General features: G+C 37.1%; 5 protein-coding genes, 1 long non-coding RNA gene and 1 pseudogene across 11 annotated transcripts in view; 6 read left to right on the forward strand and 1 right to left on the reverse strand.

The window, feature by feature from the left end:
• The first annotated feature begins 1,184 nt into the window (after positions 1 to 1,184).
• rorcb (RAR-related orphan receptor C b) lies at positions 1,185 to 18,842 on the forward strand. 2 transcript variants are annotated; one of them, XM_055201307.2, is made up of 10 exons: positions 1,185 to 1,436; positions 7,522 to 7,607; positions 7,808 to 7,949; positions 8,029 to 8,493; positions 8,575 to 8,696; positions 10,676 to 10,808; positions 11,408 to 11,515; positions 12,669 to 12,779; positions 13,342 to 13,454; positions 15,663 to 18,842. In XM_055201307.2, exons 1-10 carry the CDS (start codon positions 1,430 to 1,432, stop codon positions 15,822 to 15,824), a joined length of 1,449 nt encoding a protein of 482 aa, XP_055057282.1. In that variant the 5' UTR covers positions 1,185 to 1,429; the 3' UTR covers positions 15,825 to 18,842. The 2 variants fall into 2 exon arrangements, with proteins under 2 accessions (XP_055057282.1, XP_055057281.1); XM_055201306.2 differs by lacking the exon at positions 1,185 to 1,436 and adding an exon at positions 6,902 to 7,337.
• A 494-nt stretch (positions 18,843 to 19,336) lies between these two features.
• Positions 19,337 to 51,090, forward strand: sh3gl1a (SH3-domain GRB2-like 1a). Its single transcript, XM_055201309.2, has 10 exons — positions 19,337 to 19,546; positions 29,914 to 29,982; positions 34,311 to 34,383; positions 36,287 to 36,430; positions 36,728 to 36,861; positions 39,487 to 39,645; positions 42,905 to 43,008; positions 43,112 to 43,245; positions 45,525 to 45,572; positions 48,799 to 51,090. Exons 1-10 carry the CDS (start codon positions 19,502 to 19,504, stop codon positions 48,990 to 48,992), a joined length of 1,104 nt encoding a protein of 367 aa, XP_055057284.2. The 5' UTR covers positions 19,337 to 19,501; the 3' UTR covers positions 48,993 to 51,090.
• Positions 51,091 to 53,513: 2,423 nt separating this feature from the next.
• Positions 53,514 to 74,215, forward strand: stap2a (signal transducing adaptor family member 2a). Its single transcript, XM_055201317.2, has 11 exons — positions 53,514 to 53,790; positions 54,940 to 55,011; positions 58,591 to 58,710; positions 60,783 to 60,839; positions 64,504 to 64,655; positions 65,074 to 65,205; positions 65,322 to 65,391; positions 65,494 to 65,596; positions 70,647 to 70,742; positions 71,497 to 71,628; positions 73,100 to 74,215. The coding sequence occupies exons 1-11, from the start codon at positions 53,689 to 53,691 to the stop codon at positions 73,153 to 73,155; spliced, it is 1,092 nt and encodes a 363-aa protein (XP_055057292.1). The 5' UTR covers positions 53,514 to 53,688; the 3' UTR covers positions 73,156 to 74,215.
• A 420-nt stretch (positions 74,216 to 74,635) lies between these two features.
• Positions 74,636 to 99,118, forward strand: sema4e (semaphorin 4e). Of its 4 annotated transcripts, none has more exons than XM_055201313.2 (15): positions 74,636 to 74,761; positions 81,170 to 81,476; positions 87,414 to 87,559; positions 87,662 to 87,721; positions 87,845 to 87,943; positions 88,595 to 88,694; positions 88,954 to 89,064; positions 89,255 to 89,406; positions 89,493 to 89,665; positions 89,760 to 89,916; positions 90,293 to 90,515; positions 93,757 to 93,872; positions 94,154 to 94,317; positions 96,448 to 96,500; positions 98,000 to 99,118. In XM_055201313.2, exons 2-15 carry the CDS (start codon positions 81,377 to 81,379, stop codon positions 98,626 to 98,628), a joined length of 2,283 nt encoding a protein of 760 aa, XP_055057288.2. In that variant the 5' UTR covers positions 74,636 to 74,761; positions 81,170 to 81,376; the 3' UTR covers positions 98,629 to 99,118. The 4 variants fall into 4 exon arrangements, with proteins under 4 accessions (XP_055057288.2, XP_055057291.2, XP_055057287.2 ...); XM_055201316.2 differs by having other exon boundaries at positions 74,689 to 74,765; XM_055201312.2 differs by lacking the exon at positions 74,636 to 74,761 and adding an exon at positions 76,743 to 77,562.
• Positions 99,119 to 99,189: 71 nt separating this feature from the next.
• On the reverse strand, positions 99,190 to 106,173 carry cactin. Of its 2 annotated transcripts, none has more exons than XM_055201311.2 (10): positions 105,838 to 106,173; positions 105,013 to 105,523; positions 104,821 to 104,916; positions 103,635 to 103,780; positions 103,259 to 103,421; positions 103,044 to 103,158; positions 102,523 to 102,715; positions 102,305 to 102,427; positions 100,220 to 100,590; positions 99,190 to 99,986 (listed from the first exon to the last, which is right to left on the reverse strand). In XM_055201311.2, exons 1-10 carry the CDS (start codon positions 106,131 to 106,133, stop codon positions 99,496 to 99,498), a joined length of 2,505 nt encoding a protein of 834 aa, XP_055057286.2. In that variant the 5' UTR covers positions 106,134 to 106,173; the 3' UTR covers positions 99,190 to 99,495. The 2 variants fall into 2 exon arrangements, with proteins under 2 accessions (XP_055057286.2, XP_055057285.2); XM_055201310.2 differs by having other exon boundaries at positions 100,220 to 100,593; positions 105,838 to 106,133.
• A 25,016-nt stretch (positions 106,174 to 131,189) lies between these two features.
• LOC129415980 (uncharacterized) lies at positions 131,190 to 134,398 on the forward strand (annotated as a pseudogene).
• Positions 134,399 to 140,068: 5,670 nt separating this feature from the next.
• Positions 140,069 to 144,179, forward strand: part of LOC141367294 (uncharacterized) — a 9,763-nt gene continuing 5,652 nt past the window's right edge. Inside the window, exon 1 of the long non-coding RNA XR_012371617.1 lies at positions 140,069 to 140,175. This is a non-coding gene — a long non-coding RNA (uncharacterized lncRNA). The remainder of the gene's footprint in view (positions 140,176 to 144,179) is intronic.

The following is a 144,179-nucleotide window of genomic DNA, read 5'->3' on the forward strand; positions in this document are numbered from 1 at the left end:
AACAGATGAAAGACATACAGAATAGCAGGAGCCCTGCGGGCTTGTCTGGTAAACAGACTGTATCATAAAAAGAGACAACATGAAAACGAGCAAATCCTATAGGACCTCAAGCTTTAAGGTGAGGATGGGAATTGAAGAGAGGTTGATGGGGAGGAGCCATGGAGAGAGTAGCACATTGTGTGCTGTCTGACTTGTTCCACTAACCTACTTACTAATCGCTGTGTGTTTCATAAGAGCCGCTGCCATAAAATTGCATCACAGTTTATTTCTGCACTCGTCATTGCTGCCATTTAGGAGCTTGAAAGGAGCATAAATGATTTGCACACATAGGCACTTGGGTTATTTCTTGGCATCGCATGACTCAACTTTTATTATTCAGAAAATTGGCTCACAACAGTTTTCTTTTTTGTCATAAGATGTTACTGTATATACAAATGTTTCCGATATATAATAATACATGAAAGACTCATGTTATTCTATCTTTGTATACGGTTGAATGAATGAAAAGAAATTAATAATAAATAATAAATCATGTCGCTGTTCAGCAGATACACAAAGATTAATGGACCATTAAAGGACCTTATTTATATCTAATGACTCAGTCATTTTCTTCTACAAGGATAGTGATTTAATAAAAGAGCCCATTTTGCATAATAAACCTCAAATAGCTGCTAATGGGTGTGCACATAGGAAATAACAAGGCACTGGTAACAGCTTTAAACACATTTAACATTATAATGTGACTTATTGTGTTTCCCGTGCGCTGTAGACTGTAAATATGATTCAGTGAGTCATTACAATTATACTCGGAAAAAAAATCAGACAAAAACATTTCAGTATAAACAACAGTTAAATACCCATTGCATTTAAATAATTGAAGGGTCCCTAAGGGTCTTAAGGACCTATGGGAACCTAAATGTGCTTAAGAATGAGAATGTGAACAAAAATAATTGTTCTAGTATTAATAAAGCTCCAGTTTAATAACCAGTTTTGTGTGACATCCTCACCAAGGGTTAGGTCTTATTTTAAACTATGCTCAATGTCAGTGCAAAAACATGGTTATAATAAGCAGCATAATAAATCAAATCAAATACAACCGTAAAATACATTACGGTTAAGTAATTGCTCGTCCCACCTTAAGCGCTGAAGGGATGCGCGTCCCCGTGAGGACCAGGCGAAAGCGCTCGAGATCATGTGAGAGTCCACGCGTCAGAAAGTAGGTTAGCAGGGTAGAGTGAGAGAGAGCACAATTCAAAGCGTAACACATCGCGAGCCGACAGAAGACCGATTCAAGGACGCAAACTTACTTTGAGGATCTCTCCTATGTTATTACAATGTTCACAGTCGGACCTGAAAAGTTATTTTGTCGTGGCCGTCTCACCTAAGTCAAAATATTGCTCCGCATCCTTTCAACAAACCTTTCAACAAAATGAGAGGTAAGATGTTTGCCATTTATTGGTTATTAGTCGACTGTGCAGTTTATAAAAGTACGCAGAATTGTAAAGTAAGTTAATACGAGAAGAGATTTTGACAGACGTGAATTTTCATGCAGGATATTTGACTCTAACGATGTGCAGATATTACTGACAGATTGAAATAAGCAGACATGTACAGTAGATTAATATTTATTGTCGTTTTACTTGTTTTCTCTCCGTGACATCATTCTTGCTTTTTAGCGCGTATAACGCGATGTTCTTCGGCGCTCTGTTTGATGTTTATTATGTTACAACGTAGCACAACGCGAGTTTGAAATTCTGACGCAATTTTTGGCTTGGTAAAGCTGTGTCAATGTTTAATTGTTTCATTATGGTTATGAGTAAAATCTATGGAGTGTTTTCTTTACGACAAAACCAAATAATTGCGTAAATACATACGCTGAAAATACGCACGACGCAAAAAAGCACTTTTAAAGGCAATGAAGTTCATAGAAATATTAGAAGATATTTGTTGATAGTATAGCCTACTGTAAATCCTTCAGTGCTAATGTGATATGGTTGTATGTAAATGTCGGGGGGGGGGGTGTCTACCGTGTTGTTGTTTTGTGAAAGCAGCATGGCCGGCTGTGTGAGGAGCTTTTTAGATTCGGCTGTTCTACTGACCTAGTTATGTCACTGAAGATTACACAGCAACATTCACAGGCGGAAACCGGGAAGGAGGAGGCGGGGCTTCGATAAAGTTGTGCAAACCCACGCGCTCTGTTTGTGATCGACACAGCCTTTAACCTGAGTTTGATCATGACTTCTAAGATTCGATCCTTATTTTGACATTGACAAAAGACCAAAATTAAAATGACGTTTTTATGCTACTAATGCATGCCAATGTTGTCAATAAATATCGGTTTTGGCATAAAACATAATTTTACATTATTTATTTTAGAATTTATTTTACAAATTCTACAATATTGGTAGATGTTTATATAATTAATATGAATAAATCTAATACATTTTAATAAATAAAAAATACTTGTTAGAATGTTCTGATTTGTCAATTGTAGCATGTGGTCAAGTTATTTATGTAATGTAATGTAATGTAATTTTAATTTAGTATGGTTACGTGGAAAAATTGAGAACACACCTCTTAAAAAACATTTTATTTTTTTTATTTTTACATTTTATGTAAAAAGAAATTATAATAAATATGTGATCTCAAACAGTATAGGCATTACTTTGTCTTGACAAAAAGTTAAGAATAATCAGATGGAGTTGACCTTTCTCTTGTAAATATTGCACCTTTGTCCCGAGTAAATATTGCAATTGTAATTCGTTTTCTTTTCACTTAACTGGTGGCCCAAACATGTTGGGTTTCTTTTGTCTGTAAGCACAAAGTGAGGATTTTCTTTCTCGGTTCATTAGTCCATGGACAAATGTCAAAGCTAGTTGCAAGTGTACATGTCCGGGCACACTGTCGTGAGGTGGGGCTCTGTTTAAATATACACTACATGGCTTATATTCACTAGGCAGCTGAGCATGAAAGCACTGTGTGTCTTGATCGGTGTCACCAAATAATATAATCTGAAAACAGCCGGTCTAGTTTAGAGACAATCTGAACACTATTCAGAAATATTTTTTACGTAAATCTTGATATGTCTTTGAACGTCTGTCTTCTGTTATAATGTAACCTTATGGAAACTCATCAATTGGTCATTTAATTTAAATAAGCTGAGTAAAATATTTAATCTTAAATCTTTAACATTAATCATGATGATCAAAGTCTTTAGTTTCATTTTGTGATTTGTGTAGCTGTTATGTGGTTACTATTTGTACCCGCCTCCACCCATGTTACACAATACCAATATGACGATACTCACCTTCTGTCAAAGAGATGCCACACACGCACGCACGCACACACACACACACACTAATTAACCCATAAAGCATTTTTTCCAAAAAGGTCGTTTGATAAAGGTCATAATGTCTTATTTTGGAGTGTAGCCATATGCCTCTTCTAATGTTTGGTTTGGCAGTAATATAGTCGTTGACCTTTGGTCTGCAATGTCCAGACAGCTGGAACATATTGTACGAAGCATAACCTAAAGTGACTGACACTTTGACCGTTTCACACTGGATTGTCATGTCACTGCGTGAGAACGGGTGTATTATGTAAAACAGGCGAGGTATTACTGTAACTCATTGTTCTTTACTCTGGCATACATACGCAAACCACATTGTCAAAAATCCTTACGCTCATCACTGTGACGAAGGAGCGAGTTGTATGAGTCTAAGAAAAAAATAATTTGTTATTTGAAATCATACATGCATTAAATATACAGGACAGCTATAAATCTTAATAGTTTATAAAGTGCCATTACAACTGGTTGCTTAAAGGGATAGTTAACCTAAAAATTCTGTCATTATTTTCTCATCCTCAAGTTGTTACCTGTATACATTTATGTTTTGTGAATCGAGCAGAATGCAGGAGCAGCACTGACTTTCATTGTAGGAATAAATAATTAATGGTGCTCAAAATCAGTTTAGTTAAAAACATTGCTTACAATATCTTCATTTTTGTTTAGCAGAATAAACAAATTGGTTTGTTACAAGAACATGAGGGTGAGTAAATGATGACAGAATTTTCATTTTTTGGGTGAACTCTCTATTTAAAAACTGTTAGTAACCCTACAACATTTGATCTATATTACATTGTTTTATGTAAGACAAAAACATTATTTAACATGATTGACTCATGGCTGAGTTTAAGTAACAAAGGGAATAATGAAACATTTTAAGTCACTGTCGTCAGAAAGATGGATCAAAAATGTTGATGACTCATTCTGCACTGCACAGATTTTTCTCCGAACAGATTCTCGCTATAAGGAGGTCATTTCCATTGACAGTGCCCTTCATAAGTATTGGGACAATACATCAAAATTGCTCTGTTTGCTGTGGAGTCACGAAATGTCTAAACATTACAAGATAAATATGAGACAAAAGTACAGAATGTCACATTTTATTTTTCACCTTTTTACATATACCATTTATCAACTCAACAGAACAGCATGCTTGTATTTTAAGCATGATTTTTGAAAAACACTGGAAAACCGGGCCGAGTACCAAAACACACTTGTAGCCAATCAGCAGTAAGGGGCGTGTCTACTAACCGACATTGTTGCCTGGGTTGCGTATGTGATGAGCTGTGTCCTAATGTATTAATTGTTCACATATGAAAAGCAGAGAATGTGTAGTATTAGTTTGATCCATCACTTCTGCAGTCTGAATCTTGCATTTGGTGATAACACACTACTGTCACTCAGAATGGAAGGTAGTTGTTTATTGATGCTAAAGCATGTATGAGTTAAAACACAATCAAATAAAATGTTACATTTTGCCTCATATTTAACTTATAAATGTCTTGTAACAAAGCAATTTTGTCTTTACTGTCCCAGTATTAATGGAGGGCACTGTAAATCCTCAAGCGCTTGCTTGGTTAAATCTGTTATGCTCTGCTTAATCTGATCTCTGCTCTTGTGTTATATCATCACTTTACTGTGTAAAGCTGTATATTGAAAGGAGAGTTCACACAAAAATGAAAATGTTGCTAGAAACTTGTAAAGTCTGTGTTTTGCTGATATTTCTAATGAAGCAGGAAACAGGAACACCGTTGACTTCCATAGTAGGAAGAAAATTACTCAGTTGCTTAAAATATCTTCCTTTGTTTTCAACATAATTAAGAAATTTATACAGGTCTGTAACATGAAAGTGAATAAATAATTACAGAATTTTCATTTTTGGATGCCCTCTTTGTACACTGTAAAAAATTAGCTGTAATTATACAGCTGGTTGCCAATAACTTACTTTAGAAGATAAAGACTGAAACTGTTGCCAGTACATTACATAAATGTAAAATCTACATTAAGTTACTGGCAGCTAGTTGCCATTAATACTATAATTTCTACAGAAATGTTTTACAGTGTATTGTTCATTTATGGCAACTGTGGAAAAGGGTGATCTTGTTTATTTTTTTGTTAATATTTAAAGCAACACTATGTAGTTTCCATGTAAAAATGACTTACAGCTCCCCCATGTGGTTGAAAAGCGCAACAGTGCCTGGTATCAGACACTCTTCTGCAGGCAGGGGGAGGGGCGGGGCTTTGTTTCCTACCCTCCACCGCCACTTTCAGAGTGTGCTTGTAGCAGCTAGGAGGCTGCTCAGGTTGCAGCAACAGAACAATTTGTCCAGTTAAAAGTTGTTCTATCACTGAAATAATTTTAGAGACATTATTTAAAGGTAAAAAAACGACATAGTGTTGCTTTAAAGTTAAAATTTAAACAAATGTATACTGGACATTATTTTAATCACCTTTAATCCTTTAGTTTAGTTTCAAAGTCCTGAGGTGTGACAAAAATGCTTAGGAGGTAACACTAAGGTTAATATTAGTTAATGCATTAGTTAAAGTGCACCTATAATATAATATTATTTCATTGCTAAAAAAACAACGCTAAGCTGCTAATCTGTACGTTGTGATTGGCCTGAATACTGACGTCAGCCAGGAAATATGGAGCTCTTTACCATGTTTAAAAGATTCGGTCACAATGCAATGCTAACAGAAGTTAACTTACAGGTTGTGAATCCAAAGTGGTAGGAATTATGATAATGTCGGTCTTGTCCACCTCAAGGAAGTAAACTGTTGCCTACAATCTGTGTGTATTGTAGTCCAAGAAAAGAGATTTAAGTTTGAGACAATAACTTGCGTCATTGATTACCTTCTGCATATCATTAACATGCACTAATACACATGTACACGCTAAACTAAATGTAAAATCGTAAATCTGATGATAGTTGCTCTTTAACATTAACTAACAATATAATTAAATTTTTATAACAATATTATAACATTATTTAAATAAAAAATATGAAATTCACAATGAAATAACATGAACAATTGTATTGACATTAACTAACATTAACAAAGATAACTAAATGCTGAGCAAATATCGCTTATTGTTGGTTCATGTTAACTATGTGTGTATAATTTATATAAATATATTTGCTGCTCTTTATGAGAATCAGTCCTGTGTGACCCTCGACCACAAAATCATAATATATATTATAATAAAATGTACGATTTTTTATGCCAAAAAACATTAGGATATTACGAAAATATATTTTGTAAATTTCCTACAGTAAATATATCAAATATATATATCATTAGTAATATGTGTTGCTAAGAACTTCTTTTGTACAACTTTAAAGGCGATTTATTTGCACCCTCAGATTCCAGATTTTCAAAAAATAATTTCTCTGCCAATATTGTCCTATCTTTACAAACCCTACATCAAATCTTATTCATTCAGCTTTTAGATGATGTACAAATCTCAATTTCAAAAAATGTACCCTTTCGACTAGCTTTGTGGTCCAGGGTCACATATTAGTTCATTGCTGTGTAAAAGAGACATGTATGTATCTGTTGTGACTGGTTCCACCTTAAGACAGTGTTAGGGAAAGGTCTATTCAAATTGCGTGTGCCATGGATCCGCCCATAATAGCCCTCCCCTTTTTCACTGAGAAAGTATGTCAGTAGGACAGCGAGTCCACATGGGCTTAGAACCAAGATGAATGAAGTGACACTCGGAATCAACCAATCACAGACGCAGCTGCTCAGGCAACATCCAGTAGGCTGGCAGAAACAGAAGGGGGCGGGGTCTCTCCATTATTAGACTGAGCATCCCTGAATGGCGTGTTAGTGGAATGTTTGCAGACGAAGGTTATATAACACAGAGAGCAGTATGGGAGGGGCACCTGAGGGCTTACCGATTTTTCCATGGCATGCCACTGTTTATCTTGGTCATTGCTTTCAGCTGACAGACGAACCAGAAAGACAAAATGGAGGATGTTTTTATGCAAGTTGCTGCAGCTTTGTTTTGTTTTTCACGTCACCACTGCATGCAAAGTGTGCTTTTTGTTACATGACACTCAATGCATTTTCTTTATTTTGATTATTTAATGATGATGTGTGAATAATAATTAAGGACTTGTGTGTTTATTTATAAGAAGATATATAAAGATTTTGTGTTTTTATTACAGCTCAAATTGAGATTATACCTTGTAAAATCTGTGGTGACAAATCCTCTGGAATTCATTATGGAGTAATCACGTGTGAAGGATGCAAGGTAAGAAATCTATAATCCCACATCAATTTTACTATGCAAATATACAAACTATGCAGTCTGTCCCTATTTCTGAGTCAGTTTATATCACTAAATATGTTTATATCAATAAATATGTCATTCAACACAAAGACACGCCCAAGAAAAGCCGCACCTTGTTTGAGTCATTCAGTACAATTGGATAACGTCTTTATTGTTTGTAGGGTTTTTTCCGACGCAGCCAGCAGAACAATGCCATGTACTCATGCTCGCGACAGAGAAACTGTATGATCGACCGAACCAATAGAAACCGATGCCAACACTGTCGCCTGCAGAAGTGCCTGGCGCTCGGCATGAGTCGTGATGGTGAGCTTGTGTCTAAATGTTGAATGCTTGTGTCTAAATGTTGGACGATACTTAACTTTCTCTTGTTTACTTTCTGCAGCGGTGAAGTTTGGGCGCATGTCAAAGAAACAGCGAGATAGTCTGTATGCAGAGGTGCAGCGGCACCAACAGCTGTCTCAGGACTGTCTGGCAGGTTTGGGGGGCGGTCTAGAACCGCACGGCCGCGAGGAAACGAGTGAAGACAGCGCGCACAGCCGGCCCTACAGCAGCGGTGAGTCCAGCGATGCCCTCAGCGACCTGGATGACATCGCCACGCTGCCCGACGGTTTGCTTTTCGACCTACCGTTGACACCGGAGGAGGCGAGAGAATACTGCGATCTCGACATACTAGGGGGCGGAACCGGGAGCGTGGGAAGCTCGTCAAGTCAGAGTTCGCCAGAGCCGAGCACTGTAGATTTCACAGAAGCTGGTAATGGGAAGCATGAGTACATGCTGTCTGAAAATAGTCGACTTATGCACTCTATCTTGGGGTCCTTACCAGACAACTTCTCACTAAATAATATAGGTAAGCTACCTTTATAGATTCGCTTTAATGAATTGAGAGAACAGATTTGTGCTTATATTGATTGTGTGCATTTGTGTTTAGAGCGGATCACTCAAAATGTCGTGAAGTCTCACCTGGAGACGTGTCAGTACAGCACAGATGAGTTGAAGAAACTGACCTGGAACCTCTACACACCCGAAGAAACTCGCAGCTTTCAGCTCAAGGTAAATTTGCAGCTACATAAATGTACTAGATCATGTGAATGTCATTGAATGTGAACATTAGCTCATAAATGAATTATGGAATCACGTACCTCAGAATACATTTCTTTATAACCTTAAATATGTTATTCCTTATACATATCTCTGCACCTTTCGGTTGGAGTGTCCACTTGTTTTTTCTTCGTTTTGATGCTGGTTCATTAGAGGTTACAAAGCAAACAATACTGGACATAATTGGAGTATATTCTTTAGGGCTGCAACTAACGGTTATTTTCATGATCGATTAATCGGGCGATTATTTTTCGATTAATCGGCTAATCTGATAAAACCTAAATATTTTATTCGATTTTTCACCTAATATAGCTAAATACAATCCTAAATTATAGGGCATTCACGTGTAAAAGTGTACTTTTAAAAGTTAGAATTTTACTTATCTTTCTGATTTTGATATTTTAAGCCTTATATACAAAAAGTTTGTGCAGCTTTTAAATAGTAAAACATCTGTAATGGGGCATACACACCAAACGCGAGTTCAACGATTTGCGTGAGTAGATTCCATACAAATTCAATGCAAAGACGTGATCAGACGCGTCCTCGCGTGGGGCGATGCCAATTGGGCAGTGCGATGCTGCGAAAACACGCGCTTAAAGTTAAATCACGCAAGTAATCTAGAGCGAGCAACGCGATGGTACGCGTTTGGTGTGTACATAGCATAAGAAGATTATAATAATAAGTGCACAACTCGCGCTGTGTGAAGCAGACGTGTATCCCTGTCCAAAAACTATGGTGGTGCGGGAGTGAATGTGACATCACAACAATTAACCGATAATGAAATTTGTTAACAAGTATTTAAAAAAAAAAGATTCTTGTCGATTTTATCAGTTTGTTTCAGCAGCTCTAATATACTTCAGTTCATGCTTGTGTGACTATGGTTGATAGATGTTTGACGTTGCCAGGTTTCCCATATGGCAAAATATTAATTTTAATATATATATTTCAAAATATACAAAAAAATGGCCCAACAATATATTTTATACCAGTATATTTTTGGCCATTTTTTGATATTTTAAAATATATTTTTTTAAATAAATATATTTAATATTTACGTTGCATTGAAATTAAGAAGAACAACGTTGTATTTTACAAACCTGAAACATAACAAGTTTGAAAGGTTAAAATGAAGTATATTAACTGCAAAAATGTACTTTTAGATCTCATACATACTTTACAAACATTTATATTTTGGCAAATAAAAAGATATTTTGAATTTAGAAATGTATTTGTTTATTTAATGTATTAGTAATTTAATTTAATTTAATTTAATTTAATTTAATTTAATTTAATTTAATTTAATTTAATTTAATTTAATTTAATTTAATTTAATTTAATTTAATTTAATTTAACTAATACATTAAATAAACAAATACATTTCTAATTTCAAAATATATAAAAATATACAAAATGTATTTAGCATATATTTCATACAAATTTTTGCCCAGAAAATATATTATTTTGCTGTATGAACGTGTTCGGCCAATGTCAAGAACTTGTTGTTTACAGGAATCATATTGGCAACTTGCAAAAGGTACGGTAATAAATGATAAAAATCTGTATGCATTATTCACCTGTGTTTTATTTAAATTAAACTTTAATAAAGTAGCATCAAAATGGAGAAAAAACGCCTCTTGTGAACAATACATCGGAAAAGATCCAGTGATATGTACCTGAAGGAATGTATTTTAGGTTGTGCAAAAATGTTTGCAGAGGTACATATGTAGCTCAGTTGGTAGAGCATTGTGTTAGCAGCTCTGAAGGTCATGGGTTTGATTTCAAAGAAACACACATACAGATCAAATGTATAGCTTGCAATGCACGTTAAGTTGGATAAATGCACAAATGTAAATATCTAAAAAGTGGAGGCTTGACATTTCTTAAAAAGTTACATCACTATTTTAAATGTGTCTAAATCTGTGCTTGTTCAGTCCGCAGAATGGATGTGGCAACATTGTGCCCTGCACCTCACGAACGCCATCCAGTATGTTGTGGAGTTTGCCAAGCGCATCTCTGGGTTTATGGACCTCTGTCAGAATGACCAGATTATCCTGCTCAAAGCAGGTCAGTGCCGTCTTCATCTCATACAGATTACACATTACTAATCCCAGATTAGACACCAGATTTATTGCTTGTATTAATTTACCCAGTCAACGACATGATGTGGCATTTTTAATGTACACTAAGTCTCTATTATTTTTAATAGTGTTATGATAATATTTGTGATTAGATAATTGCAGGTGTTTTTCAGTATGCTTTTATTATGCACAAATGCAGACATTTTTAATCATTTTAATTTTCTGTCCACAATATTCTGTGTTAACTGTTGAACTATAAACTAATGTTTGTCTCCTTTTGTGTTTGTTTCTCCAACATTCTATCTACTTCTGTTTTTTGTGCGTACCATATGAAAAATGATATCCCTGAACAAATCCCTTCATGATGACGCTACATTTTGGTGTCATGGAAATATATGACATTTGATTTTCAACTATTTGAAAAACAAAATAATTACAAATGTCTGTTTTTTATTTTTTTGCATGATGGAGCATATTTCTGTTGCTCCTGTCTCCTCTCTATCCTATCATCCTTTTATCTGTCTGTCTCTTCCTCCCCTTTATTTTTTTTTTTTGCTGCTGTCTTTCTTTCTATTACTGTTCCAGGATGTTTGGAAGTGCTGCTGATACGAATGTGTCGCGCTTACAACTCTTCGAATAACACTATGTATTTTGACGGAAAGTTTGCCAGCCCTCAGCTCTTTAAAGCTCTTGGTGAGTCTCTGGGTTTGCTCATATTAACATACTGCAATAAAATGTAAAATTTTGGCAGTGTAGTGTGTAGTATGGATAATATGCATTTATACTATATAGATGGCATACTTGGTCATGTGCATTACATTAACCTGCTCATGCTGTGCGGGGTACTTTTTCCCACAATGCAATGCACTTAATTCATCCATACATTTCCAATAAGTGATATTAATCACAGTTTCTTCATTCAGATGCAAAATCCGCTAAATGTTTTTTATCAGACTCTTAAACGGACACTCCACTTTTTTTGAAAATATGCTCAATTTAGAGCTCCCCTAGAGTTAAACATTTAAATTTTACAGTTTTGGAATCCATTCAGCTGATCTCAGCTGGCGCTACCACTTTTGGCATAGCTTAGCATAATTCATTGATTCTGATTAGACCATTAGCATCACGCTCAAAAATAATCAAAGAGTTTTGATATAGTTCCTCCCATATCGGCATAGAAAATCACAACTTTTAATTTTCCGTCAGTCTTAGTACACGATGTAACTACAGAAGAGTCAAGTTTTAAATAGGTAAAATATCGAAACTCTTTGGTTAATTTTTATCGCGATGCTTATGGTTTAATCAGATTCAATAGATTATGCTAAGCTATGCTAGCGCCAGACCCGGAGATCAGCTGAATGGATTCCAAAATGGTAAAATTAAATGTTTAACTCTAGGTGAGCTGGAAAATGAGCCCTAATTTTTAAAAAGTGGGCTGTCCCTTTAATAAATTCTGTCAACAAAAGGATATTTTTAAATGGCCTGAGGCCAGAATTCAGTGGATTTGATGTAAAAATTATTTGATGAATGTATATGTGCTGAAAGCATTCAGTTAATATCATCTCATTTTAGATGGAGGTAGTGTTTGTAGCAGCTTTGGTCTTAATTATATATATTTTTGGCCTGTAGAAGAATGCATATGTGCGCAGGCTTGCAGTGTTTCTTTACAAAGTAACATCGCCATCTACTGGCCTGCACACGTAATACAGAGGATTTCCTTGTCTTCGTGGATCCATGTAAACACAGTTTTTTTGTGTCTGTGTATGTTACGCAAAGGAAAAACTTCTACAAATGTGTGGTTAAGTAACCCATCAGTACAGTAACACGTGTGTGTATTTATGTCTAGGGTGTGATGACCTGGTAAACGCAGTCTTTGAACTGGCTAAAAACCTGAGCCGTCTGCAGTTGAGTGAAGAAGAAATGGCTTTATTCAGTGCTGCCGTCCTGCTGGCACCAGGTAAGATGCTCATGCCTGTGTCTGGTACCAATTAAGCCTGATTTTACACTGCAGATCTTGATGCCCAATTCCGATTTGTTGACTATATCCGATATCAGCATTTACACTAAACACATGGCGAAACAATTCAAGGTAGACATACTGACCCGGAACAGCTTAAACCACTGAGGAAGTAAAATGTTGCGATATCCAATGGACACAGACACAAAACAAGACATAAAACTTCCACATTACTTTAAGTGGAGCCATGAGCTGAGAATATCCGCATGTATCCGATTCATATTCGATTTATTTCCACATATGAATGAGGCCTAAAACTGACCGGAGAATATCAGAATCTACGCGCTTTTTTTCCTGATTACACGTCCATGGGTCTAATCTGATCTGTGCCACTTGAAAGAAATAAATTGGAATTGAGTCACTTCAAACATGCAATGTAAATGCGGCCTTAGAGACCCATTTGGTGGAATAGTTAAATCCTTGTTTTTGAAACCCTTGTGTATTTGCTTCAGCAAAATGATATGCTACATGCGCTCACAGTTTCAATCACTGCATTTATCAGATCGGCCGTGGTTGACAGAATCTCAGAAGGTTCAGAAGCTTCAGGAAAAGGTTTACGTGGCCCTGCAGCACAGCTTGCACATGAGCGGGGCCGCCACTGAGAAGCTGGACAAGGTTTGTAACCAGAGTCTTGTTTGAAGAGACATATGTTAAAACAAATCTGACCACTGCGTCTGTCTGTGTGAGTACGTCAAGAAAAATAAAATAGTGTAAAATGCTTAAATCCAACAAAGACTAACATTTATTTAAGGTGTCTCAGTAATGTATCTATAAATCTACGAATGGCTCTCGGTTCATTTTTAAGTCAGATATGACTGAAAGAACTTGTTTTAATACAGTAATATGCATTGGGGTATATTTATATAAGGCTCTTTTAGGGAACTGAGTGAAATGTAAGTCACATGCATAAATGTAACTATAAAGTGTACTTGCATAAGTGAGGAAAAGTATTAAGTGTTACATCCTGTTATTGTACTTTAACCTGATAACTACCTAAACCACAGTGTTTAATCTGACACTATGACTTCTTTAGTCACACTGGGAGTGAGCAATTTATTTATCAGATCTTGTTCTGCTTTTTAGTTGCATGCAACCTATGCATGATATTGTGCCGCTGCAGGATACATACAGTGGGTAAAATAAGTATTTGACACATCAGCATCAGTAAGGGGATTTCTAACCATCTGTCCACCAGATGTAGCCATCAAGCCAAATATTGAATTCATCAGAACATTTAAGTATACAAGTTGAGTCATAATAAATAAAGTGAAATGATACAGGGAATAAGTATTGCACACATGAAGAGAAAAAGGTGCAAAATGGCATAGAAAGCCAGGAGATCACCTGAAATCTGTCAGTATTCAGAGTGAAACCCTGCCCTATCAGTACTAATAGATATCAGCTGCTTTAGTCCTAATTGAAGGCCTAACGGCTTATCATTACCCAGGAGGCACACAGGAAAGACTTCATGATGGGTAAAAGAAAAGAACTCTCTCAAGATCTTTGTAGTATTTTTTTTGAAAAGCATTTTGATGGGATTTGTTATTGGCACATTTGCAGAATGGTGATTGTTCCTGTGAGCACTGTGGTAGCGATCACTTCTCCATATACCGCCCACGATCTGGTGCTCGTGTCCAAGGTGTCCAAAGAATAATCAGGAGAGTTCTCCAAGAGCCAAGAACCACTCGGGCAGAACTTCAGGAAGACCTTGCATCAGCAGGTACTGTTGTTTCAAAGAAAACTATAAGCAATGCACTGAATCGCCATGGCATCCATGCACGCTCATCATGCAAGACTCCATTGCTGAACAAAAAACAAACTGTTAAAGTTTGAGAGAGCATTTGGAGAAGCCTGCGAATTATTGGTAGACTACCATAGTATGGACAGATGAAAGCAAAATTGAACTTTTTGGCAGTGATTCTATGCACCATGTTTGGATAAGAAATGGCACTGCCAACCACCCCAAGAACACCATACAAACAGATAAGTTTGGGGGTGGAAGCATCATGGTTTTGGGCTGCTTTTTAGCAAGGGGTACTGGCAGACTTCATATTATTGAAGTCAGGATAGATGGAGAAATATACCGGGACATTCTGGATAAAAATATGCTGCCATCCACCAGAAAGCTGAAAATGAAAGGCCAAGGAAACAATGAAGTGGTTTTCTTGCTCGAATGGCCCAGTCAATCACCTAACCCCATAGAAAATCTATGGAGAGAACTGAAGATCAAAGTTCATAAAAGAGGCCCAAGGAACCTTCAAGATTTAAAGACCATTTGTGTGGAAGAATGGGCCAGAATCACTCCTGAGCAATGCAGATGACTGGTCTCTCCATACAAGAGGCGCCTAGAAGCTGTAATCACCAACAAAGACTTTTCTACAAAGTATTAAATAAAGTGTGTTCAAATCTTATTCCCTGTGTCATTTCACTTTATTTATTATGACTCAACTTCTATACTTAAATGCTCTGATTTCTTTGTATGAATTCAAAATTTGGTTTGATGGCTATATCTGGTGGCTATATCTGGTGGCCAAATCTTATTCCCTGTGTCATTTCACTTTATTTATTATGACTCAACTTGTATACTTAAATGCTCTGATTTCTTTGTATGAATTCAATATTTGGCTTGATGGCTATATTTGGTGGAAATTTTGTGTCAATAGCCCACTTAAAAATCCCCTTACTGATAAAAATGCTGATGTGTCCCCGCTGTATATACAGATTTATTAAATTATATTTTCTTTTCTAAGACAGGTTTGGAATCTGCAAACGGTGCAGAATAACTGATTCATCGGACTGACTGTTGTCATCTTACGTTTGCAGATGGTGTCTAAACTCCCACGGATGAAGTCGATCTGTAACCTGCACGTTGACAAGCTGGAGTTCTTCCGTCTGGTTCACCCAGATACGGCTTATAACTTCCCACCTTTGTACAGGGAAGTCTTCGGCAGCGAGATCAACTTCCCTGACTCCACCAACAGTTAGAGAGAGAGAGAGAGAGAGAGAGAGAGAGAGAGAGAGAGAGAGAGCACTGTAGAAAGAGAGGAAACAAAAGATCATTACATGTAAAAACATAAAGGGGCCAACAAAGTATTTTAGATTCCATGCTGACCTGCTGTCCAATACAGAAATTATTATTTTGAAGAAAAAAAACAAGTAGACAGTAGGATTATTCCTGGGATTGTGCCATCTAATCTAGCTGTTTTTATTTTATGGAAACACTCCTAAATTATCATTTATGTACAGATGAACGATTATAAGGGTCCTTTGCATGCTGATGTATAGGCAATTCTGTATAGTGTACACAAAAGGATAAAGGAGTGTATATGGTGATTTTTGGATTAAATGCCTTTCATTCCATTGACTTCCATGTAATCGCGTGCGTTGCATCTCGCTGCGTTCAAAAGTTCAATTTTGTTGAACTCTGATCTGCGAATTCTTTACCAGTAACAAGTAGGAGATCTTGGAAATCCAAGATGGAGGAAACATGAATAGTAGCGATGTCGCACAATCCCCTCTTGTTCAACACTGATTTGAAAGATTATATATTTTAACATTTAAACAAATATTTTCTTTCAATATAAATTCGCTTGTTAAAACGACGACTTGCATGATGTCATATCCTGTTTTTCAGGGGTTTTATGCTGAAAGTCTAGTGTGACCGCTGCAAACCATTCTTCCACATACTGTAGATCATAAACCTTCTGGAGAGCACAACACCCTTTAAATGAAGTGTTTAAAACAAAAGTCACCTCACCTAATCGCTTTTTTAGTGTACATATCACTCCTGTCTCCAATTGTTGTTTCACCCTCAGACGAATCATGAATGTATCCCACAGGCTATAGCACTTATTTTGTTTTGAGACAGAATGTAGATGTTGCACTTTTGGTCCGAAGTTACGCTTTAAAAAACTTTGACAATCTACTATCTAAAAAAAAAAAATCCCATGTATTCAGTAAAAATCAAGGACCAAAACTTTATCACTGCTGAGTTTGATATTAGTTAGATGCTGTGTTGGCCATGTTTTTAAATACAAAAATGCACGGACAAATCTCCATTTTATAGTGGACAAATGGTTGCCCAAAAACTGCCATTGTAAATGCGTCATCATATATTTTTAAATATTTTCATTTGTTTGTCTGTTTTTTACAAACTGAGAGCCGTTTTGGTTATTTTTTATAGTAGTTGACAGCTTCACTTGTATTTAACTTGGAATATTTGGATTAACTTAACTATTATTTAATATGCAATCACTTTTTCTTTGAACAATTAACCTGGTAATTATTACTACTAATGTGTAGTCATTGCCAAACGTTTGTTTTTACGATAAAGAAATGAAAACCAAATGCACAAAATCATCACTTTCACATTTGTTTAAATCGATGAATACCTCAATCTCTTTTAGTGTAATAATCTGACGTTTATGAAAACAAACTGTGTCATGACTGTAAAGTTTTGGTGAACACAGTATTTAAAGCGGTTATTCCACCCCGTACGTACACGTTTGCTCAGGCACATTTTGACAGTGTTTGGTGCTGCTCCTTGTTATAAATTTTTTAGATTTATTTTATTTTTTTATCGATTCAATGTAATGAGAAACCTCAGTCCCATGATCCTCTCCCTTGTAAATGCCACTTTTAAAAAAGCAACTTTCATTTAATTTATATGATCATTTTAAAATAGGAATGTATATAAATTAGCATATTTAGAAGAGAAAGATGTAAAGGTGGAGCAGGTTTACTGGAAATGGGAATGTTAAAGGAGGATCAAACCAGGACTATTACCAGCTGGCTAAATCATACCAGAGAGGTAAAAAAAACTTTGCTTTGGACGGACTTCCACACAGTTTGTTGCGGCTGGACATTGCAACCTGGTCTCCAGAGGTATCCGTTCTGGTCGAAATTGGGTTTTCTGGATAAAAACGATGTTTTCTGGGACAACCCTAATAATCTCAGCCTGAAGACCAGTCCTCCAGTAGGATCACCTGGTGGCGTTTTCACACACAAAAGACAGTCGGATATTCAGAATGTCAATGGGATATCTCTGTCCGTCAAAGGTTACAGATACGTATAAACAGCATGAACATGAAGTTATACTGTGGCTGCATTGAAAATGACAGTGATTTCTGTTGTATTATTTTGTAAATTGTTGATCACCTCTCCCTATGTCAATTTTTGTGGTCGAGATCTCGTCCTTCCTTTGTTACCTGCATGTCCACGCAGTTTTGACTGAGGTCTTAGCTATTCCTCTGAATCATGGTTCACAATATTGTTTATACTAGTACTACTATATATACTGTGCAATGGTTTTAGGCAATTCTCAAATGAATGAGTGATCATACAATCTACACAAAAGACAAAATTAAATGATTTTGTGTTCAATGCTCAAGGAAAGAATGAAAGTCGGTCATATTTCTATCTGGCCAGCCATGTTCAGGAAACTTCAATGAAACGTGTGGTTCATAAATATGGGAATTCTGTCTATGTAATGTATTTTGAAACGTGTTGTTTTGACAACCCCAACCTCTAGGCCTTTGATGCATGCCTTTCTGTCAAAGAAATTGTGTTGTCTCATCAGTCACTTTGTACAACAGTATATGTGGTTCCACGTTTATTTCGTTTTTTTCTGTAGAACTGTGTCTATCACAAAAAAAAGAGTTATTCTCAGGTTGACAGCTGGTCTCTGTCTCACCCAGTATTTTCTGCCGACTATATTACACACACATACACTGTCGTATACCCCCCCAAATACGCACCCATACACATGTTGCACCGAATAGGAGACCTGTATTCTCGATCACTGTGTCCTGTAGCTATATTTAAGAAAATATATATATATATATTTTTGTGAATGTCAATCACAAAGTGTCAAAGACCTTTCCTGTTTCTGCTAATGTACTTTAACAGGTTCTTTCAGCTTGAATTGTATAAGACATAGAATATGAAAGAAAATTAAATAAAATCAATAAAAACTAAAGATGGATTTTATTCTTTTAAAATAAATGCTGTTCTCTTTTGTGGTTTGTTTACATTTTCACATGTACAGTAGCATGTACTTAATTTTATATGTCATCTTTCCTACCTCACTTTTAATGCAATTAGTTTGACACACCTTAGATGCTATGTTTATCCTAAAATAAAACTATAATAGCCTACATGTGAAAAAACTAGAGGTATTTTATAACAATTTCTTCTAGAAATAGTTTTTGGTTGCTTAAAAAAAAACTAAAGGAAATCAATACCCAAACACGCAATGGTGTTTTTAATATCATTTACAAAAAATTACCATGGCAACTGTACACTGATAAATGTTTACCCGGAAGTTTGCCAATGCAGGCTATGCAGTCTACCAGTTAACAAAGTTTACTACATGTTTAATAATACATCGTTTATTATATTTAATATGTAATATAAATACATTACAAAATACTAGATTTACATTAAATCGTGACGTCGAACGCAGTCGACCAATCAGAACGCTGCTTTTATATGCGTCCGCCGCACGCTTGACAGCTTCCTTGATTGTAATGAAGCGTTCGTGTGACGCTGAGCTCGGCAGGTTAAACTGAGCAGGAAGAAGCGATAGTTCACAGCACTTAGGAAGTAAACATTTTTTCTTTTTCAAACAGTTTTTGAGTTAAATTTAAAGAGACGACGCGAAGATGTCTGTTGCCGGACTGAGGAAACAGTTTTATAAAGCCAGTCAGGTGAGTGGTGTTTCCACGTCAGCCAGTGCACGAGCGCAAATCTGAAAGTATCTTACGACCAAAACTATTCAAGACTCTAATTTCACGACTTATGAAGTAACAGATACGAAGTTTGTAAAGTTTTGTGGTTCTTTTATTTATTTGTGTAAACCGAAAGCATTTGCGTTCACCTGTTACGGTGAGGTAAAAGTTTGGCTATGAAAGAAAAGTGAGTTGTTTTGATACGTGAGTTAGACTGCTCACTAGATTTTGAGACAACCCCTTTTGAGTTTGAAAAAACTTTGTTTCTTAAAACAATTTGTTATTCATATAGCTGTTTTACTGATTTTTTTAAAGAAATGACTAAGGTGAGTCAGTATTTTAGTTGTAATAGGGTGGGACACTTTTCTATTCATTGCACTGACAAAAAATGTCTAACTATATCCTAAAATACCCTATTGTAATCTACATAATAGTGTATTATCAATTTTTAAAATGTCATGCAACTTACTGGAAGAAGGGCAGTATTTCATTGCATGCAATTGTGGCCAGGATGTGGCCAATAGTTTGGTATAGATCAGGGGGTTCTCATCCTTTTGCAACGTACAGCCCACCAATGACTGGTTAAAAATATCCCGAGGACAACCTTTCCAAACATGATAGTATAAAGCAGATTACAGATAAACGATTCTTTGTGACATGCCTTTCACGACACTTAAGTGGCAAAAGGTACACCTGGTGGTACCCCTGGAGATAAAGGACCAATATCATTTCGAGCAGAAAAAAAAACATTTAAAGGGGTCATATCATGAGAAAATTTTAACGATATAAAATGTGTCTGTGGTGTCCCTAGATTGCGTATGTTACGTTTTAGCTTATAATACCCCACACAAAATTTATTACAGCATGTTAAAGTTGCCACTTTAGTTGCGCGCACAAATTTGCCATATTTGGGTGTGTATTTTAAAATGCAAATGAGCTAATGAAATGCACAATGATCTGATTAAACACTGATCGCCATGATGGTGGCATGTTAAAATTGAGGGTATCCCACACCGGAGTCACAGGGAAGTGCCATGGACAGCTTGGGGCGCCAAACCCTTCCACTTATGTTGTTAGCAAATCAGTATTGTTTTTATGTTTTTGACCTCATGTGATTGGACCGGTTTCAGTGAGTCCCTTATAGGGGTGTGCCATATCATACCGTTTACGATAATACTGGTATATTTTTTACATGATAAAAGAACGTCATATCATGATATCAATGATATAGCAACGTGATGACGTATGGTGCATTTACGTTCCCTAACGCGCACAGCAACAACAGCTGAGAGCAAGACAACATGTCAGCAACGAGAGTACAACCAAGCTGTTCGCGAGGAGGAGATACTAGCAGGCAGCAGTGAGTGATGTGCGGCCAAAAAGTAAACGAATGACTCAACTGAGCAACGCCGTGCAAATTGCTTTAGTCACTGTTAAACTAAAGTGTTAAGGAGTTGCGTTATATAGGGAAAACACTGCCAACTCGTACCACTGTGATGACAGGAACTTATTTTAATGACTGAATTTAAATCCAACAAATGTTCACATACTAGTTGTACTGATGCACGTTTACTTAATATTTAATTAGACAGATCCATCTTTTCTATTCATTTTCCATTAAATTATGTGATCTGATGAGTTTAAAGCACCGTTTTACCCTTCAGTGAGTGCCGCGAGGCGCAGGCGCACCGTCCACTCCTTGCTGATTTCTTAGGTGTTTATATGGAAATCTGATTTATTCACTTGATTTTTATCTGAACTACATGAGCATTTATCTAACAAACCCAAATGTGCTTAATGTTATTTATTTGATGTTTATGCGAACAAAAGTGCACTTATGTAAAATCATTTTACAAATTAAAATTTTAAATAGTTAGCTAATGACTTAAGTTTCTGGGATCTGTGAAAATTACTGAAAATCTGTGATAGTGTCATAGTGATGTAAAATTTTCATACCATATCATCTCTAGTTTGTACTTTGTTTAAATTTGACTCATGCCTTGTGATTGTGTCACTACTTTTGCACTTTAATGCTATTTCTTACAATGGATTTTCACTTTGAATTAGGTAGTCTGTCATCTGACAGCTCATTGGATGGAAATTGCCCTTCCTTTTCCATAATTTTTTATACCGTCATAAATATCATTACCGCAAAAATTCTTAAAATATCATGATATAATTTTGAGGCTATTTGCCCACCCCTACTCCCTTACCCCGGATTTCCACCAACTGCGAAGCGGCTAAAGATCGGCCCCAGTGAGTTACGGCTCTGCACTCCGCCGTCCGCCAATACCCACCAGTTCCGTATTTGTTGCAGAGCGGCTGCGTGCTGAAATGACGAGGACCCATGAGGTCTCGCAAATTGACATGATGATCGTGCGATATCTAGTTCTGTCTCCGCCCATTATGACGTTAAATTATGACGTTTTGCTTAACTGATAGTTACGGTACTGATCAGTGGAAGCAAGTGAAATATCTCGAGATAAAAGAAAATATGGTTGTATTCTAATAAAACCACCCTTTTAAAAGACATTCAGTTGAAAAAAGGGATTAAGGAGCTTGGACCAGATCGACCCAACGTGCAATTTCAGCATGTGTCAATTGATCGCGGTCAAACTTACACTGTGTGCTTTTTCAGCACTTCTTATGGCAAATGAAGTTGGCTAGCTAGGTGCGATGCAAGTCATACCTTTTATAGTTTTCCCTATTTGCTATTTGTTTGCTGGCACCAAAATGTTGTGGACAACAATAAGGCTTCATGACTTAAAACAACTCCCTGAAAGGTGCAAGCGCCATAAAAGCCTATGTTATTCATTAGCGATTTTGGGCAAATATGATGTTATTTATAGCAACTGGCGCTCTGTGGTGTGAGATTATAGCTGTGGCCGTACAGCCGCTGTGTTTACATTCATAGAAAATGTGTTAGATTTTTAAATGCAAGGCGCAACGGCTTCTCACCCGATGTGCGATCTTGAGGCTCCAATATTTTTGGAAGCTTACTGTGTTTAAGGGAACTTCGAGAACCATGCAGAATGAGCTGTATGTTGGACTGTATGTTGTGAGGGAACACATAATCCAAAAAGCACAGAGCAGCGCGTTTCTCTCAATCTAGGCCAACCAGACCATCGATGCTGCCACACAGTGCCAAATTGTGGTTGTGCTGCTCTACATTGATGGAAAAAACAACATACTGGCCTGTGATTAGGCAACTTCAGTGTGTGTGTGTGTGTGTGTGTGTGTGTGTGTGTGTGTGTGTGTGTGTGTGAATGATCACCTGTTTAGTTCATTACTGATAATAGACCCACATTGAACTCAAATTCATAGATTCATAGTACATGTATTGCATGCTAATAGTTGACTTTAATCGTACAGCATTTTAGCTAAGCAGTAATGATACATCATCACCTGATAAATGGATATTTACAGTCCTGCATTACTTGATTTTAAGTTTGTTTGCGCCCTCTTAATTCTTTTTTTTTAGCCCCAGCTGCCACTGCGTTCACAAGTAGTGTCACCCAAACAAACCTATTTAATTCAGATAATAGTACTCTTTATAGGCTTAAACACACTCTAGTTGTAATGTTTGATGTTTAATTGCTAAAATGGAAATACAAGTGATTTATTGTGAGGAGAAACCATCTAAACACTAAATGGATTCTCATTACTGTGCTAAAGTTTTTACTGACCCAATTATTGTTTTAAATGATTCACCAGTGTGCACAATTTTACAAAATAGGCTTATGTAATGTCTTGTAGGAAGTTATGACTACAGTGAGCTAATTGATGTTATTTTCTAATTAGTGTTATAAGCCACCCACATTATAAAGAGTACTGCTTAATTTCAATGTATTGTTGGTAAAATATATATTAAAAAAATGTGTGTAGTGGTTTAAACACAAAGCCAGCAGATAATGAACGTAACTGTGAATGGAGATTTATAAAAGTTAGCTGGATTAACTTTAAATCATCTGGATTTAAGATAGTCACATGCACTTAATTACAAGGAACCTTGTTTATTAAACACAGCACCTGTTAAGAGTTTCACATGCAGTATCAGGGACACAAAGGGGCAGTTTCCTTGACAGGTTTGTCATAGTCCCAGACTAAAATGCATGTTTGTGCTGCCTCAATTTAAAAACATCTTGCACTGACATATCTGAACATATATCAGTGCCATTGTTTTGTCTCAAGATGTACACCTGTATTGTTTTTTTTTTTGTAAGCCATGTTTGTAAAAACGGCTTAAATGTCCTAATATAACTAAGGGCTAGTCCAGGATTAATCTAAACCCTGTCCGGGTAACCGCCCCAAAGAGTTTTTGAAGTATGTTTTGGCCATCAGTCCCAACATTCCTTCATCCTATTGCCGGAGGAAAACAAATCAGACGTGCATCTACATGTCTCAGAAATATCAGAGTAAAGCATCTTATGAGAGAGATGAAAACATGCTGGGCAAATATATGTCAAACTTAGTTTGTTTTTTTCTAAATAAATAAGTTAAAGGGATAGTTCAGCTAAAAATGAAAATTACCCCATGATTTACTCACCTGCCTCAAGCCATCTGAGATACATGTCCATTCTCTTTCAGGCCAACCTTATTTGAGTTATTTTAGAAAATGTCGTGGCTCTTCCAAGCTTTATAATGGTAGAAAACAAGGTCCACGACTTTCAAGCCCAAAAAAGTGCATCCATCCTTTACAGACTAAAATAACTAGCTTATTTTAATGTCAATGATAACTAGCATCCGGTTGACATTTGCATCAAGTTGCCCATGTTTCCTCTTTGTCTTATGTAAACGAGGTCAGTTAACAAAAACAAATTTGTCTCTTTTCTTAAAGAAAAACATACACCCTAAAAATAAGGTGCTCTTCACAGCAATGCCATACAATAACTATTTCTTTTTTACCATTTAAAGAACTACAAGTGTAGTTTTCTCCTTTATCTAATTTTACAACGCTGATTCCACTCAAAACAGATGTTCAAAATTCAGATGTTATCACACCATAAGGGGCTGTTTACACTTGGTATTAAGATGTGTTTTCATCGATCGGATCACAAGTGGACGAGAGAGACACATTACGTTTACACCTGGTATTTAAATCCGTCTCTTTTGTCCACTTTCGACCGCTTATATGCTGAATACTATGAGGGGGTGGTCTGTTAGACGGTGGGCGAGTCTCTCTGCTGTCATTCAAACCCGAGCGGGAGTAATTATGAGTTTATATGGACGCAAATTAATATTATGTCGGAGTGCACTGCTAGTTTAGCAAGTAAACATGCTGCACAGTGTTTTGTACATGAGTATGTAAGAGCTTTCTTTGAATTTTCAGCGCAATTGATGAAATAGGATCGCGCAACTTTCACACGCTTTCAAAACGAAACTACGGAGATCAGCCGCTTAGTTTTATCAATGAAATGCTAAAAATAGCCCGGTTCAATGTGTGTTCACGCCAGAAGTCAAAAAAGACGTAAAACTTGTGTTTAATACCTCAGAATAGATAAATGGGCAGAGAGAAGGCGGTCGCGTGTGGCTGTTCGAACGCATTCAACCACATGTGCGTTCCGCAACTCCAAAACGATCCGATCGAAAGTGGTTTCTACCACCTCTGGATGTGGTTGAAAGTGGTCGAAAGTGGACGAGCTCAAAACGTTTTGAACACCGTTTACACCTGGCATTAAAGTCGTCCACTTGTGATCCGATCGACGAAAACACATGTCAACGCCAAGTGCAAACAGCCTCTAAGATATTTACTCGCTTTGCTTTATTTTCTAACTAGCGTTGTTGGTGTAGGGGGTTTGAAGGATCGGGGACATACATTTTAGGGTTGGACTAGTTAGTTCTCTACTGTATGTATTCTCTGACTGTTATATTCCTCTGCTATCCTGAACACAGTTAAACAAAAGGGAACAAAAGCAAGGGTCTCAAGTTGTTTTTAACTTAACATGTCGTTGTAAAAATGCAATGGTCGTGAAAAAATAGGGAGGGGACTTCCTTTTTGAACATTTGTTTTGTTGTTTCCAATGACATATTTATCACAACCTCCGCAGTGAGGAACTTAAATTTGTGGGCTTGCTGTCAGTAAGATTATGATCTCTAAATTGTAGGCCGGTAGTTATCTTAATGGAGAATGCATTTTGAAGTTGTGCAGGCTGAAATCCTATTTGATTTCACCTGCTTGATTTGGAAAAGTAAAACTGCGTGTGCGTGTGCGTGTGCGTGTGTGTGTGTGTGTGTGTGTGTGTGTGTGTGTGTGTGTGTGTTGGCTCATGCACACCCAAAAGGATTCATTACAGGTGTGTTAGGAATTCATTTAAGTTTAGTTACCAAACTGGATTCCTATTCACTTAGTGTACACGCCCACCAAACAGTCAGTAGTCAACAGCCAGGTTTCTTTGAGCCTTGTAGCATGTTTTTCTCCTTCCTTTCTCTTTATGTTTTTACTCTATTACATTTTTTTGTACACTTACATATTGACAAGACTGTTTTTGGAAATTGTTTATTGTCAGTCTTTATTATTTATTGTCCTCTGTCAGTCTTTAAAGTAACTAATGTTTATTACCATGTGGGCATTTACCTTCCTGCTATGTAAACCTGATATGTTACAACATTGCCATTGTTCATGTGAGTCTGTAACACCGCTGTGTTAGATTTGCTTTAGGCCAAAGATAATAATGCAAACAGATCTGAAGTTTGTTTAAACTGCTTGACTTCCTTTTTATATCAAATCACTCGGCACTTTAACCCAATTTTATTAGTATTATGGTAAATGGTAAATGGTAAATGGTAGGGCTGTCACTTTTGAGAAAAATCAAATTCGAATGGATATAGAATATCATGCAATGTATCCGAATATATTCGAATATCTAGGTGCCCCCCGTGCGCATCAAAAAAAAAAAAAACGTAATGGAGATTCAATTTATTAACAGTGACAGTCATAAACAGGGCTGTCTGCATTACTTTTTTTTTACTTCATGTTTGAAACAGCAGGTTATCAACTTATGAATAACAACAACTCAGAACAGGTGACAACTTGAACAGCAGCAGGAGTAAGGCATATAGCCAAGCCCAAACGAAATCCGCGCCCGCAGATTTCGGCGGAAAACTCCGCTGAATTCCGCGGATATAATGCCCTTCATTGACAAGCACACATATCCCGCGCTTGAGCCTGTTTGTGAGAAGAAATCTCATTGACAACAAGCACACATACATAGACTATCTTGCGTGTTTGTGAGCTGTCATTGACAAGTGCATTATCTCTGCGCGTGCTGTTTGCTTGGCCGTTTTTAATGATAGAGAGCGCAAACCATTTGATATTTGAGATGAAATAAAACTTACCGATGAGTTAAGCAGAGCTCACTTGACTCACGCGACAGTCAGCACATGATCATTTAAAATCCCTTTACAAGACAAATGCTGTTGCGTTTAATATAAAGTTTACATTGCGTTGTAAACATGATGAAATTATCTTTATACGTGCTAATTTCATAATGCGAACGTATTAACGCAAGCTTTTTATTCTGCTATAATATTTAACACTATAAATAATAATGTCATTTTATATACAAACTAATATTCTATCTTGACATGCACAATGCACATTAGGTTCATGTTGGTCCAATTTGACTGGCCTCTCTTAAGCACAGTTGCCGTCGGTCTCACTCTCAGCCTCATTCCTATTACGAGGTGTTACTGTAAAAATGCGCTAAACGTGGCATTTTAAAACCCGGACAGTTTATTTATAGTTCGATTACGGATATGTCACGTCATATTCGAATGCATATTCGAATATCGAATAAAAAGTGACAGCCCTAGTAAATGGACTGCATTCATATAGCGCTTTAATAAACCAATGGACATCCAAAGCGCTTTACAATTTTGCCTCACATTCACTCACACATTCATACACCGACGGTGGTGTCAGCCATGCAAGGCGCCATCCAGCTTGTCGGGAGGAGCTGGGGTAAGGTGTCTTGCTCAAGGACACCTCGACACTTGGTCAGGTGGAGCCGGGGATTGAACCACCAACCTTCCGATTTGTAGACAACCTACATGAACCACTCAACCACTGCCGCCCCATTAGTCACATCAGTGTTAGAAATGTCAGCTGAAAATACACTTTATGTGTTAAATTAAATACTAATTTTATCCATCCTGTCTGTGTTCAGTATATTAAAGGTATAGTTCACCCAAAAATGAAAATGTAGTCATCATTCACTCATGTTGTTACAAACCTGTATACATTTCTTTGTTCTGATGAACACAAAGGAAGATATTTTGAGAAATTTTTGTAACCAAACCATTTGTGGACCCCATTCACTTCCATCATAGGAAAAAGAAAACTATGGAAGTAAATGGGGTCCACGAATGCTAATAATATCTACATTACCATAAAAATGGTGCGTTATTTTCAAAAACAGATGAACACAACCAGTTAGATTGTAGTATAACCTAGCCTGGGTTGTTTCAGCCCAAAATGCCGGGTTGTTCAAAAATAAACTTTTGGGTACATTTTAACCCAATGGCTGGGTTTGTCCCCATTTTTTTAGCCTGACGTTGGGTTGATCTTTGAATAGTGTCTGTGTCCAATGCTAAATAGATTAGTTAAGGCAGTTAATCTAAAACTTTATAGATGTATAGTAAAATAGCTGTGGTTAAGTTAGCTTAGCAGTGTAGAATTATAAAATCTTCAATCATATTGACAAAACAGTAGGTATGTTTACATGCAACCAAATAATCCATTTATAATCGTATTGATGGCACAATCGGATTAAAAAGCCTTTATGTAAACACCTTAATCAATATGTTTGAGGTCGATTGGATGCTAATTTTTTACGTATATGTGATTGGATGTGATCCGATCATCAGGAGAAAAGTGCGCATGTAAACACGTGAACCAGACTATTTCCCCTATCATATTATTCAAAAATACCTTGTGCACATACGCAGAAAATTTGTGCTTAAGTTTTACGTCTTATATGTACCTTATATTTACATGTCACATGATTCTCGTCACAGAAACACGCAATCGTAACATGTATTATTAAGGTAAAGGGGTCACGTGCTGTACATTCTGCAGGGTTCATGTGTACTTTCATAACATAACATACAGCAATAAAATAGAATCGTGCTTTTGGAAAAGTATGTTTTCTTTGCCTATATCTGAAAACTTCGTAAGAACAACTTTCTCCAACTCAACTTTGACTTTGTACGTTTATCCAGAGATAAAGCGTGAACTCGATGAGAAATGATGTGCTCTGCGTTGCAAAGTCATTGCTTTTTGGCAGAGTTTAGATTTGGGCTACTTTAAACCGTTTTAGAGAGATGATTTTTTATGTGGGTTATGTCCATTGGGCTGATTTTAATATGCGGATCTGGCAACCCTGGCTGTGCACAGAAAAAGTTCTTCTATGGCATTGTGAAGCACCTTTATTTTTAAGAGTGTAGTCCATATATAGACATTCTTTAAGGCCTATTTTAAGATAAGATACTATAAAAAAGCCAATAGGTGAACATAAGTGCTAAATGGAGCAAACAATTCCTATGTCTGTCATGGTAATCAAGTTTTTCAGTCATTATAAGCCCTGGATGTCAGGTTTTACCACCCAGGCTTGCTGCTTGTTCCGTAATATTTTTTAATTGAGATGATTTCATTGTTTCTTGTTTAATACAACACGCCATACAAACAGTCTTATGAGTGAAGCTCGTAAAAATAAGAGAAATTTAAAAAGAGAATATTAGTGAGGGTGCACATTGCCATACAGGAAGTCGTTGATGAACAACAGGGAAAGTTTGCATGAGAAACCCCTCAGATAGAAGATTTCATCTCTGACTACCCTCAGAAAATGAGTACAGAGAGATTTATCACCCTTCTTTGGTATAATTTTTTCTCTCTGCCATGCAATTCGCTGTTGTATTACTATTATTTATGTGTCGTAATTCTTGATCACAGTGAATCTCAAACTGGGGGCCCTGAGATGGTGCGAGAGGGGCCCCAGTTTAATGACATTTTATAAAATACATTAATTTATGATAAATTCTGTGTATTTAAACCTCAGAAAAATAAGGATACTAACCAACAACAGTACATTGTATAATTTAATAGGTTTTGTTTAATTCAAATTTTTAAGTTTTATGTCATAAATTTTCTTTGGGGGTCCACGAAAGGATGGAACGTACACAAGGGGGGCCCGCAAGCCGAAAAAGTTTGAGAACCACTGCTTTATCATGCTAACATGTCAAAAATGTTTTTTTAGGTTGTGTTGCTGAAATGATGCATGTTTCTGATACAATATAATACAATGAAGATGAATGTATGGGCCTAATACCTGTCTTTATGTGCATTTTAGCTGATGAGTGAAAAGGTGGGGGGTGCAGAAGGAACAAAACTGGATGAGGACTTTAAAGACCTTGAGAGGGTAATACATTATATTCACTTTGTGATGTTAAAACTATGAACTAAATCTCTTTTCATTTTAATCATTAAGATTCAGGGATTTAATATTTAGCCACTGGACACAAAGTTGTTGCATGTATGTGCTAATACAATATTAAAAGTTTAAGATAAACATTATTTACTGCCTAAATTCTTTCGACAGCGTCTGTGGCGTGTTTGCAGTAAAGATCTTACCGCAAGCATGCAGCACCATGATTAAATATGCAACTATCATATTATTTCAAGAATAAAGGCCAATTCATACTGATCCAACAAACTCATTCATTCCTAATGAGAATGTTTGTCTTTGTTTGTGTTGTTTGGAGTTTGTTGGATCAGTGTGAATTAGTTTATAGGTGTTGTTTGTTGTCATTTGTTGATCAGTGTAAATTAACACTTAATATGAGACTGGTGTGAAAGAATCTCCAACCTCTTATTAGGGCCCGAGCACACCAGGGTGTGAGGACCCTATTGTTTTTGCTCCGTTTATTATTATTATTATTTTTCTTCTTCTTCTTCTTCTTCTTCTTCTTCTTCTTCTTCTTCTCCGAAATGGATCGCATTTTTGAGGGCCTAAACATACCCGAAAACTCATGAAAATTTGCACACGCGTCAGAAGTGGCGAAAATTTACATGTAGTATAGGCGTCAGAAGTGGGCGTGTAGAAATGGCTCGATAGCGCCACCTGCAAAATTTCAAGAGAACAGCCCCCCCACTACGAAAAACGTACAGATACGAAATTTGGTAGGATCATCTAGCACCCCAAGACCTACAAAAAAGTCTCTTGGAGCGAAGCTCTAAACCCCACAGGAAGTCAGCCATTTTGAATTTTCTCTGTAATTTTTTGACATTTTCAAGCGTCGTACTTTAACGAACTCCTCCTAGCGATTTAATCCGATCATTATCATATTTGGTCAGTCTCATCTAAAGGCCTTTGCGATGCTAAATTGCGGAGATCTTGACTTTTCATTGGAGGGTGTGTCCGTGGCGGCCTGACAAAATTCTGCATTTTCGCCATGAAACAGGAAGTTGTTATAACTAAGGCATTCAATGTCCAATCTGCCCCACGCTTCACATGTTTGATAAGGGTCTTGACCTGAACACATTTTAATGCCAATATTCAGCTTCAGTCATGGCGCCACCTAGAGGTAGCAGGAAATGCCATGTTTTACGCTGTGATTTACTGCTCTTAGAGATTTAATCAAATCATCATCATATTTGGTCAGACTGATGTTAAGCCCTTTGCCGTGATAAATTACGAAGATCTTGACTTTTCGTTGAAGGGCGTGTCGTGGCAGCCTGGCAAAGTGTGATATTTCGCCATGAAACAGGAAGCTGTTGTAATTGAGGCATACATTATCCGATCTGCCCCCGACTTCACAAGTTTGTTAAGGGTCCCGGCCTACACACGTCAATATAACAATAATCAGGTACAGTCATAGCGCCACCTGCTGCACACAGGCGGTGTGGCACATTTTTTGTCCTTTGAATATCCACCTATATTTACCCACTTTAATTCATATCCCCCTGGTTCACTGCTTAACTAATGCCATAGGGTGGCGGTGCACATGCGTGCGAGGGCCCTTCCATCGCTGCTTGCAGCTTTAATAGTTTGAATTGTATTTAATAGCCTATCAGCAATAATGGATTTGAATCCTGTGACCCTGTCTGTGAAATCCAGCATAAAGTCTCATAACCTAATATTGATATTAGAAGCATCATTGTTTGATTTGAGTCATTGATTTGACATTGATTTCAATCTTTGACATGGTCTTACTCAGTCAATATCAAAAATATCAAGGTAGTATTTTCACACAATGTTCTACACATTATGTAAAATGAATTTTTGTAGAAAACAGTAAATCACAAAAAAAGACTTCAGCTGAGTTTTCAAAGGAAGGGTCACATATATGTATATGTAGTCAAGTGTTTTCTATTTCATATGGTATAAGTACTGGCCTTGTACAGTGGGATTTCTGAATTGCCGTATTTTAAAGGGGGACTTCAGTGAAAAATGAAAATTACCCCATGATTTACTCTCTCAAGCCATCCTTGATGTACATGATTGTTTTTTTTAGAGGAACGCAATCAAAGTTATTTTAGAAATGACCATGCTCTTCCAAACTTTATAATGGTAGTAAACAACAACTTCTGACTTGAAGCCCAAAAAAGTGCATCCATTCTTTACAGACGTAATCCACATGACTCCATGGGGTTATTAAAGGCCTTCTGAGGGTAATTGATCTGATTTTGTTCGAAAAATATCTTCATTAACCATAATTACTAGCTTACCGTATCGGGCAAGAACATAGACTGCAAAAAATATGGACGTAGTGTCTGTGATGTCACCCATAGGTTTGTGAAGAGCTTTTATGAAGCTTAAAGCTTAGCCGGTGCCAGCTGTCGCCATCTTGGTCGCGCGTCACCGTGAATCATTTGCGGATAACCAAAAATAGGTAAAGACATGGGTGAAGCTGAGGCTAGCTATATAGACCCCTTCGCGGTTCACGTCACAGGCGGTTCCCACTGCGCATGCTGGGGTCAGAAAAGCCATTACAGCAGATTGAGTTGCGTATTATTCGGTATCGTTAAAAATGCATACTTACGTCGTGGGCTGTGAAAATCGCACGAGGTCTTCCGTAAAGTTTTCGCGATTCATGCAGAATCTCACAAACATAAAATACAACATCTGCGGCTGCAAGCAATTAACGTGCAGGCTGGAACAATGCAAATATCAAAGAGGCTTGTGTTTGTAGTGCTCACTTTATTTGAGGTAAGTCATCATTTTTCAGCCCTGTTAGATTAAATTATAAAGCCTGGATGGTATGAACAGTTTGACCCCATGCTGCGTGCGCACCCGATAGTCATTCAATGATTACAAACCTTGAAGGGGTCTATAGAGAAAACAAAATTGTACCAGGCTGTAAACGTATTATTTTCTACTGTAAAGTTGGGCATTTTAACATGGAGGTCTATGGGAATTGAGTCCCTATTGGAGTCAGCCTCTAGCGGCCAGTCGATGAATTGCAGTATAAGTCACTTCCGTATTGGCTTCATCAGAGAGATTAGAAAGTTGCCCCTCGGGCAAGACGGATTCACAGAACTTCTTCTATTCTTTCTAATGGCGATTAGCACCAATGTTAAGGTGCATTATCCCCACCTAACTCACTGTTGTCACCTAACACTAATCTCGTTAGAGAAGTATTGAAGCCACTCCAACACAGTAGGTTGCGATGCACATTAACGTTGGTGCTACCTGCCATTAAATGAAGAAGCAGCAGCAGTGAATGCAGCCAATACGCGAAGCTAGTTATATTATTTAAAGGTGCAGTAGAACTGTAAACTGTATTTACCTATGCATAGATTGTAAACCTTGTGCATGCAAATACGCTGGAAAACAGACCAATCTCAACATAACACAGACTGTGACGTTACAGTCGAGATGTATGCCCCCAACTTAAATTACACATTAAATTAAGGACAATGTTGTTACAATGTTAAAAACAAAGTTGTGACTGGCAAGTTAGCACTATATGCTAGTTAATGCTATATGCTAGGGTTTAGGCTGAAGTTCTACTATTGATGTTACAGTTTTGCAGGTCCATACTGAAAAAACACAGACTTACCGCTCAGAAACGTCCATTTACAATTTCCAAACAATTGATTATTCCTTGCACACACACAGAGCTACTGAAAGGAGCTGCTTTGAGAAACAGCCAATCAGAGCAGAGCTCAACATTATTATTCATGACCCTTTTAAATAAGATAGTAATAGACCATTTCATTCTAAAGGCAAATGCTGGGGTTGTAAATGGACACGTTTCTGAATAATTTCACTTAATAAAGCCACATAGCACCTATGTAGATATTAGTAAACAACTTAACATATTATTTCCATGCATTCTTTGGCACCTTTAAATATGGATCTTTATCTTTACAAAATCGCATCGATTGCCCTCAGAAGGCCTTTATTTATCCCCATGGAGCCACGTGGATTATATCTGTGAAGGATTGATGTGCTTTTTTGGTCTTCAAATTTGTTCCCTGGACCCTGTTTACCACCGTTATAAAACATTGTTTTTGTTTGTCTGAAAGAAGTTGGTCATATATGAATCTCAGACGGCTTGAGGTTGAGTAAATTATGGGGTCATTTTAATTTTTCACTGGAGTATCACTTTAAGTAGGTGTGACCAGTGACATGTTCCTTGTCTTTGTTCACGAGAGCTGTAGATCAGCATAATGGGTGTCTTGTGTTGACAGTGTGATGTAAACTAACTCACACACCTGTTCTCTTACCTTTGTGCTTTACAGAAAGCTGACATCACCAGTAAAGCCATAACAGACGTACTCTCTAAGACCACAGAATACCTGCAGCCCAACCCAGGTAAAACACACACTGTCATCGGACAATACCGTAAAACCAGAGGAACATCTGATATTGTGCTTGTGTAAATCTCTCCACTTTGGGGCATCAAAATATTGTGGATTTTTAAAATAATTTTATAATATAATTTAGATGTTCAGATGTCCTGTTTGAGTGTTCATTACAGTATATTAACTCATTCACCGCCAGCCTTTTTGGGGCTGTTTACACTTGGTATTAAGATGTGTTTTCATCGATCGGATCACAAGTGGACGAGAGAGACACATTACGTTTACACCTGGTATTTAAATCCGTCTCTTTTGTCCACTTTCGACCGCTTCTGTGCTGAATACTATGAGGGGGTGGTCTGTTGGACGGTTGGCGAGTCTCTCTGCTGTCATTCAAACCCGAGCGGGAGTAATTATGAGTTCATATGGACGCAAACTAATATTTTGTCGGAATTCGCTGCTTGTTTAGCAAGTAAACATGCTGCACAGTGTTTTGTACATGTATATGTTAGAGCTTTCTCTGAATTTTCAGCGCAATTGATGAAATAGGATCGCGCAACTTTCACACGCTTTCAAAACGAAACTACGGAGATCAGCCGCTTAGTTTTATCAATGAAAGGCTAAAAATAGCACTGTTCACCGTCTGTTCACGCCAGAAGTCAAAAAAGATGTAAAACTTATGTTTAATACCTCAGATTAGATAAATGGGCGGAGAGAAGGCGGTCGCTTGTGGCTGTTCGAACGCATTCAACCACATGTGCGTTCCGCAACTCCAAAGCGATCCGATCAAAAGTGGTTTCGACCACCTCTGGATGTGGTTGAAAGTGGTCGAAAGTGGACCTCAAAACGTTTTGAACACCGTTTACACCTGGCATTAACGTTGTCCACTTGTGATCCAATCGACGAAAACACATGTTAATGCCAAGTGTAAACAGCCTTTTTGAGAAAAGTTGCCCACCTGCATTTTTGTGATTTTAACAAAATTTTCACAAAATACCTTGCAGGAAAAATGTTCTTCTATAAATATATAAACATACAAATTATATCAAATTAAAGAACACACCCTCTGCTTTCAAACAAACAATAAAGAAACAAACAAACAAACAAAATGGGGATAAAACGTTTCATTATATATTTATGTTTTCTACTTAATTTAACCACTGAAATATGGATTTTTCTCTTCAAAAATACAACATTTTGAGCAAAAAGCTTAAAAAAATTGTGTTTTTGTAAAGGAATTTATGTTAGAGATCAGACTCAGAATGACTATCAACCATAAAAGCAGTTAAAATAAATCATTCAATCTTTTTAAATTCCGTTTTTGATAAATTTTCTATTTGGCGCCATCTAGTGGATTACACTTTCACTTTGAAATTCGTCCAGAAAGGCATATTTATTAGTTAAATATGAACTCATAAATGACGAGATAACTCGTCAATGGCGGTGAATGAGTTAAAATGTATTTATATAGCCCAAGATATGTCCAAGAAGCTTTATGTGGAAAAAAGGAAAACAGGAAAATAAATAAATATATATAGAATAAAACACAAGGTGTTGTTGCAATTTTTTTATTGTTCATTATTAAAAGTTTGTGATCCACTAAAATGTTTTGACTGAGACTATTATATCAATTAATATAAAAGATGCTAAGTATTAAATTAAATAAATTATTTACACAATATTTTTGTTACCAACTTATTTTTTTCAGTGCTAAAATGAGGATGCCAAATTAAAAATCAGTGTGATTTAATGATTAAACGGTTAAGCTGTTTTAGTATCAGGATGCAACGTAATAAAATTGAAGAAAGTGAAGGGGGTTTGAATGCTTGTATATGGCTGTTTGTCTCTCTACCTGCCTGATTAATCTGTCTGTTTCTCTACATGCACCTTGACTGTTTGTCTGTTTGATCTCTCAGCATCGAGAGCGAAGCTGACCATGGTTAACACAATGTCTAAGATGCGTGGTCAGGTGAAAAACCCAGGATACCCACAGGCTGAAGGGCTTCTTGGAGAATGTATGCTGAAATATGGGCGAGACATGGGAGAGGACACCAACTTTGGTAAAAGGAAGACTCTTAAGTACAAAAACATGAAAGCTACTGGATAAACCTTTGTCATACGCTATAATTATAAACTATACAATGTACAGACATTAATTTTAGCGTAATGTATGTGTATGTAAAAGAGGTGGAGTATGAGTTGTGTGATATACCTGCAAATCTTGTCCATGGACAAACTTCTTTGCAGACCAATACCGAAAGATCTCAATAGATATTAACATTATGTTATTCTGTATTTTAAAGTTTTGTTATTATTTATATTAAGGCTAAATAAGATGTTTTTCACATCTTCTGTAGGTGGTGCTTTAGTGGAGATGGGAGAAGCAATGAAGAGACTGGCAGAAATAAAAGACTCTCTGGACATTGACGTCAAGCAGAACTTCATCGACCCTTTCCAAACTATAGTTGATAAAGATCTAAAAGACATACAGGTAGAAAACTGCGATCACATGGCGAGTCAGACTCTATTATGAAAATTAACATTTGATAGTCACATGCATCGAGTGCATCGTTTTTACCCTTCTCTGATAAAAGAAAACATGACCATACACGTTATTAGTTCATTAAGCAGAATTGGAGTAAGATTGTGCCAGAGGTGGGGGACTCAAGTCACATGACTTGACTCGAGTCTGACTTTTCAGGACATGCGACTTGCTTGATTAAAGTATGAAAATGACTTGACTTGACTTTGACTTGAGAACAAGTTACTTGAGACTTGACTTGAAGGGGAAGTATTGACAATAATTTGATCTTATAATAAACATACAGCAATAATATCCATTAAATAAACAATTATTATTGTGACGTCAGCACCACTAATCAGCGTCTGTGCCTTTTAACGCTGTACAATTCAAACTGAGCCAAACATGGCAGACAGTAACGTTAGTTGAGCTCCACAAATAGTCTCGTTTGGCTATAAAGACTTTGAACTGGCCCGTGGCAATTAAAAAGATTTGCCAGATGCAAAATATGCAACGTAAGAATATCCGACAGGACAATCACAACCATAAGAACCATAAGGTATGAAAGTCATCTCTTTATAGTCAGTTTTACTCTATAACGATTACTATTGCAATAAATTAATCTTTCCTGTTTGTGATAATTTGGCCTTGGTTGCATATTATGCTTTTTCTTATTAGAAATGTGACCATTATCATTACTGATACGTATGCAAATGATTGATTTTAAACAATTTAACCACAAAAAGGCACTAAAGTGAGCAGCTTTCTGTAACTGCGCACAGACGCACGTGCGGTTGAATGTGTCTGGTCCAGCTCGTGATCATCCCTACACCATTCAGATGAGAACTCTTGATGTGTAGACTAGAGAGAGAGAGTTGCGCTACTGTCTCTCACACTGTAGTCCTTTAAAATACATTTGGCGAACAGAGCACTGAAAAACAACAAAGTTTTAATGTGGAGCGCTGCACTGTTTGGAATTCGTCCTCCGTTTGTGTGTGCATGCACGTTTAAGTGCCCTCAATAGTGCACGCACGAGAGAGATGCATTTCAAAAAACAAGCGAACATAAAATCTTTCTGTTCTTGACAGGGCACATTCAAACAAAATAATCTCCATACAGTATTCTTTTTCTAAGAAAAAATATTGTTTAGGTCTAAAGTTTATGTATAGATTAGAGGCAGAAACCAGTCTATGGTAGAGGTCTACACGGAAGATATTTTAAATGATCAGCCTGGTCCGGGTCGGGTCTCAATCTATTACTTAGGGTCCCGGGTCTGTTTAACATTGTGGGTAATACCCGAGGTCGATCGAACTCGGAGAACACACACTCACATTTAAATAAAATATTTCAAAAACAGCAACAAAAACTTAGATGAACTGTCGCATACATTTTTTCTATGACGCTAAAATTGCGTTAAAAAGTTTATATTTGGTTGCTCCAACCAGGCAGCTAACGCGCATGCACTCTTGTAATGTTTCTCTGGCTACCAGTCAGGAGCTTCTGCAGTGGGACGCAATGACTTTCCCTTTGACATTGGCTCTTTTATTTAGAAGGAATGACCTATTCTGCCGTACCGCGCATTTTGCACTAACTTCTCGTAATTTTTATAATAATATTATAAATTGACTGTCTTGCTGTTATATCTAAAGTTTTCGCGACTCTGCTCAAAGAGCATAGAGATGATAGCAAAGAAGTAAAGCTAACGAAAGCAGCCATGGCACTGAACGAGCAATCGTTATAATAATCCAAATGGGCAAACATTATTAAGCAAGTTGACCCAATACACAACAAATGTAAAACTGCGTTACTAATCACCATGACTGTAAAGTGGACTTTAAAGCTGGAATAAGCATTAAACATTTCAATCGTCAAGAGAGGAATAACATGGATGGAACTTTCATGGAAATAAGGATTGTGCATCACACAGTCAGGTACAAGGAGGGAGAAGACTAACTTCTATGGGTAAGACAAAAAGTTTAATTTTCGCTACTTGTTTATTGACTTATTAATAACATTCAGCCAAAGAATATTAGACGGGTCCGCGTCCAGCTTTTAAATAATAGACGAGTCCGGGTCGGTTCCGGGTCCAGCTTTCAAAATAACAGACAGGTCCGGGTCGGTTCAGTGTATCACATTTACGGGTCTGATCGGGTTCGGGTAGGAATTTTTGGACCCGTGTAGACCTTTAGTCTATGGTTCTCTTAAAGAGACAGTAGCCTCAATTAACCTACTCAAGTCTGTGTCACACAACCCAAGACAAAAAGAAAATAAATTCTGTAGCTCTAAAATATTATAATTATATTTAATTCATACAATAAAGAGAGTGTTACTATTCATTTGATTCGATTTCTGTATCTAATGCTTATTTTAGACCTATCGAGAAAAATGTACCTCTATTTATTTTAGTACTGTGACTTGACTTGAAACTTATCAGGACTTGACTAGCTTGATTTATCTGAACTGTGACTTGAGACTTGACTCGAGACTTGATGGTTAAGACTTGAGACTTGCTTGGACTTGACCATGTGTGACTTTTCCCCACATCTGGATTGTACATATAAATGCACTCGTTTAAAAGTCTTTATTGTTCCTCAGCATCACCTTAAGAAACTGGAAGGCCGCCGTTTGGATTACGACTACAAGAAGAAGCGTCAGGGAAAAATTCCCGATGAGGAGCTCAGACAAGCGGGGGAGAAATTTCAGGAATCAAAAGAGGTGGCAGAAACCAGCATGCAAGACCTTCTGGATACTGATGTAAGATCTCCTCCACCTATTAGACTGTAATCTAACGCAGGGATTTTCAAACTGGGGTCCCTCAGGGGTCCCCAGAAAATTTCAGAGAAAAAAAGACTAAGAAAAAATATACTATATAGTAGGGATGCTCCGATCAATGCCGATATCCACTAAAAATTCACTATTCTGAATCGGACAGCCGATCTTATTCACAGCCATTTCATGTACTACGGCTTTTGAGCAATAAGTCCTTATTGATCTGAAATCGCTGTTAGTTTGAATCGTTTATAACATGCATTTGAAAAAGCAACACTCGTCAAACATAATTATTATACATATTCTTTATTAGCATGAAAATACCTGAAAAAGTTTGAAGAACAGCAATATAAATATATCCTTAAGACATTTCCTGGAGCTGCGTGTCATAGCTGCGTGTATATTGTTCTTCGGTTTCAGAGCACATTGAGTTTCTGCACGAGAGCGCCCTCTGGCTTTTGGATGTAGCGACATTTCACCGTAATTTATTGAGAAGCATAGCAAGCATCGTCGGCCAATCGATCGGAGCATCCCTACTATATAGCCAATTATTTGAAAACGCTACGCTGTCTTTATAATAATAAAATTACTATATCTAGCAAAGTTTAAATGTTTTTTACAAAAAATATATAAATGGATATACTGCATAAGTGCATGTCCCTCACAATAAGGTTCATCATATTTGGGGGTCCTTGCTATCATAAAGTTTGAAAACACCTGATCTAGAGCTTCTGAATTCTTATGAATATGAAAGGAGTAACTGACGACGGGCCATTGAATTATTCGAAAGTAATGCACCGCAAATACTTTGAATAATTTAAAGGAACGGAGTCGATTATTCCTCTTATACCACGGTTACAACAGACATTGCTCTGATGGTTATTTTAAAACATTTGACAGGTCAGGTGTGCATTTATCGAAAAATAATGCATACCTGTGGGACATTTCTTATCCTGTCAGAATAAAGCATTTAACAGCCCTGATGTATAAACCATGTTAAATGTAAAAATGTATGTCACACTTCACACCGTGGCAACGTAGCATTTGGCTTATTGCAATTATTTATTAGGCATCTAAAATGAATTGCTTGCTGGGGTAAAACTTGGCTGCCGAGAACAACAATGTAAATGAGGTGGTAGGAGGTACTGCTGTGTTTCAAAGCCGTATGCAAACTGCAATTTGAAACTGTCTTTCACATTAAGGTGCCAACTCTCTGGTGTTGTGGTTACTGGGATACAAAGACAAAAAATAACTCTTTTACTGGTTGTATATTTATAAGCATCAATGGCCCTTGTGTAAGCATCATTAGAAATTTTTTACACCATATGACATCATATGTCCTACATCAAAGTAGATGCAATGTTTAAAGCAAAACCAAAGAGGTTTTTTACCTTAAAATAAAGTTTCCAAAAAACTTTCAGTCCTTCATCAAACAGGGTGAACGGCACTTTCACATTTGCTTTGCAGCCCTCTATCGGCCAAAACTGCACAAAAGAAGTTTCCAACCGTCGGGTCGCGGTCCTGTAGTTCAAGTAAAAACTGCAAAAACTTGCTTTATGGCAGACCTACAATCCAATCAGAGCCAGCTTTGCTGCAGTAGGCTAAATTATTTACGACAGTGGTAATGGACAATTCAGCTTCTAACCTGTAGGGGGAGCAAAAAGCAAAAACTCTTTAGTGTTGCTTTAACACAAACGTAAAAGATGCCACCTTTACATGTAGTCATATAAGTTTAGTTACAGCCTAAAATGTGGCCCTGGAAGCCCAAAAGCAGCTCACCACCACACACCCCTCGTTTAGGGATTCAGATGCTCTCTGTCTCTTTGTCTATTCACGTTCCGGTTTCCCGCTGTGTGTTCGCAGTCGCTGCAGTGAAGCAGATTGAACCGATGCGCGATCAGTCAGGGGAACTGGAATTTATTTGGGGGTTACATTTGCCTTTTTTTGGCAAACATTTCTTTTAATTACATGACCGTAAATATGAACACAAGGCTGAATGTAACATAAAACAAATGATTATTCATCAATAAAAACTTTATTAACGTGAAAAAATACTTGAATTATACTTGCATGAGCAGCCATGTTGGAAAATTTCTTACCCCTTTGTTTGAAGTGAGGTCCTGAAAAATCCAACTAAAATGAATTGGGACATCACTAGCCCTTCACGTGAATGTGCTAAACGGAGGGGTAGGGGAATAAAGTGTAGGGGTAAGGGGTAGAAATGGAATTGGGCCTTAGTCACATTGCTCATGTGGGCGATGCAAGTTTTTGTATCAGTCAAATAAAAATAAACATTATCAGATGAATCAATATTTTTTTTTTTTAGATGTGAGCGATGTTTGGCCTTGTACGAGTCACTGTCACGACTTGTGGTGGTTGCTAACCGGTTCACTTCAAAAGAGCCCATTGCCAGATCTTTAAGATAATATTGTCTCTAGATATGTCTCAGATTCCAGTTTAAATGTAAGATTTTTTTGCAAGCTTAATTATCTTTGATGCAAAAGTAAAAAAAACAAGACATCTGCACCGGATACAGCCAAAAATTAATCTTGAAGTGAAAGCAACAGTAATAGCAATGCTCGACTCAGCAGGATGACTCAAATCACTTCTCTTTTAAAAGCCTTTACAATCCAGCACCAGGCAGAGTCCCTTTCCTGTCACTTATTGTTTTAATAGCTGTTAAATACTTTAATTTCGATAAGTACATTGGATGACGTCAGTGCTTCCAAATTTTGGCCTTTTCCAAACAGTCACTTAGCAACACCTGAGCTAATTCATTTATCAGTCGGTTTCACCCACATTTATGCAAACGCTCCAAATCCATTAAGATATTTGATATTTGTAACAATATAAGGTTATTGATGTCACCACTTAAAGAAAATATCCAAAAGTACTATGGCCATGTTTTTGGACATGCATCTGGGAATCACTGTGTTCTTGTCATCTTATAACAACCAGGGTACCCATATACGGCAGTCATTTAGTATAATGGTCTTTCCCTCTTTGTAATTGTAACGAGAGATGCCATGGACAAAATACAAAAACCATCCCTTAAAAGCAACTTTGATACTGTACCTTTTGTCGAGAACACAATGTGATGTCACATGACTCTATCGCTCCATGCATCAGTACAACACACCATCAAACCCAATGGAGAACTTTATCTCATGTTTCTTGTTTTCTCATGTCAGGCGATTGACATTAGTAAATGTAATTTTATATTTTCTCTACTGTGTGTTTGTAGGTGGAGCAGGTGAGTCAGTTGGCAGCTCTGGTCGAATCTCAGGTGCAGTTTCACAGGCAGTCGATGGAGGTCCTGGAGGAGTTGGCTCAGAAGATGAGAGAGAGGTCAGATAAAAAGTCTTTATCCTTTTACTGATAGATGCTTTATTGTTCGTCTCTGTGTGTATTTGTGTTGTTGTTCATGTTTTATGCTTGTGTGTCTCTGTAGAGTAAACCAGGCTCAGTCACAGCCCCGTCAGAAACGGATGCCGGCGTCCAGACCCACTTTTGATCATTCGGGAGCTGAAGATGCCAATGGAGGGTGGAGTCCTGACGGTAATCCGCCCTCCTATTCAACCTCAGGTCAGCTCAAAGACTCACGTCACACACCTAAATGAAATGCTGCAGTCCGTGCAAACAATACTTTACATATGTTAAAGGTTAACACATAATGAATAATTCGCAAACTAATGACTCTTTCGAACAGATTCATTTCAATGAATGGTTAAAAATAATTAAGTCATAGCTTACATTATCCAAACTTTTGATGTTTTGATGAAAAAGGTTTAAAACTGAGGTGGGCAAACCAGGGATGAATAAGCCATTTTCATCTATATACACCGCGGGTCCCCTTATATGGAAGTCACCATCATGTTTCTACAGTAGCCATAAATCAGAACTGCTCGTTTCATCCCTATGTTGTCTCAGAAAACGACATGTTTGTTCTGTGGTGGCTATAGCTTCTCTTTGCGTTTCGAAATTAAGGATGTTTGCAATTCACAATGTCACCACTAGATGCCATTAAAACACCCATAACAACTTTTATCTGACCCGCAAAGGAGTTTTTTATTATATTATACAAAATGACTCATTTCATGTAATACCATCAACGGCCAAAAGGTTTTGCTAACACTGAAAAACTCAACTGGAAAATGAGCATGCCAGAGCGGGAACAAAAAAAGAAAGAAAAACACTGAACGTTGCGTGTTTAAAACAGAATGTACAGCAAAATATTTATACCGGCTATCTAATGTTGGTAGTCTTATTTGCCAAGAAATATTGCCATTTTTGAAAAACAAAAACTGCTTACCTGTGTTTTAATATCATGGTGATATGTAATAATTATCTAGCAAAACACATCATGAAATGATTTGCCTTTTAAAAAATGAAGCATGCAATCTAAATTTGGATTTGGAATAAAATCCGATTTTAGGCCCTTGACCTTTATTTTAAAACCTAGTGTGGTTCGTGAGTAAGAAAAGTTTGCCCACCTCGGTTTAAAAAAAAATGGATGAAAATTGTGAATTGGTCAAATGTTCTAAAAAAAATCTGTGCCATTTCACTCAGCCCTAATAGTAAATGAGGAATAAGTTTAAAGTGGTGCTGTCCTGTGAGCGGGACACATGAGTTTACTTCAATATTTTGCATGTAAATTTGAACCCACAAACTATATATCGTTTTAAAGGTTTAAGAATGAAGTTTTTATCATTCAAAACCTTTTAGCAGTATTAATAATGCAGTGACAGTAATTTATTAATTTGTGACAAGAATGTGCAGAAAACCGTAGACACCTAGTTGCCGTTGTTGGTAAAACCACTAAAGGTGTAACACAAACCAAATTTTTGTGGTAGTTTTATATGTACTTTATTGCATAATTTTATTTATTACAATAAATGTAAACTGCTATAACATTTTTTTTTAATTTAAAATTTTCACCTCCAGACATTTCCATAAAAAACTAAAGTGTTCTTTAAAACAAGACCAAGAGTAGGCTAGTTACGAAACGAGTTTAATTAATCTGAATGTGTACGTCACCTTTTCACCCCCCACACTCAAAAAGGGCTGTGCCAGTTAAGGTGTTAAATGGTGTTTAGTGATGGTGTGTAAAGAACATGTTACCTTTTCTAAAAGACAGTGGTTACTGTTTACTGCGTTTATGGAAAATGTGTTTCTGTAGCTTACTTGATAGAGCAGTGGTTCCCAACCGTTTTTCACTTCAAGGACCCCTAGTTTTCAACAACAATATTTGAAGGCCCCCCACTCAGTATTTTTCACATAAACTTACATAGAACTTGGAATGACTAGACAGATGTATATTTGTTACTTAAATGGCCAAAAAATAAGAAACATTAATTTTAATGTTTGTTTTGTCCAATTTTTATTAATTTTAAGTCATCTTAAGGCCCCCTTGGAAATCTGCTGTGGGCCCCCGACCCCTTGGTTGGGAAACACTGTGATAGAGCATCCTGTCAATAATGCAAAGGTTATAGGTTCGATTCCAGGGAACATGCATGCCAGTAATATGTATAACTCTTGTATACGTTGTATGTTGCTAAAAATAGGTGAATGAGTCTTTGTTACAAGAAGCACAATTTTTGTTACAAGAAGCACAAAAGATCTCCACATGAATCACGAAACAGATTGAGTTTATTATATAGTCTCTGGTTTCCACGGAGACAAGACAGGAAGACACAAAAGATTGACCGGCACATCTAAGGTATCGATCGAGAGTCTGAGATTGTGTCTTTCATACCCACATGGAAATTTAAGTTTGTGTGGATAGTTTGTGTATTTGTTGTTGTCTGTGCTGGTGTGTACCATCAATACCTGGCAGAAACTTACTGTTGTTTCTCTTTTTTCAGCGGCAGCCACCGCCTTCAACAGGGCATCTTCACGCAAAAGCCGTAATTGTGAGTCACACACACACACAAATATGCACTCGACACAATCAAAAGCTGTAATTTATCTTGTGTCATCTGCTTTCTAAAATTGCAATGAACTTTGAAACCCTTTCACAAACAAAAACAATGTATGATTAACATCTCTCAGTGCCTATGTTGGGTGCCGAGCCCATGGGGTGACATGGGGCAAAAATTTAATGGGGTTTGGTTTCATGTGCTCATGTGGAGCTTTCATGTGCTCGCACAAGACCTTCATGTGCAGAATTTTTTTTAAAGTTTAATTTCGCATGCTCGCGTGAAACTATCTTGCGTGCACGTGAAACTATCGTGCGCACACGTGAAACTAAACTTTAAAAAAAATTCTGCACATGAAGGTTTTGTGTGAGCACGTGGGGGTTTCGCGTGAGCACATGAAACTAAACTTTGTTTGGTTTTGGCTCCATGTCGCCTTGGGGGCTCGGTACTTAACATAGGCACTGAGAGATGTAACTATATTCTATATCTATTCTATAACTATATTCTATATTGTATATTTATATTTTATATCTATATTCTATAACTATATTATATAACTATATTCTATTACTATATTTCATATCTATATTCTATATCTATTCTATAACTATATCTATATTCTATATCTATTTTATAACTATATTCTATTTCTATATTGTATATCTATTTTATAACTATATTCTATATATATATTCTATATCTATATTCTATTTATATATTCTATTTATATATTCTATGTCTAAATTCTATTTCTATATTATATATCCTATTCTATATCTATATTCTATAACTATATTCTATATCTATTCTATAACTATATTCTATATCTATATTATATAACTATTTTCTATATCTATGTTCTATAACTATATTCTATATCTATATTATATAACTATATTCTATATCTATTCTATAACTATATTATATATCTATATTCTATATCTATTCTATAACTATATCTATATTCTATATCTATATTCTAAATCTATTTTATAACTATATTCTATTTCTATATTATATAACTATATTCTATATCTATTCTATAACTATATTCTATATCTATTTTATAACTATATTCTATTTCTATATTGTATATCTGTTTTATAACTATATTCTATATCTATATTGTATATCTATTTTATAACTATATTCTATATCTATATTCTATATCTATATTCTATTTATATATTCTATGTCTATATTCTATTTCTATATTATATATCCTATTCTATATCTATATTCTAAAACTATATTCTATATCTATTCTATAACTATATTCTATATCTATATTATATAACTATATTCTATATCTGTGTTCTATAACTATATTCTATATTATATAACTATATTCTATATCTATTCTATATCTATATTATATATCTATATTTCATATCTATATTCTATATCTATTCTATAACTATATCTATATTCTATATCTATTTTATAACTATATTCTATTTCTATATTGTATATCTATTTTATAACTATATTCTATATATATATTCTATATCTATATTCTATTTATATATTCTATTTATATATTCTATGTCTAAATTCTATTTCTATATTATATATCCTATTCTATATCTATATTCTATAACTATATTCTATATCTATTCTATAACTATATTCTATATCTATATTATATAACTATTTTCTATATCTATGTTCTATAACTATATTCTATATCTATATTATATAACTATATTCTATATCTATTCTATAACTATATTATATATCTATATTCTATATCTATTCTATAACTATATCTATATTCTATATCTATATTCTAAATCTATTTTATAACTATATTCTATTTCTATATTATATAACTATATTCTATATCTATTCTATAACTATATTCTATATCTATTTTATAACTATATTCTATTTCTATATTGTATATCTGTTTTATAACTATATTCTATATCTATATTGTATATCTATTTTATAACTATATTCTATATCTATATTCTATATCTATATTCTATTTATATATTCTATGTCTATATTCTATTTCTATATTATATATCCTATTCTATATCTATATTCTAAAACTATATTCTATATCTATTCTATAACTATATTCTATATCTATATTATATAACTATATTCTATATCTGTGTTCTATAACTATATTCTATATTATATAACTATATTCTATATCTATTCTATATCTATATTATATATCTATATTTTATATCTATATTGTATATCTATATTTTATATCTATATTCTATAACTATATTCTATAACTATATTTTATATCTATATTCTATATCTATTCTATAACTATATCTATATTCTATAACTATATTTTATATCTATATTCTATATCTATATTCTATTATCTATTATATAACTATATCTATATTCTTTATCCATATTCTATATCTAGATTCTATATCTATATTATATAACTATTTTCTATATCTATTCTATAACTATATTCTATATCTATATTGTATATCTATATTTTATATCTATATTCTATAACTATATTATATAACTATATTTTATATCTTTATTCTATATCTATTCTATAACTATATCTATATTCTATAACTATATGTTATATCTATATTCTATAACTATATTTTATATCTATATTCTATATCTATTCTATAACTATATCTATATTCTATAACTATATTCTTTATTCTATAACTATATTCTATATCTATTTTATAACTATATTCTATTTCTATATTGTATATCTATTTTATAACTATATTCTATATCTATATTGTATATCTATATTGTATAACTATATTCTATATCTATATTCTATATCTATATTATATTTATATATATTCTATGTCTATATTCTATTTCTATATTATATATCCTATTCTATATCTTTATTCTATAACTATTCTATATCCATATTCTATATCTATATTCTATATCTATATTCTATATCTATATTCTATAACTATATTCTATAACTATATATTAAATACATATTCTATATCTATATTCTATAACTATATTCTATATCTATATTATATAACTATATTCTATATCTATTCTATAACTATATTCTATATCTATATTCTATATCTATATTATATTTATATATTATATAACTATATTTTATATCTATATTCTATATCTATTCTATAACTATATTCTTTATTCTATAACTATATTCTATATCTATATTCTTTATGTATTCTATTCTCCTCTCTTAACCTCCTTTATCATGTGGTCTCCATAGCGACGGATCAGCCGTGTTGTAAGGCGCTGTTCGACTTCGAGCCGGAGAATGACGGTGAGCTGGGATTCAATGAGGGTGAGATCATCACGCTGACTAATCAGATCGACGAGAACTGGTTTGAGGGAACCGTACGTGGCCAGACAGGATTGTTCCCCTGTAACTATGTAGAGGTGATGGTCCCACTCGGACAGTGATCAGACAAGTAGAGAGCATCAGGTACAGACACACCTGTACTACACTGGGGTAAACATAGGACTACTGCTTCACTATGAGCACTTTGAACTTGTTAAAGATGTCGGAGGATACGTGTCTGGATTATGTTAGACCTCAGGTCCAGCCTTGATGTTTATCTTAGTAAAATAAAGAATTACTGTATAGTATGTAAAAATTAAATCTGTGGTAAGGGGGTTCATTTTCCAGTCAAATAGATATTTTTCATACTATTTTCCTATGAGTGCTTCTGTTGGTAATTACTGCCCTCTAGTGGTCAAATGTGAATACAACTATACTTAATGTTGGCTGCCATTTGTCAATCATAGCTCAGTGGGCGTGGCCTTGTTGTGACATGCATAACTCGTTTTGCTTGATAATACAACTGTTTTGAACATGTTAAGTTCATTTAAATATCATGCGAAAGTAACTTCTACTAAAGCTAGGTTTGTTACGGGTACCTTAAATGCTTTTTATAAAATAAGCGAGTATAAATAATAAGGTCAATAGTGACCTGTAATGTGTTTAAGATACAGAAAAATAAGCCGAAATAATTGAAAATGAAATAATGATTATGTAAGGTACGGTACATCTACAGAAAAAGGTACAAAAGGTGTCACTGGGACGTGAAGCACACACATCACCTTTTCTCTATTTATTGAAATCGTTTTTGACAAACTGTAATGTTTATTTACCATGAGAACAGAGAGATACTGTACTAAACTAAACCTCATATATTACTGTTTTCACAGGGATGTTAGGAAAGGGACATTTAAGAACCAATACTGATTAAGTTTCTCTTCAGGCCAGGTTTAATATTTATCCTATTAAATCCAAATGACCCCGCTTCAGTTTTGTCTCTCACTTACAAAACATAGTAACACATAGGACATCGAAACCATGCCTTGGGCCTTGTTTATAAAACAGTAATTTACGAAACAGATTTCTGTGTACATTGATCATACTGTAAACAAACTTCTTATGTAAATTGTCACATTGACCTTTAGTTTACCTCAAAAAGAAAGGATTTATGAATGATTGCCATATATAAATGAATTCTGCTGGTGTTTTATACTGCTGTGGGTAACCAAATGTTTACATACTTATAACGTTGTATTTAAAGTCGGTTTTGTGTTCACCTTCTATTGTATTGATGTTATTCTTTATTGTTAATGTCTATAACGCCTGCAAATAGCAGATAACTTACAGCAACTCTCTTTAAATACCGAATTTAAATAACTCCCCATGTTGGTCTTAAACTGACAGCGATGTTTTTGCAATACGTGTTGATGATATCTTTGAATAATGTGCCAAAGGGAGAAACTGGATCAGTTTCGATTTGCAGGCTTTTCAGGGCAGATCCAGGTGGAGCTGATCAAGTTTCACATGCATTTGTTTTCTTCCCAAATCGTTTTTGGAATAGTGACTGCAATAAGATGTGTATAGGTAGTAAATGCTTAAAAATAAAAGGATCCAGTTTTATTTTGTTTAAAGTTAGTAGTATAAAAGCATCAAAACTGATTCAGGGATTCATACAGGTTGCTTTTACGTCATCGTGTATTTGGTATTACCGAGTACCATGATGTACCATCAGCCCTTACTGTATTTCAAAGCAGGAGGGTAAGATTGCGCCAGCACATATTTACTTATGCAATTTGTATCCTAGAGTGGACTAAAATAAACCAGCTGTTTAATTAGTTTATTTGCCTGACCTGCCCTGTGAAACTATATAACATTGTGCTAATTTCCATATGCTGCTTGTAAATACTGTATGCTTAACGTCTTACACCTCTGAATGATTAAGTGCCTTACTGATGCTTTAAATGTTGGTTACACTACGATTAAATGAATATTTTTATATATGTTGGGTCTATGGAAAAACTATAGAGTCAGATTATTTGTCCCTAATAAACATTATCAGACCTTAATCTGAAATCAGGTTCAAGATTAATGTCATAGGTTATTAGAAAGTATTGAATTATTATTATTTTTGAATCAGTATTTCCTGACATTTGATTTATTTCTGTTGTCCAGGGATAAGAGAACTGTGTATTTTTATCTTAATAAACATGGAAAAATGTGTTCTTGTTGTCTGAATGCGCACTTTTTTTCTTATATCTGCTCTGAGTACAGGATTATGTAAATCTATTCGGATTTTGTTCAGGATCTTGTATCACCCTGAAAGGGAGAGATAATGTATAGGCAGCAGGTTGATATCATATCTGGCTGCCTGTACATTATCTGGGTTATTACACGGCTATTTGCCTCATAAATAATGTAGGAACATTAAATATTGATTTGACATATTTTATTTTTGCTCATTTTTAATGAATGCAGACCATCCGTGAGGAAAACACTTTCGCTTTTAAGATAACACAAGACGTTTATAAGTCACGAACACACTATTTGGTTTAATCATTAAAAGACATATTTAATATTGTGTAATATTTAACTGTACCTGTCAAAAGGATTATTAGTGTTATTAGTTTTGAGCTGTATCTGAAAGAATACAACTTGGAATGTCACGACTGGCCAATCAGAATATAGCATTTTGAAGAGCCGTGTAATAATTTGCAATAACAACCGACTAGATGTACAGGTACATTATACGGATACTTGGACACAAAATATAAATTTAAATATATTTTTTACATATTTTTTAAACCCAGTACAAGAAAATAGACAGCAGAGTGATACCATTAATATATTATATATTTTATATATATTTATATAAAATAAAAATATTTATTTATTTATTTATATTTTTTTATTGAAATTATTTATATATATATACCCATTACCAAGTGGTCCTCTGACTCATAGTACCCGGATGAGTGGTACTGATAACAGACCTCAAGCCCTTCTTAGAAATTACACATTCAAATTGTGTTCAATTAATTTAAAATACCTCATTAAGAGCAATAAGTATATATATTCAATTAGCATAACACAAAATAAATATGTACTATAATTTATTGATTTATTTGTAATTGCGTTAACACAATTATTTTGAGTTTGGGTTCTGGAAAAAGAATTTCCCAGCATGCTTTGCATGCAACTGCTTTTGAAGAGTAATTTTTTTAATTAAGTGTTATTTTATGCATTTTTAGGTAAAGAGAAAGACTTAATAGTGTTTAATGTCCGTTTATCTTATTGATTTAGAAGCGTTTGTGTTATATTTTTTCAAATTGTTTGGTTACCATCGTGCAAAAGAGTGGCGCTTGTGGTTAGGTTGTTAATGCCTGTTTGGAGATCAGTCTCTTCTTACACGCTCATCCAAAGTATCATATGTTATTATTGATAGCATGCTAACATGTGCTTATGCTAATTAGTATGATATAAAAACATTCATATAAAATAACAGAATTGTGTTCTTCAGACTACACTACATTGAGTTATTCAAACTACGCTAAATCGAGTTACTCAGACTACACTAAATTGAGTTGAGGCAACTAATTGAGTACTGCCATTTACTTTAAATTGAGTTGGACAAACTCAATATATTTTTATTGTGTAAAGCCATTTTTTATGAGTTAGGGGTACACATTCATATTGGATGGAAATCCTGCCCACTATTTTATTGAGTTAATCCAATGAATATTTTTTTGAGTGCATTTAAATCACCCATCATGTATTGCATTAATATTTCTGTATTTGCACAATTATTAACAAGAATAATGTTAAAGTTTTCACCGAAATGGCTATTGTTAAAATTATGATTAATATTTTATTATATTTTGTATGATATAAATCATAATAAATTAGTTAGTGCTGGGCAAAGATTAATCCCGATTAAAATAAGAGTGTATTTTTGCATACTAGATGTGTCTGTGCTGTGTGTAATATTTAAAAACCTAACCCTGTGTGTATACATATGTAAGGAATAATTGACGACGGGCCATTGAATTATAAGAAAATAATGCACACCAAGGTGGTTATGCGGCACGACGCGAAGCGGAGTGCCGTTACACCGCAGGTGTGCGTTATTTTCAAATAATTCAAAGGACCGGAGTCAATTATTCCGCTTATACCACGGTTACCACAAACATTGCTCTGGTGCCTATTTTTAAGACATTTGAAAAGATAGGTGTGCGGTTTACAGAAAAATAATCAACACCCATAGAACATTTCTCAGCCAATCAGAATGCAGCATTCAACAGACCCGTGGTATAAATACATAATAATTAGGACACACTAATATATTATGCAAAAATGCACTTTTATTTTGTATGCGATTAATCTTTACCCAGCACTAGTATTAATTATAATTTTGAAATAATAATAATAATTATTATTATTATTGTTTTATAAAGACTGAATGAATACAAATGTATTATTATAATTATAATGTATTTGTTAATTTATAATTTATTATGAATAATCGAAATAACACGTAACCCAACCAAATTAAATAGCCTATGTCCCTTATGAATGCTATAAACTACCAGTCTTTAACCCACGATTCTATTTATGAGCGTAATGCAATGTAATCGTATATTGAATCCCTCGTGCCCGTCTCGTGCGTTGTGCCTCTGAATCCGTGTCAGTGACGGATTAATCACGCGTGTCCACTGCCATCCATCTTTCACCCGAAGAAGGCGTGTCACTCCCCCGGCAATCACATCAGCGTCTCTTTGTCCCCGTCGCCGTCTGTCGGTACCGGGCTGTGCTGCTGGAGTCATGGCGGCGGCGCCCGCGAATCCGCGCACCGGGAGCCCGAGAGCGCAGCTGCCGCCGTGCTATTACGAGGGATATCTGGAGAAAAGAGGACCGAAGGAGAAGGTAAGCGGGTCGGGGGTTTCATTGTGTTATTGTGACAAGCTTGTTTGATGGCTACATCATAACGCATATGCGGTGCGTGGCGGCGCGTGGTTCGTGGTCAATATATTGTGTGGATACGGGCGAGGTTTTGCATTGACGGGCTGTCTTATTTCATAACATTAGAAAGACAAGTGACTTCATACTCTCATTTTGAATATACATCTGATCATTTCGTTTACTCTGCGTTATGGCACCCTGTGAATGCGCAACTTATGTGCCCACTTGCATTGGTTGGGTGCTTTAAATTCCTGGCACCAGCTAGATACAGACACACCTTAATGCGGACCAAATGTAAAGTGTGTTGAAAAATGATACTGTATATCACACGCGTTTTAAATCACCAGACATGTATGCATCTCTCAGTGTCCACCTATCACATTACACGTGCAGCCTAATTGTATTTGCTGTTATCTGCTGGCCATAGTATGGAGTTCTGAAGCACAAAATGAGTTTCAGATTATGGATAATATTGTAGGTTAGACCTAAAATTGAATACAATAGAATGGGGTGTTGGCACTTGGCAGAGAAATATGCATACACAGATGAGTCCCAAAAATGTATATTCACGGGGGAATACGTGGGGTTCAGGTGCACAGCGTGGACCTCAGAGTTGAGACAGCTGTGCTCCGGGTCACCGCGATGCCCTGGGGAGCCATGAGCTGCCACAGAGATCCAGACGGAGGAGAGATTTAGAGACAGATGAGCATTAATCCGTGCAGAGATGACTGCTATTTAGTGCACACAGTTTAGTTTAGACAAACAGCAGCCCTTCAACATGGAGTAAACAACTGTTCTGAATTTAGAGTCAGTCATTTATGGCTGATCAATCTTGCAATAATGTCTTTGGGGTGCTATAATTGGTTAAAATATGGACAAAACCCAAAAAATTGGCTTGTCATACTGTCAACACTGTTACTATACATTGAGTTTTACAGTAACAGAGTTGACACTAATTCTGACAACAAAATCATTATTGAGCTATAAAAGATTTGTGGTGGACTCTGTTGAGTTGCACTACGAAACTACATAGAACCAAATAAAAAACACACAAAAATCAAGTTTTGCATTTCTAAAGGTCAGATTTGTTTTTATTTTTCTATCTTCATGCAGGTAGCTCGCCGTTTGTGGACCTGCTTATGTGGCAATGCGTTATACTTCTACAACAATGCTAAAGACCCACAAGTAAGTGAAATCATGGGCGACACTTTTTTTCAAATAAACATAATCTGACCAAACATGATATGTTTTTAAAGTATGCCTTCATGGGCATTAAGATCTCTATTTTCGCTGAAAATAAACAAGGGGTGAACACTTTTAAAGCGTTTTGAATTGCTCCCACATCACATTATTATGTTTTTATATTAAAGGTCATATTGTGCACATTTTTATAGGACGTAATATAAATCTCAGGTGTGCCTAGTATGTGTCTGTGAAGTTTCAGTTTTTTTTTTTTTAGTTTTTTTTTTGCGCCTGCTATGAGTTCTTATTTTTTTTTTCTTGCTTTTTTTTCTTTTTTTTATTGAGTAAAAGAATATAACACAGAGCATAACATTATACAGTTTTATACAAAACAAAATATAGTGTTAATTGGACATCGGGCATTTGAAAATAATGTCATAGTGCTTTAAACATGTTAATGACTTTTTGTTTTTTAACAATTTTAAAGAAGAAATAAAACATTCAAATTCTGCTAAAAACACTTTGAAAATTGGGGATGCATTTAAATACTTTTGTTTATGTATATAGAATTTAGCCTGTAATATGAATAAATTAACGATATACTCAAGATCTTTGTTAGCATTGTTTTCATAGTGTACAATTATATCCTTTAAAGAAAAAAATCATCCTTTACTTTACTAAAAATATAGGTTGCCAATTCTTTCCAAAAAACTTGGGATATGTTACAATAAAAAAATAAATGTGTTAACACTTCTTTCTAAATTTTACAAAAGGAACATAAATCATCAATATCAGAATATTAGTTTCAATTTAAAATACCCCACAGATCATTTGTTATGTCATGTCCAAAATGCCCCTAAATGGGTTTGGAGCAGAGCGCAACCGAGTGCTTTTGGTTAAAAACAGATCTGATTAGTAACTTTAGCAGCATTAGGGCTACACATACTAACAAACACAAAGCTTTTGGGTAAATAAACCAGTCAGTCATTAGCTGTGGGCGAGACTTTATCATTGTGACATCACATTAACCAGAGAATCAAAACAGCATGTTTAATGAGACTGCTTTGTTTTAATGGGGGTTGAAAAGAAGGAGAAGGTGGAATTTTTTTCAATTGTAGGGTTGTTTTGTTCACACAGTGCCAACAAACATTTATGTCCAAACACTTTTCTACTTTTACCATAAAGTGACCAATCAACCGTTTGGTAAAGCACGTTTTTGAAAAATTATTAAAAAACATACAAAAGTTTTTCATGGCACCAAATAACATAATTTTGTAAAGTTACGGCTGTTACAGTGTAATATATCAAAAAAAAGCTTTCTTTGTCTCTGAAGAAGAAATGTTGTGTCAAGTGCTGTTGATTGACAATCTGACTTGGATTTTTTGGCATAACATACCTCAAGCAAATGGTAGTGATAGCTTAAAGGAACAGTATGTAAGAAATGTATATCAAATAATCATAAAATGGCCCTGATATGTCACTAGACATTAAGAAATCATTTTCATTTCCAATACTTTTATCACTGACAACAGTGGTCTGGCCAGGATATTGTCATTTAAAAAGTGGAGTTGCAGCCCTCAACTGATGTTTATGTTGTCATTTTGTGTATTGGACACCAGTTGTGTGATTGCAGTACCAGTTTTAGCCACAAGTTTTGTGATTGCAATACCAGTTTTGGCCACAATCCTACATACTGTTCCTTTAATCAGCTTAGGTACTCCTCTCAATAAAATATATTGACTAAAAATGTGCTCAACCATTTTGTTGAGAGGTAGTTAAAGGGTTAAACCTGACAGTGTAAAATCAGAGTAGCTGTGTATTTATTAAAACAGTAAGACTGGCAACAGTTGGAGAAAAACAATTCTGGCATCATACAGATGTAAGCCTCCGTCAATCTGTGAAGCATTAGGATAAATCTAGGAGGACATGTTTTTTAAACATCTAACACAAATCACAAAGTCAATCTTAATCTTATCTGCTTAGTGGACAAACTCAGTCAGAGAAGAGCAGATGCCCAACAGTCGGGCTTTGTTTAATACTGTCCTCAGCATTTAATGTTCATTCTGGACCATCAAAATAAGCTACACTTTTGAGGAAACTTCTGAAGAAATACTATGCAAAGTTTCTGTGTTATTTGTACAATACATATTTGTTAATATTTAAAAGATGTACCTCCTTGAATGCATTACGAGACACTTAATTTATACATGTAACTCTTGATTGTTTAACAACACTGTTTAGTAGCCGATGTAGTGCGTTTATTCTGTAACACGTTAACATTCACACAAAAGGTAAAATGAAAATTCACCCACATGTCTTTCCAAACCTGTACTATTTTCTTTCATTTGTTATTAAATTCAATGTTTAATACTCTAAGGGGGCTTGCACACCAAAGCTTTTACGCCCGCGGCTGGGGCATGTTTTCAATTGTTTCCAATGGAAGTTCTGCGTTCAGCAGCTAGCCGTTTTCTTCCGTGCTGAAAACGGCACTCGGCTTTTTTTCCGCGCCCAGCGCTGAGCGCCGAGAGTTGAAAAATATTCAACTTTGGGTCCGCCCGTCAATGTCAGTTCTCACACGGCTGTCCAATCACAGTGGAGGAGGGGCAGGGCATTCCCACAGCAACCAACCGGCTCACAGCTGAAGTTTCACAGCTACCAATAAGCGCTCAGCTGAAAAAACAGCTGGCATTCGGCATTGTCCAGGCGTTTTCAGCCGCGTTTAAAAGTTTTGGTGTGCACAATCCCTCAGCCGAGCGCTTTTTAGCTGTGATACTTGAGCTGTGGGCCGGTTGGTTGTTGTGATACTTGTCCCGCCCCTCCTCCACGGCTGTGTGAAAACTGACATTGACGAGCGGAGCTTTTCACCCAAAGTTAAAACTCTTTCAACTCTCGAGCGCCGGCTTATTTGAAAAACGCTGAGTTTCCACTGGAATCAATTGAAAACATGCGCCGGCCGCGAGCGTAAAAGCTTTGGTGTGCACGCCCTCTAAAGCTCCAAAATGTATCATAAATGTTACTCTACATGACCAGTTGTGATACAGAAAGTAAAAAATTACACTTTAATTCTTTACAGCTTTTGTTAATCATTTCTTTAAATGTGACATAGAATGATTAAACGGAGTATTTATCCTTGTTCTGTGATGTGACATGTAGACAAAAAAATGTTTGTTTGGGTCTGTAATGCCTCAGACGCTTCCGAAAACCTCTCTCAGATAGCTGTATTAGGGTTGGGGATTTTAAACAAGTGAGTTTGCACCTATTTGGCTCCCCCTGCTGGCTTAACTTGCAATCTCATTACTGATTGGCTTACTTTGCTGCCACTCAAAAAATGTAGCCAATTATTTCAAGTGGAGGGGCAGTTAGATGCCTGTGATGTCATAAGCATCAGTTTTTCAGATTGGGCCGTTTTCTGGCTGACATTTCTAAAAGAGGAATTTCTATGAGACTGAGATGTTTAGCATGTTTAGCACTTTTTGTATGTTTGTGAATGCGGGTAGACTACCATTATTCAACAAAGACAAGGTAAAAATGGTTTTTCATTCTCTGTCCCCTTTAAATGTAAAGCTATGTGTGTATTTGTAGTATGTAGAGAAGTTGGATCTGAGTGGATTTGTGTCTCTGATTGACGACCCAAGCCGTGACAGAAACCTAGAAGCAGCGCGACTGAACCTGCGAATGAAGGATGGAGAAATCAAACTTACTGTGAGTATCAATTATCAGTCAACATGCACATTCATTTAAAAGGGACATATCATGAAAATCTGACTTTTTTACTTAGTTTTGGTAAACCATTTTCTGCAAGCAAGGGAAAAAATAGGTCATTGAAGTTGTGATGTCTGAAGGGGATAATACCGCCCTTAAATCTGCACTATCCAACCACAGCACTGCCATTTGGTGCAGATATCCGCTCATTAGCATTTTAAAGGACACACCCAAAAACAGCACATTTTTGCTTATCTATATGATATATTGAGTAAGTACTTCACATACTCTTGGGACACCAAAGATTTATTGGACATCTTAAAGTCTTGTTTAATGTCCCCCCTTGTAAACACATACCTTATTTCCCTTCACATTCTGGAAACGTATACCTCACTTTCCTCATCCCTAACCCTCTTTTATCATAAACCCTTTCAATGCATGTACAGCAGGCATGTATTTTGGCATGATGCACATAGGTTCACATGACTCGGCAAACACATATTTTGACGTGATGAGCCACACACACACGACACTCCGAACACATATTTTGAACTCGTGCCCTTCGTGTTTTCTGTAAACACATACTCATTGGCCCTCATGCTCAATAAACGCAAACTTTACTTTCCCCTACGCTAACATATACCTCATCTTCCTTATGTTGTGTAAACCTACATCACTTTTCCCATTTTCTGTAAACATACCGATAACATTTCTCATCATGCTCTGTAAATGCATACCTCACTTGCTCTTATGCTCTGTAAAAACATACTGTACCTCATTCCCATCATGCTCTGCAAACACACGCACCTCAATTCCTCTACCCTCATAATCTCAGCTCATGAGAGTTATTTTTTGGTTTCAGTCTGATTAAGTAGTTTTTTGAGTCATCTAAAGGTCTGGATGTGATATTTAGGGAAACAAAGTTGTATTTACACGTTACTAGGCTGTTGCCGTAAATGATTTAGAGAAGGAAGCAGGCACTAAAGTTTACAAAATAGGCGTATGTAGGTTATATGGAACCTTTGAGAACAACTCATCTATTTAAACATACAATATAAAATCTGATAAACATTTATACCATTTCACTTGAACCTTCAAAGTTAGTGAGATTGATAGGTCGGCATAAATGTTGCTGAAGCCTCCAGTCGGTTTCAGTTTGTCAGGACATTATTTTATTACCCGTTTACACTCAACACAAATAACACTTCCAGTCAGAACCAGATTAGATAAGATCATAGATTATAGTGTAGTATAAATACTAAAGACTACTGGATTTACAATTGCCTGCAGTCAGAATTGCACTGTAAAAAAATTCCGTATAGAAATTAAAATGTTACTTGCAGCTGGTTGCCGCCGGTAACTTACCGTAGATTTAAATTTGTTATTTACTAGCAACACTTTGTTCAAAGCTAAATGAACATTAAACATTTACAAGTCTTTGTTTTTACAGAGTAAAACTTAAACAACAGCATCAACAAAACATTCTGGGAAACGAGCATAAAAACAGAAAAAGGTTGATGAAAATTTTTGGTTCCCAGAATGCTTTGCACAAGGCTGTTATTTTAGTTTTACCCTAAAAAGACAAAGACTTGTAAATGTTTAATGTTCGTTTAACTTTAAACAAAATGTTGCCAGTAAATAACATATTTAAATCTACAGTAAGTTACCGGCAATCAGCTGCAAGTAACACCATTTTTTTACAGAGTAGAGCAAAGCAAAGGCTTGAATATATAGACAAATGACTAAAAAGAGGCACAAAATCACTTTCCCATACATTTACTCTATAGTTGCTCTCAACAAATCTTCTTTCTGTCTTCTTTGTACTCACATCTATTAAATATTAAGTCATTAACCAAATGAAAGCTCTGTTATGTTTCACATACTTTTTGTGCTTGTCCTTGTCAACACTTTAAATTATAGCACTTCTCATATAACTTTATGGATGTGATGTTTTTTTGAATCCACAATTTAAAAGAAATGTAAATTGAGATTTAATAAGCTATGCATATATTTGCATATTAATAACAGATTGCAGTGTATAATGTATTAATCTGTCCTTCTCTTATTCAAAGGCTCCCAATCTAGAAGCCCGTGAGATGTGGAAAGGGTTCCTCTACTCTGTAGTAGATGTAAGTGACAAATGAAGAGTTTGGTTCCAAAACCAGATAACTCAGTTTTTTCCCAATTAATATTATTCAAACTACAGTTGGTTTGATTTGATTTAAGCCATCATGACTAAAATAACAGCAAAGTAGCACAATAAAAACATCATAATATAATAATAAACATGTTTTGAGGTTTAAAAAACGGATTTATGTCATTTTGGAACCAAACTCTTCAAATACTTTTGAATAGATGAGTCTATAATGTCTTGTAGTTTCTTAGTATATCAAGATCAGTGTTGGGGGTAATGCATTACAGGTAACGCGCATTACGTAATAATATTACTTTTCTGAAGTAACAAGTAAAGTAACGCATTACTTTGAAAAAGTACACATTAATATTTGAGTTACTTTTTTAAAAAAGTAATGTGAGTTACTTTTAAGTTTAATTAATATAATTTACAAATAAAATAACGTACTGAATTAATCTCAACAAATTAATGTAGAATTACACACTCTATGCGGCTGAGAAACGGAGATGGCAGGCTTGAGCTTTACATTTTTGTGATCATAAAAACACCTGCAAGGCCTGAAAGAGATCAAGAAGTAACTTAAAAGTAACCTAAGCATTACTTTCCATGAAAAGTAACTAATGCAATTAGTTACTTTTTTGGGGAGTAACTTAATATTGTAATGCATTACTTTTAAAAGTAACTTTCCCCAACACTGATCAAGATGAACTTTTGCATGTAACTGTGAATAATATTATTGTTTTGTTAATCCAGTCAGAGACCTTTGCACTGTAGGCGTTTCAGAGAATGCCTCACAGATCAGATGCTTTTAGGTTGAAGAAAACCTTACATATGATACAGTATTGTGCAAAAGTCTTAGGTCACCACCAGCTTTGTTGTTTTAGCATAGTTTAAATGATAGTCCATATTTATTTCTCTCTCTCATATTACACAAATTTTTATTGCATAAAAAATTAAGTATTTAGTGTGACCTCTTTTGGCACTAAACACATCTATGAGATTCTGTTGTCAATAGATTAAAAATTAGGGTTTAATTTCATCAAGGTTTAAGAGATCCTGCAGGTTCCTTCTATTGCTCAAATAAGAGGAGATCAAGTGTAATGCTGCGTTTACACCAACTGCGTTTGAGGCGTCAAAATCGCGTCTACCGCGCTAGTTTGCCGCTTGAACAGTTTGAATGCATTCGCCCGTCTAGAGCGAAGTAGACGTGCGGAAAAAGCCAGCATTTGACACGCGTAAGAGGCAAAATCTGCTTCTTGTTGGAGGGGCAAGTGCTATGCGGTTGTCTGTTTGCAAGATGGCTGATTGTGCATTTATCGAGGGAGTTACCGGTTTGTATTTGGTCACCTTACTATAGGGGGAAAATAAATGGTGCGGGTCGATAAACGTCACGTGACTCAAAAGTGAAAGGTGTATTACAACTTACCAGGTTGCCTAATGTCCTCACTGACACTCTTCCAAGCGAGGTCCTTTTTATTCCTGTCTCTATAGATATAAGAACTTGTGTCGTATAGCTCCGTGTGACTGCTTACGGACAATATCTAGCGTTCCTTCGTGTTAAATGAGTGACTCTGGGCAGGGCTGCCGCCACAGCAGCAAGCAGGCTCCTGATTGGTTAACGCGCCGTAAAAAATTCGCCAAAGTTCAAATTTCTCAACTCGGGCATCAGCCGCAAATTTGCATCAAACGCAAAATGCACAAAAAGCACCATTCGCGCGTACGGCGGCAGACGCTCAATTCGCACCATTCGCGCAAACTAGACGTGCAAATGAGGCAGAATTGTGTCCACCGCGCCGAACGCCTAATCCGGGCCGCGAGACCGCCAGACGCGCATCAACGCGTCTTTACATTGACTTAACATTGAAATCACTCGCGCTTGACGCCTCTACCACGGCAGGTGTAAACGCAGCATAAGAAGAAATACTTGACAGTGTAGCTCAAAGTTTTCATACGTTTTTTTATTCTGCATACAAATTTTATGTATGCTTCTGGCTGTATTCTAATAAAGACACTGAGAAATAAATAAATATGTTCATTATGCAAAAACAACTAATGTAATGGTGGTCTAATATTATGTGTTCACACCAGGCGCGAATGAAGTGTTCAGCGCGGGTGATTTACAAGTTAATTCAATGCAAAGATGCGATAGACATAGCCTGGTCCAACCAGACTCTCGTACATTAATTTCATTTGGATCATATTGGATCTGCCCAGAGTCACTCAGGATCTGCCATAGGCAATCGCTAACGTGTGGTCGTGACGTATGTCATGCGCCGAAACCGAACGGAAACAACAAGTTTGAATGATCAGACCAACAAAACTTAGCAAACATTGTTCTTGCTTCGGCTTTAACTTCTGTATATTCGGCAGTTTTGCAACAACGGACCGAATAGCTTTTCTCACGTCTTTCTCCGCTGCCATTACTGAACTACAACTCAAACTGACGCACGACCTCAACGTCATCGTTCTTAGCCAACCCCCTCTGTTTGCTGATTGGACCTGCAGATTTTTGCAGGAGAAAACAAAACTCTACAGAGCAGTCCCAGACGCAGTACTGAAGTGAAAATTAAGCTGAAGCATGTAGGAGGGCGGAGCCAGGCTACGATAGACATACTGCGGCGCGTATTTATGCCTACGCTCGCTACGCCGTTATCACGTCACTACTACTCCCGATTGGTTAAAGCGTCGCAAATATCTGCCAAAGTTCAGATTTTTCAACTCGCTCAATTCGTCTGAAATGCTCATTTGGCGCCGCCTCATTTGCGTTAGTTAAAAATCTGAACTTTAGTGGATATTCGCAGCACATTAACCAATCCAGGAGCTGGCTCTAGTAGTGACGTGATTACAATGTAGCGAGCTGTGGCAGAAATATGAAACAACAATGGAGGACAAAATCATTGTCGCTGTATGTGGACACCCGGAGCTGTACGACACATCTTCGTACTTCGTATAGAAACTGTAATAAAAAGAATCTTGTTTGGAAGAAAGTGAGTGATGAGGTCGGACATTCTGGTAAGTTGTTAAAAACGATTTTTATTCAATTTGAGATATAAATATTGAGACTACAAGTTTGCTAAAACCGGCAAATTGAGCGTATTCACGTCTGAATTTAACAGGCGAGTTAACTCAAAATGTTCAAGCGCTTAACTACGTGTGAATAGCACGATTTATTTGCTTCATTCGCATCTGGTGTGAACATACAGTTAGACTTTTGCACAGTATTGTGTGTATATATACTGATTACTGTACGTTTTTTTTACTGCTATCTAGAGAGAAACTTTAAAATGTAATGATAATAACAAAAAATGTGCACTATTTATTGAACATTTATAAATGATAAAATACTAAACTGTTATCACTAGATCTTTATGATTTCTTGTATGATGACATCACTTATTGATGCTTTCTTGAACTTAACTTTAATATAAGTTAATGTGTCAAGCTTTTCTCCCTGTCATAAAAACTTTTTATCGTCTTTGTTTTTATCAAAACAGTTTTGCCCTTTGATCAACAGCTGACGTACTAAACCAAAACTTCAAAAACATCTCACACACACACTAACTAGCGTTTCAAAGATCAGAGTTGATTCCTGGCATGAAAGTGATCACAATGTTTAGCCCTGTAAATAATATAGACGTGCATTTTGTGGTTCGTTGCAGCTGGCCGTGCCCACCACCCTCACCCTCCTGCCCGGGCAGCTTCACATGCTGAAGGAGGTCGTGGAGAAGGAAAAACTGCGACGGAGGTCCCGCGCTGGATCCCGAGCTCCCTCGTCCCCCCTCTCGCTGCCGCTGGTGGGGGAAATACCTGCGTGAGTCTCTGTTTATCTCAGCAAGAGGCCCAGAGACGGGTTGACATTCTTGACTTCTTGTGTGTTTATTCATTTATTAGTGGTGTTTGCTATGGTGTTGCTCTTCCTCATACTTACTGGTTGGGATTGGCATGTCATGTGATGTTTACACAACAGTGCAATGTATCAAAAAAACTAAGAACTCTTAAATAAAAACAAAGAAATTATGCATTAATATTATTATTCATCTAAGATAGGATGAGTAAATTATGAGATTTGTTGATATCGTCACCTGTGGTGAAAACATATTAAAAGTTTTGTTTGGAGCTGTGATGTGCCAACTTTTCTCTCTTTTTGGTTAATAATGTTTATCTCTATATCTAAGCATGATGAATAATCTTTTGCTGGTCAGTCTCCATGCATCTGCATTGTTTTGCAGGTGTTTCAGACCTGTGTCTCGTACCGAAGCTGAGGTGTTGTTGGAAAGACATCCAGACTCTGGAAACATGCTTCTCCGACCAGGAAGAGATGGGACTTCACTCGCCGTCACCACACGACAAGACCTGAACGGGTAAAAACAGAAGCATCAGGTGTTGCTTTTTGTGAATAGACTGATGAAGCATTGTGGTAGCGAAACCAAGCAATGTTGTATTGTGTAGTGTAAATGTATTTAATTTTTATTTCCAGGTCTGTGTTCAGACACTACAGAGTGACACAGAAGCAGCAGGGTGGTTACATTATCGATGTGGAAAACCCAGTATGTGAAAAAAAAAATTTTTTATGAAGTCACTCAATGCAGAGCAGCTGATAACTTGAAGCTTTGGGATTTTCAGCATGCTTCTTTCTTCCCAATCTCCAGATCCCCTGTCCCACCCTTCATGATGTCATCAACGCTCTCGTGGAGAAAACCGCCGGCACTCTTCAGCCCTTTATATTAGAGGAGCCGTATGAAGAAAACATCAGTATGTTACACACACACACACACACACACTAGGGCTGTCAAAATGGCTGAACAAGTACATTCGAAATTCGTCCTTGAAAAATAATAAAATTCGAATTATATTCGAATTATAAAGACCTACTTTATCTTGGAGAAAATACTCCTAAAAGCCCACAAGAGGGCGCAGCACAAAGCCCCAATAATATAAACAAATCATGCACAGCATATTTTTTGTTAAAACGAATGTTATAAACACTAATAAATTAAACATAATTTCTTAAATTCATATGCAAAGGAACAACAGTGCACATAGATATCTGGAAGTGCAAAATGCCTCAACAGCCAGCGTGTGTAGGCTAACACAAACATAGTCAAGAAACTATCCATGTTTACATTTACAAATTATTTTATGTAGCCTACCATACATTAAAAGAGCCTCAGTCAATACAGAACACAACGGTGTCTTAATGAAATCAAAATTAGCCAGTATATTTGTGCAACTGTAAATGTACAAAACGAATGCCATGCATAGACAATGAATATTAATATAGGGCATTTTATATAATATACAAGTAGATGTGTTTCTAATAAAGTATGAAAACGAATGAATCTTTATCTAAGCCAAAATAAGTGGGAAAGATCATTAGTCATTTAAATTTTGTCAAGCTTATACGCTATTATATTATATTTTGTGTGTTCCTTGGTTGAAAATATGTAGAAATAAATGCGAGTAATAAAGTACAGAACAGAAATGTTTAACTTACGCGCAGAGCGAAGCCGTTAATAAAGCAGACTCTCCGTAATTAATAGAGGACGTGCTGAAACAGTCGAGTTGGCAGATGATCATCATGTTTATATTTCACGCAGATAATGTTGATGAAAAACTTGCATATCAAATGTCCAGGTGAAAGTCAAGTTTCCAGTCAGTTATAAAAATAAAGCCACCGCGGCGTTACATTGCAACTCTCTCATATGCGGTGTGGACTCTGTAGATGCACATATGGATTTAAAGTTGCTAAACAAGCAGCTGTATTATGGCACTTTCGTGTTTATCAGTTATTTTAAACTTTAAAACTGCATTTAGAAGCAGACGACAATTCTGTCATCTCAGCTAGTTTCACTTTGCGGATGAATTCCAGTTGATGCTCCAAAAACCAAAGAAGCATCACACAGCCATTTTAATATGTATTCTGTCCGACTCGTAATCCCCACTGTCTTTTCTTGCTATTTTTCAAATGAATAACGCTGGCTTGCTCCGCATAGTTGGCTGAGCCGCTAACGCTCTGTATAACAATCCGCGTCAGTTATGTCATCATAACGCTGCGCGAGCTTCCTGACACAGGTAAAATTCGAATGCAAAGTTTTACGTTCGAATATGCATATTTTTTTTACATTCGACGAATATTCGAAATTCGAATTAAAATTTGACAGCCCTAACACACACACACACACACACACACACACACACACACACACACACACACACACATACAGTACTGTGCAAAAGTCTTAGGCCACCATCACCAGCTTAATAGCAAAGTTTTAATGTTCATCCATATTTATTTTTCACTCTTTTTATTAAGATACAAACAGAAAATAGAGGAAATATGTACACAAACTTAAAAACAAAACCATTTTCAGAACTAAATGTCGTCTTCAGGCATCAGTCAGTATTTGGGTGATTCTCACGAAACCATTGAAACACCACGGCACTAATGATTTTAGTTTTAAAATGTGTAATATAGTAACATTAAAAAGCATCAGAATTAACACAATACTGTGTTCTACCTTGCACAATGTGTGATTTGAACATAAGAATTTATAATTGTAAATTTTATCTCATTTTCTGCTGAAATTCTCATTACCGCAATGTGTCCGGCTGTGTTTGAACATGCTTTATGTTGTAATTTAATCAAATTAACACAAAAATATTAAGAAAAAAAATAAATGGATGTTTTGCTAGACTACTTTAGATGACAGAAAAAATATTTACTGAATATTTATGTATAATAATAATGAAGAAAAATTAGGAAAATGATGTGTCCATGCCTGATGTTCTCATCCTCCGCAACACTTTTTGAGAACAGTTTAAGCACACATACAGAATTTTAATAAAGTTTGATTTTGAGTGACCAAGCACATGTACCAGTTTCTTCAAGATGGCTACCAGGTAAGATCATTTTTTTACAGTTAATTTGAAATATTGTCTTGTCAGAATGCTTACACAACATTTTGATTATCATTACCGCAACAGATGCTTATTAAATGTTAATTTAATTAATAGAAGCATAATACTTTTGATTTTAAATGCATGTGCAGAATCTCCAAATTATGTTCTTTCAGGTTTGTCATGTCATTTTGAAAATATGTCAGTGTTGATGTTTTCTGACTGTTGCGGTAATGAGATTTTTTAGGACAAATTTTTTAAATTATGTTACAAAAAGTGTTAAATGATAAGTAAAAGTTTTTAAATTAATGTTCCCATTTACTCCAGACTTTGTTTTTCAATGTCTGGTGGGAAAAAAAGTAAATTTAAGCAATTTTTACGTTTTCATGCTTGACATTTTTAAAACCAAGTTTTCTTGAGAATCACCCATTTAGTGTGACTTCTCTAGACACTAAACACATCTTGAGCTTTTTCGTGGAGCCTGAAGTCATTCGATTAGAAGTAGAAATTTGGATTTCACATGTATGTTTTATGGTTGTATTCTAATAAAGAGACTACGAAGTATTTATATATGATCACTATACATTGCAAAAACAACAAATCTAATGGTGGCCTAAGACTTTTGCACAGTACTGTATACATAAGCTATCAGGTCACTGGACCAAAACATTTTCATGATCAAAGTCTTTTTATCTGAAGGTGTATGTTTAAATGCAACAAAGTTAGTTTTTGTATTCAGAAAACTGAACATAGTTTTGCAAAACGTTTCGTGTCCTTAGGCAAATCATCCTGAGGGTGGCGCTCTGAGGTTGACTGGCAGGCTCTAAAATGATACGAGCATCATGGCTCTCCTGAAGTGGTTGAAGTCCTTAGGGCAACATTATGTTGACCCTGGGACAACATTTAAATCAACCAATCGGATTTCAGAAATAAGTTTACAATTTGTTTTAAGTTTAAGCTTACAACCAGGATTAGCTGTTTTTAGACCATTGTTATTCTCTTATCATGTCCCTCTGATTTTAGGGTTTGGTGGTTATGGTTGGGGTTTGGGGTGGTTTTAGGTTTTTTTTTAGAAAAATCTCTCACTTGGCAAAATCAGTTCGAGCTACATATCATAATGTAGTATTATTGAATTTGAATATTAATTTAAAATGATAGGATTTGTGGAAAATTTAAGAGAGTTAAACAAAGCTAACAATTAACCAATGCATGGGGAACTGGCACAAAAACACAATATTATTAATATAAAAATATTTTTATATGTATCTTTAATCGGTTGTTCTTCTTTTGCAATCGTTTCTGATTATGAAATGAGTATTTTGTATATTCAACACTGTAAAAAAATTCAGTAGAAATTGCAATGTTATTGCAGCTGGGTTGCCGGTAATTTACCATAGATTTAAATTTTTGTTATTTACTGGCAAGAGTTTGTTCAAAGTTAAATAAATTTTAAATATTAACAAGTCTTGATCTTTACAGAATAAAACTATACAATAACAGCCTCATGCAAAGCATTCTGGGAAGCAGAAATCATCATCAAACTTTTTCAGTTTTTTGCTTCAGATTTTGTTTCCCAGAATGTTTTGCTTGATGCTGTTTTTTTAGTTTTACTCTGTAAAGACAAAGACTTTTGAATGTTTAATGTTCATTTAACTTTGAACAAAATGTTGCCAGTAAATAACATACATTTAAATCTACGGTAAGTTACCGGCAACCCAGCTGCAATTTCTACTGATTTTTTTACAGTGAAGTTATTACAACAGCATATGGTTTGTGTTTTTACTAATTTCATAAGAATTTATTAAGAATTTGGTCCGATGTTGTTTCATATTTGAACTTGATTTGTGAGTTTTATGTCATCATTTTTCTTTGGGGGCCATGTAGGGATTTCTCAATTGCCCCGCAGTTTAACTTAAAGGTGCAATGTGTAATTTTTAGAAGGATCTTTTGAGAGAAATGCAAAATAATATACAAAACTATATTATCTGGGGTGTATAAAGACCTTTCATAATGAACCGTTATGTGTTTATTACCTTAGAGTGAGACATTTTTATCTACATACACGAGGGTCCCCTTACATGGAAGTCGCCATTTTGTGCTGCCATGTGTTTCTAAAGAAGCCCAAACCTTTTTACTAAGTTGTCTCCGATGATGAGATGGTTGTTCGGTGGCGGCTACCAAAGCTTCTCTGTGTTTCAAAAACGAGAGGTGAGCAGTGGACTGAGCCGTTGGTTGTAATTTGCAACCTTACCACTAGATGCCGCTAAAATTTACACACTGCACCTTTAAGATGAGCAGACAGGCAGAGGGGACATACAGGGAAAGCAAATATTTTCCACAGATGATTTTCTAATGTCACACTATATGAATATAAATGTATATAATTTACAAAATAATCATTATATAATTTACAAAATAAAATGTATTTTGATTAAAAAATACATTAAATATGCACAATAAATATAGCATAAATATAACAAGAGAGGACTTGTATAGAGTATTTTTATAAAAAAAAGAAAAGTTTTTGAAATGGCTAAAGAAAAGCAGCCAATAAGAGCCGAGAATAGATCAGAACACCGGCAATCTTGTCTAAGGGGCCAATCGCACCACATGCTTTTTGAAATGCTTGGAAACGGCAAAAAAATGCAATGCGTTCAGCGTGCATAAACAGCGTGCATTGTGCTGCCCATAGAAAATCATTCAAAAAAGGCGGCTACAACTGCCATAAACGCGTTTGGTGTGATCGGCCACTAATATTACTATGAAGATGCAAACATAATATGTACAGCATCAGATAAGCTCCTGTATAGCTCAATGGTAGAACATTGTGTTAGCGGTGCAACTATTGATAATGATTAACTTTTATCCATGATTTTATTTACACTGAACTTCTTTCTTTTTTTAGCGTTTGTGTCATCCAACGATGAAAACGGCGAGCGAACGCTTCACTGCGCTCCCACAGGACCCGTCTCCAGAGCTCCTGCCCTGCCTCCTAAACAAGGTATCACATACAGAATCTAATGTCCTAAAAGCATTAAACATCTGCTGTGCTCTATTTACACTGAAAACTAATCTGCTGCCGATTAATGTAGCGAAAGATTATTGATTCAAAACATATAAATGATCACAGTTATGTACTCATGCAAGACACTTGACGAAATGTGTACTGTACCTTGCTTGTATTAAAAACATCATCATACATATTAGTAAGAAAATTTATCTAGGTAAACAGTTTACCCCAAAAGGCATTTTTCGAGGAGGTTAAATTACATGAAATGATCGTCATCATGAAATATATTTAGAAATTGTGTCAGTGGCATGATTTTAACTGAAGCATGTCAAATATCTCTGCTTCATAAATCTTTTCTCTTGACACACAACATGCAGAAACAGTTGTGTCTTCACTTTAACTTGTGTTGCGAAAGTGTGAAACAAGTCTGAATCTGTGCTCAAGCAGCGAGAAGTTATAACACGAGACGCTTAAGGAAAACAACACTACAAAATAGGGCTGCACAGATTTGAGGTACAGTATATACAAATTAATGTGTACTAAACACATTACAACTTATTATAAGGGAAATTTCGCTAGAGTAACCTAAGGGTAAATTTCTACCTTGGCGCATTATGATTGATAGGTCATGGGTCACACTGTGGGATTTGAACCAGTAACCTAACAGTTAACAGATCTTAGTCTTGGTTTATACAGTTTAACCCTGAATCCTCCAATCTGAGTGTCTGTGATTGTATGTATTCAGTAGGTACAGACAGATGGACCCTACGATCGCAGACGAGGTCTCCCAGTTCCTCCCCTCGATCATTTTCCCCAACCGGTTCCCCATCCAACTCCATGAGAAGGCTGGTTCTGTCTCCCTCACCTCTTTCACAGAGTAAGAGTCTCAAACATAAAAGTACTGATAAAACAAAATATGCTGTTAATTATGATACATTATAGCAGGGGGGATTGCTGGGGGTTTGTGTGTTTATGAAATTAATTCATTAGAAATAAATTATAAAATGAAAAATAATTTTAAAATAAAAAATCTAAATAAAACACTTACTTAAAAATATATACATTTCATTTGTGTAATCTGAATGTCATGTGACTTTTACACAACACTATACAATATCCGAATTTCGTTGCTGTGTAAAGTTGTATCAGAAAACTGAGAACTTATGCAAAATGAACAGATAAAAAATTTAAATGCTAGTGATAAAAACTTTTAAATGGATAAAAAAATTTAAGTTTATAAAGTTAAACATGCTTTGAAATATTAACAAAAAAATTCAGGGGGTACTTCAAATAAAAAAATTAGATCAAGAGGGTTCGGCTAACAAGAAAGTTTGAAAACCCCTGCATTATATAATATGATATTATATATATATTCGATATATGATATTGGGTTACTAAAAAATCATTAATTACTAGTTACTAATGACATCTTCAATCGTGTGATTAGATTACTGTACATTAGATTACTCTCTCTAAAAAGAATTTAATTACTTATTACTTTCTAAATCCTATAAATGATAAATGATACAAAGATAGGCTTGAAACGGCTTGAATAAATCATATAAAAGTACATCAATTATTCTGGTCCCGCTTTAGGGTCCAATTCTCACTATTAACTAACTATAAACTACTTTTGCACCAACATACTCCTAAGTACTGCTTTTTAAAGTAGTTGTTAAGTTTAAATATTGGTAGGAATTGTGTGGGATTAAGGATGTAGAATAAGGTTTTGCAGAATCAGGCATTTATTTGTGCTATTTAAGTACTAATAAACAGCCAATATCTCCGTAATATTAATGCTAATACCAACCAGTTAATAGTGAGAATTGTAAACTACACTAGTAGTGTGTTACCATTATTCTTATTAACTCACCAAAGTATTTAAAATGAGAAGGATACACAAAAAAACATGCATTATAATGTTAGACTTTACATTTTGATGTTAAATCCACTATCATATAAATAATATAATATTATATAAATAAGAGGAATCCCTTTACTTTTTTAAGGAAAAAGTAATTCAATTACAGCAAATAATTACTTAGTAACTAGTTACACCAACCACTGAATACAACACAGTTTGTTTTAGCAGTACAGCTGTAAAAACACAAATCATGGCAAATTTTTGTTACGATTTTATTGCACATTTTGCATAAACAATATTAATTACATAAATAATCGAACAATAAATAAGCAACATAATAAATTAGCTTTGCACTCTGTATTTGCAAATTACTAATAATTTTACAGCATTGTATGCACACCATTTGGGTCTCTGGGGGAGCCCAAACATCAAGAATAAAACACACAAACAGGTACGTAAATTCATCTTGTTTTCTTTCCATCAGGCCTCACGGAAGAGCTCAAACAGAAGCTGGAGAAAAGACGGACCAGTCAAGAGTGATTTCCTACTGATGACTCCGCCCACCCGTCACGCCCACCATCTGTCGTCTTATTCTGCCAGTGCCTTCCAATAATGACTTCCGACCCGTCACACAGACTCAGCAATCTTCCCTTTGTGTGACTATATATACTGCCGCTTCATTTGATCCTATAAACAGCACAAACGCCAGAGAGCCGAGGTCCCTCAACTATCCTGCCTCATGCCACTTCAACATGAAAGATGATCCTGAGAGATTCTGGAAACTGAAATTCTGATCCAGTATTCTCCCTTTTCATTAATATAACTCAGATTTATCCCTCAAATCAAGAGGACGTTTGCTTATTCAATAAAGAAGCACATTGAACAGGTCTCTCAATAAAGGACGTGATCGTATTGCTGATTTCAATCAAGTGTTAACTGTGAAATTAAAGTTTAGTGCTCTGAGTGTCTTAGTCCCTACTGAAAAGACCAGCCTAAACTGCTTGGTTTTAGCTGGTAGAGATGGTATATCAGGTTGTTTTTGGAGAGGTTTTGGACACTTTTTGGCTGGTCAGGCTGGGAGACCAGCTCACCCATCAGCTAAAACCAGCTGACCCACCAGATAACCAGGGTGAAAGACCATCTTAAACCAGTTACTTCCATCTTATACCAGCTAAGCTGGTTTAAAGTTGTGGGTCAGCTGGTCTTCCAGCCTGACTAGCGTAGACCAGCTAAAAAGTGTCCAAACCCCCTCTTAAACCAGCCAGCTACACCAGCTAAAACCAGGTTGGGAGACCAGCTAGAAACTGATATATTTTGAAATTAAGTAATGCATTTGGACAGTTGCATTAGAAACACTGAAGTCTATGGGGTTTGATCTTGTAAAGCTGTTATTATTTAAATATAACCGAGACAGTTCAGCGTAAGCATTTGGGTTGATAGATGGTTGCATCTTTATTTCCTGTGGCAGTCTTTAATCAGCATGCATGGTGCTACTGTGACTTTGTAGATATCTGTTTTCATGTGATGTTCAAATGATTTCTTTGCTATTTATAATCGTAATATTTATGGGAATAAAGGGAAGGTTTTGTAGAAGTTATAACTTGTTCTCCTTGCATAATAATACTTTTTTTAAGTTATTAAAAGCTATCTATAAAGTGTACCATAATACCCCAAAACACCTGCAGTGCAATCACATTACATTACTTGACTTTTACACAAACTGCACCTGCTATAATCACACTGAAGGGAATTATTTTGCACACTGGATGTACGTTATAACCACTTCCCTTACGAAAATGTGTTGTTGTTTTTTGTAGTAAAAGCCTAAGTTTTTTGGTGTATAGGTTAACGTACCATTAGCAAAACCAAATGGTTTTTGAATGGTTATTTTGTGATAATCATGGTTTTACTACAGTAACCATGTTTTTTTTTGCTTATTACATAACTTCTTACTACATGGGTAAATATCTAGACACAAAATATGAAATATTTTATGTAATTTCTTTAAAAAAAATAGTACGCAGCGGAGTAATACATTAAGTAGTACCGGTCACAAAATCACGACTCATGATGATGACTCGCGGATGAGCGCTGTGTTATCATTCTCAGTCAGCGGTCGTTTTCGGACAGACAGAGATTCAAAAATGTCGGTAATCACATTCCCAAACACCACAGTCACAACAGATATTAACGCCTTAATGGATTACTATGTGATGGTGAAGGTTTCACATTTTTTCTGTCAGTATTTATTTGTTAATAGAGTGTCGCAGGGATGAGGTATTTTTGTAGGCCAACCATGAAGTCAGCGGGACAAGCCCATTTATTTTTCTTATAGACTTTTAAATATCGCAAAAATAAGCTCTGTGTTTAACTAAAGTTTATGACACTTACACGTGTTGTCTAACAAGTTAGTCTTTACAGATTTAACCCAACGTTTATGAATTTTAAAGTCAAGATTCGTTTTATTTATATTTCTAGTATTTAGCCGCAAGGTGGCGTCGTTTCTCAAACTGAGTTTGTATTTGATATTTTCTTTCTCTTTCAGTGACACTATTAACTGGCTTGTAAATGGAAATTCCTTCAGCATTTTCAAATTCGTAGTAACATGAAGGCACATCTTTATTTCAGCCTTGTTAGCTGTAGTGGTCTAAATATGCGTAAGAATGATGGAACGTCCTAAAAATACAAAATATCAATAGGTGGTCTACATGACCCACATTAAAAGTATATTGTAGTATTTATTTACTATAGAAAACTGTAGTAAAATTCCCAGATACTACTTTATTTTTAAACCCTACTGTAGTTGCTACAAAGTTTACTGCACAATGCTACAAAATGGTTAAATGCTAAAACTAGTTGTTCAGATAGAAAGAGCTTGAAAAAACTTTAAAATGAGACAAAGATCATGTTTATAAGTTCAATAATAACAAAATACTGGCCATTTGAAACTCAAAAATCATCACTTTATTTTGTCCAATGTTTTCCATTAAATTCAAGAAAATGTGTCACCGAATCATGAAAATTATAAAGTTTTTTTGCTATAACTCTTTACATTTTTAAGATATTGACCTGAATCTTTCAGGATAAGCTGTTTGCCATATATCCTCTACATATTCCACTTCTGAAAAGTCAGATATATATATAAAAAAAAACACTAATTAGTTACACGAAATAACACTCATTATTCAGAATTTCGCTAATAACCCCAAGATTGGCCCCAAGATCTCATTTGTTTTTAACCAAAGGGTTTCGTATCTTAACTACTTTACATGTTTTAGATCAAAAACAAAAATATTCAATTCACAACTATTTTATTGTTTTACATTTACATTACATTTCACACACATTCTAATATATACAGACATCTATGGCTATACGGCTGCTTCACATTCTTTGTCCATTCAAGCAGATTTTGGGGGTGGTAAAACTCGTTTTAACGAAGACCCGTGTTCGTCGTTCAAATGTATTAAAATTTCGTTCACTTGTAGTTTAGCAATTAAACTAAATGTCTTTACAATTTCAAGAATGTCTTTTCTCAACTTCAGCAAAAACAACGACGATTTTACACACAACAGACTTTGGCGAGCTCGCACCGCCAGTAAATGTGAAAGATGCACTGAAAACGAAAAGGTACCTATGCTTCTTCCGATGATGTTAACAATAAAAACTCATTAACAAACCAACAGATGCATTATTTTCCACAACACCGCGCACCACCTGATGAAATCTTGAGTTTCGTTGAGCGGAACCAAAAAGTTAGCTAGCAACATACCTAATATCAATAGGTGTTCTACATAACCCACATAAAAATAGTACACTGTAGTATTTACTATAAAAAACTGCAGTAAATTTCCCAGATATTGCAGTATTTTTAAACCATACTATAGTTGCTACATTATTTACTCTGTTTTCTGTGATAAACACTGTAGTATACTCTAGCATGCTCTTCATGTGGGGATAGTAATACTAATATGTGTGGGAAAGCGTCATCTCAAATATGGCAAAAATTCTAGAAATTGGGTCTTTGGGATGTCATAATTATAGTAAACAGACTGTTTGCGCGTGCATACATGTATGCTTGTTAACCCAACTATCGGTTAACTTAATCAAACAAGATTTTTTAGATTTGTGTGTGTGTTTGTTTTCGGGTGCATGTGTGTGTTAACCCAACTATTTAGGTTAACTTAACCAAACAAAACCCTTTTCTTGACATCTTGACTATAAATAGGTGTGTTTTGTTATTTACGTAGTGTAGGTGTGCATTAAGGATAATGCATATTGTACTTTTTAGGAAAGCCATCCAGCAAGAATGAAAACAAGTTCTTCAGGATTATCGTGTTTAAGTTGTTTTTATGCGTTTGTTAATGGGTGACATTAATGCGTTTTTACTGTTGTAATATTTTGGGCTGAAGCAGAAATTTCATTGGCCCATCGTTGTGTCGTTTCCCACCACTTCAGTTTAAAAGGAAATAATTGTGGTTTGTGTTGTGAAACTGTTTTATGTCAGTGCATGAGATTGACACATTGTGTTTTTCTGGTTTTTCTCATTACCTGCTAATCCACACACCTTAGTCTCTCTCTCTTTCTCTCTTTCTCTCTCTCTCTCTCTCTCTCTCTCTCTCTCTCTCTCTCTCTCTGTCACTTGTAGTGACTTGTAGGTTTAGTTGAAGTAGCATTTGAAAGCAAGCCTTTGCTCGCTTTTCTCTCCTGCAAAAGAATGTCTTTGACTTTACGCTGCACAGTTCGTGCAGTTCATCTCTGAAACAAAGCGACAGACACCATGAGCTCCATTCAGTGCAGTGACAGGACACACAACACTTTTGGCTATAATTTGAGGCTCAGAGATCTTTGATTTGTTTTGCATTGAGTTGTATGGATGTGTGTGAGGAGGAACCGCTCATGCAAACACAGGAGAACTGAGAAACTAACTTGGAATTTGGTTACATGGTGAGTTTTTTAAAACCACTGCAGTGAGAAGTTTGCAACGAGTAAAAATGTTTTGTGTCCCTTATATTGTGCTTTCACAGGAACTGAAATCAAGAGTTTATTATTTGCATGAGACTAACAGAGGCGATCCTGAGTTTTTAACGCAATTCACGGTTAGCATATTTATATACCAAGATACTTAAATGAAAATATATTTATAGTTTAATACGGTATAGTTATTTTTTTAATTGGTTTTCATTTTAAAAGTTGATAGTGAAGGAAATTATACATACATATAAAACATACTGTATACATTTTTATAAAGTCATTCAATAAGAGTCTTTGCAAACCTCTGTCAGTCTCCAGCATGCATTGACATCAAGACAATTCACAATGTCAAACCTTGTGTGTGTGCGCGCGTGTTTGTGCGTGCGCGCGTGTGTGTGTGTGCAGACATGGTTATGGTTTAGGGGCTCTAAAAATAAATAGCAAACTTGGTAAGAGCATCTTTGCAGAGAAAAATGATTCATAGTTAAGTCTGTATTCATATTTAAATAATCCTGATGTATTTAAAGGCTCACTAGTGTAGTTAATGCAAACAAATCATATAAACAATGTAATTGGACCTCACCACAAAGATATGTGTGTAAGCTTGTGTGCGAGTGCGACGTGATAAAATATGCCTTTATCTGTCAGATCTGCCTTCTTGCATGTTGCATCTCATATATTCATTGACATGTTGAATTATAAATGTTTGGTTTCCAGATGTTGGCTGTTTCTGTGGACTGTTTGAATAGATGCCAAATGATTTATGCATGTTGTTTGTATATGTGTATTTATTTTACTATATTTAGAATGCTTTACTCCCAATATGGGGTTTCTGGTTTCAGTGGGATAGGAAATGGCCCTCTTCATTTCTCAGAATAATGTGCTGTGAACAGAGCTAGTTGAAACTGGTTAAAACTTGACATACCATGTATGTTTTTGTTGGTGGTGTTTTTTCTGACAAAAAAAGTTCACAAGCATTTGTCTTAAACTTAAAAAGTGCTCATCATCTTAACTTTCTCGCCATAAACTTGAAATAAATGAGCCAATGCAGTCCATAATGCAAAATGCTTGGCTGTGGGATCATTTGACTTAAAAAGAAAAGGGTTCTTAAGAACCCAAAATGCAGATTTGTATTTTTTTTAAAGTGTTGTTTAGGTCTTTCAGGTTACCATTCAGTCCCATAGTAACCAGAAAACCCTACAAGCTTCAAAAGAAGGGCTGCACAAAATTGAAGAAAAATGCGATATACAAAATGCTTGTAAAATCAATTTAAAATATATTGAAATATGACAACAAAACCAGTCATAAGAGTTTTTTTAAATAGTCATTTATAATCATCTTAAAAACTGAATAAATGTGCCGAAATACAACGACTGGAAAATCCTTAATAATAATACATTTTTTTGGTAATATTACTAAAATTTGCTAAAATATCTTCAAGGAACATGATCTTTACTTAATATCCTAATGATTTTTTTACATCAAAAATATTGTTGGCCTTTGCTACAAATATACCTGTGCGGCTTATGTGGTCTGTAGTTACATATGTTTAAAAACTGAAAATTATATAACCAGCATAAATGTTTTACATTGTTTTCTTTTTTGGAAAAGAAAGCATCACTCACACTGTCTCGCCATTTGCCAAGTTTTTTAGTCATTCAGTTATTGCATAACATTGTGATATGCATATTGTGACGTACCCATTTGCGATATTGCGATAATTTCACCATGTCTTGCTGCCCTATTTAACAGGATCTAAAAGTGTTGAATGTATTACTCCACTTGACTTAAAGGGGAAATTTCACAAGTTCTGTGAAGTTCCCCACAGATAATTTATTATAACATGTTAAAATTGCCACTTTGTAGGTGTGGGCAAAAATGTGCCGTTTTGGGGTGTGTCCTTTAAAATGCAAATGAGTTGATGAAATTCAAACACTGATCATAATGATGGTGGTTTGTTGCAATTAAAACTCAATTGTGCTTTTCTCTGCACTAAATGGCAGTGCTGTGGTTGGATAGTGCAGATTAAGGGGCGGTATTATTATAATAAGATCCCCTTCTGACATCACAAGGGGAGCCAAATTTCAATGAGCTATTTTTCACATGCTTGCGGATAATGGTTTCCCAAAACTGTTACTGGGTTGATTTTTTTCACATTTTCTAGGTTGATAGAAGCACTGGAGACCCAATCATAGCACTTATACATGGAAAGGACTGATTTTCATGATATGTCCCCTTTAAGTGTCCTGAAGACATTTTCTGATCTGCTTTCTTGTTGTGCACAAAACATCCTTAAACTGACTAAACAAGACACAGAGAAGAGAGGCACAGGTCAAGACTTCAAATAAAGGATGTTATTTTAGTTGGCTTTTTCCAAACCCCTTGTATGCCTTTAGGACATGTATGTCACGGGTCGAGTTATTTGTTTTAAACAATTGATGCTTGAAGAGGCGCTCACCATCCCATCTTATAGTAACCAGAAAACCTCCAACTTTTTTATCTTTATTTGAGTTCTGAAGAACAAAGAAAGACATTGGGGGATCAAACGGCATGATGGTGAGGGACAGCGTTCTTGTTTTTGGGTGAGCTATCCCTTTAAGTCAGTAAGCAACATTTAAACCATTGCATAGTGACACCCTGGCAACCACTATAAGGTCTTATATATAGCATGTATAGGGTTGAGTTTTGCACATGCATACAGCACTCATTCCTTTTTCTTGTTGTGACATTCGGTAGCTCCTATATTACAGTTATGACCCAACGTTGTTTTACGTGCTGGTTGCAAAATGGTTGCTCTTCCTTTTCACATCCTGTTTGGTAACACCTGGGTAACATTTAACACCACTATTTTTTAATATTTTGTTCTCACCTCAACTTAGACGAATTAATCCATATTAATCCATATCTTTATTCAATGCATGCACTTAATCTTTGTACAGTGCGTCGTGAATGTGTTAGCATTTAGCCTAGCCCCATTCATTTATATGGCTCCAAACAGGGATGAATTTAGAAGCCACCAAACACTTCCATATTTTCCCCATTTAAAAACTCTTACATGAGTAGTTACACGAGTAAGTATGGTGGCACAAAATAAAACGTGGCGATTTTCTAAGCAGATAAAAAATGAGAACTATATTGTATGGCGGAAGAGCACTTAGTTTGCACCACTTCGACCTCAGCGCACATTCATATGCAAAAGGTAAGAACATAGTAAAATATTAAAAAACTGGTGTTTTCCTTTAACTTGTGAGGCTGAGATGAGTTGCATGTCAATTTTAACTTTTTGATACTTTTCAAATCTTTACCCATCCTCATAGCGTGCATGACTTTTTAAACTAGATTAGATTGTGAGGTTATCGAGTAGCATCACAGGATGTAGTGAGGTTAGATGAGGTTTGTGTTGTCATGGGTATCAGAAAGCAGAACGGTATACTGTCAAGTTTTCCGAGCCAAAGCTTTCTTTCACCACATTAGCATGACTATAGAAATGACAGATATACTGCTGCCAGCACCCCTAACGCCTTCTGTCGGTTTCTCTCTTTCAACAAACCAGTTCTTTTCTCACTTTCTCTCATTTCAGATGGCTTCCCAGAGGTCTTTGCAATGTCTTTGAGGTGGTTTTGCTGTTAAAGTCACGTATCTCATTATGGCAGCAGTCCTGACTGAAAGTGAAGAGATGTCGATAATGAGGATTCTCTGACAGACGGATGGCACAGAGTTTTATTCTGAAATCATCATTGGATTCTGACAGATTGTTGTGTTGGACTGAAGAATTGAACTCACCGCTATGTTGCTGTTGGGTGTTTTGTACGTGTTGTGTCTATGGAGTCCGGGTGGTTTTGGATCAATACCAAACTGCGTGCCCAGAAAAACAGTAGCCCTTAAGAGTAAGTAGACGTTTTCTGCACAAGGTGAAGTGTTTTTTTCTTTTTCTGGTGTGAATTTTATGTTTACAAGTAATTTATATTAAGACATGTTCCACTAACTTTTATCAGAAAGTGAACAACATTATTTTTTTCAATTCAATGCAAGCAAGTCTTACACTGTAAAAAATCTTTGCTGCCTTATTTTTTTTGTTGTATCAGCTCAGATTTACAAGTCATGTCAACTTACTATTATTTATCTTGACAAGAGATGAGTTGCTATAACTTATAAAATATAGTTTAAAAATTATTCATTTTATAAGTTATAACAACTCATCTCTAGTCAAGATAAATAATAGTACGTTGAAATGACTTGTAAATCTGAGTTGATTCAACAACATTTTTAAGGCAGCAAATACATTTTTACATTGTATTATTTTCAATATAATCCAAAGTGACTTATACTTGTATAGTGCTTTTAATTTTTTTGTGCATTCTTGCAAAGCAGCTTTACATGAAATGAAGAAAACACAGAAAAAATATGAAAACACAGAAAAATGTGACCCAAGACCACAAAACCAGTTATAAGGGTCACTTTTTTAATTTTGAGATTTATACATTATCTGAAAGCTGAAAAAATTTACTTTCCATTGATGTTTGGCCGACATACAATTATTTTAAAATCTAAATATTTAAATCTAAATTTTGAGAAAACTGTCTCTAAAGTTTTCCAAATGAACAAATTATTAATGATAAATACATTTTGACATATTTATGGTAGTAAATGTTCAAAATATCTTCACAGAACATGATCTTTACTTAATATCCTAATGATTTTTTGGCATTGATAATTTTGACCCATCTTGTTGGGTATTTCTGCAAATATGCTACTTATGACTGGTTTTGTGGCTGAGGGTCACAAATACGGGAAACTATAGAAAACTATTATCATACTGATAATAGTGAAGTAGTACAAAACCTTCTGTTTGTAGTTGTACCATAATATTTAAGGTTGTATTAAAGTCCTCATGAAGTCAAAACCTATAATTCATATTTTTTATGAAACATTCCGGAATATTTTCATTATAAACTATTTATACGTATGGGTCATTTTAAAAATTGTGCCCTTGTGCTGATCTTTCTGTGATAATGTCAGCTATACGGCTTTGGCGGGAGCATCCATTAACTCCGTCCCCTCCAATTGTCAGTCTACCGCAAGTTCTGTATCTGAAGGAAATGCCTACTTTTCTATGGCTACGTTCACACTGCATGACCCAATTCTGATTTTTTTGCCCCTATGCGACCTGTATCTGATCTTTTCATGACAGTCTGAACGACACAGATCTGATCTTTTCAAATGTGACCCAGGCCACTTGGGTATGTGGTCCTGAATCAGATACGTATCCGATCTTTTGAAATGCGACCCCCGTCTGAACGGCCAGGCCACATGTATCCGACATTGATACGCTACAAATGTCATACTTCTGCTTTAAAGTAGGCGGAACGAGAAGATAAACAACAACCATGGCGGACGCTGCTAACATTGCTCCACAAAACGCCATGGCCAAAAACCTAGCTCTCCTCCTTTTTTAAATTTTTTTTAAAACGAGAAGATTGTAGGGGTGACCCCGAATAGTTGAAGATTCAATGCATCGATAGGAGAAGCCTGATTCGACTACAAATCTCACAGTCGTATCGTCACAAATGTGTTATGAAATGAGGATCATTCAAATTGGCCGTATGGGTGCACACGTTATCTGATTTCACATATAACAGCTTTCTCCCAATATATTAATATACAGCATATTATTATTATAATGCTGCAAATAATATGTGGAGTAGCAGCTTTCAATAAATATTTTTAAAATGCGTTAATAAATCCAACAACCCCTGTGACCGGGCTACACGTCCATAAGCGGTTTCTATGTTAATAAACCATTGCCTCTTTGTTTCTACATTAAAAGACAAAGCTGGCAATTCTGGTTATACTTTCGTTCTTTTAATAATTTCTTTATTTTATTTATAAATCACTCGGGGTTATCTGATTTATCTATTTGGCTTGTGTTTTGTTTTCGTGCACTTCAGGCATTTTGCACATATTTGTTCTGCGCTTTGTTACTTCTGACCTTATTTTATTTTAAAAATGTATTTATTATAAACGTAAATTCTGATCTAATTTAAGTCTGTACATTTTGGATTGCTTTCGTTGTATAGATTTTGCACTATTGCGGGCTGGCCATGCTTGCACATGCAATTTAGTCAAACGGGCTAGGTGCTCTGCGTCTCATATTTAGAAGTTCATCAAACTTAACATACAAAAACAGATGTTTTTCGACGGGTATACATTTTAAAATGTATTTAAAACAGGGTGGTTATCTTGTCAAAAGTTAAACTACAAAACAGGTAAGCCGTATCTTTAAATTTCGGTGCTGAAACTGAAAATATCTGCACCAAACCTATATTTATGCCTGACACGACTGTCTTTCTTGTGATTTAATATTATGGTCGGTGTTCACTTTCAAATGATAGCAAAGAGATTCCTGAAATAAATAATATCATCCGGTCTTTCTGTATCTAAAGTGAATACAGAGATGATCAAAGTCAAAGCAAGCAAGCAGCTATTTCTGTGCTAAACAATAACGCGTAGTGTCTATAAAATCATTAATTTCAGTGTTTTTCTTGTTATAAATTAATGTTTAATGAATTGTATATAAAGCTTAGTTTTCATCATTTACAGTAACAATCACAAATTATTTGTCATTTCTCATTTGTCGTTTTTTTTTTGGTCATGACTGCTTTGACGCGCTAAATCTCCAAATTACATAAAAACACTGAATTGTAACCGGAGTTTCCAAGGCAGGATCACCTTTGTTATTTTTTTAGGTTTAGTTATCAAAATGTTTTTGTGTGAAGTTCTGTAGATCGTGGCTTTAAAATGTTATGAGGAATAATTAAACAAATGTTGCCTTATATTTTACCTTAAAAATTATATATATATATATATATATATATATATATATATATATATATATATATATATATACACACACACACACACACACATATATATATATATATATATATATATATATATATATATACATATACACATGTATATATAAATGCATCATCAGTTTTGTCTTCGTTCATCACTTGAGAGAGTTTTGTTCACTTTATCAGAAAGTTGTTTCTGTGTGCTGCTTGTGAAAGAAAATAAAAGTTACCAATTTGTACCTGTTTAACATTAGCTAACAAGTGACGTCGTTGACCGTTGAGTACTCTTCTGCGCATGCGGGTCAGTTCTGGGTCATTTCACGTTCACACAGGAGATCACAAAAGGTCGCATTTAATTGGAAATGTGAACGGCCTTGCAAAAAAATCAATTTAAAAAAAAAAAAATCGGAATTGAGCATTAAGCCCTGCAGTATGAACGTAGCCTATATCCAATCAATTCGCAGTGGAAAACACAAGCCATGTCCGCTATTTATCTCATGAGAATACGTGTGTATTATTATGTTTCAGTGTGGTTGTAGCATACGTACATTTACTTACGTTTAAAACACACTGAAACGTATAATAGCGACGTTTTGACAGGACTAATACGTAAATTATTTACGTATTTACAGCATTACAGATGTACAAATTTGTACGCAAGTTATTCCTAGTCCTTAATATTAAAATATCGGGCATTGCCGTTTCTTACTCTTATTAACGACATGTTTTCAGTCATTTTTCTGACTTATTTATTTAAGACAGTTTACCCATTTACCTAATGAAATGATTATGATATTCAAAGAATTACACAATATTAAAAAAGACTGTTACATTTTAAAACTTTAAAATGAATAACATTTCTGTAATTATTTAACTATAACTATATTTAGTTTGTTTGCCATGACACACAAAAACGTGTTTTCTCCTGCTGTCTTCTCCTATGTAATACGTTATTATTACTACTAAGCAATAATGACACCAAAATACAACATAAATTCACAAAAGATGTTACTTTTATTAATTTGCTATAATCAACATCTTTAAAATTCAGAGGAAGAGATCCAAATGCAGCCCTTTATCCAGCGATCTTGATCTGAGTTCTCATCAGCAACCATATAAAGTCAGATCGCTCGTTCTTTATAATTTGAATTTAAATATCGTGCCTCAAGAAGCTTTACGATACATTGCTTTACAGCAGTGATATCAAAATCTTATTGGCTCTTTGCGTGCTAGGTGACATATTTGCGAGAGTCGGTACATTTGAAATGCCGGATTAACGTTCTGGTGGATTAATAACTTTAATACTTCTCATATACTCCAGAGAGGACCTTGGCTGCAGCACATCGTCATTTTAAAGCGTAACTAAACCCTAAACCAACTTTTTTTAGTTAATGGGCTGTAAAAATGGGGCTTTATTAGTGCTGTTCATTTATTTGAGTAACTTTTTTGACATTTGGGTATAAAGTGTTTCAATGCTACAATATATGGTGTAAAAATGTGCTGCCCTCTTCAGGTTGAACGGTGGCTTCTGCAGTTGAATTTTCCCATTAAATGTTGCGGTACCGCGTGACGTAAGTGGTACGACCCTGTGTAAGCAATTTGAAGCTCACCACGCCCTTGTTACGATTTCAGTTCGTCCCTTCTATCTCCGTTGGGGTCTGCCCACTTTTCTTGCATTTTTCAAATATTGCCAATGGGTGGAGTCAGGCTCTGAACAGGGGTTTAGTTACGATTTAACTACTTTTGGTACTGATTTTAATATTGGCAATAAATAAGTTGTTGTGATTACACTTGTCTGTCTGTTATGCTTTTTATAACAGTAACATTACATGATTTTAATAAACTGTTTTGCGAAGGACTGTAGTGGCTTCTTTTAAATGCTATATTGTCACTAAAATGTCCATTAACATATCTGTCCGTTAGGTTGCATAATATAAAAAGAATACATTACGTATTTAAACATTTTGTATAAAAAGGGTTTTGGTTTAGGGTAAGGTTTGGGTTTAGGGTAAGGTTTGGGGTAGGGTTAAGGTTAAAGAGAAATTATACAGCAATCTTTATGGAATGTAAAATACGTAAATGTTTTTAGCTGTAGAAACGTAATAGTTTAAGTGTTCTATGTCTTCAAATAATTGGGCCACTGCACAGTTTGTTTACCAACAATGTCATGGCATTTCTATCATGGTAGTATTCAGGGTGCGATTTGCGATTTATCACACCTCTGGGGTCTCATTTATAAAGCTTGCGTACGCTCAAAACGGTGCTGGAAACGTGCGTACGGCAGTTCCCACGCAAAGGTTGTGATCTATAAAAAACAAACTTGACGGGAGAATGCGCTTGAATTGTGGGATCTGAGAATGATTCATGTACGCACACTTTCAGGTGATATTTGATTTATAAAGAGAACATTGCTTTGTTTTATAAGTCTTAATATTTTTTGGCGTATGCCATTTTCGGCTTTTGTGCGTACGTAGACTTTTAGTTAGGATCCTACGCACAGTTTTATAAATGAAACCCCAGGTCTTTATATATCTGCCTCTGGTGAATAATTTTTTATCCCCGGTCAGGACAAAATGACCATAATTAATGATCATCAAACGGCCATATAACGGCCTACAATAAAGATAATTTATTATACGTAAAAACAAGAAATAAGCTCAATAACCTGAATAACCAATATAAGCCCGTAGTTCATAAATTTTTTTTCACAAATCATACCCTGTTAGTATTACAAACACACACACAGACAGGCATAAAACATTAACAGATAAATACTTCATAATCACCATGGATCATAGTACTTTATGCAATACAATAAATAAGAATAAATAAATATAAGTAAAGTTTGTTTTGGAAATAAAAACATTATTATTGATTATTAACATTGATTAGTTTTTTTTTTCTTTTGAAGTGTGACTTTTCTGTTATTGGCAAACAATGAAAACTTCTGCCCTTGACTGTTGTTAGATAACGGAGGACGTTTGTTTCGTGAGGACAGTTTTTGGAATTACACCACAATGCTGTTGAGGAAAGATCTCAACGTGCTCATCCTGGGTGCCAGAGAGGCGATTTTTGCCCTCGATCTGGATGATATTACAGTCAAGAAAGACATGGTGAGACATGGTCACATAAGCATAATCTTAAAGCATATTCAGTTTATTTTAATGCTACTACTTGAGCGATAAACATACTTGTAATGTATTCATTGTGTTTAGGTGAAGTGGTCAGTCACAGATAAAGAACAAGTAGATTGTGTCATTAAGGGGAAACAGAGGGTAAGGTTTCACTTCTGAACTCCTCAACTCTTCATGTTACTATTTATAAAAATGTTAATAAATAACGAGTTTAACAGTAATATGTGGAAAACTAGAATTTTTTTGTTTGTATGTTTGTTTTAGAACGACTGCAAAAACTATATAAGAATTCTTCATACAAAGGACGATGGCACAATGTATGTTTGTGGAACCAAAGCATTTAACCCAACCTGTAACTACATGGTGAGTCTCATCACACGCTTCCATCACACTGATTTTATGCACATTTTGAAGTACCGCATAAGAAACTGGTGATGGAAACACCAAATTTCTTAATTTGCAAAAATGTTTCTACGCTCGCTTTTAGGTGGTTTTTGCGATGAAGAGTAAATGTGAATAATGGGAGATGGAAACACATTTGCCAAATAAATTCTAACGTAGTGAACATTAAACCCACGTGTCTGATAATCCAGCTGTATCAGCTGTCGTTGTCTTTATCATATATGGGGCTTAACGTCATTTCAATGCCCTTGCTGCTACTGCCTGCATCAAAAATTCTGCATTCCTTCTTCTGTGCATAGCATTCAGTAGCATTCAATTACAAGCTGCACTGCAGTAAATTTATAACTTGCCCAATTGTAACTAAATGCAGTCCTGTCTCTATTTTCGAAGAATGCGAAAATGAATGTTTTATTTTCTGCTAGTTACTAGGTTACCAATACAACCATCATTCACTCGAACTTGATGGAAACACGCCTTATTCATATTTCTTTGCGCTTTTTTTGCAAATTTTAAAGATTCCCTAACGTTGGGATGGAAACACAGTAAAAACAAATGCAGAATGAGCTACAGTTATACAGTACTGATGTATACGTATATGTTTTGATGTTTTAGTCTTGGGATGATGGTAAGCTGGTTTTAGAGAACAAACAAGAAGATGGGAAGGGAAAATGTCCATTTGATCCATCTCAGCGATACACATCCGCAATGGTCGGTACGTTCCAGCTCAAATATTGCAATATCTATATTGAGTATTTAAAAAAATGAAACTTTTTCAGCAATACTGCAGTATTTGTTGTAAACTCCCACAAAGATATGAGAAGGGGATCAAACGAAACTATTGGTAAAATCCTGTTTACATGACATCTAAAAATGTTTTCTTTTATAATATTTATGGCCTGTACTAATAGGTATTGTGTATTGCTTATGTAAGCACTATAGAAATCAATTTGAATTGAATCTCTGTCTCACAGATGGAGTGCTGTACTCTGCAACCTCAATGAACTTTCGTGGCTCAGAGTCGGTCATGATGCGCAGTTCAGAGGAAGGCATACGGACAGAGCCCACAAACAGCTGGCTCAATGGTGATACATGAATCACTACTAACACAATACAAATACTGCAGGGTTCATCCCTCGCCATGCTTCCTGCCAAGTTAGGCTTTAGCCTATTTGTTTGTAGTATGACTCTTTTAAATAAATGTGAAAACTTTTGGAGTACATGCACAAAAATCAGGAGTAATGTACAATGTTTTACGTTCGTTTGCCATTTAAGAACCAAATTTCATCCACATGGCTCACATACCGGAGGGTGAGAGGAACCCAGAAGGCGATGATGACAAGATTTATCTCTTTTTCACTGAAACGGCAGTGGAATATGACTCCTACAGCAAAGTGCACGTCTCTCGAATAGCCCGCGTGTGCAAGGTGAACCACACATCCTCATCTCCTAAGGCACTAAGACAACACAATGATTCCTATTTTTCTCACGTGACATCATCTTGTTTCCACAGGGAGACTTGGGTGGGCTGAGGACACTGCAGAAAAAGTGGACATCGTTCCTAAAAGCGAGGCTCGACTGTCCCATTCCAAACACCAACCTGCTTCTTCTGGTCCAGGATGTGTTTCATTTTTGCCCTGGCGACTGGACCACATGCGTTTTTTACGCAGTCTTTACCCCAGAGTCGTAAGTTTGAGACCTTTTTATAAGATCATTTACTGCATGAGAGTTGTTATAGACATCGCAATTGTGTGATTTCTGTGGCGTGTTTGATTGACAGAGACTCCTCACAATACTCTGCAGTGTGCGCGTATGGAATCAAAGACGTCAGGGCGGTGTTTTCGGAAAGCAAATTTAAGACCCCTGTTGAAGTTGAGATGTCATCTGTGAAATGGGTGATGTACACGGGTGAACTCCCCGACCCTCGACCCGGAGCAGTGAGTCCACCTTTTGTTTACTAAAACTCGTTCAGCCACACTGCATACTGGAGTACACCGAAGTATAGTCCAGTTTTTACGCATACGCGAGGGTTTGCGTACAGTGCGCATAACGCCATTTTCATCATCAGAAGGGTGCGTGCGTACTGTACGTGCACCGCTGGATGTTTCAAACCCGCGTACATTGTATGTGTAGGTTGCACATGTGCTTACAAGAGAATGTAGTTTGTAGCCCAGGTGATACATTTGCATTTTGTCGCAATGCGCATGCGTTGAAAGTCTGTGTACACGTACGAGTCAAATAAACTATACTTGCATTTGCAACCATGCAACAGACTATACTCCAGGCTTAACTCCCACTAACGTCTGTTTCTAGTGCATCGACCGTTATGCCAGAAATAAAGGCATCACCAAGTCGCTGGAATTGCCAGACAAAACACTGCAGTTTATTAAAGACAAGCATCTGATGGACCAGGCAGTCAAACCTATTGGAGATCGCCCCCTGCTGGTGAGAAGAGGCACAGCGCTTACTAGAATTGTGGTGGCCACTGCAACTGACCTGAATGGAGACACCCATCAAGTCATGCTCATCGGCACAAGTAAAGATGTCTCATTAAATAAATAGTTCACTGAAAATAGAAATTAGCCCATAATTTACTCACCTTAACCCTTAAGAGATCCTTAAAAGTCCCGTTTTTCACTGTTTTCGAGACCTTGATTGTGTTTACGGTGCTAAATATAACATGTGTTTATGTTTTGTGTGTAAAAAAACGCAGTATTTTTCACACAATTTACTTATTTCTATACCGCTGTTTTCACTAAACAGGCTGATGTCTTCCTTGTTTTACGAAGTTCCTTCTTCAGAAATACGTATTGAGTTCTGATTGTGTAGTTTGTTTAGTGTGTTGTGATTTGACAGCATCTTAGCTTAGCAGAGCCATTTGAGCTTAGCTAGCGATTGACGTATTCCTGTGGGCGGAGCTTAGTCAAAAACTCATTTTTTTGGCCCTGGGATCACATTGTCAGTTTTTGCGTAGCTTAGACATTTTAGGCTAATTTAAAAAACTGAAACCAAAATTCTAAAATGTATCAAATATAATTAACCTCTTGCAATTTTGAGCAATAATCAATCATCACAGTCAAGATGGTTTAAAAATAAAAATCAGAATGGCACAAAATGTCCCTCGGATCTCTTACCGTGGGTTCACATCAGCCGCGTTTGAGGCGTCAAATTTCCGTCTACCACGTCTAATTTGCCGCTTGAACATTTTGAGTTTACTCGCTTTATTCGCACGTGAAAGCCGCATATGTAATTCTAGTCATCGATAGATTCAAGCGGAAATTCACGTCATGGGAGGGCCTTCCAAGCGGCATTAGGGGTTAATGCAATCTTGACCTTCTTTCTTCAGCTAAACACACTTATATATTTATATTAATGGCTCTTCTTAGTTTTATAATGGTATATATCAGGGGTGTCAAACATACGGCCCACAAAGGTGTCCAATCCGGCCCGCATGATGATTTATTAAATATGAAATACATATTTTTAAAAAACTTTCAGGCGGGTGTCTAGTTCGTTTTTAATATGAGAGACTTGCGGAAAGCAGCAAAACGCGGAACATAGACTAAACACGGTGCCCAAAAATCTTGCTGTTTTATTGTTACTGCTCCACTAAAGATCTACTTATTCCGGTGATCCACTTCGTGTTTTCCCGACCGCTCCGCAGCATCTCTGTGTCCACTCTCTGCCTAAAGAGCGAAGACGACAGTTTCCGAAGTTCTTTGCATTAACAGGTAGATACATTACATTAAATCAGTTGTTAAACAACAGAATTAGTCATTTGGAAGTTTGTTTATGTATTTCTTCCGGTAATGATTTGCTGTCGGTGTTTTAAAAGTGCTAACAACTTAGCAAGCAAACAACAACAAAATAGCCACATTCTTAGTATTAACGTTGCAATACATGTCTAATCGATTTAATCTTCAGATCTAAGTTAATATAAACAATACATTTGCTGTTGTTGGCACACTTTGTAGACAAAAAATACAAAAAACACCAATGCCTTCACAAAATAACGACAGAAAAGGGAAAGAGGGGCTGCTAAAGGCAGTTCAACATTGCAAACATGGATTCAAAGCTCCATCAAGCCAGCAGGTAAATCATATTGAATATTTAGCAGATTGTCACACTTTTATTCTTGTTATTATATTTCCCATTATAATCACATGCTAGCAATATAACACATCATATTTATAATACTTTATTAAAATCATAATAATAGTACCACCCCCCTTAGTGCCCTTTTTGGTTTGGGCCACTGCCACATCTAACATTTTCATTTTCTAAATGACTGTTCTCATTACAAATATTTTCCAAAGAAAAGTGAATGATTTATAAATAATTTTGGCATTAAGCAATAATGCAAAATAAGTTAAATTAAGGCTTTTCAACCTAAGGCCAGTGGATTTTGTACAGATGTAAATTTATGTGTATAATATGTACAGTATGATTGTGACCTTATGAAATGTAGTTTTCACAGAGCTGTGTGTTTCTCTAGTTTTCTTGCTGAACAAACTAATTAATTGGTTTGTTTAGTTAATATTAACACAATTATCAGCACAATAAGGTTTAAAAAAATTATCCGGCCCTCACATTATGGCGTTATTTACCATCCGGCCCTCAGCCTAAAATGAGTTTGACACCCCTGGTATATATAATGGGATTGAATAGTATCCAGGTTTTTTTAAGCTGATCTATCATCAGAAAAAGACTCCACTGTGGGTTAATATGTCTCTTAAAACGAAACGATTCGTATTTTGAGCGTATTTAGCAAGTAATATGCCGCATTTGAATGTAAACACATCTGGATCAAAAATAATGACACGCCAGTTCACCGTCGATATGCAAGACATTGGTTATCGCGCTTCTCGTGACTGTCCTTGCGTCCAAAACTGCATATTGTGACAGTATGCACTGAATTAGATGGCGTACCTTCTCATCGACAGTTAAAACAGTATATTTTATATAGTATAAAAAAGGGTAGTGTAAACAAATTTCAGACATATTACATCCGCCATTTTGATACATCACGTGACACATGTCGTCATTATAACAGAAGATCCATTAACTTGGATGCTGTTAAACAAGCTCAGTTTAACCACAAGGAACAGATGTTTTCCTTATGTATTTACATTGAATAGAGCTGTGTTACTGCATTACGATATTTTTGAATATGACGACGACTTCTTCGTTGCGTGACTCCTCTTCCGGGGGCTCATGGGATAGTAAAGTGTCCATTGAATGCACACTCCAAAATCTAGTGGTAGATCACCCGGGTACTTTCGCATACTGTTTTTGGAATACTATAAATTCGGACATACTACTTTCCTTGCCTACTGCTTTTCGCCTACTATGATTCGTTTGCAGTGAGTGTGTTTCGTCTAAATGATATCATGAGTAGTCACAAGACCCACATAAATGCCTTGCATACCAAAGATGAGTTTACATTTGAATGTGACATATCGATTGCTAATTATGCTCAAAATGCAAATAGTGTACACTCACAAATGTGTTGCTACGCTTCAAAAGACACATAGTAACCCACCACAGTCATATGCAATGTTCAATCCCATTTCAAAGCGAGGAATAGCCAGGATATTATTTAATATAACTCTAAATGGAGAAAGGTAGTCATATACAATTTAAGGTGAGTAAATTATGGGGTCTATTTCAACTATCTGTGAACTATTAATTTACTCTTTCACTGTCTGATAAGTTCTTCGACTTTTTAAAATCGCATTTAACTAAGAAATTGTGTTGTTGTTTTTTTTTTGTGTCAGAAAGCGGATCTGTGCTAAAAGCTGTGAATTATAATGGTGAGATGATTATCATTGAAGAAATTCAGCTGTTTGACCTCTCACAGCCCATCAAGATCTTACGACTTTCAGACACCACGGTAACAAACAAACTATTAATACGATCATCACTGAGCTTCTGCAAAGACTATAGATATTAATAAGACAATGCAATGCTATAACTATATAGGGGAAGGTGCAAATATGACCATCAAGTGGAGGAAATTTCCTTTAAGGGTTTTAACATCTAAGATGTGTTTTGGGTTATGAGTCATACGAGTCAAATATAGTCGTATGTGATTGACGACATGCACACATTTTAGTTTTAAATTGAAAACTGGATTTTTTCTTTACACAGTAGTTATGTTTAACTTATCAACAGTTGTATGCGGGTTCAGAAGTGGGCGTGGTGCAGGTGTCAGTCAGCGAATGTGGCCGGTACCTCAACTGTCTGGACTGCGTTCTGGCCAGAGATCCATACTGTGGCTGGGACCTCAATACAGGCCGCTGTTCTACCATAAACAGCACATATAGTACCAGAAACAGGTAACCCCCCCAATACTTTTACCCAAATGTTCATGCACCCCTGTGATAGATCCTGATGACTTCCATCCTGCCGACAATGCCAATATGATAGATCCAACTAGATACCACAGATCCAACTTTAGATCTAGCTCAGTAAATCTCTCTCATGTCAGGGAAAATGACTCACACCGTTACTTAAAACGTTAACTCTGTTGTACCACAATGCAGATAAAGAAATGAATAAGAAAATAGCAGGCAGGAGACAAATAAAGTAGGGCTGTCAATCGATTAAAAATTTTAATCGAATTAATTACATACTCTGTGATTAATTAATCTGAATTAATCGCATACATAATTATTGCTCTGAAAGTATTAAATATTTTTATTTTAAATAAATCAATGAATTATCACCATTAGTGACATTAAAGTTCAAAAATTCTTTTATTATTATTTTCACTGTTCATTTAATGGCCATAACGATCAACAAAGTGACCTACAGTAATTTGCTAAGTAAATAAATTCAAAATTGCATCAGGAAGATTATTTACCAAATGTTGAACAGTGCAGTATCAATTGCAATGCTTTTTTGTGCAATTAAACATAAATCTTAAATTAAAAATTTACCCCTTTACCTTTGGTATTACGGGACATGCTAGGTCGTACCTCCGGATTAACATTAACTCCTAGATGCTTTGCATTGATGTGGTACTTTAGAGTGGACGAACTCCGGTGATATGCAAATTCCTTGATGCAGACGACTTTATTTTTATCACTTACATCAGGCACCTTTTATAAGTAAACGTTCCAATCAATGATCCAGTCACCACCAGTGCGTTCTCGTCTCCCTCCTTCATTTTACAGTCCAATGGTGGCCAGAACGTTAACAGGTTCAATGGTCAATACGGAATGGATTAATCTGTGGTATTTTTTTACGTGTTATTTTTTCTCCGATTAATTAATCGAAATGAACGCATTATTTTGACAGCCGTAAAATAAAGTAATATTAAAAAAATAATAATAAAGATTGTTTGTTGAATAATGTTAGTTGCGTTCAATACTCAGTTTAGCAAATCGGTGAAGTCAGACGTCAGACCATCATCAAAGTTAGTCCAACCATCGATGAAGTCAAACCATCGACAAAGTAAGTCAGACCATAGATGAAGCTAAACTGAGCATTGAATGTAGATCTAAAGTTGGATCTGTGGAATCTAACAATTTTGGCGTAGTCGGCAGGATATATCAGCTGTTATTTTAATGACAATCCCATCATTATTCATATTACTGCAATGCAAAAACAATAATTATATATTATTTAAGTTGTAAAGCATTTCTACATTGAATTACCTAATGCCAGTATGATTGCGTATGTAAGTTCATGTTGCATTAACTAACGTAAACAATTACAACTTTTGAAAAAGTATTAGTAAATGTTGAAATTGGCATAAACTAAGATTAATAAATGCTAAAGAACTGTTATTTATTGTTCGTTCATGTTAGCTAATGCTCACTTCATGCTTATTTTATATATATATATATATATATATATATATATATATATATATATATATATATATATATATATATATATATATATATATATATATATATATATATATTAGGGACGGGACTCGATTAGTATACACTCTTAGAAAGGATGTGTTAATTTTTTACACGTAATTGTGCGGTAAGCTTTTACACATTATGTGTAATTTTAACACATTATGTGTCATTATGGGTTGATTTTGTGTTCAAGTATAACACATGTTGTGTTAAAAGTAACACAAAATGTGTTGTTTCAATAATAACACAGAGATGGGTGGATTCCAGGACGACGCAGTTAGTGTGTTGTCCCAGAATCAACACTAATGTGTTGTTTTTAACACATTCGCTCTAAGAGTGTACCATGAATAATGACTGAATACATAAGCTTAAGCAACAAAATATTGTTTATTTTTGTTCAACCAAGTCGTTGTACCCGGAGTCGGGCTAATGTCCACGCTAGCTGCTGTATGTTTTGCATTGAGATGATACTTGAGGCTCGATGTGCTATATATCCTTTTTTGTTATTTAGGGTAAACATGACCCATGTATGTATTTTTGTGACATTCACTCAATGATTTACTTAACGATGTATTTATTGTTTCCATTTAGTTCTGTGATTCAAAGTTTAAAGGAGGGCAACGCCAATGGATGTTCACCATCAGGTTTGTAATGCATTTTCACTTAGGGCTGTCACAATGATGAAATAATCGTCTCATCGCGATTGATTCAGATCACCGCAATAATTGCACATCTTTCTAAAAAACACAAGGGGGAGCTGCAGGAATGGATTTTTTTGCAGCCACTTCAGACATGTGGTCCATTACTACTAGTGATGGGCGATTTCGAAGCACGCTTCATGAGGCTTCGAAACATTTACGAATCTTTTGTTTCGAATCATTGGTTTGGAGCTTGTTTCAAACTGACCAAAGTCACGTGATTTTAGCAAACGAGGCTTCATTACGTCATAATTGTTTCGAAACGTTTCAAAAATCCGACGATTCAGCACTAGGGGGAGTTGATCACAAATGACCATTGTAGGTAAACTCGGGTCAGTTTTATTATAAAAGTTCATAAAACATTCATCCTTCTGACGAATAACACTACCGTTTTGTCTACTTTTTGTTTATAGACAGATTTAATGGCAAAAATGTGCATAATTAAAAAAACTAAAATCACAGAATACACTTTTATGTAATATGTTTAATTATGTCTTAATTAAATTAAATATTTTTTCTAAAAAACTTATTTTTAATACAATCTTGCTATTATTTTTTTAATAAGTGTAAAATGTTTGGACCAGACTGTAAAAAAGGTTTGGACGATCTTGCTGCTTTTACAGTATCTTGACCATCAGGTGTCGCCAGCGTGTGTGGTGTATCGAACGCTTCGAAAAACGGAATCAATTTGCGAAGCAATTGATTCGAAGCTTCAAAAAGCTTTGTTTCTCTCATCACTAATTACTACTATGACCTTAGTAGGATTGGGTACTATTTAAGGCCTGTTCTGGTATAGTCAGTTTATTTTAATTGCATTTTCATTTTTTTCAGACACTTTATTGTGTTTCAACAAATTTAAATATTAAATAATTACTTTTAAATATGTGTTATGTGTATTAATATTTCCTGCCAGGTAAACCTTGCAAAATATTTAATTTAAATAATCACAACAATGTGTGAAAATTAATTTATGAACAAACAAAAAATGTATGAGAATTAATTTATTAATTTATAGACCGTTTCAGCAGTAACAACATAAACAAGCGGGTGTCGCAGTCCGCATGAACTTCCGGTAAACTCCGCTTAGAATAAATAACAACAAAGTCTTTAAACGTAGTTTATTTATATAACAAGCAAAAAACAACACATAGATTACCTAGGAAACCAAAACATTTGTTATTTTCGACGAGGCATTTGTTCAAGAGATCAGTTTAGCGACTAGTCAGACCATTAAAAAAAAAACTAAACCAGAAGTAAGGTTCGGATCCAGACGTGTATCACGTGCGTCCGATGAAACCGTCTATAATTAATTTATTTATTTATTCATATTTTATTAGACAATTAACCATCAGCCAAATTTCATAATTGTGACAGCCCTAATTTTACTGGAGTGTCAACATGTTTGTCATTCTAGAATAACCATAAACCCAAACCTTGTGTTACAGGTAATAGTACGCCAGTCAGCATCTCGTTTTTCCCCGGCAATACCGTGAAGCTGTCGTGCCAGCCGTACTCCAACCTGGCACAGGTGGAGTGGCAAGTGGACGGACAGCCGATAACAGCATCGAGCACCATTGAGATCCTCTCAGACGGTCTGATGATCCTCAACGCCTCAGCAGAGCACAACGGCCACTACACCTGCGATTCAGTCGAAACCGTATCCCGGTGGAAATACAGAACCGAGCATGCAGCGTATGACCTGAAACTGTGGTTGGGAAGCGGGACTACAGCTTCACTTCATGATGGTGGAGAAAACTATAACACCCTAGTGGCAATGGTGGTGTTGTTGTCGCTATTGTTGGCCGTGTTAGTCATTTGGAACTTGTACAAAGGTCATTTACCATTGCTGTGCTTTCGCAGAAGTTTAGATGGGAACAAGCATGAAGACCAGGTCTACTGTAACCAGGCTGAGGACCATAAACCATCAACTTCAATGAGGAACATGAACAGCAATAATAACCATGCTGTCGACCAGCGATGTTCTGTCGCTAAAGAAACAGATAGACTGTCAACCACAGTCGGTTCCTCGGTTCGGCTCTCATTGAAATACATAGACGATGAATCTGAGATCTGAAGTGATCGGATTTTTGGACTCGCTTAAGCAGATCAAGCCCAATGGGGCTGGTTCATCTTCGCAGCTATAAAAACTAAATGTCTGCTCAGAAAAACTGTATCTTTGATCAGTAAACTTTCACATCTCATGTTAATTTCATACAGACAGGATATTTGGTCCAACTGTGAGTTTCAAAGCACCACACACACACACACGTTAAAACTCGCCGTGGGTGTTACCCCAACACAAGTATGTTACCTTTAAAGGCAAAATACGACCTGAACAAGAATGAACTTCCTATATTTCAAAAGATGTGCCTCAAATGACTTTAGCTTATGTTATGAATGTGACCTCAGTCAGGGTAAACGGCATATTTACTGGTGTATAGCTCTGTCCTTGTATTTATAGGTTATTAGCATTAGCATTTAACTTAGTAAAGCCAATAAAAGTATTTTTTGTAAGAAGTATATTTTTATTCAGCAAAAATAAATATGACATCTACCCTGACTAATAAGGTCCATACTGTTTACTTTTATACTTTTTATAAAAAAAAAGAAATAAAAAAAAATGTTTGCAGCTACATATTGGAAATAATGTTTATTAATCATTTAAAAAAAGAACATTTTATAGACAAACACCCAAAATAAAAACAAAGGGTTAATACAGCAAGCTTTGTGCCTTCCTCATGGAAAATGTACAAAACAATATTTTTATAACAGGTATCTAATGTCTCCAATATAGAAGTTTAACCCATTAAAAAGTTTTTTTCCACTAACAGTGACATCAATAAAGAAATGTTCTGTCATCTCAGTACACATTTATGTATTAAGATGCAAAGACATTCAACACCCATCAAATTCACTTTTCATAAATGTACAGTTCAACTGTTTATCTTCTATAGCGATATCTCTTGAAGTGGAACCACAACTGAAAGATGCCATTGGCGAATTGGCATCGGAAACCATGACGATGCGAATACTCCCATTCGCGATTAACGATCTTAAACGCGATGTCCTCGTACGGCGGTCCGGCGTGAAAACGCAGAATCCCAAAGTCTTTGTTGTCCGGGCAGGGCTCCAAAAAGTACTGCGGCGTCGAGCGCTTGTCGATGAGATCGGGGTAGAAGATGTTGAACTTGTAGCCCTGGACGATCTTGGGCGGCGGGTTGTCGAAGTCGTAATGCGTCTGGTTGTATTTGTTCCACTCGAAGCCGGTGTGAACGCGGTTGAAGAAGCGAGGTTTGCGGGGACGGTATTTGTCGGCCCACAGGTACATTTTTCCAGTCAACGGCATTTCAACGCTGAACTGGGCCTCGTCGCTGCTCATGCCTTCTTTAGCGCGCCGCACAAACGCATCCTCCGCACTTTCGTTTGCGTCACCTAGCACAGGAAGAGTGAATTTTATCAATGCAGAAATGCAAAGCAAATTGAACATTTCTGTAAAAAAAATAACCTTCATAACTTTGATTTCAATCTTTGACATGACTTTACATATTAATGTGAAATCACACTTATAGGCATGCATAAAGAGCGCATTAGATCAGTTCAGTTTCAGTGCATGTGGTCTTTACTTTTACTATAGTAAAAAGCAAATGTTATAGTGAGATACGTACCCGTGACCGCCAGCTGTCTCCGGGCCAGCACGAGTCTCTGCATGTCTTCTTCTACATCGATGATGTGAGTGTCCAGAGGAAGTTCAGAGGGTTGCAGGAGGGTTGGACTGTAACGTCCAGAGTTGTACTCCGCCTGACTCTGCTGGATCAAATCTTCTTCTGTTAAGACGGCCTCTGGTGCTTCCTCTTTCTCCTCCCCTCCATCTTCACCGTCTTTCTTCTTCTCTTCAGACCGCTCACCCTCTTCTCCCACCGTGTTTTTCGGCTTTTTCCCCTCCCCTTTATCAGGCCTCTCTGCATCTTCTGTCGTCCGACTGACACCTTGCCGTGAGCTGCCCGCCTCCTCGTCTGAAGACTCCGCCCTTCCGGTGCTACTTTAAGACAGAATAAATCACACATTTGGCATTTCTTAAAATGGAACACTACACTGCAAAAAATTATTTTCAAGAAAAAAAATCTTAGTATTTTGTCTTGTTTTCAGTAAAAATATCTAAATATTCTTAAATTAAGATGCTTTTTCTTGATGAGCAAAACGACCCAAGAAAATAAGTCTAGTTTTTAGACCAAAAATATCAAATTCAAGTGATTTTGTGCATAAAAAAAGCTAAAAAATCTGCCAAAAATAGGTAATTGTAACTAGGCTCCTCTTGTGATGTTAGAATGGGATAATACCGCCCCTTAATCTGCACTATCCAACCACAGCACTGCCATTTAGTGCAGAGATCAGCTCATTTGCATTTTAAAGAACAAAAACTGCACATTTTTGCTCACACCTACAAAGTTGCAATTTTAACATGTTATAATAAATTATCTATATGATATTTTGAGCTAAACTTAACATACGTACTCTGGGGACACCAAAGATTTATTTGAGATCTTAAAAAAGTCCTGTGACATGTCCCCTTTAAAATGAGCAGTTTTTATCCACATACACCGTGGGTCCCCTTACACAGAAATCGCCGTCATGTTTCTACAGTAGCCCTTAACTTCGTCATTACATTGTCACAGACGATGATTGTCCTGTGGTGGGTACCGTACCGGGCACCACAGTGCTTGCCAAGACTGTGTTATTTGGAGATGATTTAAATGCATGTGTCCTGTCAAGCTCAGATAGATTGTTATAGCGTGTGTTTTGAAAGGCGCGTCTCCATGCGTGTGCTTATGAGTCTGTGCCCATTTGAGTATGTGTGTGCGCTCAATTGAACATCTTGCACTCAAATTGTTTAGAATTGCTTGAATGTTAACATTTAGAAATAAATGCAAATGATAAACTTTCTTAATGGTTATTTATTCCAAAATGATGCGTCTTTGAGCAATTATTATTAAATAGATTATAATAATTTATGCATGATTTCTTTGGCTTTTATTTTGTGTCTCTCTTGACTAGGTGGGCCAGCCGTCACCCTGGCCCTTATGTAGCTTCACCACTAGATGCCACTAAAGATCTTTATAGTTGACCTTTAAAACGTGGCATGGAATAATAAGTCCCAATATGTAATAAAACATTTAAGTTTTTTATGCCTATGAGGTGTTTTTATTATGATTGAAGACCTCTTGAAGATCATTTTTCAGTTAATGTCATTGCTGAGTATTTTCTCCTTACAACTGCAGTTTACTAAAGACAGCCTCAAAAACACCCTGACCCTGTTATCTACATCACAAGCATGCTGTAACCAATCACGTCAATGGTCAGGTAGTCTGAGCTGGTGTGATAGGGCAGTGACTAATTTGCATATTCATATAAAGGTATAAAGGCATTAAGGGATCAAATTATCGACTACAGGGGGACTTTAATGTAGTATCTGGGTTCCTATACTTTCTGACCACTAAATCACATTCATAATGTCAAAAATGTGGTTGAGCACTATCAGAAAAATATATGCGCACTATAGAAAGTTTCATAGTCTGCTAAATAACCCACAACATAATGATTAAGACCCTGATATAAAAATTCACATGGAAAGTATCTTCTGACAATCAAATAGTTATTGACGAAATCTGATAATCTAATATTAATAAGTCCTGGTAAAAGCATGTAATGGAGATATTCTGTAACGTTTAAGAGTTAGACATGAAATCACTCACATTGGTCGCTCGTTCTCAGACTCTTCTTTAATGATGGGGAATAGCGGCTCGCTCTCCACGCCCTGTTCCCGTTTCAGTTTAAACAGCTTCTGTCTCAACACGTCCTGGTGGCGCTCTCTCAACCTGCACAAACACGGGGACATTATTTTATGTTACCTGCAGTCCAATCCATGAAGATTTCACTCACAAAACCTTAAGGTGGACGGTTTGATACGCACCTGGCTCGTGCCATGTAGACGCGCACCTGCTGCAGGAGACTCTCCCAGTATCCGATGTCCAGGTTTGAACCTCCTGCTTGGATTTTATTCTCTATGTTCATATACAGAGCCTGAAGCTGACTGTACGTCTTGCCTTTAAAGATGGTCTGCACGTCTGTACTGACCGAAGTGTTGATGCCCTCACGACGGTCACCTGCCATGACACACAATAAACGATTTATTTCAAATTCAGTCGACTTTGAGGACAGATTGTCAGAGTAAACTGCATGTGTTTGCATTATATTTAATCTTTAAAAAAAGTTCATTTATATCTTCAGGCCACGCGAGTAGACACTCAGTCAAGTAAGAAGACAATGTATTCGATGTAAAATAAACCAAACTCTGTTTTGCACAAATTTCATGCAGTACAAGATGAAGAAAGCTATGATGTAAGTGTGCTTGTGTCCCTTTTGATTTACGTGCATGTCAAATATGACCACATATTGTAATGCATATGAATGAACGAGTGCATGTCAAAGCACCTGGCCCTTTTCCTGACGCTTCCAGTTTTCTCAGTTTGCTGATTTCGTCTTCAGTAATGGTGGTCATGTCCCTCCAGAAATCCACATTTTTGCCCTGTTCCAGCTCCATGTAAATCTGCAATGAGTTAAAAATATGCATGTAGACTATTAAATGATCAGTAATGGGTTGTGTGAGTCACAGTATGACGACTATCAAACTACACCATCAGACCCACCTTGATGTCCTCCAGCAGATCTTCCATGTCTGTGGCGGTGAGGCCGTTGAGGAAGGTGTACGGTTCGTGCATCTCCACCGACAGATCATCATCTTCAGCGCTGATGTACTTAGCCAACAGATCGATGGGCTTCGCTCGACCGTCACGGATTCGGATCTTAGACCTGCATTACAGCAAAGACTCTGATTAGATTATGATTCAATCAGTATGATTCAATGTGCTCCTCTGCAACTCATCTTTAATATCTATGCAAGACGTATTTAACCTAAACACAAATAATTCAATTTGTTGGTCTTAAAGTAAACATTACAGAAGGTCAGAAAAGCAGCAGCTGAACTGAGCATTAAAATAAATGAACAAGAAAGCCTGTATGTGCCTTAGTTTGGCCTGGTGCAGATGAAAGTTGTCTTCTTGCTCCGCCCATGTTTTGAAATGCTCCGCCTCTTTCTCTCTCTGTAACATCTCCAGCTCCGTCTCTCGCATGGATTTCTCACGTTCTCTTTCCAGACGCAGCTGCTTCACCTGCACATGGAGAGATAAACATGGGTCATTATTTGAACTTTTGAGACTCCATGATTAAAAAAAATAACATGAGATTCATTTTTGAAAGTTTCCATAAATATGTCCACATCTCTTGAACCTCATGTTAACTTAGCAACACACAGGTCAATTCCAATAAACATACATACTAATGTAATGCGTACCTTGAATCAACTGTAGGTCATTTTGTATAGGCATGAGCCAAATGGGTGCAAAATTAGACTTATGAGGTGTCATGAAACATTTTGATAAAAAAAGTAAATGCTATCAAAATAAGAAGCATACAGTTACAAACATCTCTTCATGTACTATTTTGCACATGATTTGACATCATAAAAAACAATTTTGTTGTTTTTTCCACATTTAAGGAGAAATTTTTCATTACCGCAACTGTCCATGACTGGATTTGGTTTTTTTGTCATGAAAATATTTATAATTAAAAAATCTATTAAATAGAAAGCTTCAGTGCATGTTATACTATAAACATTTACAGTAACGAAACATGTGGTATTTGGTGATTATTGGTAAATGTAAAGACAATAATAAGGAATATAAATGTGTCCAAGAAAAAATTTCTCATCCTCCGCAACAATTTTCAATCATTGTTTAAAATTGTTGTAAGGGACATAATTGACTGACACTCAAGATGGCTACCAGGTAAGCAGTTCTTATTTTTCTCTCCAGATAAAAGTTGAAATTTTGTTTGTCATAGTACCTAGACAACATTTTAGTTCTCATTACCGAAACAGGAGTTTGTAAATGCATATATTTAAGGTAATATCATGTTGCGGTAATGATCATTTTTGATATGATAATCAAAAAAGTGTAAATAATTTTATAGGAAATATTTTTTAAATCCTCTAAAAATAATAGTTATAGTAAGTTCAGACCTTAATCTTATATATGCAAAAAAATTGGCTTCAAGGGCTTTTAAAAAAATCTGATGCTGGACACCTTCTAAATCTGGATTTCATGAGAATCACCCAAATGACTCTTGAACATAAATGAAAGTAAGGTGGTACCTTTTGCAATTCTCTCCGGTTTTCCTCCTGGATGCGTTTGTTTCTCTCCTTGAGATCTTTTTCTGACAAATGTCCGATGCCCTTCTTCTCCAGAGCCTGATGAACACACACAAAGAGAAAGACCTTGTAAACGTCACTGTGATGTCATTATGTATCCCGATCCCATGCCATTACCGCATAATCCTCACTCACCTTCTGCCACTTAAACGTGCCGAGCAGGTTGTTATCTCCGAAGGGATTGTCCGCATTGGTGTAGCCCATGTACTCCTCACTCCAGCCCATCTTCTCCCTCTTCTTCCTCTCTTTGGCCTCTTTCTTGGCTAGACGTCTGGCTCTCTTTTCCTCCGGAGTCTCCAGCGCTTTCATCATCTCCTTCTGTTTGTTCTTCTCCTCTTTGACGGCGGTAGCGTCTCTCGTCGCTTTCCCGCCCTGGTCAGACTCGACCGAGGAGCAGGAGGAACTCGAGGATTCCGAGCGTCTCCGTCTGTCTCGGTCTCTCCCTCTATCTCTGCTCCTCCGTCTCTCTCCGCTTGGGCTCCTGCTGTGTCGTCTCCTCTTTTCTCTTTCACTGCTCCTCCCATCTCTCGCTCTTGACTCTATGCTGGATCGTGAGGATGACCTCCTTCTGCTGTTGCTTCTTTCATCCTTGTGTTTCTTCTTTTTCTTGTGTTTCTTCTTATCATTGCGGCTGTCACCTGGAGAGCTGAAATTACAAGTTAAAACCAGATATAGCTCGATTAGCAAAGCATTGAGTTAGCAGCCCAAAGGTCATGGGTTCGTTTCTAAGAAAACAAACACATACTAATATATACATTGACTGCAAGTCACTTTGGATAAAAGCATCTGCCAATGACGCCAAGAAGACCACATAAAAAAGTCAACACGATTAACCTTTCGCTTATGAATAACGAGTTTGTTTACTATGTAAACACATAGACGGGTATGATACAGGCAGACATATATACCTATTGATTTTAACCATAAGTTTGGTACTAGAGAGTCGTAGGTTTTACGTACCGATCTCTGTCTTTAGATCGTCCGTGTGATCGCACTCTTCTGCCTCTCTGCTCGCGGTCTGAGTCGCTGGAGTGACCGGACTCTGCGCCTCTGCGTCGGCTCGGGCCTGCGGAATCCCCGCTGCTCCTGGAGTCGCTGCTGTCGGACCGGCCGCGTCTGCGAGAAAATTTCACAGGGGACCGGTTTCGACCGTATCTCTCTTCGGGAGACCTCGACCGGACATTTCTGCCTCTACTTCGGTCTCTGTTTCTAGAATCAGAGCGGGATCTACTCCTGCGATGCTTCCTCGAGCTCATTCTCGCGGGTCCTGACAGCGACGCGTCGCGTAAATAGGTAGGTGATGATGTTTGTAATTGTTCTTCTTAAAAACATCCGCTTTATATCATTTTAAATATTTATTTAGATAAAACAATAAAAACAAGTAGCATTGTTGTTGAAAATACGCAACACCAATGATTTCTAATGATTGTTTATATAATTGTAGGATTTATGAGCAGGCAATATGCTGGACGTCTTGTTTGGGGGCCTTCCTTTCGCTGCTCGAACGTTGGATGATTATTCTGTTGTATTAAAACAAAAGTTGCCTTGCACCGTTACTTAAGTTAGTTATTAAAACAGTTTGGGGGTTATAAAAATAGCGTATTTGTATTAGTGATGGTGAAATAAAGCTAGTTTGCGAAGCACCGACGCTTTTCATTCACGTGTACTGCGATAGGATTCCACTTTAAAACGATGCACACTAGCGACATCTTGTGGTCAAAATGTGAAACATCTGCCACTGAGAACCCATTCATTCTCAATACTCTTCATTTATTTTTTAATGTTTCATGAAATAAATTACTTTGTGATCTGAGAACCATAAATGCAATATAAGTATATCATTTATATAATTGTTTCATTATATTTATGTTTTTGTGTGTTAGTGTTGATGCTGTACTTACCATGGTACTTACTCACACACAATACATTAGTATTTAAATAATTTATAAAAATGTAATTAATACATTTATTTTCCTGTAGCTCAATTGTTAGAGCATTGCGTTAGCATTGCAAAGGATGTGGGTTCAATCGCAGGGAACAAACATACTGATAAAAATGTATAGCTTGAATGCACTAAGTTGCTTTGCAAGCATCTGGCAAATGCAAATGTAATGAACATGATGGTGTGATAACCTTCTTTAGGAATCGTTTCATGTCCCTGTATTGGTTTGATTTATGAGGCGTTTTGTCTAAAGTTTTTCAATTAAATGTGATAATTGTTTCATATGCATGATCCTACTGATATACAATGAGAATTTGTTCCTTCAAAAAAAAAAAAAAAAAAATTCTCACCTCATGCTGGAAAGATGCAAAATTTTGTATCCTGCGGTCTTCCTGTGAATGTTCACTTCAAAATACTGTTGTACAAATTTACAAAAACTTACAAAAACATTGCAGTATGATTGAACAAATCTGTCCTTGGGATCTATATGACCCCAAACGACCCTGCTGAAAAAAAAACAATTAAACCATTACAGAAAATTCTAATGGTTTTATTGGGAATTTTATTGGTTCTAATGGAGTATAGCCCAAAACACACTACAGTGTATTGGTTTTTGTTGGTCTCTAATGGTATGTATTGGTTTTATTGATTGGTTCTAATGAAATATATTCTAATGGAATATGGCCCAAAACACACTTGGTAAAAGCTAATGGTTCCTATTGGTATTTTAATGGAATCCATTAGACTTTTCTGTAATGGATTTTTTGTTTTGTTTTTCAGCAGGGGACATTTCATTAGTTAAATTTTTTTCCCTTCATCTCAGGAAATAAAACTTTGTGACTTTTCCTAAATAATCTACAACCCCAAATCAGAAAAAGTTGGGACATTTTAGAAATTGTGAGTAAAAAAAAAATGGAATAATTTACAAATCTCATAAACTTATATTTTATTCACAATAGAATATAGATAACATATCAAATGTTGAAAGTGACACATTTTGAAATGTCATGCCAAATATTGCCTCATTTTGGATTTCATGAGAGCTACACATTCCAAAAAAAGTTGGGACAGGTAGCAATAAGAGGCCAGAAAATTTAAATGTACATATAAGGAACAGCTGTAGGAGGAGGACCAATGTTTAGGAAAAGGAATGTTGTCCCATTCTTGTCTAATACAGGCTTCTAGTTGCTCAACGGTCTTAGGTCTTCTTTGTCGCATCTTCCTCTTTATGATGCACCAAATGTTTTCTATGGGTGACAGATCTGGACTGCAGGCTGGCCATTTCAGTACCCGAATCCTTCTTCTAAGCAGCCATGATATTGTTATTGATGCAGAATGTGGTCTGGCATTGTCATGTTGGAAAATGCAAGGTTTTCCCTGAAAGAGACGATGTCTGAATGGGATCATATGTATCTAGAACTTGGATAAACCTTCGGCATTGATGGTGCCTTTCCAGATGTGTAAGCTGCCCATGCCACACGTACTCATGCAACCCCAAACCATCAGAGATGCAGGCTTCTGAAATGAGCGCTAATAACAACTTGGATTGTCATTGTCCTCTTAAGTCCAGATGAAATGGTGTCCCAGTTTTCCAAAAAGAACTTCAAATTTTGATTCGTTGGACCACAGAACAGTTTTCCACTTTGCCAAAGTCCATTTTAAAGTAGCCTTGCCCAGAGAAAATGTCTGCGCTTCTGGATCATGTTTATGGCTTCTTTTTGACCTATAGAGTTTTAGCTGGCAACAGCGAATGACACGGTGGATTGTGTTCACCGACAATGTTTTCTGGAAGTATTCCTGAGTCCATGTTATGATTTCCATTACAGTAGCATTCCTGTATGTGATGCAGTGCTGTCTAAGGGCCCGAAGATCACGGGCATCCCGTATGGTTTTCCGGTCTTGACCCTTACGCACAGAGATTGTTCCAGATTCTCTGAATCTTTGAATGATATTATGCACTGTAGATGATGATAACTTCAATATCATTGCAATTTTTCTCTGAGAAACTCAGAAAACTATTTTTCGTTGCAGCATTGGGGGAGTTGGTGATTCTCTGTCCATCTTGACTTCTGAGAGACACTGCCACTCTGACAGGCTCTTTTTCTACCCAATCATGTTGCCAATTGACCTAATAAGTTGCAAATTGGTCCTTCAACTGTTCCTTGTATGTACATTTACATTTTCTGGCCTCTTATTGCTACCTGTCCCAACTTTTTTTGGAATGTGTAGCTCTCATGAAATCCAAAATGAGCCAATATTTGGGATGACATTTCAAAATATCTGACTTTCAACATTTGATTTGTTATCTATATTCTATTGTGAATAAAATATAAGTTTATGAGATTTGTAAATTATTCCATTACTTTTTTACTCACAATTTCTACAGTGTCCCAACTTTTTCTGATTTGGGGTTGTAGCTTACACAAAAACTGGGCTTGATTAGGTTGTTCTAAAGGTATATAAAACTATTTTTTATTAATCTGTCCCATTTTTTTCCATTTGTCAAAAATAAATATCAATAAATCCAGCATAAATCTGAAAATGTTGACACAGAAATGAAGGCCTGGTACTTTGTAGACAAAGGCAATGCAAAACAACACATGCTCACACACACACACACACACACACACACACACACACACACACACACACACACACACACACACACACACACACACACACACACACACACACACACACACACACACACACACACACACACACACTGCTATTTCTTTTAAACGTCACTAGGGAGCACTGTTGAATGAATCTTCGGGTAATGAACCTTTGGGTGAAGCAATGGACTGTGAAGCGTCAGTGGTTCAGGAAGCCTCAGTTTGCCATCACTAATTATGGGTAGTGTAGGTATAGTGCATCCAATATGAGTGAGCAGGGGGGTCATTTTTTTGTGTTTGTTTGGAATGTTATTTTTGGAAATGTATTGTGGTTATTTTTATATTTGTTTTGGGGATTGTTTATTTATGTTATGATTCATTTTGAACTTCAGTGTGCAGTGTGCAAATTTTAGCGGCATCTAGTGGTGAAGTTGCGAATTGCAACCAGTGGCTCAGCCCACTGCCCAACCCTCGCTTTTAAAACGCATAAAGAAGCTACGATAGCCACCACCAGACAAACTTTTCATCGCCGGACACAACTTAGTAGAAACGTTTGTCCGTTAAGGGCTTCTGTAGAAACATGGTGGCACAAAATGGCGACCTCCACGTAAGGGGACCCTCGGTGTATGTAGATAAAAACGTCTCATTCTAAAGTAATAAAAACATAACGGTTTATTATAAAAGGTCTTTATACACCACTGATAATATAGTTTTGTATATTATTTTGCATTTCTGTTAAGAGATCCTTCTAAAAACTACACACTGCACCTTTAAGTGTTAAATGTATGTTGCTTGTGTATTTATGTATATGATTTCCATTTTCCCTATGTGTGTGTATATTGGTTTAACCCTTAGTTATATAGGGTTCCTTCTCCTTGGTTAAGTCAGTTTTGTTTGGTTTGGCTGTTGTGCTGAGGTCTCTCCGTGAGGAGGATCCCAGTTAATTTTCAGAGAGAAAATAGAAAGTAGTGATGGGCTTCCTGAACCAGGCTTTCCAGCCAATTGGTTCACCAAAAGGTTATTTTACCCGAAGCCTCATGAAACAGTGTGCTCTCTAGGGACACCTGCTGTGGAAAGCAATGTATTGAAAATCTATTCAGTCTGAGCAACCAAACTGTCATGGTGTGGGCTTTATCTATTGCCTGTGTATTACAGTTTTTCTCAATTGCTTTGGCACATTTTTCGCAACAGTCTTATTATTCTCTAAACTGTGAGTGCAAATGTCACAACTGTTTGCTGGAACTTCAGAACTTAATTGCATGTCTGCAAAATGAAGTTACACTCCCAAAACATTTTATTCATGCTTCAAAACCTAGTTATCTTGTCAGTAATTTGGCCAAGGGCACCAAAATATAAAGTATTTTTGTCATCGTGTGAGCAACACTGGTCAAAATGTTTAGTTGTTTTTTCACCATGAAAGTCACCATAGAAAAAAAATTTAATAATTGAGAAGGGTCAAAAGAACATAGAAAAAAAGTAAATGAACATTTCTATTTATTCACTTCATTTATTTTTGTAGGTGTATTACATTTACATAAACTGAAATCTTGCTTGTCCAATTGCTGTACATTTCATATTTCTTATGTTACAACAAAAATACAATAGAAAATAACTACAAAATAACCTCAATGAAAAACAAATTATTCTTGTTGGACATCCTGTCGCTCTTGTTGGACATCCTGTCGCTCTTGTTGGACATCCTGTCGCTCTTGTTGGTCAGGCCAAAGATTTTCATCCACATCACATCTTATATTTTCCATTGCCATGCACCGGGGAAAAAATCTCCAATGAAGCAGACATTACAAACAATATCAATGTCAGATATTTATGGAATGTACATGCATGTTTACTAGTTTTTGATAAGTGAATGGATCGTTTTGAATGTGATGGCGTACACAATGACAAATGATTGAGAAGTTGTGAAGAGTTTGACAGTTTAAGTGAGAATTGACTCATCAGTTTTGATCAACAAGCCATATGCAATTAGTTGTTGGGCAAACTGCAGACGGTTGTACTTATTGTTTGCACACATGTGCCAAAGCATTTGCAATTTGCTCAAATCATTAAGAAATTCCAATCTGATGTGAACAATAAGCTAATTGTTTAGAGATCTGATCTTATTGTTTTGGAAAATAAAATTTTCATTTGAGAATTGAGCCAAAGCAATTGAGAAAAACTGTAAATAAAGTATTATAAAACGGCCAGTTCTGGTTCTTCATTCTGATTGGTTGAAACTCGTTCTCAGCTGTGATAAAACTCACCGGTAAACCCACGGCTCAAACCGTATTACATAGCTTGTATCACTGCGCCACTGTTGTTGTGTACTGTAGAAAATAACTGTCAAAATGTCGGATTTTGTTGTCAATTTTGATTTATTGGGTGGGCTAATTATATTATATTGTATTAATTATAATCCTCAACAATTGAACAATTAATGGCGATATCCAGATAAGTGTCAATAAATATTGTTGAGTTTTCTTGTTAATGCTTCCGTGAGGAGTAGTTGTACCGTATATTATCCACTGGGTGGCGATCACTGATCAGTGGTGGCGATCTTACACAACATAAACACTGATGCTTTCACTCAACACTTTAAAACTCAAGTGTATTTTTTGATTAGCGATCTGAATCGGATCTCTAACAAAAGTCATTCACAGAAATGGAATTATCCCAACATTTTGCTCAAAATTTGAGAGGATAAAAGAACAATTGAAGGTAGGGTGAAACGTTTTTATTTTGTTGTTTGAAAGCAGAGGGTCTGTTCTTTCATTTGATATATTGTATGTTTATATATCTAAAGAAGAACATTTTTGTGGAAGGCATTAATGTTTAACTAAAGCTGGGTGGCAACTCTTTTAAAAAACGCTGGCAGGGAAAGTGTTAAGCATGCTTCCAAGCATATTTGATCCACACGTCAACAGTTGCACGGTATAAATGTTAATGTATAAATTAGATGAATGTTGATTTATGAAAATAAACACCACAGTCTTAATGAATCATATTTTCATTGTGTCTTTGCTCCGTCTGTTTTGCTTGGGAACCGCTCTGTTGCAGACACACTTGAGTCTGAGGAACTACTTTGTTTGGCGGAAGACTAATATCTGTACTAATATAATTACAACTTATTTGCTGTGTTTTATTATATGAAATCCTGCTATACATAATTTGAAGCAACCGTTTTATAAACGCAATAAGCCCCGCGAAGCAGTGGGTTACCAGTGCATTTTATAACGGCTAAGGGGGTTTTAGGCACTCCGCTTCGCGTCGTGCCTAACAACGCCCCTTAGCCGTTATAAAATGCACTGGTAACCCACTGCTTCTTGGGGCTTATTGCTTTATTTTACTCTGCTTGTGTATTTACACACAACTCACACATACACAACTTTGTGTTCAACTATTCAGTAGTTCTTTGGGTTAGTGATAACAGTGAATGCCCCGAATGAGTGTAAATAATTATTGTGAGTGCAGTGCTGACTGGGAATGCAATAGCGCAGTAATTCTCAAAGTGTGGTCCGTGGACCACTAGTGGTCCGCCAAACCCCCCCAGTGGTCCGCCAAAAGATGACCTAAACTAGGCAAGTGTTTATACAAAATCGTCACTTATTTAAGTAGATTTTTAATGCACTTGCAAACTGTGATATCAGTTCTAGCCATTCTGTTTTAATAACGTAAAAATGGATCAGTGGCTAAACCAACTAAAATCCACAAATCTATTAGTTTTGTTATGTACTAGTTTTTGTTTCATGTGTAAAATCCCTGTAATTTTAGTGATTTTTTTTTCATAGACTTCCATAGACTTCATATACCCACCACCTCAGTTTTAAACTAATGGCTCTTTGGAATGACATTAAGTGGGACCTAGGCTGTTATACTATGTTTAATTGCCGTTTTTTTTCATATGTGCAGTTTGTTGTTCATATTAAGCTGTAACTCATTTCACATTTACTTTTTCAAATGAAATAAAATTTATATAATAATTTCTGAACATAGCATTGCATTTGTGTTTAAAAAGTTAGTTTTTGACTTGAAACAGTTGCATATTAAACTTAAATTTAGCTTACCCTTCCTATTTTGTTGTTTTTTGGGGGCGTGTTACAGTCGGATTCTGTTAAGTGGACTCAGAAAAAAATTGGAAGATAAAGTGGTCCTTGGGCTGAAAAAGTTTGAGAAACACTGCAATAGCGCAACGCTTATGGGACTGGAAGTCTGGAACAGCAAACTGCAACATGGAAAAGTGTTTACTGGTTTTTATATAAAACAAAAGTTTTTTAACACTATTTGGATTGAGGCGGTTTCCCTTTTTAGAAACCACCTCTCCAGCCTCAGAAAACACCCTTTCACAGGGCACTGATGATGCTGGACAACATAAGAAGGTCAGTGCCAGCTTATATAAATTGGGATATTGGAACTTCTGTTTGTTTCAATATCCCAATGGATCCTCAGGCTATCCCTAATACAGTCTAGTCTTATAATAATTATAACAACAGCAATAATATATGTATCCTTTTTGCTCGAGACAAGCTTCTCACATCACTAATAAAAATCTCTTTTTTGTGATGGCAAGCAGTGTGTCCTGCCTTTTTCTCTGGTCACATCCCCACAGGCTATGAGAGATATAGACTGTAAATACACTTCCTAACAGTGGCGGGCAGTGCCTCGTCTTCAGAGGAGGCAAAAAAATTGTGTTTGGCGTGTCGTGTGTGGTTTGTCATGTCAAAATATGTGCCTGTTGCTTGTGTCAAAAGGGTTCATGATAAAAGAGACACTCACGTCTTGCAAGACACTTATTTAACACTAAACTCTAAATACATTACAATATTTAACACTAAACACGTGCGATTAAGCGGGTATCTAGCGAACACAAGTGTCTCTTTCATCATAAACCCTTACCCAAGAGTCACATTAGCTACAAAAGTGAGCGACACTGAGCGGCATGCGCTCACTTGATGGGCGTTCCTTGGCTAGTATCTAAAAGTGGTATCAAAAGTCACTTCAGAGGTATTGTTAAGTTATAAGAACGATGTTTTGGAATTTTAAAGTATTTATTTCGCCAAACTTATCAGATATATACAGAAATACGAATTTTCTGCCATCTTGAATTATTATTTTTTTGACTCAAGACACTTATACGTCACGCTGTCCCTTCATTGGCAGTTGCTTTGTCGCAGCGCTCAGCATTTGCATAAAATAGCATTCTTGTCTATTTTGGCCCCACCTTGCTCGGCGCAGTAGCGAGCTCCTCGCTGACAAAATGAATAGTAGCCTGTCGCTCTGTCTCTTGTAGCTAATGTGACTGAGGGGTGATGAACCATTTGTATTTTTCACGTATTTTGACATGTGCCACAACGCATATAGGTTCACATGAAGCGGAGCACATATTTGACACGATGATCCACACAATTGACGATGTTTGATGAGATTAATTTTCCTGCCTCCTCAGAAAACGAGCCACCACTGTTAATTATTTAAGTTAATGCTGTTGAACATTTTTGAGCTAGCCTTTTTTCTTGGTTAAAATAGTCAACCATGCAACCAAATATTGAGAACATACAAATCAACAATAAAAACGACAAGGAAATGACAGGCAGAAGTTAAGGGGGGGGGGGGAGATATATAAAAAATTAACATGAGGACATGCAGCCAAAAGAAAAATATGGACAACTATAAAGCTTTAAATGGAATGTACATTAAAATGCATGTTTAATTGACAAAGCACACAATCTTAAGGCATTTGAAACAATATATACTATATTTTATATGTGTATATTTTTTTTAAATGACAAAATACAACAATAGCATGCAATAAAGCAATGTTGATAAACAATGTACTGTAAATAATGGTATGTTTATCATTTTATAAATGTTGCGACATCAAATTTAGTTAAAGTATGTTGAGAATGTCAGGTAATCACAAGGAAATCTTCTTCATCTCATACTCACAAAAATGTGTTTTTCCGCATTCTTCAGAGTTTGTTCTTCCAAGGTTGCTTAATAAGACCGGTCTCCGCATTCTTATATTTGAGAAACGGTTGAGTCTGTGGTTATTCCAGAAGCCAGCTATGAGAAATAATGTTAAATATGCGGATAACTTTCGATAACTTTCAGTGTACAGTATGTAAGCAACTTAGGGCGCTCCAAAAACATTCTTGTGGAGTCAGGTATACACTGATTCTTGAGATAAGGGACAAAAGTACTTTTGAAAAGTGACAAACAAAAATTCATTACTACATTAATTTGAACTGGATATCGTATCATCTATCATGAAAAGGAACAGGTTTTTTATTTAACCACTTTTTATAAAAAATTATATTTACTCACTTAGTAACTTAACATTTTTCAACTTCGTCTGACACATGAAATATGTTGTTTTGTGTGTTTGATCAATTCAACAACACTGTAAAGTCTTTAAGTGTGTAGAAATGGTGTGCCTTAGCAAGGGTAAGTGATAGATTGTATTGTATACACATTGTTTTGGAATTAGCCATTTTAAATTACCTTCATTTAGTTTACTAATTTTAAAAATTTTAATATACAATCAATGATTTTGAGCACACAAGCCACTGATTCATGTAGATAAGTTGGTGTTTTAATATATGAACACACTCACTTAAACAAAAGAAACATACATTTTTTTATAAAATTGAAAAACCAACATCTTACGGTGTTGACACACAACTGACGCTTTTGACAAACTAATCGAGAATTAAACTCATTTAAGATATTTACCTAGTTTTAACATGGAAAAGGCAGAGACTATCATGGAAAGGGTTAAGACTTAAGATTTATAATAAGAATTAAGTGTGTTTTTCAAATAAAAAAGAAATATCTGACAGAGTTGACATGAATTGATGACAGATTTTAAAAAGCTGTTGTTAATGTATAAAATAATTTAATGTTCACTTTAAATATATTGTGATATTATTAAGCCATCCAATTAACCTCATATTCATATTTGTTTATTTTGGGCATGTTTTTGCAGTTTGATACTGTGACCTCTACAAAGGACGAGTTAATTTGCATGGGCTTTCATGGTACAGTGCCGGTATTTTTTTTAATTACTATGAAATAATATAAATAAATACAAAACTAAGGGTCTAAACATACACAACACATACAAGTCTTTTATATCCAACTTTAAAGCCTTTTTAAATGAAACAATTTATTGTTTTTAAGGCAAATTGTAACATTTTGATGGGCGACATGTTTTGTCCCTTATCTCAAGAATCAGTGTTTATACAGGACTTGACATTCACTTTTTTTCCTCACCAGCCAAAGTGGCTAGTTGTTGTCCCAAGTTACATGCCACTCAGCATTTTCACTGGCCACAATTTTGTTGTAAGTAAAATACATTTTATGATTAAACTTGGCATCCTAAAATGACTTTAATTTTTTACTTGATTTAGCTAAATTAGATGCAGATTTACTTTCAAATGTAGATTGACCACCCAAATTAAGACAAAATTTATTAGCTGGTATGTCAGTATAGATCATATCATATATTTAGGTGCAGGGAAAAACATGCTAGAAAGGCATGGATTACCAATAAAAGTTTGTCAATCAAAAACGACTCCTAATTTTTTTACTTTGTCCTGTAGATGACACGCCCATGGGCCAAGTTTGTCTTTTTCCGCATTGGTAAATGTTGTACAACCGAAAATCATAATTTCTGTTTTGCGCTTATTTAACTGAACGAAATTATCTGCCATCCAAACTTTAACTTCATCCAAACAACTACGGAGTGTTGCACAAGGATCAGAACAGTTGGGCTTTAAAGGCAAATATATCTTCGTATTATCTGAATATAAATGATAAGTGTTTGTTAAAAATCCAACCCAATGGGAGCATATGTATTAAAAACAAACCTGACCCAAAATGGACCTATGGGGCTAAAAAAAATTAACAATTTCAATTCAATTTTATTTATATAGCGCTTTTCACAATTGTTAATTGTTGCAAAGCAGGTTTAAATGAGTAAATGTAGGGGAGAACACAGAAAATCAATAGATAATATAAAAAGTAGAATATTGCGGCTAAGGATAAACCGTACAAGCAAGCGTATTAATAATGTAACGTATACAGTAAAGTGCTTAAGTTAATCCAAAGTTGGCTGACTCTCCCGGGGACGAAAAAACCCCCTAGGAGAAAACCCAGTGGGAAAAACTCCTAAAGGGACAAAAAACTCTTGGGAGAAATTAATATATATATATTTATATAAACACGGTAGAGATAGGAAGCGGGTAAGCGGATTAAACTGGTTCAGCCGGAGGTCGTTGGACGTGCATCGGCTGGGCATCAGTAGATCAGTGGTGTGATGACCTTCACAGCAACAGGAACGATCTGTTTGTCTCATTGCCCTTGGAGTCGAGGACGAGACAGGGAGAGAAAAACAGAATTCTATTAGCGTAGGGGCCGTTCGCATGTAACGCAAGTGTCATACAGTACTGTGGTTTAATATTCGCTTGGTTCCAGACAGGCTACCTATTGCGGGAATAGCATATTACCCATATGAGGTATGTGAGTGCTTTGTTCTAGAAATAACTAACTATTGCGGGACAAGTACATTTACTGGACATTTTATGTGAATGCTTTGTTAAAGAAGAATGTCTTAAGTTTAGCTTTAAATTGATCGACTGTGTATGATACTCCAACATTATTTGGTAAATCATTCCAGACCTTAGGGGCCAAGTAGGAAAAGGATCTACCACCTTTAGACACTTTTGATATTCTAGGGATAATTAAGTTACCAGAATTTTGTGATAGTAATTCTTGAACATATGAGGGCGCTAGGCCATTTAAGGCTTTGTAAGTGATTAGTAGTATTTTACTGTTTTTCTCAATTGCTTAAACACAATTTTTGAAACCTTGCTCCATTTTCTGAAAACATTAAACACAAAACCGCATCTTCAAGCACTATTTGCTAAACATCTAACTTCTCTTGCAAAATGAAATGTTCGCCCCAAAACAGTATTACCTGTGTTCAAAATCAAACACTCCTCTCAATCCATAAACAAAGTAATCATAATGATATACACTACCAAACAGTGAGTAAACACTACACCAAAAAATAGAAAACACATTGTTCAAACATATAGTTCTCAGGGAGAAGTACATTTTTACAGTGTAACTCTCATTGACTGGACAAAATTGCACATGCATTGATACAATCAAGCAGATGATTATGTACAATTGTCTGCTGTTTTCTACATTTTCAATTAAATTTTTATGAAAATACATTATACTGGTTTCTGTTGAATAGTCTTACACCTCAACACATTTAGGAATTAGTTCATCGTGCAAGGCATGTCATGCAAAATTGTGTCCATATGTGTCATAATCTGTTATAAGCATGAAGCATGTTTTCTATGGGTTTTTGTAAATGTGAACTGAATTGATAAATTCCTGTCAAGTGAATCCTGAAATTTGGAATATTTTTTGGTAATTTTTTATTTACTGTAAAAAAAATTCAAAATCACAATTTTTGTTTTTTGAGTACAGAAAGAAAGGTGAAAATGTAAACTCATCCACAATTTACAACAAAAAATACCGACACACATACAGTTTTTTCCAATTGATAACACACAATTTTTCAAACTAGTCTGGTTTTATCAAAAAACTTTACACAATTTACAAAACCACACACCCAAATAGCAAAATTCCACATTCCGCAACATTTTTACATCTTTTTGACTGTCTTGTTCACACACTGACTTGCCATTTTGATGGGACTGACATGATCACTGATGTAAAAAATTACTTTTCAGAGATGATCTAAGGATTTTTAAACCCTATTTTTACAGTACCGTACCAAGTTGTCCTTTGTTTCTGTGATACTGTAAAACTGTAAAGCAGTTAGTACTGTTAACAAAAGAAAAGCACAATGTTCAGAGCCATACAATTTGTTCATTGTACAGTATACAGCCTAAAATGCCCTGTACTACTGTATACAACAGTGAACTGGCTTATATTGGTTGTGTCACATTATTTGAAACAGGTTAAATCCATTTTGAGTGGTTGTGTTTAATAAATGACATGTGTGCTCTATTTGCGATTGATTGTTGCCGCTTGTGTCTAGCAGTATGCATGACATGTGCATTTGAGTGCAGATTGTGTTTTGACAATGAGTATGTGTTTGAAGTTTTGCTAAAAAGTCTAAGTGAGATCTGCAAATTGTGTTTTATGATGTGAAATGGTTTAATGTATTGACAACAGACTGCACAATTAAATAAATGAGTTCAGGCAACTGAAAACTTTGTTCAGCCAATGGGTTTTAGTGTTTTAGCAATTGAGAAAAACTGTAAATTGTATGCGATATTTAACTGGTAGCCAGTGTAAAGATGTCAGAAATGGACATTATGGTCATACTTTTTAGATTGAGTAAGCACTCTTGCAGCGGCGTTTTGAACCAGCTGTAGCTTATTTACCTGATTTGTGTGACATCCCCCAAGTAACGAGTTACAATAGTCTATTCTAGAGTTCATAAAAGCATGGATAAGCTTTTCTGCATGTGATGCAGACAGCATATGGTGTATTTTTGAGATATTTCTTTTTTCTTTTTTTTTTTGAGATATTTCTAAGATGGAAGAATGCTGTGCGGCAGACGTTGGAGATATGACTATCGAAAGATAGATTGCTGTCGAAAATTAAATTCTTAACCGTGGAAGATGGCACCACCGTGCAGCCATCTATGGGCAACTTGTAATCCGAAAAATTATGTTTGGAGCGATTTGGTTCAATAATAAGTATCTCTGTCTTATTGGAGTTTAGCATGAGAAAGTTATGTGCCATCCAGTCCCTAATATCACTAATGCAGTCTGTTGGGTTTCGCTAGGATGTGACAAGATGTAAAGCTGGGTATCATCCGCATAGCAATGAAAACTTATGTTATGTTTCCTGATAATGTCTCCTAGAGGTAACATATATAACGAGAATAGGATAGGGCCTAAAACTGATCCCTATGGTACGCCGTATTTAACAGGGGAGTGATATGACTCTTCCTCATTTACATTAACAATGTGATATCGATTGGTTAGATACGATCTAAGCCAGGCTAACGCCTGACCACTGATGCCAACATAGTTTTCTAGTCTATTGAGTAAGATTGTGTGATCTATTGTGTCAAAGGCTGCGCTAAGGTCTAGTAATATAAGAATTGAGATTTCACCACGATCGGATGTTAATAGGAGGTCATTTGTAACTCTAAGCAGTGCTGTCTCTGTGCTATGGTGGGGCCTGAATCCTGATTGGAACTTTTCATATGTATTATTATTCACTATGAATGTCATAGCTGACTTGCCATTACTTTTTCTAATATTTTTAAAAGAAAAGGTATATTTGAGATAGGTCTAAAGTTATTAAGATCTCTCTGGTCAAGGTTTGGTTTTTTAATGAGCGGTCTAATAACTGCTAGTTTGAAAGCTGTTGGAACGTATCCTAATTCTAGTGAAGAGTTAAAGATATTTAGTACTGTGTCAGACACTACATGAAATACCTCTTTTAGTAGCCTTGTGGGAACGGGGTCTAGTATACAGGACGATGATTTGGATGACATTACTAATTTAGAGAGCTCTTCTATTGTAGTAGGTTTAAATGACTCAAGATGTTCGTATGGTAATCTAGTATTAAATGTACTATTGGGTAGAGTGGTGTCTGTTTGCGTAGGTTCTATGTTTTTCCTAATAACCGTAATTTTGAATGTAAGTGTCAAAAGTTTGTCACATGCTGTTACGTATCCTCGCAGTTTTTAAAGTGGGTATACGGAAATCGTTGACCTTTGCTAGTGGGTATACTGCGTATACCTGCGTATCACGTTAGACTACACGACTGAAGAAACAAACAAACAAGAAAAACATGAGCATAGTTACTCTAGTACCCTAATCTTTTTCATTTCACTGAGCTCTTCCTTTTCGAGTTGCTCTTTCTTGTTATCTGTAAAGCTCATTCATGACTCTCATTTCGCGTATTCACTATTAAACTAGCATCTCTGGGTTTTAAAAGCAGTAAACGCAGTGCGTCATATTCAGCACCAAGATGACTGACATACATATAGCAAGCACGGGGACCCCCTACTGGCCGGGGCCCCTGGGCTCAAGCCCTATAAAGCCCCATGCTACTGCTGCAGCGAGAGCGCCCTCTACCAAATACGCTTACGCACTAAAATGGAACTTGTTTGTCAACTGGTGTTCCTCTAAACGAGAGAACCCCTCGAGAATGTCCCATCAGTGTTGTGCTTTCTTACCTTCAGCATCGGTTGGACAGTAGGCTGTCACCCTCTACCATTAAAATTGATATTGCTGCAATATCCGCTCATCATACCCAAATAAACGGTAGATCAGTGGGTCAGCACAACCTGGGTATTAGGTTTTAGAGAGGTGCCCGAAAGGCTGAATCCTTTGCGCCCTCCCTCTATTCCTCCTTGGGACCTGTCCATGGTAGAAAGCCCTGCAGGCTGCCCCTTTCAAGCCTCTGCAGTCTGTGACTCTGAAGTTTTTTCACAATGGAAACTCTCACACTGCTTGCTTTGGCTTCGGTTAAGAGGTTAAGGGACCTTCATGCATTTTCGTATCCCGTACACGCTTTGCGGTTGTATGTCGACAGAACTCAGGACCTCAGAACAACTCTTTGTCTGTTACGGTGGTCAGAAGAGGGGGAAAGCTGTCACCAAGCAGAGGATGTCTCACTGGATTGTAGACACTATTGCCCTTGCTTATAAACTGCAGGGCACCCCATGCCCCTTTAATTTGAGGCCGCACTCTACAAGAAGTGTTGCCTCATCTTGGGCTCTCGCTTGTGGTTCCTCACTGACAGACATCTACAGAGCTGCTGGTTGGGTGACACCTAACACATTCCCTAGATTCTATAGTGTTCGTGAGCACCGCCTCGTATGTCGGCTTGCAGCCCCCTAATGGCGCTACACCGTAGTACTAGTATGGAAGACCATATGGTCAAATGTTTTTTTTTGACCATCCTCCACTGCCCTGGCAGCTAATGTTGCAGAGCATCACTAGCTGCATCCCTGTGATCCTATGTATAAGGCTCCTGCCTCCACATTGCGTCCCCTATGCGGGGTTCCCTTGTGAGTATTTTCCATGGGGTTAATCCTACCAACCCATGTTTTCCCTCCAGCAGAGCCCGCTCTGCGTCTCCCCAGTATGTCTTATTACTGTCTATTTATATCAACCACCGGTTGTTCATATCATGTACCACCCATTACCCCACCGGGGGGGCTTCCGCAGTGTTCCTAGTCCGCTCAGTCAGGTCGCTTCCCAGTTGCTGGTTCACTATCATGGGTTAAGGAACAAGTAGTGACTGGCCTTTTGCACTAAGAACTAATTCTCAGTCTCCTTAATGAATTTGGAGGGTTTTTCACAGACACTTGAGGGGTTAGCTTCAGTGGCGCTTTGGTAGGGAATCCCAATTCGTCGGTCACAACGTGACGTCGTAGTGACCGACTGAAAGGGAATGTCTCGGTTATGTATGTAACCCTCGTTCCCTTAAGAAAGGGAATGGAGACGTCATGTCCCGTCGCCATGGTTTGCTGTTCCACTGCTGATTACCGGCCGGGCACTGATGCTCGGCTTTCCCAGCGAAAATAGTAATTTGGTAACTGCATCTGCCTCTTGTTAAATACTCAACCGGCGGGGCGGCGTCGGCAGATGCAAATACCTGCATGCCAAGTTCATGGCGTTTTAGTAGTTTCTCGAAGTAGATTGGTCGAAAGGTGCGTTCCTAATTCGGTCACGACGTGACGTCTCTGTTCCCTTCCTTCAAGAGGATCTGGCTGCAGACCATGGGCGAGTGGAGCTCCACTCTCAAACAGGAAACACGTGACCTCCACTAGCGGGCAAGCGGAAATACGTCACCTCCAATTGAATTTATGAGATGAAGATGGCGTCGCCGGGAGCTCTTAGTTCGAACTTTAATTCAGGTAATTTACCTTTATACACTGAGAAACTGACGTTATTGTAACCTGCAATGTAAGCAGAACACAAACGAATGAATAAACAATTTATATAGACCATTTCAAAAGATGTAAACAACACTGGTCCAGAAACACTTCCTGTTACAGTTTGTGACAGTATTTTTTTTATTTCACATATATCATTATCTTTAAGATGTTTGTTTAACTTCAATTAGTTCAGTTCTATATGTTTTGTTGGTTTATTGTATCCCAACGTTTATCTAGTGTTAAAAAACTGAAACAGGGAGTGCTTCTGGACCAGTGTTGTTTACATCCTGCAAAATGGTCTATATTTATTTTTTTCTGACAAACAATTTATGTCTCGCGAATGTTAACGTTTGCTGATCATGAAAACATATTCGTAACCTATGTTTGGTGGCTTATTGTGTTAAAACAAAGTAGTAATTGAAGTACATGGTCGTTTTGTATACGTGTGTGTTGCGTTTGTTGTTTAACGTAAAAAGTAATACGAGGAGTCTGTTTTCACATTTAATTTCTCACTCCTTTATAGGTAACGTTATGTGGAAAGCATGATGCAGATATTTGACAGTTTTTGAAGTACCTGCACTCCCAGCAAAAATTACGATGTTGCAGTGAATACTGACATTTTGCAGGCATGTGTTCATAATCACTTTAATGTTGATGAAAATTGCTTGTAATGTCTCTATAATAAATCATGTTTCATATCTGCAGTTGCCAGATGATATTCTCCAGAGGGTCTTTGTTGTTCTAGAAGACGGCTGCTCTGCAATCCGACTGGCTTTAACATGACAGAGATTCAACAACATGGAAAGCCAGGAGCATTTTCAGGAGGAGGAACACTTCAGCTGGCCATATAGTGAGTTCAATAAGTGTGGTTGCTCCATCTTGTTTTTTGTGGGTATAACAATTAGGCTATGTTAATCATACTTCCTTTCATTTCCATAACATGACATTTTTGACTGTTAAAGATGTGTTAATTCATTGTCTGAATTGTGTGACTTAATATGCTGTTATGATTGTGTTTTGAGACTAAAAAGGTGTAGTGAATTGGAATAGAGTAGACTGTCAGAGAGACACTGGAGAATTTACAGAAAACTGTAAACTATCTCTGGGTGCAGCCACCTAAAGTGCAGCAAGTTTTCAAAGACTATGGGGCTGGCTTCTGGGGAAATGAACAATGTGGAGTGCTTTTGGGGGTTTACTCCTCAGATAACCACCCTGGCTACTGGGATTGCTTCATAGACAGAATAGTGCTGTGTTTTTGTGGTTGTGTGTGTGTGTCTTTACTTTAACACTTGTGGCCACTTAAAGTTCATGTATGTGTCACAGGGTGACTTTTTGTGGGGGCGGAACCAAAAGTAGGGAAGATGGGTTTCGCTCGACGATGGGTTCTGCCCAGAAGACTAACTGCAAACACCGGAACTTCCGGTGTTCCCCCGAAGAGCAAATCAGCCCGTATTGAGTACAGGTGTGGGCAATAAACACAGCGATTGCTGATAGGTCATTGAAGAGGAGGAGCAGAGTACAAAAGGAGCTTTGAAAACACAAACGGTGTGCTTTGTTTCTGCTGTGCAGACCCGTGTGTGTTTGGTCGAAACCGATCCCTTGGGGAAGGAAACGGAAGCTGTGGAGGGAAACGCGGGGGAGCCGGGGATTAACACTGGAGCACAAGCAAGAAAACCAACCCTGTAAAGCGTCCCCATCACATGTGAGTAATTTGAATATATTATACTGAGTAATATCAAGCGGGTATATTTACCTAATCCTATGTTATGAGTCTAACCTTCAGAGTTTTGGCCCCATTGGTGAGAGAAGCGTGGGCGAGCTGAGAGCGTAACAAGGAGTACATAGGGGATCCGACGCCTATATCTAATTGCTTTTCCCTTTCTGTTGAGAACAACGCCCAACGAGCTACACGAGAGACCTGGGACGAGTTGGCCAAGTCCTTGATTCACGTGAAGTGTGTGAGAAATGCTGTGGGTGAGTGTTGGTCTTCATTTTGTGTGTGTGTACACTAAAGCGTGCAGTGTGGTGCTGTGCTTGTAGTGACAGAAGCCGCTCCATGTCCAGCGAAATCGTGTGGAAGATCGCAGAACGTTGAGGCCAGAAAGACACCAGGGAAGGCAACTATAAAAAGGATTTCCTGTGTGCCAGCGATAGCCCGCGGCGACCCCGAGAGAAGGCAGTGGTGAAACGTACCTGTGTATCAGTGAGTAAGCTATTGGTGTGTACCGTTTGGACCGAGGGGTGATTGTTATAAACATCTGTATATATACTAATCATCTATGTGCGGAGCCTCTTCGAGAGTTCGCCCCAGCTCAGTGCCCCTGGAACCGTAAAGAAGGGGGAGCTAGGGAAGCGTTCGGCTTCGCGCGGCTCGACCCGACGTCCCCACGACACCCAAGGGGCCCAAGTAGACTGTGAAGTACCTTTGTCTTCCAGAGGCCGGTTGTGTGATGGTACACTGTGCACAGCTGTCGCCCTGAAAGTCCACTGCCCGGAGGAGCGTTGGGTGAGATAACTCGTGTGAATAACTTACCTCTGTGGTGTATAACTTACCTCTGCTTTCAGCACGACCTTGAAGAGAAACGAGAAGTCCCAGTCTTTTGAATAACTTACCTCTGTGGTGTATAACTTACCTCTGCTTTCAGCATGACCCTGAGGAGAAACGAAAAGTCCCAGTCTTGTGAAATAACTTACCTCTGTGGTGCATAACTTACCTCTGCTTTCAGCACGATCCTGAGGAGAACCGATAAGTCCCAGTCTTGTGAAATAACTTACCTCCGTGGATTGAAGAGGATCCCCCTCACTGTCTCGTCCTTGCTGGCCGGGAAGTGTCCAGCGAAGTCCACCGTAGAGACCCTAAGGGGCGAGAAAGAGACGAAAGTATCAGATACCGATCATACATCGAAAGGTTGGGTGTACCCCCATCGACTCCTACAGTCGCCAGTGGCAGGTAGCGGAAATTACTGGACCAAACCACTAATTGTGTTTTCCTTGTTCTGCCTCCAGGAGAAGCGGAGGGCGCCACGGATTAAAGGAAGCCCCTGGAAAGGAGTCTTACTCCCCGCTCCACACTAAGTCTAGCCCTGGGGGCAAGAAGAAAGAGTTGTTTTAATTTACCCTCTCCCCTTCCCCCCATCTTTTAAATATTTAATAAAGTTGTATTTTAAATATTAGTATACTCTGTCTGTCTGGTCATTGGGGTGGCTTTGGGACCTCCTCGAGGTGGAAACTAGGTAGGTGCGTGATCCCTTTAGCTATCTCGGGTCCGCTCCGACCTGTGACATATGCTTTTAAAAAAGCATAAGATGGTTTTTGTATTTACTCAAAAACAATTAAACTTGGTAAAATTGTGGATTCTTCATTATTTCACTGTAGCTGATTTGTATATGAGCAATTCCTTGCAAATGCATACCTGCAAACTCAGAAGGGCTGAAAAAGGTGACACATTGTATACGCGCCCGCAACCACCGCCCCCCCCCAAACAGAAAATAAGGGTAGACAGAATTTTCTCCAGGTAAAACAACCTTTATTAACACCGCTATAAAACAACCTTACAACTGGTGAATGGTAAATTATCTTTTTTTTAATGCGTGAACTTTTAATCTTTGTACAGCGACTTGTGAATGTGTTAGCATAGCCCCATTCATTCCTATGGCTCCAAACACGGATGAATTTAGAAGCCACCAAACACTTCCATGTTTTATTTAAAGACTGATACACGAGTAAGTATAGTGGCACAAAATAAAACTTTTGTTTGGAGCCATAGGAATGAATGGGGCTAGGCTAAATGCTAACACATTCATTAAGCACTGTACAAAGATTAAATGTGCACGCATTGAAAAAAGATTCAAAAAAGTATTAATTCATCTAAGTTGAGGTAAGAACATAGTAAAATTTTAAAAAACGGTGGTGTTTTCCTTTAAGGCTAACTTAACTGCGAGAGCAGGGGCCTCATTTATAAAATGCTCCGTAGAAACCAGCGTACATTTGATCTTAGCGCCTTTTTACACCTGGTCACTTCATGTGTTTTCTCTGATAGCTAACGTTATCTGATTTGTTAAAACTGTTCCATTTACATTTGGCCACATAAATGCGTCTTGGCAAAACCGATATGAATCCGATCTTTTACCCCCGCCAAAAATGCAAATACACTATTTATTACTCCGCCTTAAAAAACTTAAGATGATGTTTATGCAACAATAGGCAGCACTTACTGTATGTTTTACTGTATGTTGGGCTGGGGACTTGCGTCTCCTTGCTCGGCATGAGCTGAAGCTCGTAGTACAGCGCAGCAGGAGAGTGACAGCGTGGTGATTTAATGCAGGTCCATGATGGGAAAAGCATTCACAAAACTCTCTTTTAAAGTTTTATTTCTTTGTTTAATATCATTTGAGTTTGTCATTAGACTATTTTATTGATTCTAGGAAGCTTTTTACCCGCTGTCGTCGCTCCATAAAGCAACGAGCTTGTCGTCTTTGTTTGTTTACCTCTTTGACGGCAAACTTCTGGGTGACGTGCTTACGTTTGGGAGGAGTTATGCGCTGAAAGATGTGGTTTCATCAACCAGATGTATTTACACTTGTCCAGTTTCACCTGAAATGCGTCCCAGACCACCTCCTGAAGTGGTTTGAGCGATCGGATTTAAATCCTTCTCGAAAATGTTTCGAAGGGCATTTACACCTGGTCTTTTTACGATCAGATAGTTATCCGATCAAAGAAAACGCATGAAGTGACCAGGTGTAAAAAGCCCCTTAAAAGCCCCTTACGATCATTTATCAAAAACGCGTACGTGTGATTCACAAAACAAACGCACGCACAGAAAACGCGCGCACCCCTTTCTTTCAGATGTGAAATCTATAAATCGCAAATGATCTTGAACTAGTATGCATCTGAACAGTTACAGATTTCCGCCTTTAAACGATGCCTAATTAATGCCATTAACATATGAAGAGTTTGGTTCCAAAACGCGATAAACGCCATTTTTGAAAAAAATTAGTTACTGCCAAAATCAGTATTATATCAGGTCAGTAGTTAAAAGTAAATTCTTAATTTTACGCAAAATCCAATGCGATAAACGCCACTGCTCCTTTTTTACAGAACGCAATAAATCCATTTCTGATATTACAGCCCACCAGTCACGCAATGTACGCGCTGAATCCACGGAGTCCTGGTTTTCCTCATCTACTTTGTACTTCGTGATCAACAAACAAAACAAAATAATACTTTAATTGCATCGCTAAACCTGTGATGGTTTTCTGTGATGGGAAAGAAACGTAAGCCATCAGCATCTAATATTTTCCCTGAGAGGCACTCGGGAGACGGGTGCTTGTTCTCCCGACAGCATCAAGCTTCTCATGCTAACACATTGACCACAGAGGATCTTATGAAAAACTTTACATAATTTTACTCAAAGTCAACGAAAATCGAGCAGGACCAAAAACATTTTACAGATGATCGCTGTGAAAGACGTTAAGCGAAGACGTCAAGTAACCGCAATGACAGTGATCTTAATATGACAAAGTAAGTGTTTTGATTAATGACATTAATGTTTTTATTTTTAATTAGTGTGTACAACTAGTCAACTAAATGAATATAACATGGCAGAGATGAATGCACATTTATATAGGCTATTGATTCAATAGATTTATAGCATTTTGAATAAAAACTTGTCATGGATTTATTGCATTTTGTGGAAAAAATTATCCGTTTTTATAATAAATCTTTGAAAATCAACTTATGGATTTGAATTTTTTATGTTTTTATAACCTAAAGATGCTATGTGAAAGTTTGTAACAGAAAATAGTTGTTTTCATCTTGTCACTTTCTTGGTATAGAAAACACGTTTTTACCAAAATTTGTCAAAATGGATTTATTGCGTTTTGGAACCAAACTCTTCATATAAAAGAGCGCATGTCAATGTTTAAAACCTTTATGAGCAGCAAGAATGGCTTATATTTTCAAAAACCTGCAGCAATCGGACAAGCGCTGCAAAAGTGCCTCAAAACTAATGTCAGTGTCCATTAAAGTATCGCCACAGAATGTATCCTCCTTAAACGGCCTCTGGTGGGTAGCGGTAGCGTGAAAAGTTTAATCCACGGGGAAAGCTGATGCAGCTAAGGCCTTTTTAGAGAATCTGCTGGCAACGCAAAGACCCGCCCTACACTTAACCCCATTTGTTCAGCTCCCATCCATTGACCAATCGGCTATGCTAACCTTAACCACACTGTGATGACCTCACGTGATGACCAAAGAGCTTTTATTGTTTTTGTGAAGCAGACCGCAGTAGGTGTTTGAAACTCCCGTTTATGGGAAGTTGAGACCCCCCCCCCCCCGAAAAAAAAAACTTCGGATCTACATGATTCACGTGGATGACCTTTTCCAATTCAAAACGGCGATTAGTTTGCAGGTATAAAATGTCAAACTTATCACGAAAAGTAAAGTTTTTAATCACACTGGTATCTCATATGTCAATACATACATGGTTTAAATACCAATGTCTGTTAAAAGTTTTAACCATGTTTCCCCATACTTTGATATTTTCAAAGAAAATGTCATAATTGTCATGTCTGTAAATCTTTTTATTCCTCATAAATGTGCATACGAAAATTTAAATAAATATAGTTTGTTCATTGAAGATTCATCCCTTCCCCATTTTTGGGGTTATTATTGCTCCTGGGCAATGCCTTTTAATTTATGAAATTCTTACAGTGTATTGTCTCCCAAAAGCAGTGTCCTTTTTGTCACAACTAAAGCGCATACATTATTCCCTCGTCTAAAATAGAAAATTTGAGTATAGACTGATAGCGGTTGTCTGGACTCTTAACATTAGATATTTAGAAAATTTTAAAAAGGTTGTTAAATGTATTGGTAATGACTGCATTCTATTGAGTTTTCACTGCAAATGTCACATCTATAACCCTGGGATGACTCATGTTGATATTTAGCTTTAAATGCAAAATTCTGATTTCTAAATTATTTTTGTTTATAGTTTTCATTTTTATATAAACAAATAGTTCTACTGGAGCTTACAGTCCCTTGGGAAGACCGATTGGAAGAGGCCTTTGAGAGGAAGCTCACCAAGTATGATGGACTGGTCAGAGAGTGTCGACACGCTGGGTGGAGAGCACGGTGTCTCCCAATAGAGGTAGGATGCAGGGGCTTTGTAGCACAATCCTTGTACAGAGCCTTCAGTCTTTTAGGCATTAATGGAGCGAAGAGAAGAAGAGCCATCCGTAACACCACTGAAGCAGCAGAGAAAGCCTCAAGATGGATATGGCTCAAGAGAGGAGATCCATGGGGGTCAATGTAGCTCGATTCGCCAACTGGACACAAGCTGGGGTCTGATCAGCCACAGCTGGGTCACCTGGATGAGGGTGTCTGATGTTGAAAGACCCGAAACACCCAATGATTCCAGGAACATCACTGAAGATGTGTCCAGTAGCATCAGTGGATGTATTTGCACAGCTTTAACCTGATTCAATCAGTGACGACCAGGAAAGACTGGTTGACAACCACGAAAAGTGTGGTGACTACCGGAGAGTTGGTGACAGCTCGGAGAGACGGCAACTGGGGCAGATTGGGCTGGCAACCCAATATGTGTCTTCTGTTAGGGGGACTCCCACAACAAGCTACGATGAACCTAATGGAAAAATACCCCCAGGGGTGCCCGAGAGGGGGGGAGGATGAGCACCCCAACAGGACGGATACAATGGTATTAGAACAAGGCAATGGACAAACGACTACGAGTAAGCAGTGTACATGCGGCAAAATCTGTAAGAACGAGTGAGTCCTAAAGATTCACCAAGGAAGGATGAAGTGTCTGGTGGGGACAGGACCAACACAACACACAGGTATGCCACCTGGTGAGACGCAGGAGGAGCCGAGCCCGGAGTCCCCCCACAGTGCCCGGAACCTCCATGTGTTGCAAATGAATCCCCCTAGCATTAAGTCTAAAAGGAGGTGGATCAAGTGGCCGGCAGCTAACATGACCTCATTATGGATGCAGTTTGACAACGATGTCAACCAGATTCTGGAGACCACCAGGGGAGACGTTGACAGGAAACTGCAAACCATGACAACGATCATTACCAGCATCGTAGCCGAATGGTTTGGCGAAGAGTCGAAGGAAGGAGGCTCCAAAGGACCTTACTCAAAAAACCATCGAGAAGTGAAAATCCACAACATCAGACAGGAGATGAAGACCCTGAAGCAACAGTACAAGCAGGCAGGAAAGGAGGAAAGGATCGGCCTGGCACAGCTGATGAGCATCCTACAAAAGAAGATCAGGATCCTCCGGCGGGCAGAGTGGCATCGGAGGCGCCGCCGTGAAAGAGCACAGAAGCGAGCGGCATTTATTGCCAACCCTTTCAAATTTACTAAGGAGCTGCTAGGACAGAAGCGTAGTGGCCAGCTGGTCTGCTCTCAGGAGGAGATGAATCACCACCTGGAGGAAACATACAGCGACCCAGAGAGAGAGCAAGAACTGGGGGAGTGCAGAACCCTGATAGACCCTCCTGAGCCAAGTGTACAGTTCAATATGTCAGAGCTGTAGCTAAAGGAGGTTCGAGAGGTTGTCAGGAAGGCGCGAGCGAGTTCCGCTCCAGGACCAAGCGGCACTTCTTATAAAGTTTACAAGAACTGTCCTAAACTCCTACTGCGCCTGTGGAAGATCCTGCGCGTCATCTGGAGGAGGGGTAGGATTCCTGAACAGTGGAGAGTTGTCGAAGGGGGTTGGATTCCAAAGGAGGAGAACTCCAAGAAGATAGACCAGTTTCGCATCATCTCCCTGTTATGTATTGAAGCCAAGATCTTCTTCAGTGCTATCTCCAACCGACTGAGCACCTTCCTCTCAAAGAACAGATTTATTGACAGTACAGAAGGGTGGAGTCGCAGGAATACATGGGTGCTTGGAACACACAGAAGTGGTAACACAGCTCATCAGAGAGGCCAGAGAGAACAAGGGCAATTTGTCAGTGCTGTGGCTCGATCTGGCAAATGCATATGGTTCAATACCACACAAGCTGGTGCAGCTCACTTTGACAAAACATCACGTCCATAGCAGAGTCAGAGACCTCATCGCTGACTATTACGACAATTTCAGGATGAGAACTGCAGGAGCAGTGACATCAGGCTGGCATAAGATAGAGATTGGAATTATCACAGGCTGTACCATCTCTGTAATTCTGTTTTCCCTGGCTATGAATATGCTCACAAAGTCTGCTGAATCAGAGTGTAGAGGGCCCAAGACGAAGTCAGCTCAACGTCAGCCACCGATCAGAGCTTTTATGGATGACCTCACTGTCACTACAGAATCCGTCCCAGGCTCCCGGTGGATTCTTAAGGGTCTCGAAAAGCTAATGGAGTGGGCAAGGATGCATTTTAAGCCAGCCAAGTCAAGATCAATGGTGCTGAGAAGAGGAAAGGTGGACGAAGAATTTTGGTTCAGCGTCGCAGGTGTAACAATCCCAACCAATACTGAGAAGCCTGTTAAGAGCCTAGGCAAGGTGTTTGACAGCACCATGAGGGACTCTGCATCCATCCAGGCAACCTGTACTGAGCTGGACAGATGGCTAAAGTCAGTGGACCGAACTGGTTTGCCAGGGAAGTTTAAAGCTTGGTTATACCAGCATGGCATTCTCCCTAGGATTCTGTAGCCACTACTTGTCTACGAGGTACCAATTTCAACTGTGGGAACCTTAGAGAGGAAAGTCAGTAGCCACCTCAGAAGATGGTTGGGGCTTCCAAAAAGTCTGAGTAGCATCACACTCTACAGGCACCGTATCAAATTGCAACTGCCACTCAAGTCCTTGGAAGAGGAGTTCAAGGTAACAAGAGCTAGGGAAGTGTTGCTATACAGAGACTCAAGTGATTTTATGGTGGCAACGGCTGGGATTGAAGTGAGGACTGGCCGGAAGTGGAAGACTAAGGAAGCTGTTCGACAAGCAGAGGCAAGATTACACCACAAAAGACTGGTGGGGGTTGTAACAAGAGGTAGGGCTGGACTGGGTTCCTTTCCAACTCCCCACATAGGTACCATCAACAGAAAGGAGAAGCGCTGCCAGGTCCAGGAGGAGGTGAGAGCGGCGATTGAGGATGAGAGAACCAGCAGGACAGTAGGAATGAGGCAACAGGGTGCCTGGATACGATGGGAGAATGCGATCGAGAGGAAGGTGACATGGGCAGAGCTGTGGAAGGCAGAGCCACAGCGGATCAAATTTCTCATCCAGGCGGTATATGATGTGCTTCCCAGCCCATAAAACCTTCACATATGGGGCAAGGTGGAGTCACCAGCATGCCCACTGTGCTCCAAGTGTGGAACCCTAGAGCACATTCTGAGTTGCTGCTCAAAGGCACTGGGAGAGGGAAGGTACCGGTGGAGGCATGACCAGGTGTTAAAGGCCATCGCTGAAGCCATTGCTACAGGAGTTGAGGGGGCCAAGCGCTCCCTCCCCTCCAGGCAAGCCATTGCCTTTGTCAGAGCGGGAGAGCAGCCAAAACCAGCCGTGAAAACATCTGCAGGCATCCTGGCCACGGCGCGGGATTGGGAGCTGTTGGTGGACTTGGAGCGGCAACTCAAGTTCCCTGGCCACGTTGTGACTACCACCTTAAGACCAGATGTTGTTCTCTTGTCTAATTCCACCAAACAAATAGTTCTACTGGAGCTTACAGTCCCTTGGGTAAGACCGATTGGAAGAGGCCTTTGAGAGGAAGCTCACCAAGTATGAGGGACTGGTCAGAGAGTGTCGACAAGCTGGGTGGAGAGCACGGTGTCTCCCAATAGAGGTAAAATGCAGGGGCTTTGTAGCACGATCCTTGTACAGAGCCTTCAGTCTTTTAGGCATTAATAGAGCGAAGAGAAGAAGAGCCATCCGTAACACCACTGAAGCAGCAGAGAAAGCCTCGAGATGGATATGGCTCAAGAGAGGAGATCCATGGGGGTCAATGTAGCTCGATTCGCCAACTGGACACAAGCTGGGGTCTGATCAGCCACAGCTGGGTCACCTGGATGAGGGTGTCTGATGTTGAAAGACCCGAAACACTCAATGATTCCAGGAACATCACTGAAGATGTGTCCAGTAGCATCAGTGGATGTATTTGCACAGCATTCATTTAATGTCACAACATAATGTTTACTTCATAAAATGTATGGAATGTTACATTGGTAGTTGAACTGTATAGTTAAAAACGAACATGAACAAAAGGCAGAGGCACTCAAAATACGGGTTTTAATTCCACTGCTATGTTGAAATGTCTAGTGCAAATTGCTGGAGAGAAAGCATTCAGCCCCTTCGTGTCATAAAAACCATAAAAGCTTAAGGGCGATTTATAGTCGTGCGTAGGTCCTACGGCGTAGCTACGGCGTAGGCTATCCGTAGCCTGTGCGTAGCTCTGCGTAGCCTGACGCGCACCTCACAAAATTTCTAACAGCGCGTCGGCTCTACGCGGACCGTAAGCGCTGTGATTGGTCCACCAGAACCCCTCCCTTCAGGTAAAAAAACTGTGTCATAGGTATTTCCGTTTGAGACGGTGAAAACAAAGATGAGCCAAGTTGAGGAGTGATTTAACTCAAACTGAAACATAAGTCGCTGTTTATTTACTTCCATCATTGCTGGTCTTCTCAAATTATGCACAACAAGTTGCTATTTCTTCTTTGTTTGTGGGTTTACTTGCTTAGCTTCTTCTTCTGTGACGACTTCTGCTGCTACTGTGGTTACACGCGTGATTACTGCCAACCAGCGGTTTCGCGTGTGTTTGCACGTCGACGCGGACGGCGACGCACAAGTATAAATGAAAACCGACGCGGAACCTACGCCGTCGCTGCTACGCCGTAGGACCTACGCACGACTATAAATCGCCCTTTAGTATAGAAAAATTATATTTCATAAACCTTATGGTTCTGTTATTCAAATATCACATTCATAAATATAAATTTTCAAAGTGCAACCCCTTTTTTTTAAAGATTTAAACATGATTTGTATTTTGACACTATTGAATTTTCTAAAAACCTGAAAGATATTAGAACAATGGCTGTATTTTAGGACTTGGCACTTAATCTGGACTGAAAGACTGTTGGACTCTGGCATATTATTTTATTGTTATATGACAATGATGACAATTTAATAAAATCCCGATTATTTTATTATGCGTGAAGATTAGGTGACGCATTTCAGCTCGCCCGCTAGTGGAGGTCACGTGTTTCCTGTGGAGCTCCACTTGCACGTAGTCTGCAGCCAGACCCTTCTCCCTTCCTTCAGGGAACGAGGGTTACATACGTAACGAGACGTTATCTGGATTGAAACAAGATTATAATGCAGGATTGTTGCAATGATAACCATGACTTTCAAGACATTTCCCTCTGATTATTTTCTTCGACTCAAGACACACGCTGCCCCTTCACTCCAATACGCACAACCGGCGCAACGTCATAGAATGTCTCTGAACAGGTTCACGCCCACTTTTGGGGGAAATCAGACTAGACCTTCCATTGACTTCCACTCAAAACAGCGAAACAAAGCAACCTTCGCCGGCGGGCGTGAATAGCTTGTGAAATCGCTCAGATTAAACATGTTGAGTGGTTGTCTGTCCGCCCTGCCTGCCATGGAGTGCGGGGGATGCATTGGCATATTTAATTTGGTCAATGTGGAAGCGTGTCTCTTTCATTCTCCCAGCATCAAATTTGTGTAACAACGCTCCCTATTGGCCAGAGGTGTCTTACCCGGACATTTACTCGTACCGCATCGAGTCAACATGGAAGCAAGTGAATGATTTTACTTCGTATATAAATTTGACTCTGTGAGAATGAAAGGGACATGTTTTTATATTGACCAAATTAAATGTGTTAATGTATCTTTCGGGCTCTATGGCAGACAGGGTGGACAGATAATTACTCAACATGTTTAATCTGAGTGATTTCATAAGTTATTTACGCCTGCCGGCTGTGTAAAAACGTTGCTTTGTTTCGCTATTTTGAATGGAAGTCAATGGAAGGTCTGCTTTTTATCCCCCAAAAAGGGGCGGTGAAGAAATTTACAGTCAAGTTCCCGGATGTGCCGGTAGTCCGTATTGACCTCTCGCCAGCCCCTCCCCCAAAACGGCCATTGTCAAATCACACATCACAGCAACCGTTACTATGTGAGTACCTCCGACAAACATTAATGCCCGCTGCGTTTGTAAATCAGACACTAGATAAGTTACCCCGAGAGATTGTGGAGGATGTGTTCTTTTCATTCCCAAAGCCGAAAACACAATGTGAGCGGTGCATACAGTGGATAAAACGGTGTGGATGGCCCCACTCCCAGTTAAATGTGTCAAACATTTACAAAGCATAAATACGTCTGCTCAAAGGTAAGGCTTAGTTACAGTGTTGTCTAGATCTACTTACTAGACGCAAGAACACAAATTGGTCCAAAGTTATGATGACTATGAATATAAGTGCCAAAATGTTAACCTACTCTCTAAGCCAGTGGTCTCAAACTCCCGGCCCGCGGGCCATTTGCAGCCCGCCCTCCCCCTCCCCCTCCCCCTCTCTGCGGCCCGCGTCACCCTTTAACAATATAACGTAATCTGGCCCGCAGAAAGATTTTTTATTTAAATTCGTTTTTTTTATTTAAACGCTTAAGGGTCCGGTCACATGTCGCGTATAACAACGCGAGTTAAAACGAGTCGAGGCGTTTCTTAAAGTATGTTTACTTTTCAAAGTGCTTGCTTGGGCCGTTGCTACGCAGCCACGAGCGCGCGCTCCGTGATGGCGAGGGTAACGGAATGCGTGATCGGATTTTAATTCCTCTCGCGTCAATCATATCATTGTCACAATGCGATCAGTTCATCTGATCGCGACTTTGTAGTGTTTGTCCAGAGAAGATTTGTTACTTCCGGGTGGATACTCTGTTACTCAGAGAAGAGCTGCTGTGGGGTTATTACCGTAGTTCACATCAAGTCACAGCTTCTAAAGGAGACACCGCAGTGCAACAGTTTAATATTAAACTACGGATGAGAAAATGACCCATCAAAGTGCCCAGGTTAGGAAAAGAGGAAAGATGAGGAGAAATTACAGAGGATACAAGTATGTACACTTTTATATGAAATATATATGAAGTATAATACATTATTATCTTGCTTGCTTATACATAGAGCAGTATTATTTATTTTTACTGTCCAACTAGCTTATGTAACATTGACTACCCATCCAAATGTTTTAGGATCACTTTCACTTATTAATATTTTTCTAAATATAATAGCAAATTCATTAAAACGGTGGAATAACAAAAAGGAACATAATAAAGTCAATACTATGACTGAAAACAGTCAAAAATAAATAAAAACAGAACACTTACTGTTGGTACATTTTTTATAATAGTTTATAAATGTATAGGAATTAAATTTGTTAGTTTTAATAGCCCTTAGTTAATAATTCAAAGCCTAATAAGGTTAAAAAAATATTTACTTACTTTTATAAAATAATGTATATTAAAAAATAAAAAACACTGTTTATATATTTTCAAGTATTATTATACATTAAAAAATATTTTAAAGAAATATTGTACTTTTTTGAACTTTAAAATAGCTCTGCGGCCCTCTGATGAAATGTCAGTCTCAGAAATGGCCCCAAGCCAGTTTGAGTTTGAGACCCCTGCTCTAAGCTAAGTTTAATGACTTCTTTAGCCAACATTAGTTAACATGTTAGATAACGCTAGCTACATTAGCTGCTGTTGTGTTGGGACTTTCAGCTCCCCAACTTTATTTTTCGTCAGTTTACGACAAAGTCAAACATAGCGCCCTAACAATCAACTTTAAATAATTTAGTTTTGTCCTTCATGTAGCATTTTATGAACGGAAAACCTACCCCTGAGTTTCCCAATCCCATAAATGCTGTGCAATTTTATTATATTATACATTTTATTTATTAAATGATCTGTTCTGCAACTTTTAAGCCAAAACAATTTCTATTTGTGAATTCTGGTTATCACCAAAGAAATTAAAACTTTATGATTCTCAAACGGCTATTCTCAAAACAACAGAGAAATGTTAGTTAGCTTTGGAGCATATGTAGGTTTAGCTAGCTAACATACCCTTGTATTTTAACAAAATAGTTACTCGCAATAAACATTAATACATCATACCATATGAAAGAGAACTTAGCGCTGGTCATTTGTTTGTCGGAAGCAGCAACAGTAACTAAGGGGGGCGGGGCTTGGCGAAAGGCTAATTTGCAGTCACTTTGTCGCATCGCTCAGCATTTGCATAAAATAGCATTCTTGTCTATTTTGGCCCCATCTTGCTTGGGGGAGTGGCGAGCTCCTCGCTGACAAATGGCCATTCCTATTGAAAATGAATAGTAGCCTGTCGCTCTGTCTCTTGTAGCTAATGTGTGAGGGGTGATGAACTGTTTGTATTTTTCACGTATTTTGACATGTGGCACAACGCATATAGGTTCACATGAAGCGGAACACATATTTTGACATGACGATGCACACAATTGATGATCATAGGTGTGATTGGCAAAGGACAAAAAAGCAGGAAAATATACGACACACCTACCATGACGTGGCGACATACATATGCACACATGCACGCACGCGCACACACACACACATTTATATAAAATGAAATACAGTTGAAATATAATTTGGGCTCAAAGTTGATCGATCTGAGTGGCCAATCGTCAATGCGTGGGCAAGTGCCACCCTTACAATTATGTAGCCTTGCCACTGCATCAGACTGAACAAAATCATTTTGTGCATTTAAAAGTAAATACATCAATGTGGTGCATTTTGAGAGTAAAAATATTAGGATTTTTATGTTCTTCTAAACAAATGTATGCCCTTTTAGTAAAATCTTTGGTTGCATATGGTAATAATAAGGCACAAAAGCCACATACACAATTTGATAAATGGGATTCGCTATTGGTCAAAACATGTTTAACGTTTATAGAATAATTAGTGGGGGCATTTAATACAGATTAATTATTGATTACAACATTTGTTACTTAATTCAAATGTTATGACTTTCTGGAAAGGCAGTCAAGTGCATTTGTCTTTTGCATAGTTCTTTTGGCACAGTCGAGCTACGCGTTTCACACACACACACGCGCACGCACACACAGGCAAACCAGATCCATGAATGTGTGTGTTTGACATTATATTATTCTGTAATCACAAGCATTATTGCCAGATTCACAAACCATTAAGAGGAGCAAATGCGTGTGTTCGTCAAGATGACGTTGGATCTGATTCACGTAACTTATCCACACTATTCCTACGCCCCATGACGCTTTGCGCGAATTGTGGGTGCGACTTCCGGCGCGTACTGTCACTGGACCAGAGCCGGTGATTTTCATGATGATTACGGTCATAATTTCATGTATGAAACAGTATGAGGATGAAATTAAGAAGTGTCCTGATACATCAAGATATATTCAATAGTTTCATGTTGTTCCTCGGGGGTGACGGGTCTTCAATGTGCAAATATAAAAGCACAGAGACATGCCGTATCTCTACAGTGGGACAGTCAGTCGAGTGTTTAATACATGGAATATACAGAGACTTCTTGTTTTTAACCTTTTCAGGTGATGATTTAAAATGTCACAACTGTCCCTCTGGTGTGAATTTTTTTTAAACGGCAATTTTTATCGACTTATCGAGTTTTTATGGCTACACATCAAGCTTCACGCGATCCGACAGCAGCAGTAACTTATGCTTCTCATTCAACACAATGTAAGTTATTTAAACAAACCGTAATAAACATATTAAACTCCTATTACATGTTTTCAGTTTTCGTTTTATGAAAATATTATACATGTAGCCCAGCTAGGGTTATATTAAGCTTAATTTGTTATTTTTTTATGTGATTGTGCATTTATGATTGTTGGCTGTCCAAATAGTATCATAATTGTGTCTGTGTATACTGTGGAAATAATTGTGTACTTCCCCTTTAAGAGTTTTTGCATGTATAAGGTTTGGTAGTAATGCACTGGCTCAAAACGTGTCCGTGCCTAGCAAGTTTTTTTATTTTTTTGTGATTCGCCGTTTTACCTCTTAATCCCGCCTCTCTGCATATACAGAGAATTATGATTGGATAGAGGGAGAGTTGAGGACTGCCGATGGAAGAGAGAGGTCTGTGTTTGTTTGCTCCTGTAAGTTTGAGTTGGATATAGATTAATAACCACTAGCAAAGTGTGTTAAATGTCTATATTTGGCGAAAAAAGTGTTATCTACGTCGACTATCTACTTTATTTAGTTGTTTGCTCTGTTTAAGAGTAAAAGTTACGTTTACTTCTTCTGAGTCTGCTGTACAGCGTAGCCCGAAGCTACGCTATTTATAGCGATTTAGCACGAAAACATTCTACAGGACTGCTTTTCAACAGTACTGCGGTGCATTCAGTATTTAATTATCGTGGTGAAGAGAAATTCATGGACCCGTTGTGACGCTACGTTGGACGTGGTTCGGGGTGTCGTTGCCATGGTAATGGAGGATCGCGCTGTTGTTCTGTAGAGGAGGCAGAGAAACTACAGACAGATCTACTGCTTTGTAAGAGAGGATTTCGTGTTTCAACCACCTTGGAAGCTATTCAGGTGATTTGTTTATTGTTTTATTTTAGCTCGTAAGAGTGAAGAGGCCATTTTCAAGTTTTAAAGGCCACCACGCTCCCCAGCAACTTTCAGGCCTGCTACAGGTTAGGGTTTTTTACTGGTTTGTGTGTGTGGGCCCACGCATATGATTTTGACTGAGTTACAATATTGTGTATTCTATTTACCTGGAGTTTTGGTTATCAATACTTTTGTTTATGTTCCTGAAGTGATCTAAATATATGTGTAACACATCTGATCACATTGTTTACTTGGGGTTTGATACTTTTAATGATTGATGCAATTTATTGTAACGAATCAGACATCTTTTTTGAGTATTGTGAAATATAACCTGTGAACCTCTGAGCAGGTAGTTTAAAGGTTTATACAGAGAAAAAAGAAACACACAACAGGTTTACTTTTATTTTTGCTTTATTGATATTTTTGGGGTACCTATATACAAACAATTATTTTTATATTTCTATTTTGTACATAAATAAATGTAATTTAGTTTACTTACCTTTTGAGTTTGTTGAAGTCTGGTGATAACTTACTGCAGCTAGTGTGTACACTGAATAATTAAGATTACCAGTAGACAAAAATACTTTAGGAAGGAAAGTAATAACCCATTAAAGAGACAAAAGAGAACCCGGTCCTCCACCTAATTATAGTTTACGGGTAGGGGGCGCTACATAAAATGGTGGCCAGTACGGGGATTTTTCCTTCCTTAATCCTGTAAAAGCACAAAATACACAGTAAAAGTAAGCTCTAAGTTACCCTTTGAGCTCATTTAAGTTGATTGATAAACACCTGCCTCAGGTTCAAGCATGGCCTTTAAAAGTAACCCTCTTTTACTTGCTGAGCTTTCTAAGTGGTGTAAGGAGGCAGAAATTGAGGAGGCTCATGCTATCTTGCTAGTAGGAGTACCAGCAAACACTGAAGTGTCATACATTGAAGATACTGTGCAAACTGTAAAAGCCCTAGGAAGAGTAAGAGTTAGAGACACTAAATTGGGGCCTAGTCCTGGTTCCCTTTTGATCTTATGTGAGTGTAAGGAGGTCATAGACCCAAACCGTGTTCCAGCTGAACTGTTGCTAGCAGATGGAGAACAGTCATGGAAAGTGATAGTGGCGCCTGTTGACATTCCCACTTCTGAGTTTTCCAAAAAATTTGAAATGTTCCTAACTGCTGAAGGAAAAACTATGACTGACATACAGGCATTATTTGCTCCAACCCATGCTGCTTCCCCTGAGTCCATTATACGTGCGGTGGGCGAGCTTCTGGAAAAGACCTCTAAACCTCCCGGGGAAACCAATGCTTACCGACGATTGCGTACCTTTTCAGGCATTATTCCAACCCCAGCTGGAGAAGAAAGCCTAGAAAATTGGATAGAACAGGCAAGGCTAATGGCTGATGAGTGTGAGTGTTCAGAAAAAGAGAAACGTAGAAGGATTATGGAGAGTTTAAAAGGTCCAGCCCTTGACATTATCAAAGCTGTTCGTTTTTCAACTCCTGCAGCAAGCGCTTCTCAATACTTGGAGGCATTAGAAAACACATTTGGAACTTCTGAGTCAGGGGAGGACCTCTACTTTGCCTTTCGTCTCTTACGTCAACACCCTGGAGAAGCTTTATCGGATTTTCTGTGTCGGATAGAAAAATCGTTATCTAAAGTGGTAAGAAGAGGAGGATTGAGTCCCCAGATGATGGACAGGACCAGACTTGAGCAGCTGATCCGAGGAGCAGTTGAGGCTGATCTGATGCTTTTGCAGTTAAGACTGAGGGAGAGGAGAGAACAGCCACCCACTTTCTTAGCACTGCTTAATGAAATCAAAGAAGCGGAGGAAAATGAAGCCGCCCGGCATAAAATCAAGGCATCGGTGAAGCAGATACAATTAAAGAGTGAAACTACACTTGACTCATCTGTGGTCAGACAACTCCGAGCAGAGATTCAAGAGCTAAGATCAAGATTTGGGGATGATCCAAAACCAGTTTCTGTTTCTGCGATGAGAGTTAACCAGAAAGACAAGCAGGATAAGAAAAAACCTGAAACACAAGGAGAATCAGAGGTACAAATGTTAAAGAAGCAAGTTCAGCAACTGCAACAACAGTTAACAGTTATGAGCATCAGCTCCTCTAATCAGTCCCAACAAGCTCTGACAAATCCAAGGTCAGTTCCAGGGTACAACAGAGAGATGTCTGTTAGGAACAAAGCTGATTTCTTCTGTTATCGATGTGGTGAGGATGGACACATCGCCACTAAGTGTCAAGCACCAGAAAACACATCCCAAGTAATACAAAAGTTGGTTCGTGCGCTTCGGAAAGCTAAAAATGAAAAGAACCAGATGACTGAAGCCAGTACTACTCACAGCAGTTCAGACTGTTTCTCTAAAAGAAGTCAAATTGAGGTATGTGGGATAAGTCAAGTTCCCAGGGGTTTAGTGGGCCCTGCCTCAACCATTTCTGTGAAGTTAAATGGATGTCCTTGTCAAGCTTTACTGGATAGTGGGTCCCAAGTAACCATCGTGTTTGACCAATGGTACTCAAAACACTTATCACAGCTACCACTGCACCCACTCACTGGATTGTCCATCTGGGGACTGAGTTCTTCGAGTTACCCATACAAGGGGTACATCATAGTTGATGTTTTGCTTCCTGCTTCAATCACAGGAGTGAAAGAAAAGGTTTCCATTCTCGCTTTGGTCTGCCCTGAACCCCAAGGCCCTCAGCAATGTCCTGTAATAATTGGAACGAATGCAAGCTTCTTTAAACGTCTGACCTTGCTCAACCAGGATGTTAATGACAATCAAGTAAATTCAATGAGAATCCAGCTCTCAACCCCCCAGCCCTGCTTAAAAGAGGAAGTTTTTGAGACAGCTGAAGGACAAGTAAAGTGGAGAGAACCAGGAGTCCTGACTATCCCTTCAGGAAGTGAAAGGTATGCAGAGTGTAAAGTGGAGAGTGAGAAACCACTGAGAAAAGAAATTTTTCTTGTGGAAACCCCTGCAGAGAGTTCGCTTCCAGCTGGACTGTTTATTCCTCCGACCATTCTGCCGTCCTCTGCCATTAATGTGAACAACTTCAGAGTGCTGATCTGCAATGAGACCTCTAAAGACATTAGTATCCCCTCAGACACAGTTATCGCAAAGGTTTTTCCCACTGATACTGTTACAGTTACCCCAGAGGTTCCAGCTGTCACAAAAAGGTTAGGTCCTAAAGTATTCAACTTTGAAGATTCG

Source organism: Misgurnus anguillicaudatus, chromosome 2, assembly GCF_027580225.2.
Source record: "Misgurnus anguillicaudatus chromosome 2, ASM2758022v2, whole genome shotgun sequence".
Classification (NCBI taxonomy): Eukaryota; Metazoa; Chordata; class Actinopteri; order Cypriniformes; family Cobitidae; genus Misgurnus; species Misgurnus anguillicaudatus.

Bases quoted from the DNA above. Each gene is read 5' to 3' on its own strand.
- rorcb (XM_055201306.2), top strand. From the start codon at position 7,259: ATGGCATGCCACTGTTTATCTTGGTCATTGCTTTCAGCTGACAGACGA. The intron at 7,608-7,807 runs GTAAGAAATCTA...TATTGTTTGTAG, and splicing joins TCACGTGTGAAGGATGCAAG to GGTTTTTTCCGACGCAGCCA. The intron at 8,697-10,675 runs GTAAATTTGCAG...GTGCTTGTTCAG, and splicing joins CTCGCAGCTTTCAGCTCAAG to TCCGCAGAATGGATGTGGCA.
- sh3gl1a (XM_055201309.2), top strand. From the start codon at position 19,502: ATGTCTGTTGCCGGACTGAGGAAACAGTTTTATAAAGCCAGTCAG. The intron at 39,646-42,904 runs GTAAGATCTCCT...GTGTGTTTGTAG, and splicing joins AAGACCTTCTGGATACTGAT to GTGGAGCAGGTGAGTCAGTT. The intron at 43,009-43,111 runs GTCAGATAAAAA...GTGTCTCTGTAG, and splicing joins GCTCAGAAGATGAGAGAGAG to AGTAAACCAGGCTCAGTCAC.
- stap2a (XM_055201317.2), top strand. From the start codon at position 53,689: ATGGCGGCGGCGCCCGCGAATCCGCGCACCGGGAGCCCGAGAGCGCAG. The intron at 58,711-60,782 runs GTGAGTATCAAT...TCTTATTCAAAG, and splicing joins ATGGAGAAATCAAACTTACT to GCTCCCAATCTAGAAGCCCG. The intron at 71,629-73,099 runs GTAAGAGTCTCA...TCTTTCCATCAG, and splicing joins TCCCTCACCTCTTTCACAGA to GCCTCACGGAAGAGCTCAAA.
- sema4e (XM_055201313.2), top strand. From the start codon at position 81,377: ATGTTGCTGTTGGGTGTTTTGTACGTGTTGTGTCTATGGAGTCCGGGT. The intron at 88,695-88,953 runs GTACGTTCCAGC...TCTGTCTCACAG, and splicing joins ATACACATCCGCAATGGTCG to ATGGAGTGCTGTACTCTGCA. The intron at 93,873-94,153 runs GTAACAAACAAA...ACTTATCAACAG, and splicing joins TACGACTTTCAGACACCACG to TTGTATGCGGGTTCAGAAGT.
- cactin (XM_055201310.2), bottom strand. From the start codon at position 106,133: ATGAGCTCGAGGAAGCATCGCAGGAGTAGATCCCGCTCTGATTCTAGA. The intron at 103,159-103,258 runs GTGGGTCTGATG...AACTCATTGCAG, and splicing joins ATCTGCTGGAGGACATCAAG to ATTTACATGGAGCTGGAACA. The intron at 99,987-100,219 runs GTACGTATCTCA...TTCCTGTGCTAG, and splicing joins GAGACAGCTGGCGGTCACGG to GTGACGCAAACGAAAGTGCG.